The sequence below is a fragment of the Pseudorasbora parva genome, chromosome 2 (genome assembly GCF_024679245.1).
Source record: "Pseudorasbora parva isolate DD20220531a chromosome 2, ASM2467924v1, whole genome shotgun sequence".
NCBI lineage: Eukaryota > Metazoa > Chordata > Actinopteri > Cypriniformes > Gobionidae > Pseudorasbora > Pseudorasbora parva.
Genome location: NC_090173.1, coordinates 61,727,594 through 61,871,772, shown reverse-complemented (window position 1 = coordinate 61,871,772; position 144,179 = coordinate 61,727,594). Strand labels below are relative to the sequence as shown.

The 144,179-nt window shown below is 40.3% G+C and overlaps 2 protein-coding genes and 1 pseudogene across 4 annotated transcripts; 1 reads left to right on the top strand and 2 right to left on the bottom strand.

Moving 5' to 3' along the window:
• Positions 1–39,140: 39,140 nt before the first annotated feature.
• LOC137049553 (uncharacterized) lies at positions 39,141–43,456 on the bottom strand (annotated as a pseudogene).
• Positions 43,457–59,501: 16,045 nt separating this feature from the next.
• On the bottom strand, positions 59,502–121,358 carry LOC137047852 (complement C3-like). Of its 3 annotated transcripts, XM_067425763.1 has the most exons (37): positions 121,212–121,358; positions 120,942–121,137; positions 120,702–120,870; positions 120,438–120,511; positions 120,226–120,314; positions 119,968–120,050; positions 119,794–119,881; positions 93,201–93,303; positions 91,818–91,938; positions 91,606–91,721; positions 90,804–90,950; positions 90,472–90,675; positions 89,782–89,973; positions 89,555–89,707; positions 89,341–89,470; positions 89,137–89,181; positions 87,634–87,730; positions 87,376–87,464; positions 87,144–87,283; positions 86,145–86,357; positions 85,878–85,935; positions 82,389–82,472; positions 80,026–80,229; positions 79,816–79,891; positions 79,545–79,704; positions 78,764–78,859; positions 72,367–72,523; positions 72,060–72,223; positions 71,826–71,984; positions 71,559–71,618; positions 71,385–71,475; positions 71,266–71,311; positions 69,407–69,497; positions 69,175–69,264; positions 68,625–68,730; positions 61,202–61,291; positions 59,502–61,087 (listed from the first exon to the last, which is right to left on the bottom strand). In XM_067425763.1, the coding sequence occupies exons 1-37, from the start codon at positions 121,280–121,282 to the stop codon at positions 61,083–61,085; spliced, it is 4,257 nt and encodes a 1,418-aa protein (XP_067281864.1). In that variant the 5' UTR covers positions 121,283–121,358; the 3' UTR covers positions 59,502–61,082. The 3 variants fall into 3 exon arrangements, with proteins under 3 accessions (XP_067281864.1, XP_067281855.1, XP_067281869.1); XM_067425754.1 differs by lacking the exon at positions 59,502–61,087 and having other exon boundaries at positions 61,179–61,291; XM_067425768.1 differs by lacking the exons at positions 59,502–61,087; positions 61,202–61,291; positions 68,625–68,730; positions 69,175–69,264 and having other exon boundaries at positions 71,395–71,475.
• Positions 121,359–124,690: 3,332 nt separating this feature from the next.
• On the top strand, positions 124,691–128,954 carry LOC137055652 (zinc finger protein with KRAB and SCAN domains 7-like). The gene is made up of 2 exons (XM_067429512.1): positions 124,691–126,187; positions 128,696–128,954. The coding sequence occupies exons 1-2, from the start codon at positions 125,576–125,578 to the stop codon at positions 128,696–128,698; spliced, it is 615 nt and encodes a 204-aa protein (XP_067285613.1). The 5' UTR covers positions 124,691–125,575; the 3' UTR covers positions 128,699–128,954.
• The last annotated feature ends 15,225 nt before the right edge of the window (positions 128,955–144,179 follow it).

The following is a 144,179-nucleotide window of genomic DNA, read 5'->3' as shown; positions in this document are numbered from 1 at the left end:
AGTCCCTGGTTTTTTGACCGATCGGAACCAAACCAGTGCCAAAATGTTCTCTGTAGGCTGAATATCAATAATTATCGAAAAAATGTTGATATTTCGATTCACGGTTGCTAAGGGGTTTCAAAATGGACGTTCAGGGCGGAGCCTATTTTACTAAAAAGGCTATAACTCCAGAAAGAAATGAGCTATCTTCACCAAACTTGGTACACATGTGTATGGGGTCATTTTTTGGTCACGATAAAAAAATCGCGACGATTGGCCACTTGGTGGCGCTATAACATGAAAAAAATACTAAAACGGCTATAACCACGCGACCGCTAGTCCGATTGACTTGAAAATTGGTATGCAGTGTCTTGGCCCAAGGTACCATGTATGTCTATGAGGAAATTGGCGTATCTCAAAAAACATGGCCGCCATCGGCCAATGAAATTTGAGCACCTATTAGACAGGGTTAACGGAGGCCGATCGGAACGAAACTCGGTGGGCCTGTTTGACTCATTGTCCTAGAGGTCTGTAAGAATTTTGAAAGAAATCGGCCACTAGTTGGCGCTAACGAGCTTTATGGCTCTGCAATCACGTGGTGTTGCAAACATCCCCAAAATATGCATATCATATGATAGATCTCCTTGTGCTGAACAACTTTGCCTCTGGAACCATTGCTGTCAATCAAATCGTTAGTTAAATATTTGCAATTATGTTAAAAACCTACTTTTGCGAACTAGTCCCTGATTTTTTGCACGACCGAAACCAAACCAGTCTAGGACAATTCTCTGGACTCTCTAGATCAATAATTATCAAAAGAAAGTTGAACTTTTGCATTTGGATGGCTATAACAGGGCCAATTAGAAAAGAGGCGTGGCAAAATACACTCAAAAGCCTATAAATCCTAAGCGAAAACTCAAAACTTCACGAAAATTGATGGGTATATGTGGCATAACAATGTGAAGAAGGATGCAACATTTCATGGAGATCGGAGTATAGGTGGCGCTATAAGTGTTAAAAAGCTTTGAAAACCATGTATTCCTATGGTGAATTGCCTGTATTGGCTGTAAATGGTATTTTCCATCGATTATTTCAGCATGCTAATTGTGTTACCAGTATGTTAAAAACATGCTAATCGTGTTAGCATTTTGCTAAAAACATGTCAGCAGTGTAGGGTAGCAACAGGGCCACAAGTTTTGCCATTGCAAGCACAACTCAAATTCAGTCTTTATAAAGTCACTATTTTAACATTTGCAATCGAATTTTGTCAATGTATCACTTCATTTCACCTGAGCTCCCAGATTTAATTATTTTACTGCTTTAGAGCCTTAAATGCAATACGCCTTAAATGCTTAAATGCCTTAAGTCGCTTGAACCCCGCTAATTGCTGCTCGCAGCTATATTTATTATTATTATTATTATTATTCTCCGATAAAACGCATCGTGCAGACCAAACCGTAAGGGCTAGAGACTTCAAACTTTACCCGAAGGTAGTCCAAAAATCGAGGAGAGGTTATCAAATTATGAGCCAGATTGGCCTATAGGTGGCGCTATAGCAATCAATTGCGAGAAAGGGCTCATAACTCCTAAACCGTTTGGTCCACACTCAAGTGTCTTATATCATTGGAAAGCTGAGACCTTGGCGAACAAAACGTATATCTCCGATTTCATTTCCGTCATGAAAATTTTTCCGCCATTTTGAATTTTGTCAAAAAACTACTTTTGAGAACTAGTCCCTGGTTTTTTGACATATCGGAACCAAACCAGTGCCAAAATGTTCTGTCTAGTCTGAATATCAATAATTATCAAAAAAAAGTTGAAATTTTGATTCATTTTTGCTAAGAGGCTTCAAAATGGACGTTCAGGGCGGAGCCTATTTTACTAAAAAGGCTATAACTCAAGAAGGAAATGAGATATCTTCACCAAACTTGGTACACATGTGTATGGGCTCAGTCTTTGGTCACGATAAAAATATGGCGACAATTGGCCACTTGGTGGCGCTATAACATGAAAAAAACACAAAAACGGCTATAACCACACGACCGCTAGTCCGATTGACTTGAAAATTGGTATGCGGTGTCGTGGCCCAAGGTACCATGTATGTCTATGAGGACATTGGCGTATCTCAAAAAACATGGCCGCCATAGGCCAATGAAATTTGAGCACCTATTATGTTTATGGCTCTGTAATCACGTGGTGTTGCATACATCCGCAAAATATGCATATCATATGATAGATCTCCTCATGTTGAACAACTTTGCCTCTAGGGCCATTGCTGTCAATCAAATCGTTAATTAAATATTCGTAATTATGTTAAAAACCTACTTTTGTGAACTTGACCCTGGTTTTTTGCCCGATCAGAACCAAACAAGTCTAGGACAGTTGTCTGGACTCTTAAGATCAATAACTATCAAAAAAAAAAGTTGAACTTTTGCATTTGGATGGCTATAACAGGGCCATTTAAAAAAGAGGCGTGGCAAAATACACTCAAATGCCTATAAATCCTAAGGGGAAACTCAAAACTTCACGAAAATCATTGGGTACATGTGGCATAACATGCTGATGAAGCATGCAATGTTTTAAAGAGATCGGACTATAGGTGGCGCTATAACTGTGAAAAAGCTATAAGAACCATGCATTTCCTATGGTAAATTGCCTATATTGGCTGTAAATGGACTTTTCCATCTATTATTTTAGTGTTTAAAACCTTGCTAAATAAAGCTTAGTGTCTTTAATGCCTATGTGCTTAAAAGGCCTTAAAGGCTTGAACCCCGCTTAAATGCTGCTTGCAGCTTTAATTTTTTATTTTATTTTTTTAAACTAAAGAATGATATTTAATCCGAATATGTTCTTGCAGCTGGAGATTAAAACAACTGTCATCCTCCTGTTATGTAGTACAGACTCCCACCAGCCTGTTACTTTGTGTGAATGTTGTTACACTTTTTTATGTATTCTTATAAGGGTCAATGACATGACATGTATTTTTTGTGTCCAAATTATTTATTTTTCTAAAAAGAATTTTAATAAATACATGTCATATATTAAATTGATTTGCAATATCTCCTTTATAAGAAACCCTTTTCATTTTATTGTAATTCAATTGATTTTTTTGAGTTTTGGTGTTTGAAAGACCAAAAATGTCAGGTGGTGCGACCGTCCGAACCTGCAAGCAGAGAACAAAACTGCAAAAAAAAAGGTTAATTTTCTCAGTAAAATTATTAATCAAATAGTTTGGCATGATTTTATGTTAAATTCATTATAAATGAGGGAAAATAGTGTATCAGTCCTATTTCAAAACTATTTTAATACTTAAAAAACTTTTGTCCAAAAAATTTACTTCTCCAAATGTCAGGTGGTGCGACCGACATAAAAATGCAATTAAATGCAATGTTCCTTTAAGAAAACCATGTGACAGCATATGACATCACACAGAAGACCCCAGAGGACCCATTTGATGCAGTAACAAGGTTAGTAACCCTCCCATAAATATTAGATAATTTGACATTTTTGAGTAATGATGAGGTTGATTCAACTTCTCATGTCAGGTGGTATGACCCCTGGAAAACTTTGAAAATGTGTTATTATTATAAAAATGTGTATTTGATTAAAAAAATGTATGCATAACCTTGAGCACATGGTCAAACATTTTTATAGGTGTCCAAGTTAATGCCTGTTAGATTTGAATTGAGTTTGAAATGTCAGGTGTCGCGACCAGAATTACAGTTAAACTAACTAAAAAAAGTCATTTTAATTCATGTTTTTGAATATATTAAATACATTTTAATAAATATATAAAGCTTTCTTTAAGATATTAAATTATTTAAAGGTGCAAATTAATCTTTTTTTAATTTGTTTTTGTAGATGCCATTATCAAGCAAGGAGAAAACAGCACGACATAGAGCTAATTTAAAAAGTGATCCAGTTGCAAGGGCAGAGTACCTTGCCAAAAGAAAAGCAAGGTATTGTGTATATCTAGATAAATTGCATCTTAAGTTAAGATGTTGTTATTTTTGTGGTAATTACACAGTTATTACATGTTAATAATACATACTTGATAGCAGTGTCATACAGCATTACAGAAGAGCATATAGTTATTAGTCATGAATTCAAATGATTAATAAACCATTACCCATTCTATTCAATATTTAAACTAAAATGATTGATTTCACAAATGATATATTATGTCCCATATATTTTCATTTAATTAAAATAACAGGGGTCTGAAACCATGTATCTTTTATAGGGATAGGTATGTTACATTGTCATTAGTAAGCTTGTTTACATCTTAATCACCCACAACTCTGTCATTCTTTTTTTTTTTTAGTTATCAAAAAAGGAAGAATGAAGGAAAAATTGTGAAAAAAAACAATAAGTCAGCTGTCCAAATCACAACAAAAAAAAACGAGGCAACAATGGACGGATTACCAAAAAAAGCACAGGGAAGGGACAAGGGCACTGGACAAAATAATGAACTTTACACCTGAATCTATGAATTCGACTGCATCATCTGCTGCTGATGAGCTTCCAGTAGAGGCTCAGCCTAACCCTCCTTATCAGGAAGATGCAAACATGTATGTGCATGATGGGAAGCAACCACAAGCATCCTCAACACCAGAGAAAGAAGTAAGGGTGAAAAAACGCTGCAGAATTTTGCAAAAAGAGAAGGCAGGCTTACGGAAGGAAATGCTAAAACTAAAAAGGCAATTGGCAGCTCCAAAACAAACTTCTGAGAAATTGCGAAAGAGCTTAGAAAGGTTAAAGAAAGGCAAAAAAAAAACTGTCAGTGAAAGAAACAAGCCAAAGGGTACAAAGAAACTTGCCCTGGAGAAAAAGGAAGTGGTTAAATTTCTCTGTCGGGATGAGAACAGTCGCCTGCTTCCCGGGAAAAAGGATACAATAACTAAAAAACAAACAAACAACAGAGGCGAGTCTTAACTAAACCCCTGACTGAGCTCCATGTTCAATATAATTCTGAAATAAAAAAGCCTTTCTCGCTATCATACAGACAGTTTGTTCGCCACTGTCCCTTTTATGTAACACCACCCAAAGCATCAGATCGGAACACATGCGCATGCTTGGACCATGAAAATGTCAAGCTTTTAGTAGACAAGCTGCACCAGAAAGGTCTTCTGCAAACTGCCAGAATTTCAGAGCTGCTGACTTCAATTGTATGTAATCCACAAAGCAAAGACTGCATGTATCGGATCTGTGCAAAGTGCTGTTACAATGAAATAGAGGTGGCAGTACCTCAGGAGGAAGTACCTGTTACATGGCAGCAGTGGTCACGAGAGACAAAATCGGACGGACAAAAGACATTCACAAATTTTGCTAAGATGACTCAAAGTGGAACATGGTCTAACTTATTCGAGCTGTTTAGCCAGAAACTTGATTCTCTGGCAAAACATCACTTCAATTGGTTGCACCAAGCTAAAGAGTTCAGGGCATTAAAAGAAACCCTGACAGAGGATGAAGTTTGCCTTCATGTAGATTTCTCAGAAAATTATTCATGCAAGCTGAACAGCGAAGTCCAAGCTTTTCATTTTGGAGGAAGCAGGAAACAGGCCACAGTTCACACATGTGTGGCCTATACAGCACATGGATGTCAGTCATATGCCACCATCTCTTCATCCCTTCGACATGATGAATGTGCTATATGGGCCCACTTAGAACCGGTGCTGAAGGATGTGAGGGAAATGTGCTATCCTCCACCAACAACTTTACATGTCATGAGTGATGGGCCTGTCACTCAGTACAGGAATAAAAAAAACTTTTATCTCCTTAGCACAGTACCATTTCTCTCTGGGATCAAGTGTGTGACATGGAACTTCGCCGAAAAGTCCCATGGCAAAGGGGCTCCTGATGGAGTTGGTGGGGCTGTGAAACGCGTTGCAGACTCCGTTGTTCAAGGAGGAGCAGATGTGCAGACCCCAGAGCATCTGTACAACCTGTTAAAGGAAAAAGGAGTCAAGCATCAAGTACTACTGGATCTCTGGTGAAGACATTGAGAGATATGACGAGGCTCTTCCAGACAGTGTTCCAGCTGTGAAAGGAACACTAAAAATCCATCAGGTGACCACTGCACAACCTGGCAAAATCCAGCACAGGGAGATCTCTTGTTTCTGTAGCAGACCAGGCATCTGCCAGTGTCACAATCCCTCAGAAGTGCACTTCCAGAACACTACTATGGTCCATCCTACAAGTCCCCGAGCCAAAGAAAACCCCAAAGATCTGAATGGGAAATTCGTACTTGTGGAGTATGATGGCCAACCTTTTGTGGGGCAAGTCCTCAAGGTGGTGGGCAATGAGATTGAGGTGAGCTGCATGCAGCAGTCAGGAGGGAAGAATGCATTCATTTGGCCTCACCCTCTTGACATTGTATTTTATTACATCTCAGATGTGCTGGAAGTGATTTCCAAGCCAGAGCGCCTCAATACACGCCATTCAAAGCTGAAAAGTACAGATTGGGACAGTTTGTGCCTGCTGAAAGCATGATTTTGAATTATATTTGAAAAGAGTAGTTTGTTTTATCTTGACTTTATCTTTTACATTGAATTCTGCCCTTAATGTTTCTGGGCCCAATATTTGCACTAATTCACCGTTTCATGATATGACATTTTATAAAATATGTTCTCGTTTTTTAAATGTGTTCCCTGAGATGCTTTAAATTTCTAGTTCTAAAGTTCTTTTTTTTTTTATCTCGACTTACTGTTACTACTGAGTCTATTTGTAATTATATGTTACATATTATACATCTAAATGTTATTATAAGACTGAGTTACATAAATTGGTCTGAGGATTAAAATAAAGGCAATTAAAACCAGAATAAAATGCATTGACATTTTTATTTTTATCTTGTGAATATAGATCATTATTGACCACAACGTCAGGTGGTGCAACCAGCAAATTTTCATTTAAATGTATCAATTCCCACTGCAATTGCAAAATGAAGTAAGAAATATAACTGTAAAACTTTATATAACGCATACAAATAATTTTAACAGTTAAAAGCAAAAATAAAAACTCCTTATGGGAAAAAATGGTGTTTGAACACAAAGAAAAGCAGCCATTTATATGAATTGGAATAAAAAGACAATAAATAAAGAAATGGAAGGGGAATTTACAATGGGATACGCATTTAAGACACTACAATGACTCATATTTACAAGTTCTCAGTAGTGCTAAGTACATTTAATGTATATTAATTTAAATTAATATATGGTCGCACCACCTGACATTTTCTGGGTGGTATAATCAGAAATCTTGTTTAATAATGAATTAATGCTGCCTAAAAAGCTGTAAAACCAATATGAATCAACATCAAACATTGTTTTGGACATAAAAAAGCATTTTAAAACCGTTTTGCTAAAAAAAAAAAAAAAAATTATCTTGAAAACCTTATTTGTCATTGACCCATAAATAATAATCAATAAAATATGCATGGTGCATTTGTGAGCACATCATTTGGCTTCTGTCCAGATGCATAAATATGTACATTACTAATTTACCCAGACTTTTTTCTCATCATGCTTGTCCCAGTGAACATTGTAATCCTGACAAATAACTTTTGGTAATTTAGGCTGTGACACCTGTAAACAGGAAACATGCAGCGGCGTAGACGCATTAATCCAAAGGATGATGCGAGATTTTATGTTACCTCTGAAAGTGACAAAGCAGGACTTGACATCAAGTACATCAATGCTGAAAAGGGTAAGTTATATCTTCTGATTGTTTAATCATGATTCAACTTTAATACATATCACGCTTTGCCACTTATTTGTTGTTTTGTCTTTGAATTAGGTCGCGGCATCTTCACCTCAATTCCATTTGAAAAAGGAGACTTTCTATTAGAATACAGAGGTGATCTAATAAGCAAGCAAGAATGTGAGAGGAGACAGAGAATTTACCATGACCTCCTCAAAGTGTTCATGTTCGAGTTCCATTTTAATGGAAAATTGTGGTGGTATGTATGTCACTGGTTAACCTAATCAGAATTATATATTTTCTTTCTTTTTTGACGTCTTCTCACGTCAGGTAAATTTACATTGCATTAGTATAAAAACTGATTGTTTTGAAAATGTTACTTGTGTTTTTGTAGTGTTGATGCAGCAACAGAGAATGGGTCACTTGGCAGACTTGTGAATGACAGTCATATAAATCCTAATGCCAAGATGAAGTACCTCACTGTGCAAGGGAAGCCCCATCTCTGTTTGTTTGCCATTCGAGATATATGTCCAGGAGAGGAAATCACCTATAATTATGGTGACTCAGACTGGCCTTGGAGATGCAAGGTGGTCAAATTTTGACTTTGTGAAATTTATATTTCTCATATAAGAAATGCTTTAACCATAGAACATTTTACAGACCAAAATACTGTACATTTTCCATCTAGCTTCAGGTTGAACATGATTTGTATAGCTTTTGTTAGCACCACCTACCCAGCACACCATAGCAAAGATGATACTAACCATTACAGACTAGTAGAACAAAAACATTGAAGTCATCAAATGCTGTTATCAGAGTATAGTTTTCATGGTCCATGGTTTACAATATATATATTTTCTTTTTCTTTTTTTCCCCCCTTTTACAGGGCCTTGATGATGAAATGTCTCCAAAGACTTGTGGTGCCACAAATCCCCCATCCACAATTGATGATACTGAAGAGGTATATCTTCTGAAATGATAGTTCCCTGTCAGTCGGTCACGTTCGACGTACGTCTCCGTTCCCTCCTTAAGGGAACGAGGGTTACATACGTAACTGAGACGATTTGATAAATCTCTTGCTCTGATTGTTCATATCTTAGAAAACATGTCAGTGAGTTTTAAAGCAAGGTTTTCCACAGTCTTTCTGTCAACAATAGAATGGTTTCTTTCTCTTTATTCAGATGTCAAATATCCTCTAGTATCACGTTCCCAGGACTTTCTCTTTATTGTCCTTTTGTCTCTGTTTCATCTTCTACAGCTGACCACTGAGAGCAAGTGCATCCATTTAGCCGTCAGCCACCCGAATCAGACTAGTCAAGAGCTCGGCCCACTCACTAAGGTTGGAGAGGTAAATTAAATCTGATGTACTAGTGGAAAATGTTAGATCTACCAACCTAGTTCAATATATGTGTGTGTGTGTGTGTGTGTGTGTGTGTAGCCATCTGAGTACAACATGCTTTATGTGGACGATGAAATGGAAGGACATTGTTTAAACATGCTTTTTCAAGCTTCCATCAGTAGAATATCTGAGTGTATGTGTATCAAACGGTGAACCCACCCAAATATGACTTGGACGGACCATATAGTTTAGAGGGTCCTGTCACCAGAGGCATCACTTTGGTTTTTAAAAACATTTGGACTGCCTGCATCGAATCTGTATGTTGGTTTAATGTGAATGCTAAGTGGTTTGGTTACATTTGCACCCTATTAGTTATACTGGGCTACAACAAGTCACCTCCTGGCACTTAGACTAACTACAAATTCACCATCTATAATTAAAAAATATGATGAAGGTATATTTTCATATAGGATATAGATAAGCTGCATATAAATAAGATGCGCAATACATAAGAACATTCAATGCAATAAAAGAGAACTATGCATGAGGTACATTTAAATGTCACATTGGTATTGGATTTAAAGTGATTACATATCTACATAAACTATGTGGTATAAATTAACACTACAATTACATTTTTCGGCAACAGTGTCAAAAACATAACCTGGTGTGCGCAACAGTATCATCCTTGGACAAGTGTGTTCGTTGTGTGGGACCCGTATCTTCCTTCAAGTGGCTTGGCTATCGATGCACAGGTTAGATATTTAGTGAATTAGTATAGAGTGTACATGTGTTGTGTTCTAACCACTTAAATAGACCTGCATTGTTAACTGTATAAATTATTTTACTCAAAATGTGTTACAGTTTGTTCAGGGGTCTGGCATAAATCCTGCCTCAAGCAAGTTAACAGAGATGACTTTAACAGCACAGCACAGGTGAGTATCTGCTGAATGAGTGTTGAACTTGAACTGTCTATAAGAATCTATCACCATGTAAAATAATTTTGCTTTCTTACCAATTCAGGCGCAGCAGTTCCCTAAAGCTTCTGAGGATGAGCTGCTGTCAGAGCAGGATAATGTTCCACATCCAGAATTGGACGAAATATCATCTGATGATGCTGAGGACATGTCTGACAAGGAATACATACCTGACTATAGTTGATACAGTTCATTTACATGTGGGAGATATGTGTATGTATAAGCTACTGGATCTTCATATGTGTAAAATAAAATGTCCATTTATCTAAAGAATAAAGTACAATTTTATGACACATGGATGATGTCTTTCATAACTTAACAACTGGTCAGAACATCAGATAGAAATAAGTCATTCAAAAACATTGATAGGCACACTGGTCTAGATTTGTAAATGGTAACTATGCACATTTATTGGTATGGAGGAATACAAATGGCCTGCTTGTATATTGTAAGTATGGACGTACCAGAAAAGGGCAGAACATTAGAAATTACATTAGGAGGAAAATTAAAAAACATTAACAAATGAAAACTTATTACATATTATCAGTGAAAACATATTATCAGTGATGCATTACATGATTTTGTTGCACAAAGCAGGCAGAAAGTGAGTGACACTGAATGCTGCTACTGATTAGTACCGCATCGGAGTCCAACTTCCGGGTTTGTGTACCCCACAACGGCGTTAGAGTTTTCAAAATGGCCGCCAGGTGAACAAGGCGAATTACAGTTAATGTGTCGGGCCGGGCCGGGCTCGGACACAATGTGCACGGGCTCGGGTAGGGTAGGGCTTGATTTTTTTTTTTTTTTTTTTTGAGACCGATCTAAGCTCTACTTTATTCAGCATTGTCTTCCCTAGTGAAAAAAAAGTATACTTTATTGTATTTCAAATATATTCTCTTTTCTGATAGTATATTAGAAATATACTTACAAAAAATTTACCATTTCTAAATATATAAAAAATATATTAGCATCATATTTCACAATACAACTTTTAACACACTTTAAGATATTAATGTAACGGATTCACAGAGGCAGGATTCAATTGCAAGTAACTCAGTTTAATTTGACAGATAGTGTCACAGAAGTCAAAACTCAGAACACTGAAGAAGTCCGGGTAAGACGGAGCAGTGAGAGAGGCTCTGTTGGCGACACGGGCAGGCTGTGAGCAGCTGTGACTCGGGAGATCGGTAGAGGTGATCCGGGAAGGGATCCAGCGTTTCACGGAAGGGGGAAACGACAACCAACACGGAGACACAAGGGGAAACATCCAACAACGCTCTGACAAAGACAAGAGAGAAACAGAGAGACTAAATAGGGTGAAGGTGATGAGTTGCAGCTGGTGCAGGTGATCAGCCACAGGTGCGTGATGAGCCAATCCCAGGCTCCGCCCTCACCTACATTCAACACGCACCCAAGAGTGAGACAGGGAATCCATGAACCGTGACAGTACCCCTCCCCCTAGGAGCGTCCCCTGACGCTCCCAGCCGACCTTACCTGTTGATTGTAATCATCAATAAGGGAGTGATCCAGAATGTCCCTAGCAGGAACCCAACTTCTCTCCTCCGGACCGTAACCTTCCCAGTCCACCAAGTACTGGAAACCGCGTCCCCTCCGTCTAGAATCCAGAATGCGATTAACCGAATAAGTTGGTTCCCCATCTACGAGTCGCGGCGGTGGGGGAACCGGGACTGGCGGATTAAGGTGGGAGTGAAAAACAGGTTTGATTTTGGATACATGGAAGGCGGGATGAATCCTCCTGTACGCCGGAGGGAGTTTGAGGCGGACTGTCACCGGACTAATGATCTTGGTGACAGTGAACGGGCCGATAAATTTGGGAGCAAGTTTATTAGATACGGAGCGGAGAGGAATGTTCTTGGTAGAAAGCCACACTTTTTGACCGACGACGTAAACGGGAGGCTTAGACCGGTGGCGATCGGCTTTAGCCTTGGTGCGCGCTCCCACCTGGAGCAGAGTCTCACGGGCTCTGGTCCATGTGCGATGACACCTCTGGATAAAGGCGTGAACAGAGGGGACCGCGACCTCGGAATCCAGACTAGGAAAAATAGGTGGCTGGTAACCTACACTACACTCAAATGGCGAAAGGCCCGTAGATGACACTGGTAACGAGTTATGAGCGTACTCAACCATAGAGAGTTGCTGGCTCCAGGATGAAGGATTCTTGGATACCAAACATCGCAACACTCTTTCCAGATCCTGATTGGCTCTCTCGGTCTGACCGTTGCTTTGGGGGTGATAACCCGAAGACAGACTAACCGTGGCTCCTAGTAATTTACAAAACTCCTGCCAAAATTTGGACACAAATTGGGAACCTCTGTCGGAGACCACGTCCATCGGGAGGCCATGTAACCGAAAGACGTGGTCTACTACAGATACCGCTGTCTCCTTGGCTGAGGGTAATTTGGGCAAGGGAATGAAATGTGCTGCCTTCGAGAATCGGTCCACGACGGTCAAAACGACCGTCTTGCCCTGGGAGGGCGGGAGGGCGGTAACAAAATCTAGAGCGATGTGGGACCAGGGTCTCGAAGGAACAGACAACGGCTGAAGTAACCCATGGGGAGGTTGGTTAGATGTCTTACCAACCGCACAGACCGAGCAAGCCAAAACAAAACTGCGAATGTCGCGAGCCATAAGTGGCCACCAAAATCGTTGCTTTATTAAACTGCAAGTGCGGTTTACCCCTGGATGACAAGCAATGTTGGAGCAGTGACCCCATTTTAGGACCTCGGATCTTAACCCCTCCGGAACGAACAAACAACTCGGTGGGCCGCCGGGCGGGGGCGTTACCCCTTCTAAGGCCACTTTGACCTTCGATTCGATCTCCCATGTGAGTGTAGAGATAACTATCTTCTCTGGCAAAATACACTCGGGAGTAACCGGGCGTTCGGAAGCATCAAAAATACGAGATAAAGAGTCGGGTTTGATGTTTTTAGACCCGGGGCGGTACGAGAGAACAAAGTCAAAACGTCCGAAAAAAAGTGCCCACCGAGCCTGCCTGGAGTTGAGTCTTTTAGCAGATCTAATATATTCAAGGTTCTTATGATCCGTCCATACAATAAAAGGTACCCCCGACCCTTCAAGCCAATGACGCCACTCCTCCAACGCTAACTTGACGGCCAACAACTCTCTGTTACCAATGTCATAATTGCGTTCGGCAGGAGAAAGACGATGGGAGAAAAACGCGCACGGGTGCATCTTGTCATCTGAGGGAGAGCGCTGTGAAAGAACCGCTCCTACCCCCACCTCTGACGCGTCGACCTCTACCACGAACTGACGTGTGGAATCAGGGGCGACTAAGATGGGAGCCGAAACAAAGCGGCTTTTGAGTTTGGCGAATACAGCCTCGGCTGTATCGGACCACCTGAACGTCGTTCGGGGAGAGGTCAAGGCAGTCAGAGGTGCGGCTAGTTGGCTGAAATTGCGAATAAAACGCCGATAGAAATTGGCGAACCCCAGAAACCTCTGTAGGGCCTTACGGGAATCTGGACTTGGCCAATCCATCACAGCCTTAACCTTGTCGGGATCCATGCGCATTCCCTCCGATGACACGATGTACCCTAAAAAAGGAACAGACTGTGCATGAAAAGCGCATTTCTCCGCCTTGACAAAAAGCCCATTCTCTAGCAACCTCTGAAGCACTCGTCTGACGTGTCGAACATGTTCCTGGAGAGACGAAGAAAAAATCAAAATGTCATCCAGGTAGACATATATGAATTGGTCGACCATGTCTCTCAACACATCATTGACGAGTGCCTGGAAAACCGCTGGGGAGTTGGAAAGGCCGAAAGGCATGACCAAATATTCAAAATGCCCCCTGGGGGTGTTAAATGCGGTTTTCCATTCATCCCCCTCCCTGATGCGAACCAAATGATAAGCGTTACGTAAGTCCAACTTCGTGAAGACGGATGCTCCCTGTAACCTCTCGAAAGCTGAAGACATCAACGGCAAAGGATAGGTATTCTTTACCGTGATGTTATTCAGCCCTCGGTAATCAATGCAAGGTCGCAGAGAACCATCCTTCTTCCCCACGAAGAAGAACCCCGCCCCCGCTGGAGAAGAGGAAGGGCGGATGAATTTGGAGGCTAGAGAATCAGAAATATATTTCTCCATGGCCTCCCTCTCTGGAATAGAAAGAGAGTATAGTTTGCCCTTAGGCGGAGACTTACCTGGGAGTAAATCTATAGCACAGTCATAGGGACGATGCGGAGGAAGAGAAGCAGCTCGGGACTTACTGAACACTTCCTTCAGGTCGAGGTACTCCGGAGGCACGTTAGACAGATTCACCGTCTCACTCTGAAAAACAGAACGAGACACAGACGAACAAGCAGACACCAAACAAGACTCATAACATTTATCACTCCACGCAGACACAGAGTTTTGTCCCCAGTCAACCCTTGGGTTATGTAACTCCAGCCAAGGGTGACCGAGGACAATGGGAGCCAAAGGGGAGTCCAGGATAAAAAATGAAATGAGTTCAGTGTGGTTGCCAGACGTGATCAGTGTAAGTGGTTCAGTGGTGAATGAAATGTCAGGGAGAACTTGTCCGTTGAGTGCGTTGACAGAGATGGTGTTCTTAAGTGCAATGGTGGGTATTTTGAGTTTGTGTGCAAGGGCAGAGTCAAGAAAGTTACCCTCCGCTCCCGAGTCGAGGAGTGCTGGGCTGGAAAATTCCTGGGCTGCCCACAGCAATCTCACCGGAAGGAGAGTGGAGGATGAGGTCTTTTCCACGGAGATCCCGCCCGACAGTAGCCTTCTCCTTACCGCCGGGCGTGGTCCTCTTACCGGGCAGGAGTCTAGCAGGTGTCCGGTCCCGCCGCAGTAGAGGCAAAGACCACGGGATCTCCGTCTCGCTCTCTCCTCCCGGGAGAGCCGAGCTCGACCCACCTGCATGGGCTCCGGGTCGAAGGTGTAGCTGACCGCATCCGCAGCGTTGGCCTGAGGGCATTCGACACTCTTGTGCTGAAACTCCATCCTGGATCTCAGCCGACTCAGACGAGCGTCCACCCTCAACGCAAGTTCGATCAGTCCGTCAATCTTCTCCGGAAGGTCGATCATGAAAATCTCTTTCTGGATGCGGTCAGCCAGCCCATGCAGGAACATGTCCCACTGTGCCTCCTCGTTCCACTTGCACTCGGCGGCCAGGGTGCGGAACTCGATGGAATAATCCGAGACCGAGCGGTTACCTTGACGGAGCTCTGCGAGTTGACGTGCCGCTTCTCTTCCGGTTACCGCTCGGTCAAACACCCTTCTCATCTCCGCCGCCAGCGTCTGGAACGAGGAGCTGCAAGGATGTTGATTTTCCCACACCGCCGTTCCCCAAAGTGCGGCTCGTCCGGAGAGCAGGGTGAGGACGAATGCCACCTTGGATCTCTCCGTGTTGAAAGTCTGCGGTTGAAGAGCGAAAAACAAGGAACACTTGGTAAGGAAGGCTCTGCAATAATTGCTCTCACCGGCATAACTCTCAGGGGTAGGCAGACGTGGTTCCGGTTGCCGTGATGCGGATGGTGTGTGGGGGATCGGCGGTGGGTCGGGCACAGTGGGACCGACGAGTTGTTGCATCTGTTGGGTCAGCTCGGCCACCCGTGCCACCAAGGTGTGTACTGCCTGTCCTGTGGCAGTTAAGTTCGCCTCCTGCTGGTCCAGTCTCTCGTTGCTGCTGGTCAGTAGGGCGTTGATACTCGCTGAATCCATGGTTGGTCAGAGCGTTCTGTAACGGATTCACAGAGGCAGGATTCAATTGCAAGTAACTCAGTTTAATTTGACAGATAGTGTCACAGAAGTCAAAACTCAGAACACTGAAGAAGTCCGGGTAAGACGGAGCAGTGAGAGAGGCTCTGTTGGCGACACGGGCAGGCTGTGAGCAGCTGTGACTCGGGAGATCGGTAGAGGTGATCCGGGAAGGGATCCAGCGTTTCACGGAAGGGGGAAACGACAACCAACACGGAGACACAAGGGGAAACATCCAACAACGCTCTGACAAAGACAAGAGAGAAACAGAGAGACTAAATAGGGTGAAGGTGATGAGTTGCAGCTGGTGCAGGTGATCAGCCACAGGTGCGTGATGAGCCAATCCCAGGCTCCGCCCTCACCTACATTCAACACGCACCCAAGAGTGAGACAGGGAATCCATGAACCGTGACAATTAATCATAATTAATTAAAGATAATTAATTAAGGTATTAGTATATTTTCTAAAAATATATTTTAGAAAAATATACTTTAAATAAAAGTTCAGTGTAATTTTGTAAAGTGTACTTATTTGAACATTTACTTTAAAATATATATTTATTTTAAACTTGTGCTCAAAATTGTCATTGTTAACAATGCACTAAAAGCATATTTTAAAAATACATAATTAATATCATTAAGCTGTATAAAAAGTTATAAATACTGTTTAAGGTTATTTATTCATGCTTAACTGTTCAAGCTTAAGCATGAATAAATAAGTGATAATAAATTATTATTATATAAATAAATTATTATATGGACTAAAAGCCCATTTTTAAATATAGTGTATGCTATAAGCCCTACTTTAGTTATGATTTAAGTGTTAATATGTTTAATAAGTTTACACTGGCAAAGAAGAATCCAACAGCACACTTAAAATACAACGCAAGAAAATATGAGTTAAATAGTGGTTTATTATTGTAATTCAAATGTCTCTTCATTGATCTGTGACCAATCAGATTGTGTTGCTCAATGCCTGCAGCCAATCAGAGGCAGAGCTGCTGACGCTACTCGTCTGTATGACGCTCACTCGCGGGAGGTTTGCAGCCTTGCAGGTGAAGTACAATGTTGCGTTACATTAATTATTTAATAAAACACTGAGAGTGGAAAGCACATTGCTCATTCTTCGGACCAGTTCAATTACGTCACATCGCTGCCTGACCTTGATGGTGACGATAAACTGTTTTGGAATAAAATGGCCAAACGTTACGCGATCCCGAAAAGCACCGGAAGTTCTTCTGTTTGGAGGTAAGTAGCCTAATATGTAATGTCACTAAACGGGAATAAAAAGTTGAATGAACATGCACCTGACCTTATCTCGTATATTCTGTTAACAGATTGTGTTCTTCACGAGTGTTTGCTGTCCACTGTCCCTGTGTAAGCGGCCATCAGACGCAAGTGTAATGAGCAGCTCACCAGAAAATGGAATATAATGTGTAATTTATATGTATGTATAGAGATGGTCAGTGGAATTAGTTCATTTATATGTTTTCCAACAACTTCCAGTGTTAATTTAATGAAAAACAAAGTAAGTTAATTTTGTTTAGCTTTGCTGAAACCATGTGAAACCATAAAACCTATACAAATCGTTGGGCTTGTTTAATGAAATGTCTCTTCATTAGTTATGTGTGTTAGATTTGATTAATTTATTGTAATGTCCTTGAAAACAAATGCATTCAACATTGGGAAAGTAAGTCAGTAAGTAATTCATTAAAATGTAAGGTAGCACATTAAAATACTGTATTGTGTGACATTATGTAATTCAAAGTATATTGTACAATGTATAGCTAAGTAATAACACATTGTATTGTTTTTGACTACAAAGTGTATATTTTTAGTCATTTGAATGAGTCAAGGTAAATAAAATATATATTATATTCGAAGTATATTGCTTGTGTGTTCTGAATATACTGGTAATTAATTTGTAATTTATTAAAACACAAATAAAGTATGCTATAACACAGTGTACTTATAATACAAATAAAGTGTACTATAACACAAATAAAGTATACTTATAATACAAATACAATATACTTAACACAAATAAAATATACTTATAATACAAATAAAGCACATTTAATATCACTAAGCACGTAATTAGTCACTATACTTAAAGTGTACTAAGTATACTTAAAGTTGTTCCAATTTAGCACACAAAAGTACAATAAATACACTTAAAGTTGTGCTTTAACACTATTTAATTACAACTTAAATATACTTAGTACAAAATTAGCTGTGTCAAAATAGCACACTTCAAGTTAACTAGTCATTAACACACTTCAAGTATACTGAAAATGAGTCTGGCCGCAAGTATACTTAGTATACTTTTTTTTTCACTAGGGTTCTCTTCCGTATTCCTCAAAGAATCAAACAGTCATGAATCATGATTCGGATTGCGTGGCAAACTGCTGAAATCACGTGACATTGTCTTCTCTTCCGGGTTTGTTTTCAAAGCTCAAATAAAGAATCAAACGGTCGCGAATCAGCAGATTGATTCGTGGTTCATATCGCCAATGTCACGTGATTTCAGCAGTTTTGCCAGTTTGACACGCGATCCGATTCATGACCGTTTGAATCTTTATTTGAGGTTTGAAAACAAACCCGGAAGAGAAGACAATGCTGAATAAAGTCGTATTTTTTGTTATTTTTGGACCAAAATGTATTGTCGACGCTTCAAAAGAGTCTAACTAACCAGCTGATGTCACATATAGACTACTGTGATGATGTTTTTATTACCTTCTGGACGTGGACATCAAGTGTGCATACACTTACATTCAAAGGACAGAAAAAGCCCTCGGACTAAATCTAAAATATCTTAAACTGTGTTCCGAGGAGAAACGGAGGTCTTACAGGTGTGGAACGACAATGGGGAGAGGAGTTAATGAAAGAAATTTCATTTTTGGGTGAACTAACCTTTTAACTCTTTTAATAAAAATAAAAAAATGAAATGCCAATATAAGAAAGATACAATACCAAAAATTGCAGTGAAGGTATGGGCACTGGACATTGAAATGCTCATTTAGTCAGCAGGGTCAGACAAAAACTAGTGACGAAGAAAATACATGTTAATTGCAAAAGAATTAAGGTGAAGAATTAAGTGTAAAACAATCAGAAACCATTTAGTCTCCAACGCCACCATTTTCCAGAACTGCAACCTACCTAGAGTCTCCAGAAGAGAAGGTGTCAGGATATCAGAGACTTAAGTTCGGTAAAGAATCCTAAAAAATGGCCCCCACTTAATAAGAATCACAAGCTGAAGTGTTGTAAAATACATGAAGACTGTTTTTGTATAGGCTTTATAGACAGGTAGTGAGAGTGACTCTTGAAGCACCAGTACCACATCCCTCTTGTACCAATGTTTGAAGAATTCAACTTCCAGAATCTGGCAGTAAGTTTTGGGAGTTCATTTTAGTCCATTTCTGCAAAACTGACTACAGGGGGATAGGGGATGGACTAAAAATGAACTCCCAAAACTTACTGCCAGATTCCGTCATTTTACTCGTCATATTGGAATTGGTGACTTGTAACTTGTAATGTAGTCATTTTTTGCTGCAAGGTATGTGCTTTTACTCAAGTATGGTTTTCAGGTAATCTTTACACCTCTGAGTTTTACTAATGCCATTTTCCAGATGAGATTGCGTTAAGTGACGCTGAAGACAGTGGGAGTGAATCTGATAACAGCAACACAGATGTCACAGCATCAGAGATTGAAACTGTGGAGCCTATGGATATTGACTCTACAACCACAGAGCAGGACCATGACATGGGAGGCTTTGGTATGTTAACTCATTTCATAGTCACTGCTGATAAAATGTCTTTTTTCCTATGACAAAAGTAACTTGTGAAATTGTGTGTTCAACAGAATCTCTGTCATTTGTGTCGTCCACAGTAAAGAGTGTACCTCCCTCTGAAGGTAAGATTCAGATTCAGGAGGTTTATTGTCTATGCACTAAAGAAACACAGTGGTTTATACCATACAATTCAATTACTTTGCCCAACTCTCTAGACAGAACTGTTCAATATAAATAGAATAAAGTTAAAAAAATATCAGAACTAATTACCTACTGTTTTCTGACAAACACCAAGGACGTGTGGTAATTTAATTGCCGTCTGAATTCACGTACCGTGTTTTCAAGAATATATAATTTTAAAAATTCACTGTTTATATTCTATTTGACCCCTGCGGGGCACCGTACGGTTGAGCTTCGCTGTAATTTGGATACATTTTAAAGATCTAGACTTATCACTGAAATGCTGGTGAGATTTACAAGAACAATGTATTTCACCACTGCTCCAAAAATAAAAATAAGAAAAGCACATTTAAACATTTAAAATGGGCTGTTATAACGGCAGCAATTAGGCTTTGTTAAAATAACCCTAGCTTCATGAGTTAGAGTCTGGTTTCTCCCAAGGTTTATTTTTCTCCATCATGCCCTGATAGAGATTTGGTTCCTTGCCACTGTCGCCTTTGGCTTGGCTTGCTCAGTTGAGGACACTAAAATTTCAACTAAATATCGAAAAAAAAATATTTACTACACTAAATTAACTATATCAACTTTATTACTGATCTGCCGGCATTGTCGCTATATGATAATTAAAATAAGCTGATAACATCACTGTTTTCTCCAGTACGACTGTACAGCCGAATCAAATTCTGTTGCAATATTTTACATTTACATTTATGCATTTAGCAGACGCTTAACTCAGGAGTACAGGAGGAGACGCTAACTCAGGAGTACAGGAAGCGATCTGTCAAGAAGAGGCAAAGAAACGCAAAAAGTGCCCTAAATACCAAGATTTGTATACTGCTCAGGGGTGCGTTTCCCAAAAGCATCGTTAGCCAACTATGGTCGCAAGTTGCGTCGTTACTAACGTAGTTCAACGATTCAGTGTTTCCCGAAACCATAGTTGTAACGAACATTCGCAAACTGCATCGCAAATTTGTGTCGTTGGAACGACAGCTCTCCACCTGTGGTTAGAGTCATAGTTCGTCGTTATTTTGCTGTGTCGACGTCATTGATTGCGCCGCACCTGGGCTGTGTTCTATTCAGAGTTATCGACCCTGTGCCCTAGAAGATTTAGAAGATTTCACCATCCACTTTGAGTGGTTTAAAAGACTTAAAGTTGTGGTTTAAGTTTATCACATAAATCGCCTTTTTATTATTATTACAAATTCAGTTTGAAACTATATAGAAGCGTGGCCTTCAGGATTATTCTCCCTTCGAAGTGCCCTCTGAAAGCATTAATCTTGCCGATTAGAACGCAGCCATTGTTTCGTTTGTGCAAAGAAACGGTGAGTCTGTCAAGTGGGTTATCTTTGTTTAATTTTAATTTAAAAACATTCCAAAATACATGTCTCATATAAAAATATTGGTAAAACAGTGTGTTAGAGGTTTTCACTTATATAAAATGTTAACACTCAGATTACAGTATTTCAATATTAAATTAATTTTAAATTTTAAATGAATGTACCTAAAGTAACAAAAAACAAATGTATAAATGAGTGATTTTTTTTACAGAATTAGAATATAGAATACTCTCTACATATGTGTATGTGTGTAAATACATACATACACACACACACACACACACACACACACACACATATATATATATATATATATATATATATATATAGGGAGAGAGAAAGAGAGAGTGTGTATGTATATCTGCATGTTAAAAAAGTTTTTTTTTATTTTTTTAAATGTTTTTAAGTGTTAATTTAATACATATCAACAAAGAAACCAAATATTTAACCGAAATGATGTCACATTAAACAAATGGTTTAAAGTGCAGTGGTGACTGGATGCTGCACTGGTGACAGGACGTATGGGCCAAGAGGACATGTCTCCAGCAGCCAGCTATAACCAAAGCCATGACCCTCTTCAGCAACCTGCAAACTGCAGAAGTGGCCCACACTAAAGAGTCATGTGTACTTCTATCACCCACCTATTAGGCCATCACCCATCACCTCCATACATTTCCAACAGCATAATAATGCAGTGTAGCTAACAACTTAATTTAAAGCATTGTTTCTTCTTATTGCCCTCTGAAAATGTGAAGCCTGATGTTGAAGGGCCAGACTGGAGAGGGTCTGATGTTGGAGGCCTGGACTTTGAAGGCAAAGGCCTGGTTGATTGAGCAAAATAAGCAATCCACAACTGTACATCACAGTTTTTCAAAACCCATCTTTTTTTCAATTGTGGTTAAGTAGCCTATCAATATTACATAAGAAATAGTATTTATCTGAAATTGTGAAATTATTGACATTGGGATCAGAAAAGAGCACATTTTTAACTCTGTGTGTATAATGTATTGCAGAACAAACAAATCATTAAATATTACAAGACTCCTACGTAACGTCATTTCAAAAGCTTAATTCGAGCCAAAGAAAAGATAAAATAAAACCAAATTACTGTAGGTGGCGGTATGTGCTCATGTCTCCAGTCACCCATTAGATCGAAGAAGAAGAAAAACGACGGCTCATACCAACGTAGTTTGAACTATGGATCTGCGACACAGGTACCATGGTTTCGGGAAACAGTCGTGACTAGGTCGTTCGTTTTCACAAAGATGCATCGTACTATGGTGGTTAATCTGCGAGCTACGTCGTTGTACGGGAAACGCACCCCAGAATAGCAAAAACCAGAGAAAGGGAAGAAGAAAAGAAAAATAGTGGAGGAAGAGTTTAGAGGTTTTTTTTTTTAATGATAAGATTAAGTGCTCATGGAAGAGATGAGTTTTTACCTGTCTTTTGAATGAAGCGAGTGATTCTGTCGTGCGTATGGAGGGCGGAAGATCGTTCCACCAACCAGGAACAATGAAAGAAAAAGTTCTGGAGAGGGATTTCATGCCTCTCTGTGATGGTACCACAAGCCTTCGCTCATTAGCTGAGCGAAGGCTTCTGGTGGGGGTGTAGACTCGTTTTATTGTCCTGTTTAACACTGTGAAGCTGCTTTGAAACAATCATCATTGTAAAAGCGCTGTATAAATAAAGTTGATTTGACTTCATGTTTACCTCATGTAAAAAAGAGGCTGTATTCACTCATGTCCATGTGGAATAAAATTACATCCTTTATTTTGAGATAATATACAAGACAAAATGATTTTAACTATCATGTGCGTCTGTATATTTTTCTGTATTGAAACAGATTTAAATAATAGTTAGGATATAATTAGGATTAAATATGCATGTATTCTTATTATACCAAACATATGACATTTTTATTTACAGGATACAATCATGACCATGTGAGCAGGTTCCCAGGTGTGCAGGATCACAAAAACTCGCTCCTTTACCATGAAAAAATCAATATCCGAATGCACAAGTTTATTTGGCGTTTTACTTCAACATACCGTATTTTAAACAGAAAAATTATTCGGATGGTAATTGTTTCTCATGTGGAAGTAAATTTGCATGCCAACTCAGTTATAATCTTGTGCATACTAATTTAAAGTACTAACTGTACTTTAAATAAAATAAAATATTAAAAGGTTTAGCCACATAAATAGATGAACAGCAAAGACATTCAAAAAATTGTTTTAATGCTGATGACTTTAATACTGTAACGGATTCACAGAGGCAGGATTCAAAAGCAAGTAATTAGTTTATTTGACGGATAGTGTCACAGAAGTCAAAACTCAGAACACTGAAGAAGTCCGGATAAGACAGAGCAGTGAGAGAGGCTCTGTTGGCGACACGGGCAGGCTGTGAGCAGCTGTGACTCGGGAGGTCGGTACAGGTAATCCGGGAAGGGATCCAGCGTTTCACGGAAGGGGGAAACGACAACCAACACGGAGACACAAGGGGAAACATCCAACAACGCTCTGACAAAGACAAGAGAGAAACAGAGAGACTAAATAGGGTGAAGGTGATGAGTTGCAGCTGGTGCAGGTGATCAGCCACAGGTGCGTGATGAGCCAATCCCAGGCTCCGCCCTCACCTACATTCAACACGCACCCAAGAGTGAGACAGGGAATCCATGAACCGTGACAGTACCCCTCCCCCTAGGAGCGTCCCCTGACGCTCCCAGCCGACCTTACCTGTTGATTGTAATCATCAATAAGGGAGTGATCCAGAATGTCCCTAGCAGGAACCCAACTTCTCTCCTCCGGACCGTAACCTTCCCAGTCCACCAAGTACTGGAAACCGCGTCCCCTCCGTCTAGAATCCAGAATGCGATTAACCGAATAAGTTGGTTCCCCATCTACGAGTCGCGGCGGTGGGGGAACCGGGACTGGCGGATTAAGGTGGGAGTGAAAAACAGGTTTGATTTTGGATACATGGAAGGCGGGATGAATCCTCCTGTACGCCGGAGGGAGTTTGAGGCGGACTGTCACCGGACTAATGATCTTGGTGACAGTGAACGGGCCGATAAATTTGGGAGCAAGTTTATTAGATACGGAGCGGAGAGGAATGTTCTTGGTAGAAAGCCACACTTTTTGACCGACGACGTAAACGGGAGGCTTAGACCGGTGGCGATCGGCTTTAGCCTTGGTGCGCGCTCCCACCTGGAGCAGAGTCTCACGGGCTCTGGTCCATGTGCGATGACACCTCTGGATAAAGGCGTGAACAGAGGGGACCGCGACCTCGGAATCCAGACTAGGAAAAATAGGTGGCTGGTAACCTACACTACACTCAAATGGCGAAAGGCCCGTAGATGATACTGGTAACGAGTTATGAGCGTACTCAACCATAGAGAGTTGCTGGCTCCAGGATGAAGGATTCTTGGATACCAAACATCGCAACACTCTCTCCAGATCCTGATTGGCTCTCTCGGTCTGACCGTTGCTTTGGGGGTGATAACCCGAAGACAGACTAACCGTGGCTCCTAGTAATTTACAAAACTCCTGCCAAAATTTGGACACAAATTGGGAACCTCTGTCGGAGACCACGTCCATCGGGAGGCCATGTAACCGAAAGACGTGATCTACTACAGATACCGCTGTCTCCTTGGCTGAGGGTAATTTGGGCAAGGGAATGAAATGTGCTGCCTTCGAGAATCGGTCCACGACGGTCAAAACGACCGTCTTGCCCTGGGAGGGCGGGAGGGCGGTAACAAAATCTAGAGCGATGTGGGACCAGGGTCTCGAAGGAACAGACAGCGGCTGAAGTAACCCCTGGGGAGGTTGGTTAGATGTCTTACCAACCGCACAGACCGAGCAAGCCAAAACAAAACTGCGAACGTCGCGAGCCATAAGTGGCCACCAAAATCGTTGCTTTATTAAACTGCAAGTGCGGTTTACCCCTGGATGACAGGCAATGTTGGAGCAGTGACCCCATTTGAGGACCTCGGATCTTAACCCCTCCGGAACGAACAAACAACTCGGTGGGCCGCCGGGCGGGGGCGTTACCCCTTCTAAGGCCACTTTGACCTTCGATTCGATCTCCCATGTGAGTGTAGAGATAACTATCTTCTCTGGCAAAATACACTCGGGAGTAACCGGGCGTTCGGAAGCATCAAAAATACGAGATAAAGAGTCGGGTTTGATGTTTTTAGACCCGGGGCGGTACGAGAGAACAAAGTCAAAACGTCCGAAAAAAAGTGCCCACCGAGCCTGCCTGGAGTTGAGTCTTTTAGCAGATCTAATATATTCAAGGTTCTTATGATCCGTCCATACAATAAAAGGTACCCCCGACCCTTCAAGCCAATGACGCCACTCCTCCAACGCTAACTTGACAGCCAACAACTCTCTGTTACCAATGTCATAATTGCGTTCGGCAGGAGAAAGACGATGGGAGAAAAACGCGCACGGGTGCATCTTGTCATCTGAGGGAGAGCGCTGTGAAAGAACCGCTCCTACCCCCACCTCTGACGCGTCGACCTCTACCACGAACTGACGTGTGGGATCAGGGGCGACTAAGATGGGAGCCGAAACAAAGCGGCTTTTCAGTTTGGCGAATACAGCCTCGGCTGTATCGGACCACCTGAACGTCATTCGGGGAGAGGTCAAGGCAGTCAGAGGTGCGGCTAGTTGGCTGAAATTGCGAATAAAACGCCGATAGAAATTGGCGAACCCCAGAAACCTCTGTAGGGCCTTACGGGAATCTGGACTTGGCCAATCCATCACAGCCTTAACCTTGTCGGGATCCATGCGCATTCCCTCCGATGACACGATGTACCCTAAGAAAGGAACAGACTGTGCATGAAAAGCGCATTTCTCCGCCTTGACAAAAAGCCCATTCTCTAGCAACCTCTGAAGCACTCGTCTGACGTGTCGAACATGTTCCTGGAGAGACGAAGAAAAAATCAAAATGTCATCCAGGTAGACATATATGAATTGGTCGACCATGTCTCTCAACACATCATTGACGAGTGCCTGGAAAACCGCTGGGGAGTTGGAAAGGCCGAAAGGCATGACCAAGTATTCAAAATGCCCCCTGGGGGTGTTAAATGCGGTTTTCCATTCATCCCCCTCCCTGATGCGAACCAAATGATAAGCGTTACGTAAGTCCAACTTCGTGAAGACGGATGCTCCCTGTAACCTCTCGAAAGCTGAAGACATCAACGGCAAAGGATAGGTATTCTTTACCGTGATGTTATTCAGCCCTCGGTAATCAATGCAAGGTCGCAGAGAACCATCCTTCTTCCCCACGAAGAAGAACCCCGCCCCCGCTGGAGAAGAGGAAGGGCGGATGAATTTGGAGGCTAGAGAATCAGAAATATATTTCTCCATGGCCTCCCTCTCTGGAATAGAAAGAGAGTATAGTTTGCCCTTAGGCGGAGACTTACCTGGGAGTAAATCTATAGCACAGTCATAGGGACGATGCGGAGGGAGAGAAGCAGCTCGGGACTTACTGAACACTTCCTTCAGGTCGAGGTACTCCGGAGGCACGTTAGACAGATTCACCGTCTCACTCTGAAAAACAGAACGAGAAACAGACGAACAAGCAGACACCAAACAAGACTCATAACATCTATCACTCCACGCAGACACAGTTTTGTCCCCAGTCAACCCTTGGATTGTGTAACTCCAGCCAAGGGTGACCGAGGACAACGGGAGCCAAAGGGGAGTCCAGGATGAAAAATGAAATGCGTTCTGTGTGGTTGCCGGAAGTGATCAGTGTAAGTGGTTCAGTGGTGAATGAAATGTCAGGGAGAACTTGTCCGTTGAGTGCGTTGACAGAAATGGTGTTCTTGAGTGCAATGGTGGGTATGTTGAGTTTATGAACCAGGGCAGAGTCAATGAAGTTACCTTCCGCTCCCGAGTCGAGAAGGGCAAGGCTGGAATAATCCTGAGCTGCCCACAGCAATCTCACCGGGAGGAGAGTGGAGGATGAGGTCTTTTCCACGGAGATCCCGCCCGACAGTAGCCTTCCTTTTACCGCCGGGCGTGGTCTTTTACCGGGCAGGAGTCTAGCAGGTGTCCGTTCCCGCCGCAGTACAGGCAAAGACCACGGGATCTCCGTCTCGCCTTCTCCTCCCGGGAGAGCCGAGCTCGACCCACCTGCATGGGCTCCGGGTCGAAGGTGTGGCTGACCGCATCCGTAGTGCTGGCCTGAGGGCATTCGACGCTCCCAAACTGAGGCTCCATCCTGGACCTCAGCCGACTCAGACGAGCGTCCACCCTCAACGCAATATCGATGAGACCGTCAATCTTCTCTGGAAGGTCGATGGTAAAGATCTCCTTCTGGATGCGGTCAGCCAGCCCATGCAGGAACATGTCCCACTGTGCCTCCTCGTTCCACTTGCACTCGGCGGCCAGGGTGCGGAACTCGATGGAATAATCCGAGACCGAGCGGTTACCTTGACGGAGCTCTGCGAGTTGACGTGCCGCTTCTCTTCCGGTCACCGCTCGGTCAAACACCCTTCTCATCTCCGCCGCCAGCGTCTGGAACGAGGAGCAGCAAGGATGTTGATTCTCCCACACCGCCGTTCCCCAAAGTGCGGCTCGTCCGGAGAGCAGGGTGAGGACGAATGCCACCTTGGATCTCTCCGTGCTGAAAGTCTGCGGTTGAAGAGCGAAAAACAAGGAACACTTGGTAAGGAAGGCTCTGCAAAAATTGCTCTCACCGGCATAACTCTCGGGGGTAGGCAGACGTGGTTCTGGTTGCCGCGATGCGGATGGTGTGTGGGGAATCGGCGGTGGGTCGGGCACAGTGGGACCGACGAGTTGTTGCATCTGTTGGGTCAGCTCGGCCACCCGTGCCACCAAGGTGTGTACTGCCTTTCCTGTGGCAGTTAAGTTCGCCTCCTGCTGGTCCAGTCTCTCGTTGCTGCTGGTCAGTAGGGCGTTGATACTCGCTGAATCCATGGTTGGTCAGAGCGTTCTGTAACGGATTCACAGAGGCAGGATTCAAAAGCAAGTAATTAGTTTATTTGACGGATAGTGTCACAGAAGTCAAAACTCAGAACACTGAAGAAGTCCGGATAAGACAGAGCAGTGAGAGAGGCTCTGTTGGCGACACGGGCAGGCTGTGAGCAGCTGTGACTCGGGAGGTCGGTACAGGTAATCCGGGAAGGGATCCAGCGTTTCACGGAAGGGGGAAACGACAACCAACACGGAGACACAAGGGGAAACATCCAACAACGCTCTGACAAAGACAAGAGAGAAACAGAGAGACTAAATAGGGTGAAGGTGATGAGTTGCAGCTGGTGCAGGTGATCAGCCACAGGTGCGTGATGAGCCAATCCCAGGCTCCGCCCTCACCTACATTCAACACGCACCCAAGAGTGAGACAGGGAATCCATGAACCGTGACAAATACACTCCATATTGTCCACACTAATGTAGTGAGTGTAGTGAGCAATCAATTAATATCCAAAGTGAATTAAGAAAACTAAACTGCAATTTCTTGTGTACTGTGGCATTAACTGAACTCATGTTTGATGGTTTCAACTGGACAATACATTTGGTTTGTGATGTATATTTTTTTTTCTTGTTTGCCTATCTTTCAGGGAATTGTGCTGATAAAGAGCATGGATCCAGAAGAGTGGCAAAGAAAGCGTGGTCTAACGCTGAGGTCGCAGCTGTAATGAGATACTTTAAAGACCATATAAGCAGGGGAAAACTGGCCACCAAAACTGAATGCAGTCACTGCAAACTGGTGGAAGACCCCGAGTTGGCACAAAGAACAGTGCAGAATATAAGGGACTTTGTGAGAAACAGAGGAATAGCTGCAAAGAGGCAGTCAGAAAAAGAAAAGATTTAAATGCACTGACAGGGATGGTTCACCCAAAACTGGGATAGTTCACCCAAAACTGGGATGGTTCACCCAAAACTGGGATGGTTCACCCAAAACTGGGATAGTTCATCCAAAACTGGGATGGTTCACCCAAAAATGGGATAGTTGATCCAAAAATGAGCCTGTGATGTTTATCTGCTGACCCCCAGGGCATCCGAGATGTAGGTGTGTTTGTTTCTTCAGGAGAACACAAATGAAGATTTTTAACTCAACCGTTGCTCGTATAATGCATGTCAATGGGGTGTATTTCTATGAGAGTAAAAAACACACACATACGAGTCCATATTAAACCCTGTGGCTCGTGGAGACACATTGATGTCTTAAGACACGAAATGATCGGTTTCTGAAGAAACACAACAGCATTTTTTTTTTACCTCATATCAGATGAATCTCATCTAGTGTTCCCAGCGCCATTACTTCCATTGAAGAAGATCAAAAACCTGAGGTGATCTCATATATATATATTTCTCATTAGTGCCTGCGCGGAGTGGTCGAATGAGGCATCTATGTAAATATAACTATGATCGCGCCGGTATTTTGACCATATTGGATGGAAATAATAGCGCTGGGAATACTGGATGAGATTCATGTGTAATGAGGTAAAAAATAACACAAATACTGTTGTGTTTCTTGCAGAAAGCGATCGTTTCGTGTCTTAAGACATCAATGTGTCTCCACGAGCCACAGGGTTTAATGTGGATTCGTATGTCTGTGTGTTTTTTACTCTCATAGAAATACACCCCATTGACACGCATTATACGAGCAACGGTTGAGTTAAAAATCTTCATTTGTGTTCTCCCGAAGAAACAAACACACCTACATCTCGGACGCCCTGGGGGTCAGCAGATAAACATCACAGGCTCATTTTTGGGTCAACTTACCCTTAAATGTTTTAAACCAAAAAAAAGTATGGCTCATTTTACAAGTTGTCTGCCTGATATATGTTGTAATAATGTTCAGTACAAAAATAGAAGCTTGAATGACAAAGAGGCCTTCACAAAAACACTGTAAAACACTTTTTGTTATTTAATTTTTTTATATATTTTATTTTGTTTTTGTTATGAGCAACCATTTCATGCAATCGATCTGTCATGCCGTGTGACAATTAATGTTTAGCTGTTACAGGCTGTTATCTGGCTTTTAGTCAGTGTCACCAACTAACAATGGTGATTTGGGTCGAGTAATAATAAAGTCCCATTAATGCTTGGCTAGGTTAATGTGTATTTATGTTAATGAACAATTTTTTTTTAAGTGACGTCATTGTCCCTTTAAAGTCCCAATAAGGTTTTTTATGGTCCTTATAAGTCACATGTTCTTCAAAATGCGTACTGTCTCTATAAACCACAATAGTTTTAGGGTAGAGTGTATCAAGCTCTAAGGGGTGTATATTAAGTCTAAAGTGACCTGAATTTTTTTCAGATTTTTTTGAGTGTTTTAATCAAACTCCCGTCGCTCTAGGACCTCAGGAAAGGGTAGTCCATCTAAACCACCACTGGGCCTGTTTGGAGAAAAGGTCTGGCTAATCCACATAGACCCGTATGTGTGTGTGTGTGTGTGTGTGTGTGTGTGTGTGTTTCTTTTTTTGCTTAATACAAGTGAATATTTTTAATAGCTCAGTTCTGTACGTCCTCACAATGTAAATTAATTGAGCAAACATTCTCAAGCTCCAACATGTATAGTTACATAATATTTAAGTCTACATGATCATAGATTTTCCTCCCTGTCCCAAAGGGGGTTAAACACGATATCTGTTGCTTAACCACACCTTTCATATTACTTTTGAAGACATGAATTTCAAAACCGAAGTATTGTAGATTACTTTATTCCTCGTTTGTTTTTAGAACTTAACTGGTTAGTCTATAACTTTCATTGCATGACCCTAAAAAACTGAAAAATTCTTTAAATTTAGTTTGACTTGATCTGTTGAAACAAAGTCATTGGATACATATCTGAGACTGTGACTAAATTGTAAGAATGTTTCTTGAATTCAAGTGTTCACACTATGCTAAATAAATGTTTTGCATTAAAGCGATAGTTTACCAAAAAATGAAAATTGTAATTTATTCACCCTCAAGTTGTTCCAAACCTGTGTGAGTTTCTTTGCTCTGCTGAACACAAAAGAAGAAATTTTGAAGAATGTTTTTAACCAAGCAGATCGAAGCAACCATTGACTACCAATAGTAGGGATAAAAATACTATGGTAGTGAATGGTTTCTCTATCTGATTGGTTACAAATATTCTTCAAAATATCTTATTTTGTGTTCAGCAGAACAAAGAAACTCATACAGGTTTGGAACAACTTGAGGGTGAATAAATGACAGAATTAAATAACTATCCCTTTAATTCCAGGGTGTAGTCTTAAGGTACATTCTATTATGCTGCGTCCCAATTCGCCTCCTTATACTACGTCCTAAAAGTATGTACTGTTTTTGTGAAGAAAAAGTACATACTTTTGAGTGTGTAGCAGAAAAGTATGCAAGCTTCAGGACATACTACTTCGCCATCTTTAACGGACTCTATCGCTTAGTTGCGATCATCCAATCACCCGTCAGTCATCGTCACAGTTCAAATCCTTCACATTCAGTTTAATCTCCTGCAATATCGGAGAGAAATTTAGCCGCACGTTGATCTGCCATGTGTGTGTCTTTAATGCAAAGACTCTCCTCATGTGTTTGCAGTTTAAATATAATGATGCATTAAAAAGTTAATGGCCAAATGTGTCATTACAAAAGTTCACAATGCAACTGCAGGTGAAATATAATGTGGACAACACTGAATAAATATATTTTTGTCAGGTTAAATACTGATAGATGGTCACTCAAACCCCTTTATCTAAACCTCTGTACTTAACCGTCAAACTCGCACATCGGTCATGTTTGTAGTTTTTTAACACTTTTTATCCGCTTTTGTAGTTCTAATTGAATCCTCGTCCAACTCGCAATGGGTTGTGGGCAATATCAGCCGTTAGAGTGCCCATCGATCCGCACTTTGAATTCGGACCAGAAATAGTAAACCATCCGGGAATCTTTGGAATACTCTTTTCAACATACTACGATTTGGGACATACTAATTCTATTTTCGTATACTATTTAGGATGGATAGTATGCGAATTGGGACGCAGGGTTAGACAGTAAGTGGACTGCGAAGTGGAATTCAGAGGGTATTCAGCCATCTTAAAGGGATAGTTCACCCAAAAATGAAAATTAGCCCATGATTTACTCACGCTCAAGCCATTCTTGGTGTAAATGATATTCTTTCAGACGAACACAGAGTTGTACTAAAAATGTCCTGGCTCTTCCAAGCTTTATAATAGCATTGATTATGTTTAAAAAAAAGTGCATCTATACATCATATAACTGCTCCGGGGGGTTAATAAAGGCCTTCTGAAGCAAAGTGGTGTGTTTAATTTGGAAAAAAAAAAATCCATATTTAACACTTCATAGAAAAAAATAACTAGCTTCTGGTGTTCAGTAATCACAAGTTGACTTGGGCAAAAAAAAAAAAAAAAAAAAAACCCAGACACTACGTTTGTTTAACTCTATCCTCTGCGTTCATCAGTGTGCCTGCATCAAGTATTCTATTGTCTGAATATGTAAACAAATGAGACGTTTTTAGAAGCAACTGAGATCTATAATTATTTTTATACAGTATTGTTCAAAATAATAGCAGTACAATGTGACTAACCAGAATAATCAAGGTTTTTCGTATATTTTTTTATTGCTACGTGGCAAACAAGTTACCAGTAGGTTCAGTAGATTCTCAGAAAACAAATGAGACCCAGCATTCATGATATGCACGCTCTTAAGGCTGTGCAATTGGGCAATTAGTTGAATTAGTTGAAAGGGGTGTGTTCAAAAAAATAGCAGTGTGGCATTCAATCACTGAGGTCATCAATTTTGTGAAGAAACAGGTGTGAATCAGGTGGCCCCTATTTAAGGATGAAGCCAACACTTGTTGAACATGCATTTGAAAGCTGAGGAAAAGGGGTCGTTCAAGACATTGTTCAGAAGAACAGCGTACTTTGATTAAAAAGTTGATTAGAGAGGGGAAAACCTATAAAGAGGTGCAAAAAATGATAGGCTGTTCAGCTAAAATGATCTCCAATGCCTTAAAATGGAGAGCAAAACCAGAGAGACGTGGAAGAAAACGGAAGACAACCATCAAAATGGATTGAAGAATAACCAGAATGGCAAAGGCTCAGCCAATGATCACCTCCAGGATGATCAAAGACAGTCTGGAGTTACCTGTAAGTACTGTGACAGTTAGAAGACGTCTGTGTGAAGCTAATCTATTTTCAAGAATCCCCCGCAAAGTCCCTCTGTTAAAAAAAGGCATGTGCAGAAGAGGTTACAATTTGCCAAAGAACACATCAACTGGCCTAAAGAGAAATGGAGGAACATTTTGTGGACTGATGAGAGTAAAATTGTTCTTTTTGGGTCCAAGGGCCACAGGCAGTTTGTGAGACGACCCCCAAACTCTGAATTCAAGCCACAGTACACAGTGAAGACAGTGAAGCATGGAGGTGCAAGCATCATGATATGGGCATGTTTCTCCTACTATGGTGTTGGGCCTATTTATCGCATACCAGGGATCATGGATCAGTTTGCATATGTTAAAATACTTGAAGAGGTCATGTTGCCCTATGCTGAAGAGGACATGCCCTTGAAACGGTTGTTTCAACAAGACAATGAACCAAAACACACTAGTAAACGGGCAAAGTCTTGGTTCCAAACCAACAAAATTAATGTTATGGAGTGGCCAGCCCAATCTCCAGACCTTAATCCAATTGAGAACTTGTGGGGTGATATCAAAAATGCTGTTTCTGAAGCAAAACCAAGAAATGTGAATGAATTGTGGAATGTTGTTAAAGAATCATGGAGTGGAATAACAGCTGAGAGGTGCCACAAGTTGGTTGACTCCGTGCCACACAGATGTCAAGCAGTTTTAAAAAACTGTGGTCATACAACTAAATATTAGTTTAGTGATTCACAGGATTGCTAAATCACAGGGGAAAAAAAATGTTTGTACAAAATAGTTTTGAGTTTGTACAGTCAAAGGTAGACACTGCTGTTTTTTGAACACACCCTTTTCAACTAATTCAACTAATTGCCCAATTGCACAGCCTTAAGAGCGTGCATATCATGAATGCTGGGTCTTGTTTGTTTTCTGAGAATCTACTGAACCTACTGGTAACTTGTTTGCCACGTAGCAATAAAAAAATATACTAAAAACCTTGATTATTCTGGTTAGTCACATTGTACTGCTATTATTTTGAACAATACTGTATTTACCTCAGGAATGTTTACTGTGCTGCGCATGGAAAAGAAAGCAAAAAATTTAGCGATTGTCAGCGAAGTCCACTGCAAGTGATTATACTTTACTCAGGGATTAGGGAACACTGTGTAATGACTTTGTTGAATGGAACGTACCTTTATAGTGTACCACTAGTTGTTAAGCTACTGCTTTTTTTGTGACATTATATTAGATGATCCTGGAAATAGTATTTTGGCCGAATCCTGACAGCGATGATGAGGAGAACTAGCCTGACAACCCAGACCCACATCAAGATGTTTGGTCTGGAAACTCACCATAGACAGGGCTCAGTCCGAGGGGCGGGATAAACGGTTGTTTTTCAAACTCCCTCTGCACGCGATAGGATAGCGGTACACCAACCGGAGCAACGACGGTGAAGGGGAGCTCGCTCCTCGCTGACTGATTAAACATTTGCCGTATCCGGTCGGCTAAACTCCGAACACATCTTCCCTTTTTAAGAATGACTTCAGTGCCGCTCTTTGTTCTTTTCTCAGAGGAAAGCTTAACTCCAAGTCTTCCGGAGGCGCGGGCAGAGCTGATTCGAAAGACCGCCGCAGTTTGCCAGTTTCTGTGTTTACTAGAAGACTGTGATAGAAGCACGCAAACGCAACTCGGCCGTCGTCATTATGGCCCCGCCCGCCGACTCTATAGCCTACCTACACGATGTGATTGGGCCGTCCAGATTCTGAGGAATACAGCTCAGATAGGAATTGAGAGTTGCTAGACCACACTTGCGGGCAAATTAAATTTGCTGCCGCTAGGGTGCGTCTAGATTTCTAGGCTAGAGGAGAACTTCAGTCTTGAAACATGCTGCAGAATTACATCCTTTTTCCGGCAATACATAGAGCAAGGTAAAAATTGATTTGCCATTTGTACATTTATTTAATATTGCAGTTTGAAGATATATTTTGTGGGTTTGTGTGGTCATTTAATTGTAAGATTTAAATCATATTAAAATGTCATTAAGAGTTACATTTATTCAATTAGCATAAATTCTAATACACTTTCTACATTACAAAAAACAGGTACACCACAAGATCTGAAAAACCTTGTTGAGTTTTGGGTTGTATGGACAAGCCTACCACAAGAACTGTATGTGGAAGTGTCATCTGATATCAGAATGCCAACTGCCTCAACATGCAGGGAGACACTTAAACTCCCATTGCATTACATCAATTATGAAGAATTCAGCTCTCATCTAAATGCAGCAGTGTCCAGCAACACTTTTGGTTTTGGTTTAGTTTAAAATGAATAGTTCTTAAAACTGTTGTTAATGTGCTGATAGTTGTAGAAAAATACAATGGAATCAGTCAGAAATCTCAGTATTGGCATTTTATTTTTGTTTTTTACATTTTGTTAATGGATTAAACACAATGTTGTACATTTGTTCTGTGTATTAAGAAATTCATTGTACAAGCATATTATATGGGTGAGCATTTCCTCCATACAAATGGAAATGATAAAAGGACTGCATTTATATAGTGCTTTTATCCAAAGCGCTTTATATTTTTGCCTCACATTCACCCATTCATACACCGACGGCAATGTCAGCCATGTAAGGCGCCATCCTGCTCGTCGGGAGCAGCTGGGGTTAGGTGTCTTGCTCATGGACACTTCGACACTTGGTCAGGTGGAACTGGGGATTGAACCACCAACCTTCTGGTTTGTAAACAACCTACATGAACCACTGAGCCACTGCCGCCCCATACAAAACTCTGTTTAGGATTGAGGAGATTAGTAAGAGGGGTTACCACCGTAGCAAAGTTCTTACAAAAACTTTATAAATACCCAAAAACCATCTTAATTCTCGCCGTGTTGTAGGTATCGGGAACTTAGTAATAGCCACAACTTTCTCTTCAACTGGCTTTACTTGGCAATATCCTACATGCTTTCCTAAATAGGTCACCGTAGCTTGACCAAACACACACTTAGCGAGATTACGCGTTAAACATGCATGATCTAAACGTTTGAGCACAGTTCGCAACAAAGCCAAATGCTCTTTCCAGTCATTTGAAAAGATCACCAGGTCATCCAAATAAACCTTACAATGTGATACTCCAGCGAGAACTGTCTGAATTAACCTCTGGAACGTAGCAGGAGCGTTTCGTAACCCGAAGGCCATAATATTGTACTGTAGGAAACAGTCTGGAATTACGAAGGCAGATATGTCAGACGCATGTGAGGTCAACGGCACTTGCCAGTATCCCTTAAGCAAGTCCAGTTTGCTCACAAACCTCGCAGAACTAATACTGTCTACAAAGTCTTCCATTCTAGGGAGGGGATAACAATTAGGAACAGTGATAGCATTTACCTTTCGATAATCCGTACAAAAACAGAAAGAACCATCAGGTTTCTTTACAAGAAGACATGGGGAACTCCACGGACTATAACTATGATGAGCTAAATCATTCTCTAACAAATAGTCAGTTTCTGTCTTCATAGCGGACCTCTTAATCTCATTATCTCGATACGTGTGTTGCCTTATAGGTCTTGCATCCTGAACATCAATATCGTGCGATAGCACGCTAGTCTGTGACGGAACATCAGAAAATAGAGCAGGGAATGAGGTGATTAGGTCCATCACATCATTCCTTTGCTCATCAGATAACGAAGAGAGTTGGACAAAATAACATAATTATCCAACTTACTACATTGTTGAGGAGTATTCCTTAGTAACAATCCATCCTCATCCACATTTGCAACAGAAAAAACCTCATGTTATCTTTACAGGTACATTGTCAGTGACTTGCTTAAGTTTGCACTCATCTCAATCGTGATATGCTTTAAGCATGTTAATGTGGCAGACACGCGTCTTACGCCTTCTTTCCAGAGTACCGATCACATAATCCGTATCACGGAAGTTTTCTAACTACATGATCAGAAGATCGTACAATGGCGTGTTTGTCATATCGATTTTTCATCACTGATTGCAGCACTGATCTTTCAGAGATTTATGCGCAAGATCACATGCACTGTGCAGTTTTGCTCGAAATTGACTAACGTAAATGAGAACATTCGTTCGCTGTTCTGTTTTACTCTCCATCATCTGATCTTTCAGAACCTCTATCGGTCCTCAAACAGTATGACCAAAAACCATCTCAGCTGGACTAAATCCGACTGATACGTGAACACTCTCAGATATAGCAAACGGCACTAAAAGAACTCCTTCATCCCAATCCTTACTTGTTTCCATACAGAATTTCTGAAGCATGGTCTTTAAGGTCTGATGAAACCTTTCGATCGCACCTTGGCTCTCTGGATGGTATGAACTGGAAACTCTGTGTTCTATGGACAAAGACTTAAGAGTTTGGGTAAACACTCGTGACAAAAAATTAGTACCTTGATCTGCTTGGACAACTTTCAGAAGTCCGGAAGTCCAAAAGTGGAAAAGAATTTGGCCCCACTTTATATTAGGTGCCCTTAAGTACTATGTACGTACATCAAAAAATAAGTACAATGTACTTACTGTGTTCAAATTGTATTGCAAAACACCTTTGCTGATATTGAGGTGGGATACGGGTAGAGTTAGGGACAGGTGTGGTGGTATGGGTCAGTTTAAGGGTAGAGTTAGGGACAGGTGTGGTGGTATGGGTCAGTTTAAGGGTAGAGTTAGGGACAGGTGTGGTGGTATGGGTGAGTTTAAGGGTAGAGTTAGGGACAGGTGTGGTGGTATGGGTCAGTCTTTTCTCCTCGTGTAGCATTTACAGTCAAAGTTATGGATTTTCCCCATTTCGCTGTCTTTATGGCCATCAAGTGAGCGCTTTTGGTGACCCGCCTTCCATGTTTAAAATCCTTCTTGGCCAGTACAACCTCAAAGAGGGATCTAAAGTAAGTTGTGGTTAATAAGTGAATATTTAAAATGAAGGCATCTGTGTCCAAGAATACACTTATAAGTTGTATTTGTCTCCTTCCCCCGAGGTATGTGATTGGGGAATCCTTCATGAGACAAGGGCAAAGCAGGAATACACTGAGCGCACTGGTGTTGTTATACAAGAGAGGGGACTGTTCCTATCTGATAGCGGCCTGCTTGGTGGATCTCCGGATGGGATGGTGCTTGGAAACAGCTTGATTGAAGTCAAGTGTCCGTGGTCAGCCAGAACCAAGACTATCCTGCAGGCAGCAGAGAACAAGGACTTCTCCCTGGAGTTTGATGAAGGAGTTGGTTCCCTGACACTAAAAAAAACTCACAACTACTGGCATCAGATCCAGGGAAACCTGCACCTGACCGGAGCTAACAGCTGTCACCTGCTTGTGTGGACTCCCCTTGACCTTGTTCTTCTGCCAGTGCTCAAAGACACTACATATGCTGTAAACATTGACACTCTGGAAATATTTTATAAAGATTGTTTCCTACCATACATTCTCTCACAGTTGTAAGAACTGGTAAATGTGAAAATAAATGACAATTTAGCATTTCATACAAGGTAATTTATTTATTATACAAGTTTGTAGGCTCTTCACGCTACACACACAGAACTTGTAAAGGTAACACTATTTAACAATGTCCTTTTTACATGTTACATGTACTTGAAATAACAGTAAATTATGCATAATCACACGCAACTAACCCTCAACCAAATCCTACCCTAGCCCTTTAGTAAATACATGTAGTTAATAATATTACTCAGTACTTAAATATATAATAAGCCTTGATACCTTAACAGTTATACAGAAAATTGAACAGTTATACAGTTATTTATATACAGACATATATATTATATTCATTAACCTGAAAATTAGCCCATGATTAACTCACCTTAAAGTCATCCTAGGTGTAAATGACATTCTTCCTTCAGACGAATACAAACAAGTCCAAGGGTGAATGTCATTTATACCTAGGATGACTTTAGGGTGAGTAAATCATGGGCTAATTTTAATTTTTGGGTGAACTATACCTTTAATTCATCCAATTTCACGGAGAATGGGTGTTTGTAAATTTGTAAGACAAACACACACTTTAAGTATCTTATTTATATTTAGTTTGAACTGGTATGGAATGTAGTCCAAAATGTGAAAATTTCAGTCGCTGAATTGAACGCTCCACATGTATCCTAGCTTTTGATATCAATCTGTTGTTGTTCACTTCCTCCTGTGTAAACTGTGCATTGACGAGAAAAGACGGGATGTTCAGGGAAACTCCTTCTGGCAAAATGTCCCGAATTGTGAAGCCCTTGTCTGCCATGACCATATCAACAGGATGTAAATGTTGGAGAAGTCCACAATCAGCTGTTATTGCCTTGTCTGAGGCACTCCCACCATACAGGTCACTGAAAAAAGTAATCACTCCTTTAGGAGCAACACCAATTAAAGCCTTAAGTATGGTCCGTTGTAACGGAAATGAACTACAGCACCCATAATGCAATGCAACAAGTGGGAGGAGTCAGTAATCAGAAGGAAGTGGAAGTCGAATTCAAAAAGGATCACAGGTGTGTGTGTGTGTGGAAGGATGAAGCAAGGATAGAGGTTTTTCGTTTGGAGGTGACAAATGATAGCATAAGAGAGGTTAGAACTGTCTGAAGTCTTGAGAAGGTTCAAGAGTGGGAAAAATAGATGTGCTTGAAGATTACAGATGAGATGTGCTTCGTTTGCTGCACTGCGGAAGTGTGCTTCAACTACTATAGTTCCAGCAAGCTGCTCCCTAGTGGTGTTTGGGTCGACGTAAGCTGTATCTATCGATCATAAATGCTGGGGAAAAAGGATGCTGACAATGAGATGACAAACCCACAGATGACCATGTCATGCCAGTTGCACAGATGTGGAGGTTTGCTACGCCATTCGTCTACAGCTGCGTTTTGAACTGAGCGGGGTTGGAATGCCGTGACGACGGATGAGGTTGACTGGATTGTCCTGGTCAGACTGAAAATCCTCTGGTGCACATTGGACTTCAGGTAGGCCTTGAACAGTTTTCCTTCCTACTCAACGAGGCCTTAAATCCCTACTGACTGTCTAAAAGGATGGGGTTAGTGGACATTTAACCCATACTACACACACACACACACACACACACACACACACACACACTTATACGAGCACACCCCCATACATCACGTTTCTTTTGAAATTTGCTTGATAACATGATCATTCAAATGCGTTACCTGAATTTTGATATTCAGAAATCTTGTTTTGGACCTCTTGTGACTTTCCTATGAAAATGTTTAAATTCTTCTGTCTCTTTTTGAAAGATACTTGTGAGCCACTGAGGCTTATGTGATGATTTGATTTCATGAGATTTTTTTTTGTTTGTTTTCCTTGTTTCCTCCCTCCCTGATTTAAATAAGCAAGATGCATGAAAAAAGGAAATGAACCCACCTTGAGTTGAATAAAAAAAATAAGCCTATCAAATGTGTTGCACTTGTAACATTTATAAAATTATATTTGTACTGTTCTGTGAAGAGTGATTTGCATACCTAGACTCACTTCGTCACACCGTCGTTTGTACTGGCTGTACAAATGACACTGCATCAAGCCTCTCTGTGTTAGAGACAGCAACCTCTGTGCAGTTGAGCACCATCCTGCAGTTAGGGAAGGGCTGGAAGTAGGGGTGGAACGATTCGTTTAACAATGATTCGATTCGTATTACGATTTGAGGTTGTCGATACGATTTAAGGACGATATTGGTTCATTTAGAACGATATGATCCGAAACGATTCAGTGACTTGAAATCAATTCAGTAACTTTTTAGCCAAAAATTTAAATCAGTGTGACTGTTTTATTTCAACCGAATTGAATCGTTGTTAAAACGAATCGTTACACCCCTAACTGGAAGCAATCTGGCAGCGATGTTTGATTCTTGGCTGTGGAGGGGATGTTGTTCTCAAGAAAACCAACATACAAAACATCATACAGGGCTCCAATGATGGAGATAAAGATGTTGGTTACTGTGGCTCTGCTACAATTAAACCTTGTTGCAAGGTCTACGTGGCCACAATTTAGTCTAAGGGTGCGTTCACACTTGTCATGTTTGGTTGGATTAAAACGAACCCTGGTGCGATTGCTCGGTTAGTGCGGTTCATTTGAACATATGTGAACGCTGCCATCCGAACCCTGGTGCGCACCAAACAAGCGGACCGAGAGCGCTAAAAAGATGGGTCTCGGTCCGCTTCCAAACGAACTCTGGTGCGGTTCGATTGATATATGAACGCAACACGGACCAAAGACATGTAGACGGACCAAAAACCGGACATAATGTCACAAGATGAGACGCAAAGTCAGCTGATTTAACGACGCGGAAAGATCGGTGTATCCAAAATGAGTAACTTTAACGTTAGAGGGCAAACGTGGAGCAACGAGGAAGTGCCTCATCAAAATTTTGGTCCGACGAGCATGTTTCAAAAATGCTAGAAGAAACGCACCAAAAGCAAACCTGGCTCTTCTCATCAAAGGACCCGTGTTGCCCATTAGTCGGGACAGACGACAGAACTGCGCCGTCTCTTTTGCATAAGAGACGGTCTCTCTTCTGCATACAACGGAGGAAATCCTGCTGCTGTTTTGAATGTTTTGAACATTTTATGAGCTCTTCATGAGTTCTCAGCTGGTAAAAATAATGCCACATGTACACGCATAAAATGATGGTGAGTAATCCAGCACACAGTGTTGTTTTGAATGTTCGGTAAGCGAGCTCCTACGTCATATAAGCCGACCAATCAGGTTGTGGCGTCTCCCTGAGCCTTTGGTTCGGTAACTTTAGGCTCGCTGTTAAAAATGCCAGTGTGAACGCTAAGCGGACCAGGACTATATGTTTTGTTTTTTGGTCCGGACCAAACGAACCAAACTACAAGTCCGAACGCACCTTCATTAAAGTCAGGAGCAATTGATCAACTAGGGGCATCATTTGTACAGTCCAATCAGAATGATATTGTAGCTCAAATTTAGAAAGAAGTTATCATGTTGACAAGCGCGCGCGTTGTTCAGGACTCAGTTTACCTTCTAACACAACTGCTTGCTAAAATTCATAAAGAAATATTAATGTTCATCTTAGTTCAAATCGCACGTTTCACCCACAGTCAGGTGACTGACACTACTGGTGCGAGACGCGGTCGCAATCATGCCAGTTTATGATTTGTGTCTAACTGATCGCATAGTTTTCGGTTAAAATGTCAAAATGATCGCATATCATTTGAAAACATTTAAAAAGTATTGCAATATCATTACTATGATTATTTTGTCAGCTTTATCACGGGATTATGATGAACAGGTCTATTCACGTTTTAACCAAGAGGGGAAAACGCGACATCCCGGGTGTCCTGAGACACGCGGTGTTCTTCTGTAAGTTGTACTGTATCATATTATCATATAGCCTACCTTCTGACATTCATATTTCGTTCTGTAACTGGAAAAGAAGTGAAATTCAGCTCATGTGTAGCCTACATGATCCACATGATGAGTTTGAACTCATGACAAACATCTCTGTTTGAATTTTGATACAAATTTAACAGGAAATGGTGTTATGACAATCAGTTTATTAATATCTCAGTCATGCCCCCATCTTTCTGCAAAATGCTTACTGTTTACTTTAAGTGTAAAAAGGGGAGTCTTTGATTAATCTTTTGAAAGCATGAAATAAATGAAAAGAAGACAATATTATTTATTTTCTTTTACAGTTAAATTATTATTATATAATCAGGGAGTTTTTTTTTTAAATGTCGCAAAAGCACTTTGTTCCTTCATGAACTGACTACCTCTTTGCACTTCAATAAAAAAAAGAAAAGAATGTGGTATTTGGCATATTTGTTTTTGCTGTAGTTTTTAGGGGGTTATTTTTCCTGTAAAGATATCGATATATATCGTATATCGAGATATATTTTTTGCTCCATATCGCCCAGCCCTAAGAAGCGCTTCAAAAAGCAGGACATTCCCTCAGCATTCCCTTCATCATTCTCTTCCCTCAGCATGTCATTCTCCACCTCAAGAGCAACAAGACTTTTTGAAGTACGTGGGGTCTCTGCGATTACCATGTCAGCATCCGTTCCCTCATCATCACCACTGCTAGGAGTAGGGACCATTTGTTTCTTCTGTTTAGGGAGATGGCTGAGGTGCTCTGGGAAATGGAAAGTCTTTCCCTCATTCCAAGCAAATCGTGATGGCCCAGCAGCTTTTCCATTGGGGATAAGATGCCAACTGCACACCCTAGAGTTTTCACGACTGTAAAAAACATATAGTTTCTTTATGTTTGTTCTTTGTATGTACACTAAGTCAAACATGTAAACATACCTGGCCATTAATTATGATTCTGATCTTATATCTCAGACTTGCTTGCAATACCTTATTATTATAAGAAGGAAAAAAAACCATTAGAACAGTCAAAGTATGATAATCTGCTAACGTTAGAATGCTATTAAAAAGTATTAAAGAAATAAGGAACGTTAGCACTTAGCAGACTATCATACTTTAATGGGTCTAATATTTTTTCTTCCTACGTAGAGTTACACACAGCTTTGTGCTTCAGCTTGTCTGTAGACTGTTGCCAAAGCTAACGTTAGCGAGTTAGCTTTAGTTAGCTACTTTCATCTTAACTAAGTGGCACAGAACTGCCTGACAATCGAAACATGATGCAAGATTTGGGTTTATAGAGACTCAACAAAGGTATCAATCTGACATGTTTTTTCTGGTCCCCAGAGCTCAGGTCAATATCATTGACATTAAATCAATGTTGATTTGATGTCAGGAAATAAGACATCAGATCGATGTGAAATTTATGTCAAAACAATGTCTGTTCACTGTCTGAAAAAGTATATTTATTACTCGTTGTAAATCAATGTGACTCATTTTCAACATAGATTCAGAAAGATCTAGCCTGAATGTTTTTTAATGTTGTAGGCCTAGGTTTTTTTTTTGTTTTTTTTTTGCGTGTGTGTTTTTATTTATTTAAATCCTAGCATGTTTAGATTTAGTTCACGTTTTAAAATGACAGCATACATTATAATTGCATATAGCCTACTATAAAGCAGGACCTTTCACATAGTTTGCAAAGATTCTACCACCAAACCACTAGGGAATTTAAATGATGATAGCGGATCTATGTACCATATGTATTCACTAAAAGAAGAATCTCGAAACTAAGAATATGTTTGATTCAAATGTATGCAAATATTATTTGCAAATTGTCTCAAAATTATTATTTCCCAACTAGAATAAGGGTCTGTTTTCAGTATCGGTGTCTTTTTATTACTCAAGCCAGTCATGACGTAAATCTGCACACTTATGATACGGTAATCCGGCCTCTTTTAAATGGATTTTTACCATGAGAAACTTGGACAAACAAACCAGACTTGATTATAATAGCCTACATATGGAAAATTGCAGCTGACAGCATATCAAAGCAGGCTTTGAAGACGTTTTGGGCAATAAAGGATTCATTTTTTACTTCAGAATCAATTGGGACACAGAGAGACATTCAAAATCTTCAACTTTTCAAAATCCTTCACTTCCAAATCCTGGTAAGTAACCAGCTAGCATGCTATTGATGTTATGTTAATACACCATCTTATGCATAGGCTGCTTAATGCCGGAGACACACAGCAAGCGTGGCGTTTCTGCTGCGTGTCAGCCGCGGGGCGGCTGCCTGGCGTTTTCTCTGTCTTTGCACACCAGAAGCGGCGCTGCTGCTATTAATGTACAGGGAAGCCCTATACTTCATGTTAAATATAAATATATTGCCTATTGATACAGCAAAGACAACGCCAGCAGTAGCCTATTGACCATACATATATATGGTATTGATGGCAAAATAGGCTACAGAATATTTTGTTCTGTATTGACAGGTTTAATATTTCAAAATCGATAATTATGTTGTTTTTTATTATTATAAGTAGGCCTATATCTGCATTTATGTTAACCTAAAGACTTTCAAACATGTAAATGTCATTTATTAATATGTATTTGTGTCAAAATGCCAACATCTTTTCCTATGCTGTTTTGCCTAGAAACGCTTCCAACACGCTCGCGTGAAAAATAGGCGTCTCTTCTATTTGAAGCATGCACGCGTTTTCCGCGCGGCTGACGCTGGCAGTATGCAAGCGCTAACCGGTTAACATGGGAGCCGAAATACAAACGGACACGCCACGCAGCCGAGACGCTCACGGCACGCTGCAGTGTGTCTCCGGCCTAATTTTAAGGGGTGTGTAATTTCCTGAATTATGTTGATATATTTTCACTGCCATGTGTTTACCTGAGCTAGCTAGCTAACTTAACCTGAGGTTACCTATAATGGTTCTGTTATGATGGCAGAATTGTCTTTGTGTACTGTCTGCCAAAACTAAACTATTAAGCAAGGTTATGCAGTCACTTCAAATAATGTTAAAGTGTGTAATTTATCTACATATAACACTACTATTATTCATGGGGGGAAATAATTCTTAAAGGAGCACACCAATATTTTGTGAAATTAGCTTATTCACAGTCTCCCCAGAGTTACAGCTAGAGACACGCTTCTCGTCTCTGTGTACAGTAACTCAGTCTATATTTTCTTTTTTGCATCTACCTCACCTACAGTTTTGACCCACTTATGTCACTTTTTATGATAAAATGTAATCTCTACATGATTTTTATTTTGATCAGTATTAGCAAGATATGGCAACTGCTGTTACTTTTTCAGGTGCCTTCCAGAAGTCACAGTCCGGCACCATAGAAGTGTCCGTTGGTAGCCTGATGGCCAACGTTTTGCGTGTTGCTCGAGACAGAAAAGGAGGCACTGGGAGCCGGAAGGTAGGAGCTGCTGTGAACAACGATGTATATTTAGACCCAATCCCCTTCCCCTTCATCTTACCCCTACACATTTTCCTTTGAAAAGTGCCAAGACAAAGGGGTGAAATTATTCCCCTTGGAAATGAGACCCCACCTGCCTACATAGGGAAGAGTCTGGACTAATGTGATGTTTTGAAATCGCTGCTCTCTCACTTTGAATGAATGGCGTGTTCACATTTTACAATTCAGTGCAGTTAATTCCGACTGATTACTAGCAGTGAAATGAGATCCTGACATATGACACTATTAATTTAACACCGATATTAACAAAAGGTCTGACTGGATCCATTATCATATATGTACATATCTGAAATATCCAAAAATCATGAAAATAAAAGAAACTTCACTCACACCTTTAGACACTTTAGACAACTTATCATCTGTAATTCACACATCTTTGGATCGTGAGAGAAACCAGACCTGAAGGAAAGACTCTCTGGCTCAGGATTCAATCCAGGATCTTCTTGCTGTGAGGAGCCAGTGTTTCCCACTGAGACACTGTGCTGCCCTTAAGCACGGATATAAGAGACACTTTTACTATTTCTGTCAGAGTCAGACGTCTACAGAAGCTCTTACTGAGAATTAACTGAGCTTTAGATGTTGAGGATTTATGGGTCATTTGAAGTCACCATTGTGGAGGGAAGCGTTTGCTGTAGTTGGGCTCTTGGTCCCCGTACGTGTGTTAGCGTTTCTTAGGCACTTATTGTAACTGTGTGTTTGAAACGCAAGAGTTGAGGCTGAGAAAGCAAAGCTAAAGTGACATCCGGTGTTGTCAGTTGATGATAACTAAATCATCAGAAAGTGAGCATCTGATGTTGTTTTTTGAGTTCTTGTGTAGCACAATTGTAATTTGTTAATAGCCTCTATAATCTTGTGAATCTGCATTATTGGCCCCAATAGCAATAAAAGGACCACCTATCCTGACGGATGAGAAAAAATAACTTTGCTTGGTGGGAAGCATGTATGAGAGCAGAGTGTCATTTTCTTCAAATATATAAAACATTGTTCTTGCTTTCAAGGCAGTAAGTTACCTAACTATTCACGTTAAATTGAAGTAATGCTATTTGTATGTGTTGAGTAACAGGCTTCACAATGGGTTTTTTATTTATTTTTTGTACAGTATTAAACGTTCCCAAAAGTTCCATTGTGTTAAGTAATGTTTACACATCTTAATTATAAAAACTAAACAATTAACTACACTTGCAACAAATACACATACTTTCTGCTTGACATAAATGCAAACTAACAAGCTCAATTAAGGGTAGTAAAAAAAATGTTTCAAGCACAAATGTAACAAAACATTTGGAATACATAGGTTTAATTTATACAGTATATACTTGTGGAAATGAAAATATTGAATACAATTGTATAATTGTAAAGTATTTATTTAAAGTTTTATTTTCTCATATGTCAATGTGCAGCGTTCGAGAGATCAGAAGACACAAACAGCATACTGGCTACAGGTCTGAGCACAGCAGAGAGAGCAAACTTGGAAAAATATGGAATAGCGAGGACAAATGCAGCCGATGTGACAAAACAAAGACACAGCTTTTAGGGCAGAATGTAGGAGATGTAACAAGAAAGGCCCTTGGGAACGCATGTGCAAAACTAAATTAGTCCATGAAGTCATGAGGGAAGATGGAGAATCTGACTCATTTTACCTTGGATCAGCCCGGAAAAGGCAGCACAGAAACATGGACTGTCAATGTGACAATACAAAATACACCAGTACTATTTAAAATAGATACAGGGGCGGATGTGACAATAATAAGCGGACAGACATTCCAGAATCTACAAAAGAAACATGAACTGTGCAAAGCAAATGTCATACTCAACAGTCCGGGAGGCCAGCTAAAATGTGTGGGTCAATTCAGAAGCCACATAAAGCGAAACAGTACGAACTGACCACATATGTTGTAAAGGGCCCAACAGTGAATAATCTTCTCAGTAGAAGGGCGGCTAAAGAAATGGGCTTAGTTAAACACATAGAAGAAGTAAATACTAACAATGGGGACCACGGAAGGCTAAACACTGAACCAGTTAAGATTCTACTCAGGGAAGGAGCAGAACCATATGCTGTTAATACTGCCCATAGAGTCCCATTGCCGCTGCTTCAGAAAGTGAAAGAAGAATTAGAAAGGATGGAAGCTAGTGGTGTGATTGAGAGAGTCACCCAACCAACAGACTGGTGCGCACCTATGGTGCCCGTCATCAAACCCAATTGACAGGTGCAAATATGTGTAGACCTGAAAAGACTGAATGAAAACATCAAAAGAGAACGATTCATGATGCCGAAAACAGATGAAATTCTCGCAAAACTAACGGGAGCCAAAGTGTTCACATCTCTAGATGCCGCAAGTGGCTTTTGGCAGATACCGCTGCATCCTGAAAGCAGCCGGTTAACAACATTCATCACACCATTTGCCGGTATTGTTTTAAAAGACTTCCTTTTGGCATTAGCATTGCACCTGAGATTTTTCAGTGAAACATGCAAGAGCTGTTGTTTGGTCTGGAAGGAGTCCAAGTGTACATGGACGACGTCATCGTATATGGAGCGTTGATGCAAGAACACGACACACGATTGGAGCAGGTAATGAAAAAAATGGAACTTGCCGGTCTGAGATTAAATAAAGACAAAGGTAAGATACGAAAAAGTGAGCTGCACTTCCTGGGCCACGTAGTCGACAAGAACGGAGTCCGAGCAGACCCCAAGAAAGTCAAAGCTATTGCTGAACTCAAAGCCCCAAATAATGTACATGAACTAAAGAGAGTGCTGGGGATGATTAACTATATGGGAAAATACATATCCCTTCTGGCAACACTGGGAGGTCCACTATATGAACTCCTACCAACTGAGACTGCATGGAATTGGGACTCAGCACAGGAGCAAGCTTTCCCAAAAACTAAAGGAAGCGCTTATGACATCACCAGTATGGTCATTTTATGATGCAGAGAGGCCAACAACTGTATCTGCAGATGCAAGCAGTTACGGCTTGGGAGAAGTGCTACTCCAACAACACGGAGACTGCTGGAAGCCTGTCGCATACTGCTCACGAACCCTTACTAGTGCGGAACGTCATTATGCACAGATAGAGAAAGAGTGTCTCGCAGGAGTCTGGGCGTGCGAACATCTCAGCAAAGTGGAATGGGGCATTTCAAACTCATTACAGACCACAAGCCGCTGGTTCCTTTGATTATTTGTAAAGATTTGGACAATGTATCAGATGCCAAAGACTTTTACTCAGACTGATAAGATTCAATGTGACAGCTGAGTATGCTCCAGGTAAAACATTTGTTGTAGCAGACACTTTATCACGAAACCCACAAAGCAGCACCATGGACAGCACCACGGAAGTGGACGTCAGCTGCTATGTCAATGCAATCTTTGAATCCCTTCCTGCTTCAAAAGGCAAAATAAGTGCAATTCGGGAAGCGACGCAACAAGATGGAAAATTGCAGAGAGTGAAGCATTAATTTAAATTGGATGGCCTGAACATGCTCATGATGTACATCCCTCTGTGAGAGACTTTCACACATTCAAAAGTGAATTGTCTGAGACTGATGGCTTACTTATTAGAGGAAACCGGATCATCATACCAGAGTCTCTTCGAGGAGAAATTATCGAACAAACACATGAAGGACATATGGGCTTGACATATGGGCTTGACCAAATGTAGGGAAAGAGCACTCACATCCGTATGGTGGCCAGGACTGTCCTCTGAATTAAAACAGAAAACTGAGACTTGTACATTCTGCTGCAAACACAAAAGAACACAGAAAAAAAAGAACCTCTGAATCTAACTCCATTGCCAGAAAGACCATGGTAGCGCTTGGGTTAGATTTATGTGAGTACAAAGGAAAGAACTACATCGGACTCTCAGACTATTATTCCAGATTCTTACAAATCCTACACCTATCGAGCCCTACAGCTGAACAAGTCGTCACCTAGCTCAAAGCTACATTTGCACGATTTGGAATCCCAGAAGTTGTCGTGTCGGACAACGGCCCACAATTTGCGAGTGAAACATTCCAGTCATTTAGCTGTGAGTATGATTTTGAGCATGTGAGTCCACTTCAAGTCCACATCATCCCTCCAGTAATGGTCATGCAGAACGTGCGGTCCAGTCAGCAAAAGCCATCCTACGTCAAAAGGACCCAGTACTAGCATTGCTGAGCTACCGAACAACCCCAAATGTGTCAACTGGAATGAGCCCAGCAGAACTTTTGACGGGATAGAGACTCAGGAACACATTACCAACACTGGGCCGCAACCTCATTCCGTAGTGGCCAGAAACTAAAGCCTCCACTAAAGCCAGGAGATCCAGTCCTTGTCAAGTTGGATGGGGAAAAACAGAGGAAGTCTCCAGCAAAAGTAATGGGGCAGAGTTCAACGGAGCGCTCTTACATGAACAGTAGCCCAGAAGGGGAAATGAAAAGGCGTAATCAGCGCCACTTACAGCTTCAATGTCCCTCAGAGAGCAGTGATGATGCCAAAACAACAAGGCACCCAGAAACAAAGTGAGATGATGACACAGTTCGAATAAATGGCTCACTGCCCACAGAGACTAGTAAAAGATGTAGAGTAACAAGCTATGGTAGAGTGAGTAAACCAGTTCAGAAACTGAATTTGTAATACTGTATGTCTAACAAGTAGTGTAAGAATTGAGGTTAACAAACTGTTCTAATGTCAAAGTAAAGAGAAGTAAAATGTTGATAAATGTGAGAAGCATGTTATTGTAAGCAGTTATGTAAGTCATGCATACAGTTATTCTCTAAAATGGGAACTACAGTTGATTGTTCAAGAGAGCATAAGATGAATATTTAAAACACAGTCTTGTACTAATTTTTGTAGAGGTAATATACTATGTTCATTGTAATTCCGTATACCGGTTCTGTAAAAAAAGAAGAAAAAAAAAGACAGTTCTTAAAAGGGGGAGATGTCAAGAGAGTTATGTATGCAACTTTAAAGGAAGCCCTTTTAAGGAAAAGAGACATATATAATGTCACCTTGCACAGAAGATGCACCTGTGTACTTGAACCTCAGTTCATTGTTGTTTTCATTAATATATCCAAGAAAGGAGTTCATCGTCTGCCTCCTTTCTTGACAGGAGGTAGTGAGGCTGTAAGAATTTTTGATTTGTGTGTGACTCTGTCATTGTGTACAGCGATGTTGAGTGGTGGTAGTGCGAAAAGAGAATAGTGATGTGTCGTTCATGAACGATTCGTTCATTTTGAACGAATCTTTATTATGACTCGGGACTACCGAGTTGTCTCAGATAGTGATTCGTTCATTTTGTGTTGACCGCGCATGCGCATTACGCAACATATGGCCTCTGAATCTCCGAATGATTAGTTCTTTTGAGTCTCGGGTTTGAGTCTTTCGTTCTTCCTGTTAGTCCCATAGAGTCTATGCTGTCAGTAACGGAAACAGAAAAGATTAGTTCTTTTGAGTCTCGGGTTTGAGTCTTTCGTTCTTCCTGTTAGTCCCATAGAGTCTATGCTGTCAGTAACGGAAACAGAAAAGATTAGTTCTTTTGAGTCTCGAGTTTGAGTCTTTCGTTCTTGCTGTCAGTCACATGGTGTGTGTGTGTGTGTGTGTGTGTGTGTGTGTGTGTGTGTGTGTGTGTGTGTGTGTATATATATATATATATATATATATATATATATATATATATATATATATATACACACACACACACAGTTGGTTCAAAATTAGTCTAATTGAATTTGTGATGTTAGCCTTGAATAGTCAATATATTTCCCATATTTGTATATGTCTGATATTAACTGAGAATAATATAAAAAATAAAATGAATAACTACGTGCTTTTTACTAAAAAGGTTGTGAACTTGTGTTCTATACGGTGACAAGTCACGTGACAAAAGAACGAACGACTCAAACCCGAGACTCGATCAAAAGAACTAATCTTTTCTGTTTCCGTTATTGACAGCATAGACTCTATGGGACTAACAGGAAGAACGAAAGACTCAAACCCGAAAGACTCGTAAGAACTAATCATTTTTGTTTCCGGACCTGTGTCACGCACGGTCCGGGCGGCCCAGCCCCCAGCCCAGATCTGATCAGAGTCAGACACAGACGAGTCGACAGCTAACGTCTCGAGGAGCTGGAAGACACGAGAGGCGGAAAACAAACGTGATAAATATGAAGTTGCAAGAGAAAGAATGTTTTGGATCAGGAGGTGAGGTGAACTAACAGAGAAACTGCAATAGCCTGACCCAACAACTAATCAATTAATTAAACATTTCAGTTTCTTATAATTTGGCTTTGGTTGCTGTACCCTATAGTTTATTTGTATGTAGTTTTAAAATGTAATCAACATTTTCATAAGTACTAGATGTGTTGGGCTATTTAACATGTCATTTTGGTGAAATGAACGAAATGACTCGAAAAAAGATTCGTTCATTTTGCTGAACGAGACTCAAAGATCCGAGTCAGTAAAATGATCCGAACTTCCCACTACTAAAAGAGAATCAATTATACTATCTACAGTGGGGTGTTCTGGGAGATTGATGATAGAGTTTATGAGGTTGCTTTCGATTGTTGATGTCTGAATGTCATTTGCAGTTTTATATGCAATGTTTCCATGCGAGTATACGGTGATGCAGGGGACTTTATAGTGGGTATTGGATTTGGGGCAGTGAACACGTGACACCGACAAGGGCATGTTAGTGATTTTGTGCTGTCGTGGGCAGATGTGGTAAACATTGATCGTTGCTCCAATGATTTCTGTGGTGATGTTTGTGGAGGTGGTGGTGTGCTGCGTGGTGCATGTAATGTTAGGGTTAGGGCTCTCTTCCACTAGAGTGCTGTCTCTAGTATTGATGAGTTGTAATTCACCTTTGAAGTGGCGCACTGAAACATTGCTAATTGAGTACCAAGAACCAATGTTCATTTTCTTCTCACCCCAATTCGTAAAGTCAACATACGCAGTCTGATCTGCAACCCTGTATGTTGTGTTGGGCAGAAGACGTCCATCGTGCACAAAATTGTGTCCTTCACTTTCAATATTTCAACTTTGCCTCACATTTACCTAGAATTAAAAAAAGGAAAAAAATATGGACAACAGCTGCAAATAGTAACTGGGAAATGGTACACTAAAAAGAATTTAAGCACTTACTCTTTTAAAATCTTTTTGAATGGTCAGGACGTCAGACAATGGAAGCTCTTCATTGGTCGTGGTCACTGTGGGGTTGAAACTGTAAACAAGCTCCTCAACACAGGTCAGTTTAGACTTAAAATTGAAGAGGACTTCTTGACATTCATCCACTTTTGATGGTTACACAATTACGTTGTGTAATTGTGTTACGGGTAGTGAAGATGCCAGGGCGAAGAGTACAAGACTTCCAAAACTCAAGAGATCTTTATTTTCAAAAACGGGATTTCTCAAGAACATCAAACACACACTGAGACATAGACTGTCAGGGTGGTAACGTTAAGACCGGACAAGGATTGACTGAACATGAGGGAACTACATAGACAGGGCTAACGAGGGGGATTCATTACCAGACGCAGGGACTGAACAGAGGCGGGAAACTGAAACAAAGGAACATGTGACTCACACAAGACCAGAAAACACGGGGGAAAACACAACGGACAAAGACCAGACTTGTGACAAATTGCACTGCGGTCCTGTTTTTAAGGTAAGCAGGGGATAAAGATAAAGTTACCATTAGGTGCATTTCAATACATTTTTGTTAAAAAATAAAATAAAATACTGTATATATCTTACCTTTGTGCATTTACTGACAGAAACTCAGTGCAGCTCCGGTTTAAACACAACTAGTCGTCTTATTTTGTGTTTCTCTTGGAATTCCACCTCAATAAGGGCGCTTTGCACATTTCAGAACTGAAACATTATGGACGTATTCTTTGACCGATTTGGTTATTTTTGTTTTGTTTTCCATGAAAGGACAACCAAAAATATATGTTAAAAGTAATTAAATAGTTTAAAAATTGAAATAAAACATTGGAACCATATGTTTCTTTTCCTCCTAATGTTCTGGAATATCGTATCTTATTGATAGTAATCCATTAATAAAGCCAGTAGCTGCTGTAATCCTCTAGAGAGTTTGAGATGTTAGTTGGCGAATGGAAAATACCAAAATATATGAAAAATCTGAGAATCTTTTGGTGATACAAACTACAGCTTTACAGAGGCTAACCCTGCTTTTGAGATCACAGCGGAGCAGCATTCAGAGGAGGAAGGCCCTGAGAGAGATCCAACTTTCCTCTTCAAAAATGGGGAACTCCTTTGGAGTTTGTCTCTTCCTCCACAAACAGCAGGAAGAGCATGAGCAGAGGACAAATTTAGAGGAGCAACGAGTGTTTGGTGATCAGTGGACTAACATTGACTGGACTGAAATGGAAGCTTTTATTGGTCTTCTCGATCTTGCCAGAGTTTTTAAATCCCATGACGAGGCAACACAGAGTTTGCCAGATTGTCCAGTGTTGTCCATTTTGATGTCAAAACAACAAGAGCTGCAAGAAGAGAAACAGACATCCATCCGTGAACTATGGGGAAAATGGATAGAAAGGCTGATTCCGATGATGTTTAATCCTAGATTGAACATAACTGTAGATGAATGCTTGTTAAATATGGTCTGAAACCCTGTGCAGCCTGTGATGCAGCCTCCAAAAGCCGCTACATAAAATGCGATATGTACACTGGAAAACCTGGAGGAGCACAACGGGAGCGAAACCTGTGGTGCTTGACATGCTATGTGATCTTGTCACCTGTGACAATTTGTTCACCTTTTATGCTCTTGGCACAGCGTTTAAGAAGAAAAATAAGGCGATTGCAAAAAAACACAAGCCAGAGCACCAAGTGCATTGGTGACGAGAATAAACGGCTTGTTTTTCATCTCAGTTTGCATTCACTGAGACACACACCATTATGTCTTACTGTCCAAAAAACAAAACAAAAATATGATTATTATAAGCCTTTGCAGACAAGCTTACAGCAGTCAGGGAACATGAGGACAGAAAACCAAAGCTGATTTTAGACTAAAGGTGGAGTGGACAATCTAGACTGCAGTATAAAAACAAGTAAATCACTTAAACTGTCCTCCAAATAAAATATATGACTCTATAGGTCTTTTTTCAAGCACCTTATTATAACCTATGTTTACGTTTTAAAGCCATGCGCCCCTTAAAGTATCCTAAAAAAGTATCACAGGTTATGAAAAAATATTACGCAGCAGAACTGTTTCCAACTTTGATAATGAATCCTCATATGAGAATGATTTCTGAAGGATCATGTGAAACTGAAGACTGTAGGAATGATCCTGAAAATTCAGCTTTGATCACTGAAATAAATGATCATTTAAAGTATAATAAACTGAAACTTTTGGCCTGTTCTGTAGTGCATACACACTTTATGAGCCATGTGTTCCCAGAACTACATAACAGCGAAGCTAGAAGCAGCGAAGCTAGGAGCTACAGTGAAGATGGACAACGACATAGGGGGAAGGACATACCAGGCTAGTTGGAAAGGAAAATTCCCCTGAATAGCTTATGACCCCACAAAGTGTTTTGTAAAATCTGTACTACAGCTAAAATGAATGTCATGAATGTCCCTCTTCCATCATCAACCCACGACCAAGAATCCTTAAAAGCTTTCGTTCAAGATGGGTTTTCGAGCTGGGCTAAAGCACTCGAACGATTTAGATCACATAAAAAAGGGTAATTGCATCGCACTGCGGTTAGCATTATTGCAGCTACTAACGCAGGTGTTAATGTTGCTGCTTCGCTCTCTGCTGGTAAATAAATGCAGATGGCTAATACCAGAATCGCTTTGCTGGCTATTCTTTCTACTCTCCAATTTCTTTCCTGTCAGGGAGTGGCCATTAGAGGAAAAACTGACCAAGAGTCCAATTGTATGCAGATGCTATATGTGCGTGCTAAAGATATCCCAGAGTTAAAGTCATGGCTGGCTCGTCAGGAGAACAAGTGGCTCTCTCATGACATCTTAAACGAGATGTTTGAAATGATGGCTCATGATGTCTTGCGAAAGCTAATATCTGAAGTACAGTCTGCTGGGGTTTTCTCTGTAATTATGGATGAGACAGCCGATATTACGGTCAAAGAACAAGTGTCTGTTTGCTTACGTTATGTGACTGAAAATCTGACAGAAGAACATTTCTTAAGATTTTATGAGACACCAAAAACAACAGCAGACACACTTCTACAGCTTTTAAAAGACGTTCTGATGAGATTTGCCCTGACAGTCAATAAATGCAGAGGACCTGTCTGAAAAAGAAAGAGGAGAGGCAGGAGGAAAAGCAGTCTTCTAACACACCTGCTAAAATTTAGCAAATTTTTCTCCTTGAAACTCATGCTGAATTTCTATCGCATGGAAACAGTCAATGTTGCACTTCAAAACAGCCAGCTGCACCTACAAAAAGCTAGGCAGGTGATTGACACTGAGAGAAGATATAAAGTCTCTTCGTGAAGGATTCCAAGAATTTTGGGAAAACACTACAGCAGAAGCGCACGTCCTTGACTTGGATAGCCCAAATGTGCCCAGACTAAGAAGAATCCCCCGGCGATTGGACGGTGGAGGTGTGGCACACAGTTTTCAAACACCAGAGGCAATGTACCGACAGCAGTACTTTGAGGTCATGGATACAGCATGAGCATCTCTGAACTGCAGATTTAATCCTTCTGTATTCAAACACATGCAAGATGTCAAAGATTTTGTAACCGGGAAGGCCAACTGTAAAGACATTATTCAGTTCTATGTGGATGATATGGATGGAAGCAGGCTGAGATTGCATAGAGACATGTGTTTGGACTTGGCAAAACAGAAAGGTGTTCATCTTACAACTTCTCAAGATGTATATGACTTCATGAAAGGAGATGGAGGCGAGCACTTGAGAACGTTACTACCAGAAGTCACAAAGCTTTTGAAACTGGCTCTAACTGTCCCTGTAACATCTTACTGCTCAGAGAGGTCATTTTCTGGGATGCGCCGACTGAAAACGTGTCTACGGTCAACAATGGGGCAAGCCCAACTAAATCACATTGTTATAATGAACTCTCACAAAGAAGTTGCTTGACAGCTGGACCTGGACATCATCGCTGATAATTTCATCAAGCGCACTGCTGTACGCAGAGACACGTTCCTCCTGAAGAATTAACCACAATGGTGAGTTAACAAATCTAACTTTTACTGTGTGGAGTGGTGTGACTTTGACTCTTAATTTCCCACGAAGCTGATCGCGGTTACGTCTCAGTTAAACTTTTCATCTCCAATCCTGTCGTATTTGTGAGAAGTGACTCTGATTTGAAAGATATGATACTTTACGGCTTTATTATCAATTAAATAGGTGTGCGTGTTCGTGTCAGCCGCTGTCCATTTCCTAAGGTGCTGAAATGCCAAAAATGTTTGACTACTTTTTTACGTCTTTTTTTTAAAGGGCGTGTGCCCATATGAGCACCCACAGAGGAAAACATAAATCAGCGCCTATGCCTGGGATCGAACTCGCAACTTTAGTAAACGCTCCTATGGGTCGTATTTCATGAGTTAAAATATTGTCGATAGGGGCACAACTTTAGTAAACGCTCCTATGGGTCGTATTTCATGAGTTAAAATTGTCGGCAGGAGCACAACTTTAGTAAACGCTCCTATGGGTCGTATTTCATGAGTTAAAATATTGTCGATAGGGGCACAACTTTAGTAAACGCTCCTATGGGTCGTATTTCATGAGTTAAAATATTGTCGATAGGGGCACAACTTTAGTAAACGCTCCTATGGGTCGTATTTCATGAGTTAAAATATTGTCGATAGGAGCACAACTTTAGTAAACGCTCCTATGGGTCGTATTTCATGAGTTAAAATATTGTTGATAGGGGCACAACTTATGAAATACGACCCATAGGAGCGTTTACTAGAGTTAAAATATTGTCGATAGGGGCACAACTTTAGTAAACGCTCCTATGGGTCGTATTTCATGAGTTAAAATATTGTCGATAGGGGCACAACTTTAGTAAACGCTCCTATGGGTCGTATTTCATGAGTTAAAATATTGTCGATAGGAGCACAACTTTAGTAAACGCTCCTATGGGTCGTATTTCGTGAGTTAAAATATTGTCGATAGGAGCACAACTTTAGTAAACGCTCCTGTGGGTCATATTTCATGAGTTAAAATATTGTCGATAGGAGCACAACTTTAGTAAACGCTCCTATGGGTCGTATTTCATGAGTTAAAATATTGTCGATAGGAGCACAACTTTAGTAAACGCTCCTATGGGTCGTATTTCATGAGTTAAAATATTGTCGATAGGGGAACAACTTTAGTAAATGCTCCTGTGGGTCGTATTTCATGAGTTAAAATATTGTCGATAGGACCACAACTTTAGTGAACGCTCCTATGGGTCGTATTTCATGAGTTAAAATATTGTCGATAGGAGCACAACTTTAGTAAACGCTCCTATGGGTCGTATTTCATGAGTTAAAATATTTTTGATAGAGGCACAACTTTAGAAAATGCTCCTATGGGTCGTATTTCATGAGTTAAAATATTTTTGATAGAGGCACAACTTTAGAAAATGCTCCTATGGGTCGTATTTCATGAGTTAAAATATTGTCGATAGGACCACAACTTTAGTGAACGCTCCTATGGGTCGTATTTCATGAGTTAAAATATTGTCGATAGGAGCACAACTTTAGTAAACGCTCCTATGGGTCGTATTTCATGAGTTAAAATATTTTTGATAGAGGCACAACTTTAGAAAATGCTCCTATGGGTCGTATTTCATGAGTTAAAATATTTTTGATAGAGGCACAACTTTAGAAAATGCTCCTATGGGTCGTATTTCATGAGTTAAAATATTTTTGATAGAGGCACAACTTTAGAAAATGCTCCTATGGGTTGTTTTTCATTAATTAAAATATTATTGATGGGGGCCAACTTAAGTAAATGGGTCGTATTTCAAGGAAGTGACAAACGACCTATATAGGCGTATTGGTTGGAGGACATGTCGAAATCACTAGAGGACAGAAGAATTACTAAAATGTTGTGCATGTGTAATATTATAGCTTGTCACAACACACACATGTGGACGGATGAAAGCTCGCTGCCCATGGCTCTTCAATATCATCAATGCCTTGGCCTACAATTCATTCGTGCTGTGGAGGGAAATCATACCACCTGGCCACAGGGGAGGAATTTTCCGGGGAAAGTGCTGGTGTAACCCTTCATGAAAAGAAGACAGGACATTTCTCGCACTCCAGCCTCTCTGAGCTTGCGGAGAAAAGTGCAGGATTTCAGGGATGAGGAATCTAGTGCCTGCATGGGCCAGCCAGGGGCGTGTCTAAGGGTGGCACTGCCCACACTGGTAGTGATAAACTATTAAACACAATTTTAGGAAGTTTCACCACACAGGAATCAAACACATGAGCTTTAGGTCAGATGCGTGTTGCTTAATGCCATGCTCCTGTAACTAGTCTTTTCTTCTCTTGCGCTGTGTTGTTAATCAATAAAGCTCGTGCTTCAAAAATACTCTTCTTTCATGACTTTATTCACTGTAACACATAACAGCGGGTGAGTGAATGTATTCTAGCATATTCTACCTCGTTCTGGTGTGCTGGCTTTACACACATGAACTGATAAGTGCATTGAAGTTGAACAAATTAAAAAAATATAAAGGACAGTTCGGAATAATACAATCTCACAAAATCAAAGCATAACATGTACCTGTAACACAAAACAGCGGGTGAGTGAATGTATTCCAGCATATTCTACCTGGTTCTGGTGCTACGATAAAACATATTTTGCACACTTCATCAAAATTCGACTTGACTTGATGATGAATATGTAAATGCTGTTAATCAAGTTAGATCACATTTAATGTACAGACAATTGCAGCTAAAACTAAAGCGCTATCAAATCACACGACTTACCGCTGGCTTTACACACATGAACTGATAAGTGCATTAGAGGGCGCACCCAACAAAGAGAATCAGCCAGCCAATAGGAAGCCCTGTTAATCACTGTTTGATACAATCATGTTTCAGTGTGATTATTTACCAACGCATCTTTAGCAAGTGGAGACACACATACGTGTATATTTATAAAACTCTGTTACACTCCACTAGGCAGACCAATAGACAGCTGTTGAGGGTTAGACATTGCAGTAAGAATTTATGAGCTTTACACATTTCTAAAGATTAATATATTTATCTGGGTTCTGAAAGGTGCTATTACAGTGTAGTATAGAAGTAGTTTTTCCATTGTAAAAATTCTAAGTTTATTGTGTGGCTGAAACAGTAGAACGAATGCTTTTCTTACTTAGTATTTGTGTCTTTTTTCTAGTCCAAACATCTATAAATTCTTAGACAGCAAAATAAATTGTTTGTGGGGAAAAAAAATCTAAATTAAGAGTTTTTGTTTAAAATAACCACAGTAATCTGCCAATGGGAGCCAATAAATGCCAAATAATCTTAATTCAAACAGAAAACAAGATTATTTTTCTTACCCCATTGGCAGATTATTGTGCTTATTTTGAGCAAAAACTCTTAATTTTGTGTTATTTTTTTCCCCAAACCAAGACAATATTTTTTACTTGTCTAGTAAATGTTTCTTAATGTAAGAATTTTTATATATTTTGACTAGAAACAAGACAAAAATACTTCTGTGAAATTAAAAAACACTAGCCCCCGGTTAACGTAAACTGTTCCACTCCTTAATATTTAGCACTTAGTGTGATGGTGGAAAGCACATTTGAGAGGACAATCTTGCTGAGTTGAACACTTCAAACACTGTTTGCTCATGGTTATTCGGACACCTTGCAAAGCAAAGCAGAGCCGCAGAAGAAGCACCTCATCTGTGGGTTGTACCATTTACATTGATTCGAGAGGGGTGGTGGGGCCCTGCACAGGATGATTTTTTTTTAAATATATATATAAACCAGCACTACAACTTTAGTTTTGCACAGGAACTTTTTTATTTGTACATAAATGCTACACAGATGTAAGTGCATCTATATGTATGTAAAGAAAACTGACTTCTAAGGGGCCCCCCTGCCTCGGCCCCTGGGTACTCGGTACCCTTTACCCCCCCAGTCCAACGCTCCTGCTTCTCAACCTATGGGAAACACCGGGATGTTTAAAATTGCAAGTAGTCTGCAGGGAACCAAATAAAATACTACAACAGTACAGGTTACAGTCACTTTATACTATTGTTTATGTGTGATAATACCTTCTGCACACTGGCACAAATCTCCCTTACAGAGTCTGTGTAGAGCGCCATCTGCCCTTTCAGGGTGGTAGAACTTTGTACAGTGAGCATCTGAAACACACACACACACGTTTAATGCAGGGAGGTCAATTTATTAAAAATGCTACAGAATTTGGGGGGAGAAATGCTGTTTCATGCATACTGAGTTCCCTTATCGAGGGAACTCGCGCTGCGGGAACGCCTTTGCATGACTGTGTCATGAAGCACTCGTGAAATCAGTCGATTTTGGATCGCGCGTTTGCCGAGGCAGCGTGTAGATCACGGGTCTGCAATATAGATTGTAGATCTGATTGCTACAGATCGCGGCTCAGCTCTCGCATTTGCTGAGGCAATGTGTAGATTATGGGTCCGCAGCATATGCGTGGGGAATTGAGCAGACGGGAATTAACCCTTTCTCTCTCTCTTATGATCGTGTGGAAACTAAGTATGTGTTTGCAGACTATGTCTATTGTAGACCAAGTTTAGTAAATATTTTCTGATGAAATTAAATGTTATACACTCATCTGAGTTGATGTCGGTATTAAAGGGGGGGTGAAACACTCAGTTTCAGTCAATCTCATGTCAATCTTGAGTACCTATAGAGTAGTATTGCATCCTTCATATCTCCGAAAAGTCTTTAGTTTTATCATATTTATAAAAGAAATATGGGCTGTACCGAGTCTTTCCGGAAAAAAACGAGCGCCTGGAGGCGTATCGTGTGGGCGGAGCTAAAGAATGACGATCGCGAACAAAGCGGTGACGTCCTCAAGCGTGGAGAAACCGGAGAAACCCATCTATCTCAGCTAATACAGATAATGATTCAGAATCAAATCTGAGGCAGAAATAAATTGAACAGGAAAAACGGCAACATCAGGACGTCCGTCTCTGTGGTATGGACTGTATTTAGGGGCCTTTGTGTGTCTTTACGCGCATTTTATGAGGACATGATTCGGTTTATGGACTATTGTATGCGACTAGACCTTAGAAGTAGCAAGCAAAACGGTTTTGCACGTCGGAGTCAGACTAGTGTAACGTTATACAGAACAACAATGGAGTAACCGTTAGCGCATTTGAATGACGAAGCACGCGATCGTGTCGTTTACTGATGTTTACTCATGCGACGGTAGCCAACAGCACAGACATTTGAAGCAGTTTTACTCACCGGCTGCTTCCAAAGCAGGACCGAACCTTTATCGCTGGGACCGCTCCGTCAAAAACACACTTCTTTGGTATGATTTGGTGAAGTCCTGTGACGGCAGTGGGGTGGAAATCCACTTTGAGACGCGACTGAAGCGATGTCTTGAAGCTTTCCGTCATTTCCCGGAATGCTGTGCTGAAGCGTTGAAGTCGCTCGACGTCACCCATAGGAATAAAGTGGAGCGCGGCGCGCGACATAAGTCTTCACGGAGGACTGGATCTGCACCTGAGAGAGTGTTTATGGGCGTGCATTTCCTCTCTCGCTCTAGTCACGCGCGCGCACCCTACCGGGAGAAGAGCCCGTACGGCCCATACAAGGACCTTCCGCTCTATTAACGTCAAGCCGACCCATACTTGAAAAAAACTCGCCGAAACTTGTGAGAAACCGGAAGGAGTATTTTTAACACAGAAATACTCCAAACGTCCAACATTAGTTTTTGAAACTTTGTCTATGTTTAGGATGGGAATCCAAGTCTTTAACAGTGTAAAAAGCTCCGTGTGCATGAAACAGCATTTCACCGCCCCCTTTAACACTGTATTCAGCCTCTCATCCATACTGTTTTTTTACCTGTCTGGTTGATATGTGGCTGCATTTAATTCTGAGGATTTAAATGATAAATACTTTTCAGAAGATTTATTAAAACATTATATTCGGCCTTTTATCCAGACCGTGTTCACTTGGTATTCGGCTGCATTTAATTCTGAGGATTTAAATGCTAAACACTTTTCTGAAGATAATCCATATTAATATAGTATATTCAGCCTTTCATCCAGACCATGTTTACTTGTCTTGTTGATTTTTGGCTGCATTTGATTCTGAGGAATTAGATGATAAAAACTTTTCGGAAGATGATCCATATTAATACAGTATATTCAGCCGTTCCTCCAGACCGTTTTTACATGTCTGGTTGATATTTGGCTGCATTTAATTCTGAGGAGTTAAATGATAAATACTTTTTAGAAGATTATCTGTCTTTAAACATTATATTCAGCCGTTCATCCAAACCGTTTTTACTTGTCTGGTTAATATTTGACTGCATTAAAAATAAAATAAAGTCCTGACACCGGAAGGGTCAGACTTCTGATGGCAGTCCCCTTCGGAGTGGGTCGGTGTTCACCGCATTACACGGTGCCCGTCCCCCTTCCTGTCATCAGGGGGCCGTTCTGCCAACTCTGCCATCTCTGGTGCTTCAGGGCGCAGCAGTCCTCAGCGTGCACATGTCTCTATGTCCGCCCAGAAACGTAGCGGCATGGGGAGGGGAAGCTCGCGCCCTCCGAGAAGGGCTCAAAGAGGGTAAGTTCGGTTGCTCCCTGCTGGTGCGCCGTTTTAGGACACCGAGCTGACTGCTCAACAAATACTAGAGGCTGGCCTTGAGAGGCTGGTTCCCTTAGTAGATTTTCTGTCAGCGTGGAAACTTCTGTTAATTATCTCTGATTGGGTCCTGCAGATATAATGGGGTGGTATCCACAGTGGTCAGCCCCGAGTATGCTCTGGTTATGGAACAAGAAGTACGGACTCTTTTGCAAAAAGAGGCTTTAGAGAGGGTCCCTTCCCACAGCAGAGAGTCAAGGTTTTACAGCCGGTACTTTATAGTTCCGAAGAAGGGTGGAGGGCTGCGTCCCATTCTAGATCTGCATCAGTTAAATTGCATGTAAAGAAACTAAAGTTCAAGAAATGCTTACGTTGAAACAGATTGTGCATCAAATCAGGTCCGAGGACTGATTTGTCACGATAGGCTTAAAGAACACATACTTCCATGTCTCCATCCTTCCTCAACACAGGAGGTTCCTCAGGTTTGCTTTCGGGGGCAAAGCTCACCAGTATCAGGTTCTTCCATTCGGCCTAGCATTATTTCCCCGCATATTCACGAAGTGTGTGGATGCAACTCTGGCTCCTCTGAGACTCCAGGGCATCCGTGTTCTGAACTATAGAGACAATGGACGATTCGAACTAGCGGTTCAGCATCGAGGTGCTGTTCTCGCTCACATGAAAGTGTCAGGGTTAAGGCTAAACGCCAAGAAAGTGTTTTATCTCCAATAGAATTAGAATTCGAAGACCCCAAAGGCTTATCTAATGCCCGCTCGGGTAGAAGCGATTCTCATAGCCATAAATAAGGTAAAGCTAGGCCAGTCACTTACTGTGAAACAGTTTCAGAGACTGTTAGGTCTGATGGCAGCAGTGTCCAATGTGATAACTTTTGGCCTGCTGTACATGAGACCCTTGCAGTGGTGACTCAAGACCAAGGGGTTCTCCCCGAGGGGAAATCCTTTTTGCATGACCATGATCACGCGGAGCTGCCTTCGTGCCTTGGTTATGTGGAAGAAGCCTTGGTCTCTGTCCCAAGGATCGGTGTTGGGGGCTCATTGTCGTCGCTTGATGCTAATGATGGATGCATCCCTCACCGGCCTGGGGGCAATCATGATAAATCATGGAGCAGATTTCCTGTCGAGGCAGGGATTGACACCTTGGAAATGGAGACTCCACACTTAGGTGGTGGAGCGCCTTTGGCTTATCCAGCCTCTCTGGGGTTGCCATGGTGCAGACTTGGCCGAGGCCATGTCTATATACCTTTCCCCTGGTGATGCTGCTCCCAGGAGTTCTGGAGAGAGACACCGAGACAAGGTTTGTCCCGTTCTGGTCGGACATACATTAGAACATAGTGTCTCTCCAAGACAGCCCTCCGGGGGAGATTCCTGTCAGGAGGGACCTTCTTTTCCAAGGGATGGGGTCAATATTTCACCCATACCCAGAGTTATGGAAACTGTGGGCCTGGCTTCTGTGGAGACCCAGCTCATAGTTTCAGGTCTTTCTACTGAGGTGGTAGAGACTATTCTTCACTCCAGAGCTCCATCTGTTTCAGAATCTAGACCAGGAGAAATTAAATCTGCTCTGCTCAGTAAGAGCATTAGATGCTTACGGCCACAGTACTGCCCTGTTGTGTAGAGCCAACCAGCTGTTTGTATGGCTTAGGTCCCCTAGTAAGGGTAAGCCTGTATCTAAACAGACTTTGAGCAAATGGATAGCTGAGGCTATTTCAGTGACTTATGAGTCGGCCGGTCAACCTTCTTCGTTGAGGATCCGAGCCCATTCAACTCGGAGTATGGTTATAACCTGGGTGTGGCTTTGACTCCGGGGTCTCGAGTGCCATGTGACATAGTGTGCTCTAAGATTTCATACAAACAGGCACTTGGTATTATGGCGTCGTGGGTATTGAGTTCCTGCAGCGTTCCGACGCAGTGCGAGTTCCCTCGATAAGGGAACGTCTCAGGTTACGTATGTAACCATCGTTCCCTGAGTGGGAACGAGACACTGCGTTGCTTTGCCATACTCCCAGCATGCCTCTGACCGTCTTGCTTCGACATTTAAGTAGCTGACATTGTTTGGGTCAGGGGTGCTTTATAGTTTCCTGGTCAATGACGTCACCCACCTATGATGTCCCCTCACGCCATTGGACTGATTTTACGAGTGCTTCATGACACGTAACGCAGAGGCGTTCCCGCAGCGTTCCGACGCAGTGTGAGTTCCCTCTCAGGGAACCATGGTTACATACGTAACCTGAGACGTTTTTTACACTGTTAAAGACATGGATTACCAGGCTTAACCAAAGACTTCACCAAACCAAAAATATCACCAAAGAAGTGTGTTTTTGGCTGTCAGGCAAGACTGTACAGCTTCCCAAAGAACCCAGCGTTAATGGGATAGTGGATGGAGTTTGTTTGTCCGGAGTTGTGCAAGTGTTTTAGTTTGTTCCCTGCATTTCAGCGACGATGGTTAATACACAAGGCCCAGTTCGACTCCGGATCTGTAGCACGTCTAATGCTGAAAGATGGAGCGGTGCCAGCGATTAATGTTCACGGTCGTGTGTTGGAAGCAGGCCATACCTGTCAACATTTGGGTATTGGGTAACATTGGGTTTTTTAAATCTAAAATTAATACATATTTTTTATATAAATTAATGTTTTCTCATTTTTTATTGCTGTCAATCAATTAAAATAAATAACTATATTAATATTTTTCTGTGATTAATCTTAATCAATTGCCATTAAAACACCTTTTTTAAACAACATTTCTTAAGCTTAAAAAAATATAACTTTTAATTTAAGTCCATTTAAAAACAATCCTCACATAAACACATAATAATAATACATGTCATTTGTACCTGTGCTCTTAACTTAACAAGTACGAAATATACATACATTTTTATCAGTTTGCACTGCATAAGTTATGAATTATATATAGATTAATCCTTATTAAAGGCACTAAAGTTATTTACTCAAGCAGAGCATATTTAGTGAGCCATTACTTTTGTTCTTTACATCATTTACGTCATTATAAGTAGCTACTGTAATTTTAAAAGATCTTCTGCTGTCGCACATGATGCGGATCTCACACACGTCTCGTTTTCTCACACCTTTTTAAACTCATTTAAGACGTTATTTAACTTTTTTATGACACTTAACAAAACTGGGATCTTGGCTTAATTGTGTGTTATTGTTCGTTAAAGCGCGAAAGAGAACTTGAATCTGAGCGTTGTGTGAGTTTTTCATACAGCACGTTCTCTTTGTCTTGTCGCTTTTGAATGGTTTAAAAGCATTTGCATGAATAAAATCTTGATCATATAATGCAACACTAACCAGTGGATTACAGAAAATAAATATTTACCAGCTGAGTCTTCTCCTGTTTCTACTCATGATGCTTTATTCAACTTCCCGCGCCCGGCGCAGATATCAACAGCGCAACTAGGTTGCCAGGTCGAGGTCACAAATGGTTTGAAATTTGTGTGACATGTCGATTGTATGAGTACGCGTGTCATACAAGATCTGGCAACTAAGATCATTAACATTCTTCAACATCACATCCCGTCTGTATGCCATGATATCTAGATATATAAACTTCTGACTTAAAGTAACAAAGTGAAGCATTCAAGGAATCAAGATTTGTTATTTTACTATCAAATTCACAGAATCCATTCAGAATCATTGAAGAGAGCCATGATGCGTATGGGCAATCTACCACAGTGCACTGCAAAAAATGCTCTTATTATTTTGTATCTTTGTATTTTTTTCTTGTTTCCAGTCCAAATATCAAAAATATTCTTAAATCAAGATGCATTTACTAGATCAGTAAAATGACATAAGATATTTTTGCTTGTTTTCTGGGGAAAAAATCTAAATGAAGAGAGTTTTTGCTTAAAACAAGAAAAATAATCTTAATTCTGTTTGGGGAAACAAGATTTCAATCAGAATTAAGATATTTTTTCTCACCCCATTGGCAGATAATTTTGCCTGTTTTAAGCAAAAACTCACTTCATTTAGATTTGATTTTTTAAGAAGAAAAGGAAAAATATCTTATGTTGTTTTACTGATCTAGTAAATGCATCTTGATTTAAGAATTGTTAGATATTTAGACTGGAAACGAGACAAAATGACTAAGTAAGAAGAGCATTTTTTGCAGTGTGGCTACGCAACCCGATCACACATAAATGCGTATAAATAGTACGAGTGTGCAATGTCGTGGAATGTATACGCCAAAACTCATTTTGGCGTGCATATGATACGCTGTTTTTCGCGTGCATATGATACGCACTTTATGGCGTATATATGACACGCGCTTGGGTAGGTTTAGGGTGGTGGGGCGGGGGGTTCGTATGTATAATACGCCATAAAATGCGTATCATATGCACGCGAAAAACAGCGTGCCATAGACACGCCAAAATGAGTTTTGGCGTATACATTCCACGACATTGCACACTCGTACTATTTTTACGCATTTTTGTGAGAATACCCTGGGCTACGTCACATATGTTCCCGCCCCATTATATACTATTAGAATTAATGTTGCATCTTTATATCACTTTTATATTAATGCAATACAGTAAATGACAGCCGTCTGCAGTCTCCCAGTGACTTACTTTATTGGCAGTTTAGTGTGTGTGGGTGGGTGCTCTGGTAAACCCTACATTATAGGATTTTTTTTTAAATGTTTTTTTTAAATGTAAAAATGCATAATGTTTCCTGTGATGGGTAGGAGCAGTGTGTGTGTGTGTGTGTGTGTGTGTGATGGGTAGGTTAAGGGGCAGGGGCAGTGTAGGCGGATAAAATATACAGTTTACACAGTATGAAAACAATTATGCCTATGGAAAGTCCCCATAAAACATGGAAACACAACGTGTGTGTGTGCGTGTGTGTGTGTGCAGCGATCGCTCACCTGGTGAGTAATATTCATATATTGTGACTGCCGCAGGTTGCAGCAGACCCACATTAAACATCTTGTGCATTCTGAAGGCGAGTCTTTCTGTCTCTCTATGAGAAACCTAATGAGACAAAATTAAATAAAGCAAATATTAAATATTATGTTACAGCGGAAATTAAAGCAACAAATAATAATACATTTAAAAAAAAACATTGTAGTCAAAATTATTCATTATTATAATTGCATAATTGCATTTGGGGTTTCTTGCATTCAGTTATCAATGTGCCGCAAAGACAAAATACAATGTTTTATAGTCGTAGGCTAGATCTTGAATGTGCACTTTCTTTTCTGCATCATGTGAAATATGATTCTCATATGCTCAGGTGAATATGCAGTAATGTGGAACCACACGGCCTTACAGTTATTGAGCATTTTGAGTATCTGTCAGCCAATCAGAATCAAGAATTCAACAATACTGTGATATATGGTAAAACATTTGGTTTTCTAGTCCAAAGAAAATAAATCTGTTTTTGACATCATCAGGTGACACAGTCGGCATAAATACCTTGTCCAAGTAGAGGATGAGGGATCCTCGCTCTGACAGCACTTTATTTTTCTCATATTTCTGAATGTATCTCTCCTTCCCTGAGGACAACTGAGGGCAAGAAAGTGAGAAAAAAACTCAATGCATCACATGACATGACGACCAAAATGTTTCATGGATTATCTGCAGATGTGTGTTAGATTCCTCTTGTATAAATGTGAGGCATCACTGCATCAGTTTATCATCATAATACCTCTTTAAGATCATTTTCTTCAACATCAAATCCCGTCGGTATGCCAATCTCCAGAATAGTCATAGTGGCATCGGTTTCATCGTTTTTGTACCTGTGAAGATGGACAGATGAAGAGCAGATATAATTAACAGGTGCTCAGTTTTTCTCCATCTACTCTGTGTTTAAGGCTGCTTTCACACTAAAGCTTTTGGTGCAAACCAGAGTTCACTTGGTGTCAGATTTCTCATATGGTTATAAAACAGAGGTGCTCATCTGAAGCTGGTGCTCTCTGCTCGAATCATTATCTGTAAATCAGCTGCCGCTAATAATCATGTTCATGATACAAATGCACTGCAGTCATGGGAAAAAGTAGTGTAGGATCAAACTCTTATCAAGTAAACAACCCAAATAGCAAGCAACCCTCGAAACAATGTTAAATCAATGGTAATGGGTCAATGTTAACTACATTAAATCAGCATCACATTCACACCCGAAAATCAAATGTAATGTCATTGAATCAATGTTACAATGTGATGTTGGTAAGAAATTATGTGTTTTGTTAACACTGTTACGAAAACCACAAACTCACATAAAAAGCCAAGAGTCAAATTGCCCAACTAAAGGAAACGCTGATCTCCATAATGGTGACCAAACATTTTCAATAAAACATCAACATCTAAACCTGTTAATTCTCATTATTACACGGCTCTGTGGAATACTTGATTCTGATTGGTCAATTGTGCATTCAAGCGGAATGTTATTCCCAGATAACAACCCCCAAAAATGAATAACACAGCGCTCATCCGGGTACTATGAGTCATCTTGACCGGTACTACTTATGCTTAACACTGTCTTCGACTGTCTGGCACCATCTCATGGTGGCTGTAAAAAAACAAAAGCTACAACCACTGCTTGGTTTAACGTTAGCCTGGACTTTCTAATAAGTCCAATTGTATATTCGTCTGACAGAAGAATGTCATATACACCTATGATGACTTGAGGGTGAGTAAATTATGGGCTAATTTTAATGTTTGGGTGAACTTCAGCATTAATTTCAACATATATGGTAAAAACAAATCTTCAGCAATAGATAACGGCTTAAACCAGTTTGGAACTGTTTTTCTTCGCGGAAGCTTTGCTTAAAGAGCTAATAAAATATTTAAACTCAAGACAATACATATAAATATTTCATCTTTAATTTACTTAAGACTAGTAGCCATGTAATAAGAGGGATAATGTCCACCCAGCCGGTTGTTATCGCAGAATAAACCCCTTCAGAGTGAAGCTCCGCTTCGCCTCGGGGTCCTGATCACTCTGAAGGGGTTTATTCTGCGATAACAACCGGCTGGGTGGACATTATCCCTTACATAAGAGCTTCTGCTGAGATCTTGAGAGATTTATTGTCTTCTTTTAGCTTCAGTTGATTTCAGGCTGTTTGGCTTTAGTTGTGTTTAATTTGCGTTTAAATGCGTTCACACCAAAACGAAAAGAAAGAAGATATTTGGAAGAATGTTTGTAACCAAGCAGATAGAACCACCATTCACTACAATAGTAGGGAAAAAATACTGTTAGTGAATGGTTGTTCTATCTGCTTTGTTTTTGTACATTCTTCAAAATATCTTCTTTTGTGCTCAGCAGAAGAAAAAAAAACTCGTACAGTTTTGGAACAACATGAGTGAGTAAATGATGACAGAATTTTCATTTTTGGGTGAACTATCCCTTTAACATTGACACAGTAACATTGATTTAACTGTTTCGGTGGTGGCTTGCTACCTTATAAGTGTACAAACAGCCTAAATGAGCACATCCTGATTTACAAATTACAAATAAAATGGTTTCTTGACATAAAAAATTAAGAATTAGAAAATGTGTTCACGTACAAGAAGTCCATAGTGAGCTTGTAGGTTTCAATGGTTCCTTGTTTTACTAAAGGGGGAAAAAATCATTACAATAGTGAAAGAAGATTTAACACATAAAAGGTATATTAGGAGTTACTAACTTTCAGAAACCTTTTCCATTTTAATAGTCAGATCAAATAATGTACAGTCAGACTTCTTCTCAACAGGTCTGCCGTAGTACAGGGTCAGAACCTGAAAAGAGCAGCACGTCTCAGATTAGATGTTCAAACGCTTTAATCTCGCTGTCGACCATATAAATGCTAATGAACACTCACTGAGAGAATGGCTGTTCCAGGTCCTCTAGCCGTCACATTGAAGTCTTTGTTGATCTCCACCTGTTGAGTGAACACAGATGTTATCACAATAATCAATCCACTATGTAACAGAGATAACTGATGATTTTATTTTCTATTGATAGACAACACTATTGATAGACAATTAAAAATGATGGCTGACAAGTAACAAAATTCCTCTTACAACACAAAAATCCAATTGACATGAGCAGCACACAATTTGAGAGGGGAGGAAGAGTTACTCCTCACCTTGACTGACCGTGTAAGATGCACATTATCTCTTTTAATAGTAAATCTAATAGGTCTTCTGCTTCCTGCCAATGCCAGCTCCACGTCCAGATTGAAGTTTTTTTGTTCCTTCACCTGCGTACGATACTCTGCCACGGCCTGGAACACAATGATGGTTGCCTGGAAAGCACAAATTCACAAGTTCAAATACAAGTTCTGCACTTATTAAAGTCAATTGATGAGATGTTAGTGTACCTGTGTGGTGCCAGAACCACCATAATGAGATTGTTGTCTGGCCAACCAGCGCACTGCCTCTCCTGCTTTATCAAAGTCTTTGGCCTTCACAAGCGCCAGCACAGCATAGGCCGTCGCCTCTAGTGAGTGATAATGCTGTCCAGAGACAGTCCAAAACCTGCCGTCTGTTTCAAACACAAATCAGGAACAGAAATAGGACTGTTGCTGTTGAAAAACTTTTCTTTAACACTTTCCAACTTGGGTTTGTTTCATTGTTGAATGTCGTATAAAGAAAAAAACACATTGTTGACATGTTGCAGTGACTGACCTTCTCCTTGTGTGGAATGTTTCATCAAGATGTCTTTATTTAGTTTGCCGGCATTAGCCATGGCGTAGGATGTCATTGCAACAGCGTAAGGATTGGTCAGTTGTGGAAGTCGACCTTCTAAAAATTCAACAGCCTTCCTGATGCTTTCATGCAGACTCTATAAAAGTGTGTTTAGGTTAAAAGTTCTGAGATCTACATCCTACAGCAGCATAATCGACTAAGTCCTCCATGTAATTTAATGTTATCTGTATGATTTTACCAATTATAAATCTTTTAGATTAACTTTGTCATGAGGATTCATAAATGAGACCCAAATAAAGAAAATAAAGCAAACAATGATCTCCATAATGGTAATTCAAACCATACATTTTCAATTAAACATCAATATCAAACCATCTTTTATATCTTAATAAGAGCTTCTGTAGACATATATGACATAAATAAAGTGAAAATGAATAGTAATAAGTGTAATAATGTGTAATGGCTGGAAGTCAGTTATAATTCTTGTGTTTCTCTTTTTTCTGTTATTGTTGTTTCTTTCCTTCAATGATTCTGCTTGTTGACATCAGGTGTTCATCACTAATGATCTTTCATTCAGTTATTCTGCTTGTCAACAGCAGGTGTTCATCACTAATGCTCTTTCCTTCAGTGATTCTGCTTGTTAACAGCAGGTGTTAATCGCTAATGCTCAACAATCACTTAAATGTTTACTTAATTATCTCACTGCAGCACTGTCAGTGTTACTTTTACTATTAATATTCTGTTGTCTGAGTTTTGTGTCACCATTGAGCTGAAGAGTAGAGCCTGTACTGCAGTCCAGGAGGAGACCAAGCAATACTGAAAATATGCTGCATGTTGTTTTATTTAAAAGGTAGTAACTGTGTAATTGCTGATGCAGTGATAATCTATTAGCTGGTTCCAATCAAACATTCATGTGTGCTGTTGTTAGCTAGCAGTTTTCTGCAAGAGATTTCATTTAACTTGAAATTTCTAGTTTTAATGATTTAATTTAATTCAGAAAATTCAATTACTTCAAATAGACTCAAATAAAAGTTCACAGAAATAATATTCTCACATTATTAGCACATTATAAATATTTGTTTAAAAATTTAAACGTGTGGTATGTAGGATTGAAATGGGTACTGCAGTCTAAATTCAAAATATTGGAGATGGTTGTTTCTTCCACCAACTGCTCCTCAGAATCGATGCTCACACAGGTTCCCAGCTTGAGTACATGCAACAGGAGTGAGTGCAATTGACAATGAAAGCCACACAGTAAGTTGATGAGTTGATTTATCCGTGTTTTAATGTGCTTTTGTTCATAGAGATTATGAGATGGATGCTGAGGCTTTTTAGGTTGGGTAAAATCTGCTATCTCTGACCCAGTTTGTTCGCAGTGTCAGAATGAGCAGTCAAGCAAGACACACTCCATCCATAGCAATGCGTTATGTCAACCACGTCTTTGACAGATACGTAAAAAATAAACAGGAGTTTTCTGAGTTTTGAGCGTTTTGTTTACTGTTTTAATGGCCACAAAATTATTGATGATTGTTGAGAGGGGCACTTTTGATTAATTTTCCAAAAGGGCAGGGGCTTGAGCCCCCAGAGCCCTTTCCTCTGCACAGGCCTGGGCGGCGTGCTGTAGAGCATAGACCGAAACAAAAACAGACATTCAGACATGGAACACACATTACACAGAAGAACTGGTTGTAGCTTTGTCTTTCAGAGGAACAAGTAGGTGAACTTAGCATGTTTTGTATGTAGTGGACAGCACTTTCCAGGGCCCAGTTTATGGCCGGGCCCCTCTTTGCCCGTAACAGTGCACAAAGGTTTGCTACATTTTGATTGGATCTTGTTGGACTAGCACAAACAAGATGTCCAACGCCATCAGATAAAGATGCTTGGACATCTCTTTGAGGGCAAGAAGAAGACCTCTAGTACCAAGCCCAGGAAGGACAGGACTTCTCATTGGTCCACATGCAGTTTCTGCCCTTCACCCACCTAGAGACTGATCCCTAATGTCCTGATTTGTGACGGCCATAAACATTCCTCAGGACCTCAGCAGTAGTGGGTGAATCAAAGAAAGACCAACACTGATCCATCCAAATCCATTCACAACTATGTTTGGAAACCTTAAGACTAATGTAAACTACACATATCCATCTCATACTTATTCAGAGAAATAAGTATTCTCAGTGACAGCTATTTGTAATGCAACATCTTACACAAATTCAGCTGTTAATGAACACATGACAGTTCAATCTTTTTCCATCATGTTTGGTGTCCATTTGTTTAGTATATTGCCAAGGGTATTCTGATGGTGGTTTGGAAAGGGAGAAATGGATCAATAAACGTTAAAGACACTTTAAAGACTTCTAACTGTGTACAGTATGCAAATGAGTTCCACGGGGGAAAGAAGGGTGGGCCACACTGTGCCCTCTCTGATGCCAGCAGCCTATCGTAACACTGGAATGGAGAAGCGCCAAATTGCAATCTCCTCCTGTTCGGAAAAGGATAAAGGTACCCTTTCAACAGAAACTCCTTGTTCTGAGTCTCCACGCGAGAGACAAACAGTTCACCAGGTTCTGAGTCTGTCCGCCTAGGATTAGACTGTGACAGAGCAACCAAGTTCTGAGCCTCTGGTTTAATCAGAGAGACAACACAACACAGGCCTCATCTGCGTGTTCCAGTTTAAGGACCTTCTGCACCTACTTCAGGGCCTCATCTGCGTGTTCCAGTTTAAGGACCTTCTGCACCTACTTCAGGGCCTCATCTGCGTGTTCCAGTTTAAGGACCTTCTGCACCTACTTCAGGGCCTCATCTGCGTGTTCCAGTTTAAGGACCTTCTGCACCTACTTCAGGGCCTCATCTGCGTGTTCCAGTTTAAGGACCTTCTGCACCTACTTCAGGGCCTCATCTGCGTGTTCCAGATTTTAGTACCCTTTGGTGCCCCAGGAGATCAGGCTGTTGAAACAGATTCCAGCTCCTTTCTTCACTGCACTGTCTCCCAGATAAACCAGTGGAAGAAGTCATCACCATCGGACTGCTTACTCAACCACGTGGAACGTAAATATCACTTAACCAAACCTCTTTCTAAAGACCTTGGCATTGTTGTATATTATCAGTATATGATTTTCTAACTTACATTACAAGTAATGTAACTACTGAAACAAGTAATGACAAGTAATGTAATATAACTGATGCTAGTTAATAACTAATAATCTTTCGTTTATTTGTTTAATGCATAATAAGGTTCTTCACCATAGTTTCAGAGAAACAACAGTTTATCTTTGTTGCACTTTGAGATTCTTCGGAATGAAAAGTGCATTATAAATAAAATCTATTATTATTATTATCTTTCCATAAGATAACGTAACGATTCTATAGCCACACTTAACTTACTCACATGTATTTTATGCATTTTACGCACTTTATTCCTTTATCATTCATTGTATTCATTTAGTAGTTGTGTTAATTGTTCTGTTTATCTTTTGTTAATAAAATCTATTTTATTACAATTGTGTCTTCCTTGTGCTGATAAAGCAGAAAAGGCTCTACAAGTTAGAAATCTCACCAATCTTTCAGATAAATCAGCTGACCAACTCTCCCCCCTTTACATTCATTATAAATGACTGGGCAGCCTCCTGTGCGGAGTGTTCTCATACAGCCAAGGTAAAAGGCCTTGACTAGTGTCCCAAACTAACTGGGGGGAAGGTGGTCATCTGATGTACTCATAACCACACCTTAAGTGACGTGTGATCCAAATTCACAACGTCAGCGGTGACGTGAGTACCAATCACTACCTTACTTAGTGTCCTTGGGTGGATAAAAATGTAAAAATCACTACATAATTGGCGTCACTGGGTGGGCAAAAGTAAAAATCACTACACCTAAATATCTACAAGCATATTATGGTATTTATGCTTTAGTAAAATGAAAAACTTACATACAGCCAACTGCCATGTAAGTTTTTTAATTTGACTAGTTTTGTCCAGTTACTAGTTGGGTCCAGTGTGTTCCACAATGTGGGTCCCATACGTTTTTTGTGTGTAGCCCACCTCGGCCTCATTATTAGCACCCATTTCTGACATAAAATAGGCCCCTCTTAGAGCCCATCATGTGCCCCTATAGGCTAACATACATGGGGCCCGTGTGGAGCTGATGGATACATTTCTTTGGGAAATTTTCCATCAAAAACCCACATGGGACAAACATGGAAATTGATCAAATTTACAAGATACCATTTGAGCAGCACCTACAAAATTAAAAGTGAAGGAAGACTTCACACCTAAGTTGGATATGAGCAATCAGCTTTACTAAATAACAGGGACATTTAAAAGGACAGAAGGATGGATTTTTCCTTCCAGCAACAGGTTAGGTGAGTGAAATAATATTTTCTTGCTGCATGTGTCATATTAGTTTTTTACATTTTATATCTAAAAGTGATATAAAAAGCGATTTTAAAGCAGTAAATAATAATAATATTAACAATCCCCTAAAAAGATCCTCAGACTGCTGCAATTACTGTGCCTTCTCTATTTGAAAGGTCCCGTTCTTGGCGATTCCATCTTTCAAACTTTAGTTAGTGTGTAATGTTGCTGTTAGAGCATAAATAATACCTGTAAAATTATAAAGCTCAAAGTTCAATGCCAAGCGAGATATTTTATTTAACAGAAGTTCCCTTTCGAAGCCTACAGCCTTCTACTTCCTGATCTCATTCAGAGCAGACGTGTTTTCCCACTGCTCCCGCTCTGCTCTAGCAAAACTCTTGTTTTTTTGTCTTGTTGAACTTTTTCTTTTCTCTGACCCCCTGCTTGCTGGACTCCTGAAAATACTGGAAATGGAATTGATTAACTGGTCACTCAGCGCAATTGATAAGATTTTCCCACAAAGGAAGGGTGCTCCGGGAGAACCCATCTGCCCGGACGGGACCTTCACTGCGGGCTATATGCGGGACGCCTGGAACAACTGGCAAGTCCTGTGCCTGGAAGCCCTGTCCGTGGAGGATGCAGAGGATATATTCATATTTGTATTTTTGATAGCGGGGTTCCTATTTCTCGGCCTTGGGATTGCCCTGACATATCGGAAGATTGCCAGCAAATTCACCCAGCCGCTGTCTGTGGAAATTATAGGGTGCTTCGGGGTTGTGCGTGAACGACAGAAGGTATTAGATCAGAAAGTGACACAGATCGATGAACTGAACCGTTACATCTCAGCTCGGACTGTGGAGACACAGAAAAGAGTGGACACCATCGGAGGACAGACTGGTGAACTTCTACGGATTATGACCGGTCTGGGTATGAAATTGGACGAAATGTCCAAGTCACTCCATGAGCCGGACGTGCGCCAGGAACGCTGAGGATCATTGACTGATTGATTGATTATGATCCGGACAAATTACCGAAGATCAACTAAAATGGATTAAAATTGCTTCATTTCACCCTGTAACCCCCACCTTCTCCCTTTCTCTCGGTTGGGAGGTCAGCTTGACAGCTGGGTCTGCTATCGTTCCCCGTGCACTGCCTTATCTCCCTTCAAGGGCAAGCCACAGAACTGAACTGTAAACATCTTAAGTTATGGCTGACATTCTCACAACACAAACTCAGACTCTTACTCGCACCATACACTCCCACCCCGATCCCACCCCCCCTCCATCCTTCTGCCTCCTTCCCTCCCTTCCTCCCTTACCCAATCCAAACAAAAAATTCCATCACGTGACCACGTGTGCTGTGTTATGTTATGTTGTTTCTTGTATGTACGTATGCTAAGCTTTGCTAAATCTGCATTTTTTTCTTCGGAGAGCGTGTGGCAGCGCTGGTAAATGGCTGCAGCCCGGAGGCTTGCTCCAAAAGACACATTTCATGCAGTGTACTTGTACATTTGTAATGACAAATAAACTTCTATCTATCTATAGCGAACGGCCGGTTTGGACTACACCGCTGCACTTCCTTCAGGAATGACGTCACTAGAACCGTTTGTTGACTAAAGCTCCGCCCACAAGAACACGCAAAATAGGGGGCGTGGTCTAGTTGCTCTCCCACATGGAGAAGAGCGCGCATTCAGCGCTTGCATCCCCCCGTTATGGTAAGAGGCGGGACCTTTCCGGGCAAAGTGCGCTAAGCTGCTGTCCAATCACAACACGGGAAGCGCTGGCCCAATCAGAACTCGTTACGTGTTTCTGAAGGAGGGACTTCATAGAACAAGGAAATCATCAGGCCGTTTTTAGGACAGAGGAAACACCGGTATACAGATATGTCAATTGTGTGAAAAATACTGTGGTTTTTTACACGCGAAACATGAACTCATGTTATATTGCACACTGTAAACATAATCAAAGCTTCGAAAACACGCGAAGAACGGGACCTTTAAAATCCGCGAGAAAAACACATTCACTTACACCGACTGATCCAGCGCAGATCTCTCTGGCCTCTTGCATGGCAATCACAACAAAGGCCGTCAGAGAGGCGTCGGCATCTTTCCCCCGAACATCACCCTGGAATAAAGCACAAATAAACAGACTAAATCACAAAAACATCAGATTATGTGTATGTGTTTTAATCATTTAATAACACTTTGTGTTGCACCGATCAGATTAAAAAAGGTTGGAGAGCGTGAGTAACACTGTTGTACCACGGTGCAGTACTCTTCTATCAAGAGAGAAGCTTGTTTTCTAGAGCACAAATGGAAACAGACTCATTTAGAGGTCTTTAGAATCGCATGGAAAGATGGCACTTCTCTAAAAGGCGCTAAAAGCAGCCAGGGCTGAGCATATCCATAAACTAATAGAAAATTACCAAAACAACCCCAGGATTTTATTCAGTACAGTGGCCAGATTAACAAATAAACAGACATCACCTGAACAAAATATTCCATTACAGTTTAGCAGTGATGTATGAGGGACCGTATAGGCCATAGTTATTGAAAAACCTCTTACAAACACTATTTAATATTTATTTATAATATTTGTATTCTGCTGTCTAAAGTTTTTCATTGCCATTGAGTTATAAACTAAATATATTTCTAGGATTCTGGTTAAACTGCTGTCAGCTACAATTCAACATTTTATCATGGCTGTGAGGTCTTACTGTAGTTATTATTTTAATCCCTGGTTCTGGATCATTTCATTATTCGTTTTTGAACACAGGTGAACACAAACAGACAGAGCACGTTCACCTTACCACCATTTCTCCATGAATTACAGGAGCCTCCTCTTTAAAGGAGCTGTTTGGCAGTTGTTTGTGGAGAAGCAGCCACTTGAGGGCGCTGCAGATCACATTATCCTCTATAGCAATTACGCTATGGGCCATGGAGAAGACTTTAGCCACATATGCAGTCAGCCTTTAACAGACAAACGGAAGGATATACTGTAAATAATTCAAATGAATAACGAGTTATAATTATTATTACTTCAATAAACAATATTAATTATAAACATATAACAGAACAAACCATGTGCTGCTCGGTCGGTCTACCCAGACAGCGTAGGATCCGTCTGATTTACGGTAAACCAGCTGTCGCAGATAACCTTAATATAAAATAAGAAAAAGATTTATTTGTTTATCACCTATATTTTATGCTTTTCATCAAAAGTATTCAGGAGAGCATCATTGAGGTTTTTTTATGTGCTTGATGTTCTTTATATGAGTTGTATCCTGTGACCTGTGCTGATATAAGTAAGGGCTTCACTACGGCGGTCCATGCCCACAGACTCCCACTGACTGGTGCTGTCCAGATAATGTGTGGCAATGACAGGAAGAGTCATGAGGATCATGTTTGACTCTCCATCAGCATAGGGCTTGACAATAAGGCGACCCATGAAGTCTCCACTGATGGCCTGCTCGACTGTCTGAGAGATCGCTTCACCTGGAAGGAGGAAAGAGGGAACGCAGTCTTAATGTCTTTGTTATGAAGGAACACTGTCTGATTATGTACCTGGACAGTTTCAAATTCTTAAATCTTAAATTCAGATTGTACTTAACCAGCTGTAAATTACATTTTTATATTAGTACAGGTTATGTTAACAAAATATTTTCTACATTTACAGAATCATTAAAACACCAAAGGATAATTCAAAATGTTATTGCTAAGGGATCTGGGGCCCGTTCTTCGTACCTCGCTTAATACATCCGAGATGATTTGACAGATCCCAGATCTTCTAATCCTGATAACTGATCTTTGGCTAATTTGGATCTTCAAACGAATTTGCGGATTGGATTAATATATCTGGATTAAATGATCTGAGATCACTGCTCGTGCCTGTGTTCCCTGAAGAGGGCAGATGCATCGATACTCGAAACCACAATCAGCAATGCATCGATTGGCTGGCGTCAAGACAACGGAATGACATATAATTAAAAAGCCACCTGGCAAAAAACTTGTCAAAGAAAAAAGAAGAAGAAAAAACACAAATTTCTGGACCTTAGCAAATGGTGGTCTTTCGAATCGGCTTTGGTCGCGACTCTGGAAAACTTCTTAAGCTTTTGTTTACAAAGAACAGTCCAGAAGTCATTCTTAAGAGAGGAAGATGTGTTCTGAGTTTTGCCGACCTGATACGGTGAAAGTTAAATCTATCAACTAGCTCTGCTTCACGTTCTTTGCTACTCTGGTTGGTTGTAGCGCTATTAGGGGTGTAACGATTCGTTTTAACAACGATTCGATTCGGTTGAAATAAAACAGTCACACTGATTTAAATTTTTGGCTAAAAAGTTACTGAATTGATTTCAAGTCACTGAATCGTTTTGGATCATATCGTTCTAAATGAACCAATATCGTCCTTAAATCGTATCGACAACCTCAAATCGTGATACGAATCGAATCGTTGTTAAACAAATCGTTACACCCCTAAGCACTATCCAATTGCATGCAGAGGGAGTTTTTAGTCAGAGGGAGTCATGAAAAAAAGTGTTTGACAAAACTCATCGCTGACTAAAAATTTTAATCAATAATATTCACCAATACTTTCTTGCCACAGATCAGACATTCTAAGGGGGGAAAGTTTAGACACACACAGTTATCATGAATCAGCATATGAATCTCAACAATGGTGAGATACTTAATGCTGCAAAACATGCTGGGAGCCATGAGTTTTATACTGTGGTGGCTTAGTAGGGTTGGAGCTAAACTGACGACAGTAACTCTTGTTTACAACAGTAATTTCTGTCAAGTTAAACCAAAGTTTTATTTTTACGGGTTGCCATTTTCTCGAATGAAACGGTAAGTGACTCTGAGCGGCTCAAAGATGAAGTTCATGTCCTCATTTAGTAGTGTGTCTGCTCCATTTATTCACACAGATACAAGATGAACATGCCGAATTCGTATTTAAATAGTCTGTTTTGCGGTTTTATATTTTACAGTCACTAATCTGGAGATTTGATTTCAAAAATTTGAACAAAAATTTGACAAATTCTATTAAATTCCGTGTTATATAGTAACTTCTGTTTTTATGACTGTATTCCGAGTTTTCTTCATCGCAGGAATCATAGGGCCCTGAGTATACACAGCCGACAGTTTTCTGCATCCCTCCACCGACCCCGACTCCTCACTCTCGACAGCCGCGGACTCGGGGAAGTATTCTGGGTTTGGGTTAAATTACGAGCTCGGACAAACAGGCCTATTTCAATCTATTCGATCATTTGTAAGTGTGAACTCATCAAACAACTGCCAAAGGTAATCAAGACATTATTTTCTTTTTATGTATTAATTAAATAAAGATTATTTGTTATTTTGGGCATTTTTGCCTTTATTATGATTATTATGACAGGGAGTAGACAGGGAGAGAGAAAGGGGAGAACACTTAGGATTGTTAGTGATTTGGTCTAAGTGACCTTTTACTCCTAACGTTTCACAGATTTAGGATCTACTTTTAGGAGCTACTCCTCAAAACATTTAAGATGTTTTGGAAAACGGCCCCTGGAGATGGAGGAACAGATGATTGTAAACACTTCATGTCTCTTTAAACAAAAACATGCATAAAACTTTACGAACAAATCATTGCACATTTATGAAAACATATTCTCCCTTACCAGTAATCGTGACGTAGGTGTGAGCAGGTGTCTCTGGAATCCGATCAGCTGGTATTTCAGCTCGAACAACTATAGGTTGTTCCCCTGATCCATTTAAGATAAGAAACAGAAGAACGGGAAGATGAAGGAAGAGTCATGTGCTGATCAGGGCCCACAATTTATCAAAGTGCCATTGCTGAGATTTCATGAAATCTACACCTACTTTCAAACTTAAGGATAAAAGCAAGTTATCACATTTCTTAAAGCTAAGAATCCCTCTTCCTTTTCCAGTTATTTAAGACAGCTCAAGAGGTCTCTCAAGTGGTTAGGAGTTGCCAGTAGGGGCTTGTGATGGCACTGAGGAGACAGAGACTTAAGCAAAACTTTCAGGAGAGGAAAAATGTTTTTTGAAATGTTTGACGAGAAGCATTTAATCAAACGATATAGTTTGGACAGAGCAGACATCATTTTTATCAACGCTAATGTTGGGCTGAACATGTTTCCGCTGTTCAACTAATTTAGCAAGCCGTAGCCAGGCCCGTTGCGACAAGGCAGGCAAACCAAACAATTGCTTCGGGGACCCAAGACAACAACAGGTTAAGAATAAAATGCAACGACAAACTGTGTGAGCACCCCTTTGATAGTCAATGCAGTAAAGTGCAATGACACTGTTATCGGGATCCTCCTCAAGGGGGCGCTCTCAGTAGCCGCAGACAGCAGCCAGCCAACCATGCGAGCTCTGCTGCCAGCAAAATACAAAACCTCCTCAGCAATCATGAAGCGGAATTATGCTTTAGGAAGCCAGAAAAGAAAAAATAGAAAGGAAAAGGAGGATAAGAAAAAACAAGATAGTTGTAAGTGATAAATTACGCAGGATAAAATAGCTCTACTTGCAGCAGGTAGGCTAGCAAAAATATGTTTATGTTAGCTACCTGCCTGACGGCAAATGCTGCTTGTAACGAACAGTTAGTGCAACTTTTTTTTTCGAACGGACGGAATATGGTTACATACTGTAATATGTTTTAACGGGATAAGGAAGATGGAGATCTGTTCCATAATCACTGTTTATCATAAATGACATATTTAATGACATGACATTGCTATAGCTTTGTCCATCCATCATTTTCCGCTTATCCAGGGCCGGGTCGCGGGGGCAACAGTCTAAGACGCCCAGAGACGCCCAGACTTCCTTCTCCCTAGCCACTTCCTCCAGCTCCTCCGGGGGTACCCCGAGGCGTTCCCAGGCCAACCGAGAGACATAATCCCTCCAGCGTGTCCTGGGTCTTCCCCGGGGCCTCCTCCCGGTGGGACGTGCCCGGAACACCTCCCTGGGAAGGCGTCCAGGAGGCATCTGAAATAGATGCCCGAGCCACCTCAGCTGGCTCCTCTCGATGTGAAGGAACAACGGCTCTACTCTGAGCTCCTCCCAAGTGACCGAGCTTCTCACCCTATCTCTAAGGTAGCGCCCGGCCAACCTGCAGAGAAAGCTCATTTCAGCCGCCTGTATCCGGGATCTTGTCCTTTCGGTCATGACCCACAGCTCATGACCATAGGTGAGAGTAGGAACGTAGATTCACCGGTAAATCGAGAGCTTCGCCTTACGGCTCAGCTCCTTCACCACAACAGATTGGCACATCGCCCGCATTACTGCAGATGCTGCACCGATCTGTCTGTCAATCTCCCGTTCCCTCCTTCCCTCAGTCGTGAACAAGACCCCAAGATACTTAAACTCCTCCACTTGAGGCAAGAACTCTCCACAACCTAAAGTGAGCAAGCTACCCTTTTCCGACTGAGAACCATGGCCTAGGACTTGGAGGTGCTGATTCTCATCCCAGCCGCAAACCATCCCAGTGCATGCTGAAGGTCCTGGTCCTTCGATTGCCAACACGACAACATCATCTGCAAAGAGCAGTGACGAAATCGCGTGGTCCCCAAACCGGACACTCTCCGGCCCTTGGCTGCGTCTAGAAATTCTGCCCATAAAAATGATGAACAGAACCGGTGACAAAGGGCAGCCCTGCCTGAGACCAACGTGCACCGGGAACAAATTTGACTTACTGCCGGCAATGCGAACCAAGCGACTGCTCTGGCCGTAAAGGGACCGTACAGCCCTAAGCAAGGGGCCCCGGACCCCATACTCCCAGAGCACCCCCCACAGGTGCCACGAGGAACACAGTCGAATGCCTTCTCCAAATCCACAAAGCACATGTGGACTGGTTGGGCAAACTCCCATGACCCTCCAGCACCCTGTGAAGGGTATAGAGCTGGTCCAGTGTTCCACGACCGGGACACAAATCACACTGCTCCTCCTGAATCCGTGGTTCCACTATTGGCCGAATTCTCCTCTCCAGTACCCTGGCATAGACTTTCCCAGGGAGGCTGAGAAGTGTGATCCTCCTGTAGTTGGAACACACTCTCCGGTCCCCCTTCTTGAAAAGAGGGACCACCACCCCGGTCTGCCAGTCCATAGGCACTGTCCTCAACCGCCACGCGATGCTGCAGAGGCGCGTCAGCCAAGACAGCCCCACAACATCCAGAGACTTAAGGTACTCAGGGCGAATCTCATCCACCCCCGCCGCCTTGATCTCTCAGACAGGGGGTTCAGCCAAACGTTCCCAACAGACCCTCACAGTACGTTTGGGTCTGCCGAGTCTGTCCAGCTTCCTCCCCCGCCATCGGATCCAACTCACTACCAGGTAGTGATCGGTTGACAGCTCCGCCCCTCTCTTCACCCGAGTGTCCAAGACATACAGCCGGAGGTCAGATGAGACATGTCCATTTTGCTTGGGGCCCCTAAATTCCTTCAAACGGCCCTGGCCGTAGCCAGTTTCTTCCTCCCTCCAGTTTGTTTTCTTTTGGAATTAATGGTGGCTGATTATATCGTAAAATCTAGACTATGTGTAGGAAGATCAGTTAAAAGCACACCAGTTTAAAATTTGCAATTAAGACATGGTGGAAAATATGATTATCTTTCATTTCCGTTGTGTTTATCAATGTATTCTTTTAAAAAAATGTTTTGTCAAATGTGTGTTGACTGTAAACTCTTCTTAGGAATTTCACCATTCAATGTGAATTTATCTGAGAATATATTGAAATAAGGAAATATATTCAGTGATTGGTCTATGCCTATGTCGGCATCCAAAATCCTGTTTGTGACGTAAATTATCTCTGACACTTAAGATTTAGTCCTTCACTTCACTTAAATTACGAGATGCTTGATAACTTACTTTTAATGCCAGCTTTGAGGCAGGAATTTTTTTTACTCTTAAGTCAATTTTTAGCCTTGCTCTTGTGAGTAATTCTCAGAAGTTTGATAAATACGGGCCCAGATTTTGATTGGTTTTGGTGAGTAAGAGTCGGAGTTCATTCTGATCTCTTGATTGGCTGGAAGTATAATGACATTCATAGAAGTTTTTTTTTTCCATTATTGGCTGGAATTATAATGTGTGTAACGTTTTACAGTTGAAGTAAAACAGTAAATATTATTGTGTGGTTCACAGTAAATCTCACCATTCATAACAGGATTGAGCTTCACATTTCGATGTGATTTAATCAGCACACCCTTAGACTGAGAGAGAGAGAGAGAGAGAGAGAGAGAGAGAGAGAGAGAGAGAGAGAGAGAGAGAGAGAGAGAGAGAGAGAGAGATATTAAAAATATGAATAACATCTATTGATTATTACATTAACAATGTTCGGGATTGTTATTGATTATTACATTAACAATGTAATAATCAATAACAAAACCCAATGAAGGGCCAGAATTCCCATCAGACGTACCACCACCTTCAGGCTCTTTCTCACTGCATCAGTGTAGTCAGAATCATATGCTGAAGCTTTCACCTCGATGTTATGATCTCCCAGAGCCCTAGGAATAATCACGTATAAAACCACTGTGCTGGAGTCTTTGTCAACGTTTACTGCTGTTCTGTGTTTGCCTTTCTTACTGGCAAAGCTGCAAACATCTTCTGTCTCCATAAACTCCACACGCACCTGGAGAGACACAAATCACTTCCGTATCTAGAGGAAACCTCCTCCAAAGTAAACGCATTTCAATCGAATATAAAATGTGTAATGTCTGAGGATATTTCTGATACTTCTATGCTTTGACCCCAGCCGAAATGGTTACTATGATTCATTTAATTAAAGTTGCAGTGTGTGATTTATATAATTTATAGTTTAATTAATATAATAAAACATAACAGTACATTATGTAATGTCTTTATAGTCCACTGAAAACATAGTAATACTGTATGTATATTATATAATTATGTCAACAGATCCTCATAAATACTACACACTGCATTAATCACTTGACCGGACCTAACTGTTATATAGGTTATATATAGATTATATGTGCTTGCACATGATATCAGGAAGAAATTTAATATGCAACAGGGAGGTTGTCACAACCGCACCATCCTCGACATTCGTCATTGTGTCTTCCTCCGTGTAAAGATTCACCTTAAGTATTCCCTGTGTTCGTTACCTCTGTTTAATAATCCTGCACTTGCACTATCCATCTGTGTCCTCGTCTGTGTCTGACAGAGGTAATGGCAGTGTGTGAATCGACTCACCCCTCCCACTACTGCTAGTTTTACTGAGATTTCTTATCCTGTGTAAATTGGCCATTAATATTACAGACATCCTGTGGTAAAATTACATTACTCCATCTACCCTTGTAAAACTAATCCCAGCTGAATAGGGCTTAAGATGAACATGGTTTTAATGTATACCATAAATCCGACTGTTTTAAAAAAAATATCAAATCAGATCTACCTTCTGTCTCGTTGGTGTGTAGTTGTGAATAACAGCCTTGATTTCCAGTTGTTCACCGCGCACAGCTGAATAAGGCATCTTGAGGTCAATGAAAAGGTGTTTAAATACGACAATCTCCTCAGGTTCTGCCACACAGATGCCTTTGAGGAGGAACACAGACACACAGATCCTGGATGATGATGATGATGATGTTTTTCAGATCATGTATTCTGTGTTTGCATCTTCATCTTACCAAGAGTTGGTGACAGACTGACAGCTAAGATCTGCCAGGTAGTTATAGAGTCTTTCATGAAGAACAGTTTATCTCTGGATGGTGCCGGACTGGGATATGAGGAAATACAACAAAAACTGTTTTAGTTCTCTTCTAATGATTGTTCACCATCAGATTCGCACACATTATGTCGCCAAAAACTCATGAGGAATTACATAATTCACAAGGGGGTGTGAAGACGCTCAACTCACAGCTTTCATCTTAAAGTCTCCTACTCACCAATCCTCACACAGATCAATCTCTTCCCAAAGCCAACTCTCAGGGAACTGAGTACGTGACACAATCTCATCAGAGTCTGTATAAAAGTCATCATCATCTGTAACAGATAAAAATGTGACATATTAGACCTGATCAAAAGGGCAAATGATCAAGTCAAGTAAAACGGTATTAGGGCTCCAAGCTACGATGGTGCAATAACCTTATTGTATTTGCCCTGTTTTACCAATTATTCACTTTTTGAAAGTTTCTCAGTGGAATGCCATACATTCGCAAGAAAACGCAAAATCATTGACTTATTATTTTCCCTACCATCTCATATACTTTTGCTATCATGTCCCTTTAGGGACTCCTTAGAAATCATATCTGGATCATTACTAGTAGGGATGTCACGAGAACCGATACTTCGTTACTAAGTCGGTATCAACATTTTAAAACGATGGTACTTGTTTTTCTACAGTACCGTAAGTACAGATGGTACTCAAGATTTATGAACTTTAGCATGTGGGTTGAACCCAAACAGATTATCTGAGCAAATCAGTAATTACAGATTATTAGTAAATAAATCAGTAAGTTTAAAACTTACTGCGAGATGTAATTTCACAAACAGTGTTATTGATTCAGCGGTAATGCATCTCTCTCTATCTCTGCATGTGGATTGCATGCTGGGATTGCAATTGTTGTGTCCGAAACCCTGGTGCAAGTAATGCCTTTGTGCGCACCTGCTACTAGAGTCACCATTTCAAATAAGACACCATTCATTTCCAATGAGCAATTTGGATATCTTGTTTTGCATTCAACACTGTGACAGTTCCTACACTCAAAAAAAGTCTTACACTTCTTGTTGAAAGCAGCATCAAGTGGTTCCACACAACTACATTGAGCATTTTTTTTTTACAAATAACACTTTAGTTATACGAACAAAAGAAATTCAAGTAAAGCTGACAATTTCTTTGAGTAAATATAAAAATTTGAATTTGTCACTGTTACATATTTATTGTCACAGTGAAACAAAAGGATCCAAAAGCAAAGGTGATCCAATGCAAAGTCTTTAATGTCCAATGTTGCAATATTCCGTAATAAAACAAGAATTAAAAAACATATTAGAAGTAATAGCATAATTAAATACAACAGAATAAAGATACAAATGAAACAATGTTGTATAACAAGTTACCCTATAAAAGCACAAATAAATTGAGTGAGCAAACAGTTTGGTGAGATAATAAAAAAAAGTTAACGTTTAAGTATTATTAATTTTTTATTGTGGTATCTACTTTGGTATTGAGTATCGTGTACTTTTGGTAGTATCAGTACCGACTACTACATTTTTGGTATTGTGACATCCCTAATTACTAGTATATTCTGATAATCCTCAAGACTATGTTAACTTTATTCCAATACAGGGTCAATTCAAGCCACAATGATAGAAAAACAAAACAACATACCTAACAGCAGAGATGAACTTTAAACATGTTTAATCTTTAAAAGGGATGAATAGTTTCTCACCCTGGGATCTCCGTCTTCTTTTTGAAAGGACTGGACACTCTGGCACTAGAGGAAATTTAAGGAGAGGGAATTCACATCAATTGAACTGTCGGTAGGAAATCTGTAGGAAATTATTTCAATTGTGTGTTCATAGTCCCTCTGGATTATTTTTTTATGAAATATAAAACAAAATTTGTCGTGAAGAAATTACAAATATCCATGTACTTGTTCTGGTGTTGGTTCCTCCTGCAGTACTGGACTCAAACATCAGTCCTGCATCACTGAAAACCCCCATACTGTCCCTTCCACCTCCTGCCGTACAACCGGTGTCATGTTTCTCTATAACATCCCAGATCTACAGGCACAAAGAACAGACACCGGTTACATGCGTTATAAAGCAGAGCTGATTGTGCCATGACGTCTGAAGAAGGTCCTTCACCTTCGCCTGAGTGAGTCTGTTCTTGTTAAGGACGTGCAGAGCCTTGTCAACCACCACCAGCCCAACTCTAGCTCCAGGATCTCCAGTTATCTGCAGACTGACTTCCTCTCCTGGGTCATAGTTCTTCATCTTGTTCTTTACCTGAAGCTTGAGCTGTTAAAACAAGAGACAAGGATTCAGATCTAGTTGCTTGGCACATCAGCCATTTCATGTGATGGCTGACCCACCTGTCCCATGCAGGTGTCCTTCATCTCGAGCCAGACCGAATCCGACACCACCTCAGACGAGCCCACATGATAATAAGCCACGAAGCGGAAGGACGGCACCATGTCTTTGGTTACAGGTAGAGACAGAGCCACTTCAGCTTGTCCTCTCCTCTTAAACCTGTCCGCTTGAACAATCAGACCTTTACTCAAGATCTGAAAACGAGACAGAAGAGTGAACACTACACTGCAAACAATGCTCTTCTTAGTTAGTCATTTTGTCTTGTTTCCAGTCTAAATATCTAACAATTCTTAAATCAAGATGCATTTACTATATAAGTAAAACAACATAAGATCTTTTTTTCTTGACAATAAAATCTAAATGAAGTGAGTTTTTGCTTAAAACAGGCAAAATGATCTGCCAATGGGGTGAGAAAAATAATCTTATTTCTGATTGAAATCTTGTCTCTTGTTTCTGTCCCAAACAGAAATAAGATTATTCCCCACCCCCCATTTAGATAGTAAATTTATCTTGATTTAAGAATGTTTAGATATTTGGACTGGAAACAAGAAAAATACTAAATAAGAAGAGCATTTTTGCAGTGTATTTATGATATTTATACGGTTTCAAACACAAGCTGTTTTAGAAATCAAATATCAACATAATAAATGAATACATTTGTACTGCAGCTGAATAATAACCATGATCTTTACCATGTATGTGTAATCATGGTCTTTGACTCCTGGACTTTGTCCAGTGCTTAGATGGACTGTCATTGAATCCCCGATCTGAAGCTCTGCAACATCAATGCCGATGTGCAGGTAGTTCTTGGAGTCGCCTTTGGGAACATAAGCCTGGGCCGTCATCGTCTTCACGGCCTGCTGTTCATCTCTTAATTGTGGATCTTTAGTCTTTGCCTGAAAATAACAAATACACTCTTTTCTCATGTGTTGGGTGGACTATTCTCCAGTGCTTGTTCAACATATGCTAACTTTTCCACTAGTTCTCCAGCGAGGCATGAACATTACTAGTTAGCAGGTCTTACAGTGATCTGCAGAATTGAAGAGCCTCCTGGAGTGTTGACCATAATCTTTGCAATGCCATTGGCTCTTGTTTGACCTCTGACCCCTCCAGGATTGACCTCCACTAGCACATTTTCAGCAGGCGTCTGGTCAGGATTTGTCACAGAGACCTGTTATAAAACCCAGAGCAAAAAAACAACAAACAAATAAAAAATTAAACAATTATAGGTAACACTTTAGAATAACGGCCCATTATTAATAGATAACTATGCAGGAAGTAATGCAGGACTAATGAGTAGCACTTCATTAACACTTCAGCTACTACTATTAACTAATATAGAAACAAACTCAACTAATCAGTGAGCAACATTGAATTTAGGAGATAGTTCATTTTCAACATTTAGCAGCAATAGATAACGGCTTAAAGCAGGTTGGAACAGTTTTTCTTCACGGAAGCTTTGCGTAAGAGCTAATAAAATATTTAATCTCAAGACAATATTTTGTGTCTAATTTATTTGAGACTAGTAGCCGTGTAATAAGCGGGATAATGTCCACCCAGCCGGTTGTTATCGCAGAATAAACCCCGACAGAGTGATCAGGATCCCGACGCGAAGCGGTAACAACCAGCTGGGTGTACATTATCCCTTACATAATGGACCATTATTCTAAAGTGTTACCCAATTATATAGGTGATATTTATATTCTATATCTATATAAACAGCACAAAAGGAAAGACAAAACTATTGCACCATCCGTTTCATGCAGACCTTAATCATTTTTGATATATCATCATATCACACACACTTTCTAGTCAGTGTTTTATACCGAGACACTGAAGGGCATCCCAGGTTTGAAGAATTGTGATGTTTTTTTAAAGTGAATGGCGTATGGAGACGTCACAATCTGAATGGCTCTCCTTTCTGCTTCCACCATTTCACTGCCTGAAACACACACACACACATACACACACACGATTAGCCTCTCATATTCAATCACACACACGTGCATACAGATGTACAGTAAGTGTTAAGTCTTACCACTCTCTGTTAAAAGGGTGACTGAAACATAGATTGATAGTCCAACCACCTGGTTAATGTCTTTAAAGACTTTAGTGATCATCTCCCTGGTCAGTTCTGCAGTTCCTTCTCCTTCAATTATCTATTCATATATGAAAAAGACAAAAACAGTCTACTATCTTTTAAAGGGGGGGTGAAACACTCAGTTTCAGTCAATCTCATGTCAATCTTGAGTACCTATAGAGTAGCATTGCATCCTGCATATCTCCGAAAAGTTTTTATTTTTTTAATAATTATATAAGAAAGATGCGCTGTTCCGAGTCTTTCCGAAAAAAGCCGAGCGGGTGGGGGCGTGTCGTGTGAGCGGAGCTAAATAATGACGTGTGCAGCAGCGCGCTGTGTGTTGAGTCGAGCGTCATCCCTAACAGCGGAAAAAAACTTTATTCAAAATAAAAATATGGCTTTTAATCAGATACAGCCATACATCTATGATCCGGAATCAGACCCAGAGGCTGCAGTTGAACAGGAGCAGCAGCAAAAACGACTAGAGCAGGACGTCTCTATGTGGTACAAGTTATACACTAACTATATAATATGCTTAGCGGCTTGTGTTATTTACATATTTATACTTGAATTATATCCTCGTATTTTTGTCTTTGAAGGTGTACATGTGGGAAGTGCAGTTGTGCACGTGTGTGTGTGTGTGTTTACGCGTGGTTTGTGTAGACAGTAAGCGGACTAAAAGCAGTCTCACTCACCCTTCTAACGTTGGGACTGCTCCATCCTTCAGCATTAGGCGATTGGGAAAATTCGGCGTCGAGCTGGGCCTTGTTTATGAAACAGTCGGCACCGAAATGCAGCGAACAGATATAAACATTCGCGCAACTCAGTTGCTGATCCGGAAAAGCAAATTACATCCACTGTTGCCTTAACGCGGGGTTTTTGGCGAATCTGTGCAGGACTGTCTTGGTCTGGCAACCAAAAACCCACTTTTTTGGTGACATTGTTATGTGCTATGTGTAATTGTCACCTGTCCAGCATCCTACAAGCCCCGCTTTGATGGGCGTAGGCTGTTGCTTTCGCTCTCTCTCACGCTCTTCCGGTAGAATTGTCCGTAAGGCCCATACAAGGAAATTCCGCCCCCATTAACGTCAAAGGGGACGCATGATCTCAAAAAACTTGCCGAAACTTATGACTAACCGGAAGTAGTATTTTTGACAAAGAAATACTCCCATCAAACGTCCACCTTAACTTTTGAAACTTTGTCTATGTTTAGTATGGGATTCCAAGTCTTTAACAGTGTAAAAAGATCAGTATGCATGAAACAGCATTTCACCCCCCCTTTAAGTTGTCCTGTAGGTGAGGAGAAATGAGATTGATCCCAACTGGTAAACTTTCTCTCACCTGAATCTTTTGAAGAGAGGGATGAATACTTGTTTTCTTCTCACCATCCATCACACCAAACACCACAAATGCATTTCCGTCCACATCCTTTCCAAACAGGTTCCTATAAAAGCACATCATTCCTGCAGTAAAAACTGAATGTTGATCCACATCTGCTTTCATTACACAGGGAAGAAGCTTGAAGTGTGGGGGAATTTAATTTATCTTTAGAGGACTTAGACTATGAAGAAGAAAAAAATGAGATGACTATCAAGAAAAGATACATAGAATGATGCTCATTGAACGAAAAAGAAAAAGCAAGTGGCAGTCGGCCACCATTATAAAGAAGGCTAGATAAGTTTATGAATGGAGTAATTGTGGCAAAAATTGTAAGGAGTAATGCACCTTCAATGAAATCATGAGTTAGAACTGTATAAAAGTGTGAGCTGAGAATGAGATGGTCAGGTGTTCAGCTGGCGTCTCACTTTGTTGTTCTTACAATAAAGTTGACCTTCCTGAGACCTGGAACTTCGAGATTTTCTTTGACATATTGAAGACAATTGGGACTTAGAATTTGCCTCGACAAACGTTTGTCTTATTTTCTTTTTCCACAGACATACATGTTTTGAATAACATGAGGTTATACAAATAAAGATCATTTTAAAGGTCCCGTTCTTCGCGATTCCATCTTCCAAACTTTAGTTAGTGTGTAATGTTGCTGTTAGAACATAAATAATACCTGTACAATTATAAAGCTCGAAGTTCAATGCCAAGCGAGATATTTCATTTAACAGAAGTTCCCTTTCAAAGCCTACAGCGAGCGGCCGGTTTGGACTACAGCACTGCACTTCCTGCTGTAATGACGTCACTAGAACCGTTTGTTGACTCCGCCCACAAGAACACGCAAAATAGGGGGCGTGGTCTCGTTGCTCTCCCATGTGGAGAAGAGCGCACATTCAGCGCTTGCATCGCCCCGTTACGGTAAGAGGCGGGACCTTTCCGGGCAAAGTGCGCTAAGCTGCTGTCCAATCACAACACGGGAAGCGCTGGCCCAATCAGAACTCGTAACGTGTTTCTGAAGGAGGGACTTCACAGAACAAGGAAATCATCAGGCCGTTTTTAGGACAGAGGAAACAGCGCTGTACAGATGAGTCAATTGTGTGAAAAATACTGTGTTATTTTACACGCGAAACATGAACTCGTGTTATATTGCACACTGTAAACATAATCAAAGCTTCGAAAACATTATAATTGAAAAGAATTATAAAAAATAAACAATAGGAGATTAAGAGCCTAGTTTCAACGTGGTTTATTGGAACATCTGTGTGCATTTCCCCCCCCACTATGCCAAACTTACATGGCTTTATCAGCATTAAAAGTTAAATATCATTGATGCTTTTTGCAGTGCAAATTTTGTTTGGAAGTTTGGAAAGATGAACGTTTTCATCAGTTATTTTATCTACGGATCAATACAGATTTCTGCTCATTCAAAATCATATAATAGAATAATATAATAACTGTATAGTCAACCCGATCACACATAAATGCGTATAAATAGTACGAGTGTGCAATGTCGTGGAATGTATACGCCAAAACTCATTTTGGCGTGCATATGATACGCTGTTTTTCGCGTGCATATGATACGCACTTTATGGCGTATATATGACACGCGCTTGGGTAGGTTTAGGGTGGTGGGGCGGGGGGTTCGTATGTATAATACGCCATAAAATGCGTCTCATATGCACGCGAAAAACCGCGTGCCATAGACACGCCAAAATGAGTTTTAGCGTATACATTCCACGACATTGCACACTCGTACTATTTATACGCATTTTTGTGAGAATACCCTGGTATAGTCTACCTACTGTCTACTGATAACTGTAAGCAGGTAAGCACCACAGGATGTTTTTGAATGCATTAGAGAGAACGATTAGTTCGTGTGTGAATAAGTGCTACCTGTTTAAAATGTGCTTTCACCCGATCATATTCAATAGAAGGTAAAAAAAATCCCTTAAACTTTAACATCCCGCTCATGCCCATCGCTGTGAGCATCTGTATAACGCTGGTTGTTTACCGTGTGAGTTCTGAACACTGCACTAGGCCTATGCTTATTGACCGAAGAAACCTTTATTAAAATTAAGAGACAATTTGTACAAAACAAAAGAAAGGCTTTTTACAAAACAAAACTTAATATTAAACTAAATATAACCACCAAAATCATTTCTGACCCACTCGCATCTTCATCAGATGAAATAAAAAAATAATATTAGGCTATAATATTTAAACATAAATTAAAAATATTGTTTAATGGCTACAACAAGTATAGTAAGCTACAGATTTATGTCATGTCTGAGCTGGATTTGAACGAACATCATTTTACCGGCGGGTTCATGAGCGCGCGCCTGCGGATTATTGAGCTGATCACACCGGCTCCGCTCCGCTCATTAGTCATTCCAGGCTCGTTCTCGACAGAACGCCCACGTGTTCAAAAATGGTCTGGTTTAAATGGGGCTCGGGCTCATAATTACAGTTAATGTGTCGGGCAGGGCCGGTCTCTCGGGTGCACGGGCTCGGGTAGGGTCGGTCTTGATTTTTTTGAGCCGATCTAAGCTCTAGTTTAAAAAAAACGAAAACGAAACGAAAATATTATTATTAACCTCCCTGGACGATATCATCGTCCATCGCGACGTTTTATTGTACACATCGTCAGCTGCCGATTTAGGTGACATCGCCCAACCCTAGTGACATGGGCAGCTTACACATCTGGAAAGGCACCATCAATGCTGAAAGGTATATCCAAGTTCTAGAACAACATATACTCCCATCCAGTCGTCGTCTCTTTCAGGGAAGACCTTGCATTTTCCAACATGGGCAAGGCTAGCCCCTTTTTAGGGGTGCTTCAGCACCCCTAAAAAGGAGCTCAGCACCCCTAAAACTTGGAGTAAGAAATTATATTTTTGTTAGTCTTTTACATGGTTAAATAATGTCCAAAACATACTCCGTAGTTTGTGGTTTAAAATGTATGTGTTAAGGAGGAAAATGAAAACATCCCCGCATAGCAAATGGTGTCATCCTCTTCTCTTCTCTAGGGTACATGTGTCTCTAGGTTGGTGGCAGTGGGGCTCATTGGGTGCTCAGCACCCCTAAAGCTCTGACCCTAGAATTGCCCCTGTTTTCCAACATGCATCAATTACAACATCATGGCTGCGTAGAAGAAGGATCCGGGTACTGAAATGGCCAGCCTGCAGATCAGATCTTTCACCCATAGAAAACATTTGGTGCATCATAAAGAGGAAGATGTGACAAAGAAGAGCAAAGACAGTTGAGCATCTAGAAGCCGGTATTAGACAAGAATGGGACAACATTCCTATTCCTAAACTTGAGCAACTCGTCTCCCCAGTCCCCAGATGTTTGCAGACTGATATAAAAATAAGAGGGGATGACACACAGTGGAAAACATTGCCTTGTCCCAACTTGTTGAGATGCGTTGATGCCATGAATTTTAAAATCAAATTATTTTCCACTTAAAATTATACATTTTCTCAGTTTAAACATTTGCTATGTCATCTGTTGTATTCTGAATAAAATTTTGAAATTTGAAACTTCCACATCACTGCATTCTGTACAGTGTCCCAACTTTTTTGGAATAAGAGTTTGTATATGAAACTGCAAATACTAGTGCCTGTCTGAAACTTAATAAATAAATCACTGCAATAGAGTTACATGCCTTTTAAATAAATCAACATGCAGCATATCAATGTTTCTTGGTCGTCTCCTGGACTGAAGCACAGGCTCTACTCTTCAGCACAATGATGACCAAAAGAGATGATTGAGAAACCCTTTAAATCCCAACAGAATATTAAATACTCAAGATCAGTGTTAAATTTGTTGACAAATAATTTGTGTCAATTTTCATCAACAACCTTTTTTTCACTGACAAAAACGAGACGATAATTAAATAAAAACAATTTTGGATGACAAAAATCTACGAATCTACAAATAAAAACACGAGGAAAATGTTAGGAAGGGATGATTAGGCAAGATATCCCTAGGTTACAATTCAAACCAAATCACAAATGTGCATCCATTACACAAGACATCAGTACTGACTGGATCTTTTGCCTTATTGTCACTCTCCATCAAGCGATCTGTCTATTTCAGTTCAGCTCAATAGATGGGCAACATACTGTAAACTCACAAGTGTGAAGGTGCACAACTCGCCATCGCTTTGCTGAGAGCACTGTGTTTCTCACACACACAAACAGAGATAGAGTCATTAAAGGTGTGGTTGCATGCAATTGCACTTTTTTAACTTTAGTTAGTGTGTAATGTTGCTGCTTGAGCATAAACACTATCTGCTTACTATCCGGTTTGGACTACAACGAGCTTCTTCCTGGGTTGGTGACATCATAGGGGCGTGGCTGCTGAACAACCTGTGCTTGGCACTTCAGCCAATAACAATACATGAAACTACATTTGGCCATCTAACCAATCTAAGAGCATTGCGTTTTTCAGAGGGATGGGCTTCATAGAAGCAGGAAGCAAACGAGCCGCTCAAAGGACAGTGGAGACAGCGGTGTGGAATAAAGGTTAAAAAAAGAAGTATTAAGACGTTATACTTGTCACATAACACATAGAGGAAAATGGTGCGAGGACTCAAGTGCAGATAAATGAAGATTTATTACAAAAATAAACAAAACAAAACAAAAACCCACGAGGGGGAAAAACACATAATCAGAATAATAAATTACTAACTTAAACAAACCAACAGCGATCACGGGGAACCGGGAGACGTAGACATAACAACGATCTGACAAAGACTGACAATAGAAAAATCAAGAGGGAACAGGTGGAAGAAATCAACACTAATCACCGGAACAACCCCTTTAAATACCATGCAGAATCGACACGCCAAAACAACAAAGTTCATTTGGAATTATTCAGCGTTTAAGAACAAGCAGAAGATATGCGGTAATGGGCGGGACTAATGTGCAAACGCCAATCTTATTGGCTGGTGCTCATCTATTGCCATCCCTGTTTTGATTTCAGCAAATCAGTTCAACCGAACGCAGACAACGTGACTAATATTCATGAACCTTTCCATGAATGTCTTTCCTGTAGCTCAATGAGTAGAGCATGGCGCTAGCAACGCCAAGGTCATGGGTTCGATTCCCAGGGAAAGCAAGACTTGACAAAAATGTAAAATGTGTACCTTGAATACAATGTAAGTCGCTTTGGATAAAAGCGTCTGCCAAATGCATAAATGTAAATGTAAATGTAAAATGTAAATCATGAACCCAGAAGCTCATCAATCCTTAGTGCATTGTATATTGTTATTAATAATAGAATTAGTAGTAGTATTCTCATATTAATAATTACTGCCAAAAGGGTTGTCAAACGATTAATCGTGATATATAAAAGTTTGTTTGCATAATATATGTGTGTGTACTACATATAATTATATATATATATATATATAGCCTGATTCGACCACCGATCTCACTGCCGAATCTTCGCGGGTGTTATGAAACGAGGATCATACCATTTTGGCAATATGGGGGTGCTCAAAGTCTAATTTCACACAGACCTACTGGTTTGGTTTTGTATGATTATATTAAGTTATATACAGCCGTTAATTATGATAATGCTGTAAAATAACGTGAAAAAAAGTGTTCAATAAATATTTTGTGTGTGTGTATGTGTGTGTGTGTGTGTGTGTGTGTGTGTGTGTGTGTGTGTGTGTGTGTAAGTGTGTGTGTGTGTGTGTGTGTGTGTGTGTGTGTGTGTGCGTGCGTGGGTGTGTGTGTGCGTGTGAATAAATCCAACCACCCCTGTGACAGATTTTAGTTTCACTTTCCCTGATCCGTGACAGATGAGGAGCATCTTGGCAGAAAGATAAAGAAATCAGAAAAGATAAAGCGTGGATGCACTTTGAAATGATAAAAGATGATCCAAAAAAAGTCAAATGAAAGTTGTGCGAACGGCGCATGTCCTATACCACTCTTCAACAACTAACATGGCTTTCCACTTAAAACGGGTACGTTTCTTAGCAATAAATACGGTTCACTCTTTCATATATAATGGTGCTTTTAATTTACGAATAGCAATATCATATGTTGGGACTTAAAATATGTTTGTCTTTTTGGATTTATTATCAGTAAAACCAAGAGTGCAATTCTGCCGGCCAACGTTAACAAGTTGGTTTTCCTTGCACACAATTTGAAAAGACTTAAATGCACACAAGCAGAGTGAAAGACTTTTCCCCGATCGGGTGGGGTACAAGTGTTTTCTATGGAAGCCCGTTTCCGCCACAGTTAAGTAAAAAAATATGATTCTTGTAGTCGAAATAATGAGAAACTTTCTCGAAATATTGACTTACCATCTCGAAATAATGAGAAACTAAGTCAATATTTCGAGAAAGTTTCTCATTATTTCGAGATGTTAAGTCAATATTTCGAGAAAGTTTCTCATTATTTCGAGATGCTAAGTCAATATTTCGAGAAAGTTTCTCATTATTTCGAGATGCTAAGTCAATATTTCGAGAAAGTTTCTCATTATTTCGAGATGCTAAGTCAATATTTCGAGAAAGTTTCTCATTATTTCGAGATGCTAAGTTATTATTTCGAGAAAGTTTCTCATTATTTCGAGATGTTAAGTCAATATTTCGAGAAAGTTTCTCATTATTTCGAGATGTTACGTCAATATTTCGAGAAAGTTTCTCATTATTTCGAGATGTTAATTCAATATTTCGAGAAAGTTTCTCATTATTTCGAGATGTTAATTCAATATTTCGAGAAAGTTTCTCATTATTTCGAGATGCTAAGTCAATATTTCGAGAAAGTTTCTCATTATTTCGAGATGCTAAGTCAATATTTTGAGAAAGTTTCTCATTATTTCGAGATGTTACGTCAATATTTCGAGAAAGTTTCTCATTATTTCGAGATGCTAAGTTATTATTTCGAGAAAGTTTCTCATTATTTCGAGATGCTAAGTCAATATTTCGAGAAAGTTTCTCATTATTTCGAGATGCTAAGTCAATATTTCGAGAAAGTTTCTCATTATTTCGAGATGCTAAGTCAATATTTTGAGAAAGTTTCTCATTATTTCGAGATGTTAAGTCAATATTTCGAGAAAGTTTCTCATTATTTGGAGATGTTAAGTCAATATTTCGAGAAAGTTTCTCATTATTTGGAGATGTTAAGTCAATATTTCGAGAAAGTTTCTCATTATTTCGAGATGCTAAGTCAATATTTCGAGAAAGTTTCTCATTATTTCGAGATGCTAAGTTATTATTTCGAGAAAGTTTCTCATTATTTCGAGATGTTAAGTCAATATTTCGAGAAAGTTTCTCATTATTTCGAGATGTTAAGTCAATATTTCGAGAAAGTTTCTCATTATTTGGAGATGTTAAGTCAATATTTCGAGAAAGTTTCTCATTATTTCGAGATGTTAAGTCAATATTTCGAGAAAGTTTCTCATTATTTCGAGATGCTAAGTTATTATTTCGAGAAAGTTTCTCATTATTTCAAGATGTTAAGTCAATATTTCAAGAAAGTTTCTCATTATTTCGAGATGCTAAGTCAATATTTCGAGAAAGTTTCTCATTATTTCGAGATGCTAAGTCAATATTTCGAGAACTTTTCTCATTATTTCGAGATGCTAAGTTATTATTTCGAGAAAGTTTCTCATTATTTCGAGATGTTAAGTCAATATTTCGAGAAAGTTTCTCATTATTTCGAGATGTTAAGTCAATATTTCGAGAAAGTTTCTCATTATTTCGAGATGTTAAGTCAATATTTCGAGAAAGTTTCTCATTATTTCGAGATGCTAAGTTATTATTTCGAGAAAGTTTCTCATTATTTCGAGATGCTAAGTCAATATTTCGAGAAAGTTTCTCATTATTTGGAGATGTTAAGTCAATATTTCGAGAAAGTTTCTCATTATTTCGAGATGTTAAGTCAATATTTCGAGAAAGTTTCTCATTATTTCGAGATGCTAAGTCAATATTTCGAGAAAGTTTCTCATTATTTCGAGATGTTAAGTCAATATTTCGAGAAAGTTTCTCATTATTTGGAGATGTTAAGTCAATATTTCGAGAAAGTTTCTCATTATTTCGAGATGTTAAGTCAATATTTCGAGAAAGTTTCTCATTATTTCGAGATGCTAAGTCAATATTTCGAGAAAGTTTCTCATTATTTCGAGATGCTAAGTTATTATTTCGAGAAAGTTTCTCATTATTTCGAGATGTTAAGTCAATATTTCGAGAAAGTTTCTCATTATTTCGAGATGCTAAGTCAATATTTCGAGAAAGTTTCTCATTATTTTGAGATGTTAATTCAATATTTCGAGAAAGTTTCTCATTATTTCGAGATGCTAAGTTATTATTTCGAGAAAGTTTCTCATTATTTCGAGATGTTAAGTCAATATTTCGAGAAAGTTTCTCATTATTTCGAGATGCTAAGTTATTATTTCGAGAAAGTTTCTCATTATTTCGAGATGCTAAGTCAATATTTCGAGAACTTTTCTCATTATTTCGAGATGCTAAGTCAATATTTCGAGAAAGTTTCTCATTATTTCGAGATGCTAAGTCAATATTTCGAGAAAGTTTCTCATTATTTCGAGATGTTACGTCAATATTTCGAGAAAGTTTCTCATTATTTCGAGATGCTAAGTCAATATTTCGAGAAAGTTTCTCATTATTTCGAGATGCTAAGTCAATATTTCGAGAACTTTTCTCATTATTTCGAGATGCTAAGTCAATATTTCGAGAACTTTTCTCATTATTTCGAGATGCTAAGTCAATATTTCGAGAAAGTTTCTCATTATTTCGAGATGTTACGTCAATATTTCGAGAAAGTTTCTCATTATTTCGAGATGCTAAGTCAATATTTCGAGAAAGTTTCTCATTATTTCGAGATGCTAAGTCAATATTTCGAGAAAGTTTCTCATTATTTCGAGATGTTAATTCAATATTTCGAGAAAGTTTCTCATTATTTCGAGATGTTACGTCAATATTTCGAGAAAGTTTCTCATTATTTCGAGATGTTACGTCAATATTTCGAGAAAGTTTCTCATTATTTCGAGATGTTACGTCAATATTTCGAGAAAGTTTCTCATTATTTCGAGATGCTAAGTCAATATTTCGAGAACTTTTCTCATTATTTCGAGATGCTAAGTCAATATTTCGAGAACTTTTCTCATTATTTCGAGATGCTAAGTCAATATTTCGAGAAAGTTTCTCATTATTTCGAGATGCTAAGTCAATATTTCGAGAAAGTTTCTCATTATTTCGAGATGCTAAGTCAATATTTCGAGAACTTTTCTCATTATTTCGAGATGCTAAGTCAATATTTCGAGAACTTTTCTCATTATTTCGAGATGCTAAGTCAATATTTCGAGAAAGTTTCTCATTATTTCGAGATGCTAAGTCAATATTTCGAGAAAGTTTCTCATTATTTCGAGATGCTAAGTTATTATTTCGAGAAAGTTTCTCATTATTTCGAGATGCTAAGTCAATATTTCGAGAAAGTTTCTCATTATTTCGAGATGCTAAGTTATTATTTCGAGAAAGTTTCTCATTATTTCGAGATGTTAAGTCAATATTTCGAGAAAGTTTCTCATTATTTCGAGATGTTAAGTCAATATTTCGAGAAAGTTTCTCATTATTTCGAGATGTTACGTCAATATTTCGAGAAAGTTTCTCATTATTTCGAGATGCTAAGTTATTATTTCGAGAAAGTTTCTCATTATTTCGAGATGCTAAGTCAATATTTCGAGAAAGTTTCTCATTATTTCGAGATGTTAAGTCAATATTTCGAGAAAGTTTCTCATTATTTCGAGATGTTAAGTCAATATTTCGAGAAAGTTTCTCATTATTTCGAGATGCTAAGTCAATATTTCGAGAAAGTTTCTCATTATTTCGAGATGCTAAGTTATTATTTCGAGAAAGTTTCTCATTATTTCGAGATGTTAAGTCAATATTTCGAGAAAGTTTCTCATTATTTCGAGATGTTAAGTCAATATTTCGAGAAAGTTTCTCATTATTTCGAGATGTTACGTCAATATTTCGAGAAAGTTTCTCATTATTTCGAGATGCTAAGTTATTATTTCGAGAAAGTTTCTCATTATTTCGAGATGCTAAGTCAATATTTCGAGAAAGTTTCTCATTATTTCGAGATGTTAAGTCAATATTTCGAGAAAGTTTCTCATTATTTCGAGATGTTAAGTCAATATTTCGAGAAAGTTTCTCATTATTTCGAGATGTTACGTCAATATTTCGAGAAAGTTTCTCATTATTTCGAGATGCTAAGTCAATATTTCGAGAAAGTTTCTCATTATTTCGAGATGCTAAGTTATTATTTCGAGAAAGTTTCTCATTATTTCGAGATGCTAAGTCAATATTTCGAGAAAGTTTCTCATTATTTCGAGATGTTAAGTCAATATTTCGAGAAAGTTTCTCATTATTTTGAGATGTTAATTCAATATTTCGAGAAAGTTTCTCATTATTTCGAGATGCTAAGTTATTATTTCGAGAAAGTTTCTCATTATTTCGAGATGTTAAGTCAATATTTCGAGAAAGTTTCTCATTATTTCGAGATGTTAAGTCAATATTTCGAGAAAGTTTCTCATTATTTCGAGATGTTAAGTCAATATTTCAAGAAAGTTTCTCATTATTTCGAGATGCTAAGTTATTATTTCGAGAAAGTTTCTCATTATTTCGAGATGCTAAGTCAATATTTCGAGAAAGTTTCTCATTATTTTGAGATGTTAATTCAATATTTCGAGAAAGTTTCTCATTATTTCGAGATGCTAAGTTATTATTTCGAGAAAGTTTCTCATTATTTCGAGATGTTAAGTCAATATTTCGAGAAAGTTTCTCATTATTTCGAGATGCTAAGTTATTATTTCGAGAAAGTTTCTCATTATTTCAAGATGTTAAGTCAATATTTCAAGAAAGTTTCTCATTATTTCGAGATGCTAAGTTATTATTTCGAGAAAGTTTCTCATTATTTCGAGATGTTAAGTCAATATTTCGAGAAAGTTTCTCATTATTTCGAGATGTTAAGTCAATATTTCGAGAAAGTTTCTCATTATTTCGAGATGTTAAGTCAATATTTCGAGAACTTTTCTCATTATTTCGAGATGCTAAGTCAATATTTCGAGAAAGTTTCTCATTATTTCGAGATGCTAAGTCAATATTTCGAGAACTTTTCTCATTATTTCGAGATGCTAAGTCAATATTTCGAGAAAGTTTCTCATTATTTCGAGATGCTAAGTCAATATTTCGAGAAAGTTTCTCATTATTTCGAGATGCTAAGTTATTATTTCGAGAAAGTTTCTCATTATTTCGAGATGCTAAGTCAATATTTCGAGAAAGTTTCTCATTATTTCGAGATGCTAAGTTATTATTTCGAGAAAGTTTCTCATTATTTCGAGATGTTAAGTCAATATTTCGAGAAAGTTTCTCATTATTTCGAGATGTTAAGTCAATATTTCGAGAAAGTTTCTCATTATTTCGAGATGTTACGTCAATATTTCGAGAAAGTTTCTCATTATTTCGAGATGCTAAGTTATTATTTCGAGAAAGTTTCTCATTATTTCGAGATGCTAAGTCAATATTTCGAGAAAGTTTCTCATTATTTCGAGATGTTAAGTCAATATTTCGAGAAAGTTTCTCATTATTTCGAGATGTTAAGTCAATATTTCGAGAAAGTTTCTCATTATTTCGAGATGCTAAGTCAATATTTCGAGAAAGTTTCTCATTATTTCGAGATGCTAAGTCAATATTTCGAGAAAGTTTCTCATTATTTCGAGATGCTAAGTCAATATTTCGAGAACTTTTCTCATTATTTCGAGATGCTAAGTCAATATTTCGAGAACTTTTCTCATTATTTCGAGATGCTAAGTCAATATTTCGAGAAAGTTTCTCATTATTTCGAGATGTTACGTCAATATTTCGAGAAAGTTTCTCATTATTTCGAGATGCTAAGTCAATATTTCGAGAAAGTTTCTCATTATTTCGAGATGCTAAGTCAATATTTCGAGAAAGTTTCTCATTATTTCGAGATGTTAATTCAATATTTCGAGAAAGTTTCTCATTATTTCGAGATGTTACGTCAATATTTCGAGAAAGTTTCTCATTATTTCGAGATGTTACGTCAATATTTCGAGAAAGTTTCTCATTATTTCGAGATGTTACGTCAATATTTCGAGAAAGTTTCTCATTATTTCGAGATGCTAAGTCAATATTTCGAGAACTTTTCTCATTATTTCGAGATGCTAAGTCAATATTTCGAGAACTTTTCTCATTATTTCGAGATGCTAAGTCAATATTTCGAGAAAGTTTCTCATTATTTCGAGATGCTAAGTCAATATTTCGAGAAAGTTTCTCATTATTTCGAGATGCTAAGTCAATATTTCGAGAACTTTTCTCATTATTTCGAGATGCTAAGTCAATATTTCGAGAACTTTTCTCATTATTTCGAGATGCTAAGTCAATATTTCGAGAAAGTTTCTCATTATTTCGAGATGCTAAGTCAATATTTCGAGAAAGTTTCTCATTATTTCGAGATGCTAAGTTATTATTTCGAGAAAGTTTCTCATTATTTCGAGATGCTAAGTCAATATTTCGAGAAAGTTTCTCATTATTTCGAGATGCTAAGTTATTATTTCGAGAAAGTTTCTCATTATTTCGAGATGTTAAGTCAATATTTCGAGAAAGTTTCTCATTATTTCGAGATGTTAAGTCAATATTTCGAGAAAGTTTCTCATTATTTCGAGATGTTACGTCAATATTTCGAGAAAGTTTCTCATTATTTCGAGATGCTAAGTTATTATTTCGAGAAAGTTTCTCATTATTTCGAGATGCTAAGTCAATATTTCGAGAAAGTTTCTCATTATTTCGAGATGTTAAGTCAATATTTCGAGAAAGTTTCTCATTATTTCGAGATGTTAAGTCAATATTTCGAGAAAGTTTCTCATTATTTCGAGATGCTAAGTCAATATTTCGAGAAAGTTTCTCATTATTTCGAGATGCTAAGTTATTATTTCGAGAAAGTTTCTCATTATTTCGAGATGTTAAGTCAATATTTCGAGAAAGTTTCTCATTATTTCGAGATGTTAAGTCAATATTTCGAGAAAGTTTCTCATTATTTCGAGATGTTACGTCAATATTTCGAGAAAGTTTCTCATTATTTCGAGATGCTAAGTTATTATTTCGAGAAAGTTTCTCATTATTTCGAGATGCTAAGTCAATATTTCGAGAAAGTTTCTCATTATTTCGAGATGTTAAGTCAATATTTCGAGAAAGTTTCTCATTATTTCGAGATGTTAAGTCAATATTTCGAGAAAGTTTCTCATTATTTCGAGATGTTACGTCAATATTTCGAGAAAGTTTCTCATTATTTCGAGATGCTAAGTCAATATTTCGAGAAAGTTTCTCATTATTTCGAGATGCTAAGTTATTATTTCGAGAAAGTTTCTCATTATTTCGAGATGCTAAGTCAATATTTCGAGAAAGTTTCTCATTATTTCGAGATGCTAAGTCAATATTTTGAGAAAGTTTCTCATTATTTCGAGATGCTAAGTTATTATTTCGAGAAAGTTTCTCATTATTTCGAGATGCTAAGTCAATATTTCGAGAAAGTTTCTCATTATTTCGAGATGTTAAGTCAATATTTCGAGAAAGTTTCTCATTATTTCGAGATGTTACGTCAATATTTCGAGAAAGTTTCTCATTATTTCGAGATGCTAAGTCAATATTTCGAGAAAGTTTCTCATTATTTCGAGATGCTAAGTTATTATTTCGAGAAAGTTTCTCATTATTTCGAGATGCTAAGTCAATATTTCGAGAAAGTTTCTCATTATTTCGAGATGTTAAGTCAATATTTCGAGAAAGTTTCTCATTATTTCGAGATGTTAAGTCAATATTTCGAGAAAGTTTCTCATTATTTCGAGATGTTACGTCAATATTTCGAGAAAGTTTCTCATTATTTCGAGATGCTAAGTCAATATTTCGAGAAAGTTTCTCATTATTTCGAGATGCTAAGTCAATATTTCGAGAAAGTTTCTCATTATTTCGAGATGCTAAGTTATTATTTCGAGAAAGTTTCTCATTATTTCGAGATGCTAAGTCAATATTTCGAGAAAGTTTCTCATTATTTCGAGATGTTAAGTCAATATTTCGAGAAAGTTTCTCATTATTTCGAGATGTTACGTCAATATTTCGAGAAAGTTTCTCATTATTTCGAGATGCTAAGTCAATATTTCGAGAAAGTTTCTCATTATTTCGAGATGCTAAGTCAATATTTCGAGAAAGTTTCTCATTATTTCGAGATGCTAAGTTATTATTTCGAGAAAGTTTCTCATTATTTCGAGATGCTAAGTCAATATTTCGAGAAAGTTTCTCATTATTTCGAGATGTTAAGTCAATATTTCGAGAAAGTTTCTCATTATTTCGAGATGTTACGTCAATATTTCGAGAAAGTTTCTCATTATTTCGAGATGTTACGTCAATATTTCGAGAAAGTTTCTCATTATTTCGAGATGCTAAGTCAATATTTCGAGAAAGTTTCTCATTATTTCGAGATGCTAAGTCAATATTTCGAGAAAGTTTCTCATTATTTTGAGATGTTAAGTCAATATTTCGAGAAAGTTTCTCATTATTTCGAGATGTTAATTCAATATTTCGAGAAAGTTTCTCATTATTTCGAGATGCTAAGTTATTATTTCGAGAAAGTTTCTCATTATTTCGAGATGTTAATTCAATATTTCGAGAAAGTTTCTCATTATTTCGAGATGCTAAGTCAATATTTCGAGAAAGTTTCTCATTATTTCGAGATGCTAAGTTATTATTTCGAGAAAGTTTCTCATTATTTCGAGATGTTAAGTCAATATTTCGAGAAAGTTTCTCATTATTTCGAGATGCTAAGTCAATATTTCGAGAAAGTTTCTCATTATTTTGAGATGTTAATTCAATATTTCGAGAAAGTTTCTCATTATTTCGAGATGCTAAGTTATTATTTCGAGAAAGTTTCTCATTATTTCGAGATGTTAAGTCAATATTTCGAGAAAGTTTCTCATTATTTCGAGATGTTAATTCAATATTTCGAGAAAGTTTCTCATTATTTCGAGATGTTAAGTCAATATTTCGAGAAAGTTTCTCATTATTTCGAGATGTTACGTCAATATTTCGAGAAAGTTTCTCATTATTTCGAGATGTTACGTCAATATTTCGAGAAAGTTTCTCATTATTTCGAGATGCTAAGTCAATATTTCGAGAAAGTTTCTCATTATTTCGAGATGTTAATTCAATATTTCGAGAAAGTTTCTCATTATTTCGAGATGTTAAGTCAATATTTCGAGAAAGTTTCTCATTATTTCGAGATGTTACGTCAATATTTCGAGAAAGTTTCTCATTATTTCGAGATGTTACGTCAATATTTCGAGAAAGTTTCTCATTATTTCGAGATGCTAAGTCAATATTTCGAGAACTTTTCTCATTATTTCGAGATGCTAAGTCAATATTTCGAGAACTTTTCTCATTATTTCGAGATGCTAAGTCAATATTTCGAGAAAGTTTCTCATTATTTCGAGATGCTAAGTCAATATTTCGAGAAAGTTTCTCATTATTTCGAGATGCTAAGTCAATATTTCGAGAACTTTTCTCATTATTTCGAGATGCTAAGTCAATATTTCGAGAACTTTTCTCATTATTTCGAGATGCTAAGTCAATATTTCGAGAAAGTTTCTCATTATTTCGAGATGCTAAGTCAATATTTCGAGAAAGTTTCTCATTATTTCGAGATGCTAAGTTATTATTTCGAGAAAGTTTCTCATTATTTCGAGATGCTAAGTCAATATTTCGAGAAAGTTTCTCATTATTTCGAGATGCTAAGTTATTATTTCGAGAAAGTTTCTCATTATTTCGAGATGTTAAGTCAATATTTCGAGAAAGTTTCTCATTATTTCGAGATGTTAAGTCAATATTTCGAGAAAGTTTCTCATTATTTCGAGATGTTACGTCAATATTTCGAGAAAGTTTCTCATTATTTCGAGATGCTAAGTTATTATTTCGAGAAAGTTTCTCATTATTTCGAGATGCTAAGTTATTATTTCGAGAAAGTTTCTCATTATTTCGAGATGCTAAGTCAATATTTCGAGAAAGTTTCTCATTATTTCGAGATGCTAAGTTATTATTTCGAGAAAGTTTCTCATTATTTCGAGATGCTAAGTCAATATTTCGAGAAAGTTTCTCATTATTTCGAGATGCTAAGTCAATATTTCGAGAAAGTTTCTCATTATTTCGAGATGCTAAGTTATTATTTCGAGAAAGTTTCTCATTATTTCGAGATGCTAAGTCAATATTTCGAGAAAGTTTCTCATTATTTCGAGATGTTAAGTCAATATTTCGAGAAAGTTTCTCATTATTTCGAGATGTTACGTCAATATTTCGAGAAAGTTTCTCATTATTTCGAGATGCTAAGTCAATATTTCGAGAAAGTTTCTCATTATTTCGAGATGCTAAGTTATTATTTCGAGAAAGTTTCTCATTATTTCGAGATGCTAAGTCAATATTTCGAGAAAGTTTCTCATTATTTCGAGATGTTAAGTCAATATTTCGAGAAAGTTTCTCATTATTTCGAGATGTTAAGTCAATATTTCGAGAAAGTTTCTCATTATTTCGAGATGTTACGTCAATATTTCGAGAAAGTTTCTCATTATTTCGAGATGCTAAGTCAATATTTCGAGAAAGTTTCTCATTATTTCGAGATGCTAAGTCAATATTTCGAGAAAGTTTCTCATTATTTCGAGATGCTAAGTTATTATTTCGAGAAAGTTTCTCATTATTTCGAGATGCTAAGTCAATATTTCGAGAAAGTTTCTCATTATTTCGAGATGTTAAGTCAATATTTCGAGAAAGTTTCTCATTATTTCGAGATGTTACGTCAATATTTCGAGAAAGTTTCTCATTATTTCGAGATGCTAAGTCAATATTTCGAGAAAGTTTCTCATTATTTCGAGATGCTAAGTCAATATTTCGAGAAAGTTTCTCATTATTTCGAGATGCTAAGTTATTATTTCGAGAAAGTTTCTCATTATTTCGAGATGCTAAGTCAATATTTCGAGAAAGTTTCTCATTATTTCGAGATGTTAAGTCAATATTTCGAGAAAGTTTCTCATTATTTCGAGATGTTACGTCAATATTTCGAGAAAGTTTCTCATTATTTCGAGATGTTACGTCAATATTTCGAGAAAGTTTCTCATTATTTCGAGATGCTAAGTCAATATTTCGAGAAAGTTTCTCATTATTTCGAGATGCTAAGTCAATATTTCGAGAAAGTTTCTCATTATTTCGAGATGCTAAGTCAATATTTCGAGAAAGTTTCTCATTATTTCGAGATGCTAAGTTATTATTTCGAGAAAGTTTCTCATTATTTCGAGATGCTAAGTCAATATTTCGAGAAAGTTTCTCATTATTTCGAGATGCTAAGTTATTATTTCGAGAAAGTTTCTCATTATTTCGAGATGCTAAGTCAATATTTCGAGAAAGTTTCTCATTATTTCGAGATGCTAAGTCAATATTTCGAGAAAGTTTCTCATTATTTCGAGATGTTAAGTCAATATTTCGAGAAAGTTTCTCATTATTTCGAGATGTTAAGTCAATATTTCGAGAAAGTTTCTCATTATTTCGAGATGTTAAGTCAATATTTCGAGAAAGTTTCTCATTATTTCGAGATGCTAAGTCAATATTTCGAGAAAGTTTCTCATTATTTCGAGATGCTAAGTCAATATTTCGAGAAAGTTTCTCATTATTTCGAGATGCTAAGTTATTATTTCGAGAAAGTTTCTCATTATTTCGAGATGCTAAGTTATTATTTCGAGAAAGTTTCTCATTATTTCGAGATGCTAAGTCAATATTTCGAGAAAGTTAGCATCTCGATGCTAAGTCAATATTTCGAGAAAGTTTCTCATTATTTCGAGATGCTAAGTCAATATTTCGAGAAAGTTTCTCATTATTTCGAGATGTTAATTCAATATTTCGAGAAACTTTCTCATTATTTCGAGATGTTAAGTCAATATTTCGAGAAAGTTTCTCATTATTTCGAGATGTTAAGTCAATATTTCGAGAAAGTTTCTCATTATTTCGAGATGTTAAGTCAATATTTCGAGAAAGTTTCTCATTATTTCGAGATGTTACGTCAATATTTCGAGAAAGTTTCTCATTATTTCGAGATGCTAAGTCAATATTTCGAGAAAGTTTCTCATTATTTCGAGATGTTAAGTCAATATTTCGAGAAAGTTTCTCATTATTTTGAGATGTTAAGTCAATATTTCGAGAAAGTTTCTCATTATTTCAAGATGTTAAGTCAATATTTCGAGAAAGTTTCTCATTATTTCGAGATGCTAAGTTATTATTTCGAGAAAGTTTCTCATTATTTCGAGATGCTAAGTCAATATTTCGAGAAAGTTTCTCATTATTTCGAGATGTTAAGTCAATATTTCGAGAAAGTTTCTCATTATTTCGAGATGTTACGTCAATATTTCGAGAAAGTTTCTCATTATTTCGAGATGTTAAGTCAATATTTCGAGAAAGTTTCTCATTATTTCGAGATGTTAAGTCAATATTTCGAGAAAGTTTCTCATTATTTCGAGATGTTAAGTCAATATTTCGAGAAAGTTTCTCATTATTTCGAGATGCTAAGTCAATATTTCGAGAAAGTTTCTCATTATTTCGAGATGCTAAGTCAATATTTCGAGAAAGTTTCTCATTATTTCGAGATGCTAAGTCAATATTTCGAGAAAGTTTCTCATTATTTCGAGATGTTAAGTCAATATTTCGAGAAAGTTTCTCATTATTTCGAGATGCTAAGTTATTATTTCGAGAAAGTTTCTCATTATTTCGAGATGCTAAGTTATTATTTCGAGAAAGTTTCTCATTATTTCGAGATGTTACGTCAATATTTCGAGAAAGTTTCTCATTATTTCGAGATGCTAAGTTATTATTTCGAGAAAGTTTCTCATTATTTCGAGATGCTAAGTTATTATTTCGAGAAAGTTTCTCATTATTTCGAGATGTTAAGTCAATATTTCGAGAAAGTTTCTCATTATTTCGAGATGTTAAGTCAATATTTCGAGAAAGTTTCTCATTATTTCGAGATGCTAAGTTATTATTTCGAGAAAGTTTCTCATTATTTCGAGATGCTAAGTCAATATTTCGAGAAAGTTTCTCATTATTTCGAGATGTTAAGTCAATATTTCGAGAAAGTTTCTCATTATTTCGAGATGTTACGTCAATATTTCGAGAAAGTTTCTCATTATTTCGAGATGTTAAGTCAATATTTCGAGAAAGTTTCTCATTATTTCGAGATGTTAAGTCAATATTTCGAGAAAGTTTCTCATTATTTCGAGATGCTAAGTTATTATTTCGAGAAAGTTTCTCATTATTTCGAGATGCTAAGTCAATATTTCGAGAAAGTTTCTCATTATTTCGAGATGTTAAGTCAATATTTCGAGAAAGTTTCTCATTATTTCGAGATGTTACGTCAATATTTCGAGAAAGTTTCTCATTATTTCGAGATGTTAAGTCAATATTTCGAGAAAGTTTCTCATTATTTCGAGATGTTAAGTCAATATTTCGAGAAAGTTTCTCATTATTTCGAGATGTTAAGTCAATATTTCGAGAAAGTTTCTCATTATTTCGAGATGTTAAGTCAATATTTCGAGAAAGTTTCTCATTATTTCGAGATGTTACGTCAATATTTCGAGAAAGTTTCTCATTGTTTCGAGATGTTAAGTCAATATTTCGAGAAAGTTTCTCATTATTTCGAGATGCTAAGTTATTATTTCGAGAAAGTTTCTCATTATTTCGAGATGTTAATTCAATATTTCGAGAAAGTTTCTCATTATTTCGAGATGCTAAGTCAATATTTCGAGAACTTTTCTCATTATTTCGAGATGCTAAGTCAATATTTCGAGAAAGTTTCTCATTATTTCGAGATGCTAAGTCAATATTTCGAGAAAGTTTCTCATTATTTCGAGATGTTACGTCAATATTTCGAGAAAGTTTCTCATTATTTCGAGATGCTAAGTCAATATTTCGAGAAAGTTTCTCATTATTTCGAGATGCTAAGTCAATATTTCGAGAAAGTTTCTCATTATTTCGAGATGCTAAGTCAATATTTCGAGAACTTTTCTCATTATTTCGAGATGCTAAGTCAATATTTCGAGAAAGTTTCTCATTATTTCGAGATGCTAAGTCAATATTTCGAGAAAGTTTCTCATTATTTCGAGATGCTAAGTTATTATTTCGAGAAAGTTTCTCATTATTTCGAGATGCTAAGTCAATATTTCGAGAAAGTTTCTCATTATTTCGAGATGCTAAGTTATTATTTCGAGAAAGTTTCTCATTATTTCGAGATGCTAAGTCAATATTTCGAGAAAGTTTCTCATTATTTCGAGATGCTAAGTTATTATTTCGAGAAAGTTTCTCATTATTTCGAGATGCTAAGTCAATATTTCGAGAAAGTTTCTCATTATTTCGAGATGCTAAGTTATTATTTCGAGAAAGTTTCTCATTATTTCGAGATGCTAAGTCAATATTTCGAGAAAGTTTCTCATTATTTCGAGATGTTAAGTCAATATTTCGAGAAAGTTTCTCATTATTTCGAGATGTTAAGTCAATATTTCGAGAAAGTTTCTCATTATTTCGAGATGTTACGTCAATATTTCGAGAAAGTTTCTCATTATTTCGAGATGCTAAGTCAATATTTCGAGAAAGTTTCTCATTATTTCGAGATGCTAAGTCAATATTTCGAGAAAGTTTCTCATTATTTCGAGATGCTAAGTTATTATTTCGAGAAAGTTTCTCATTATTTCGAGATGCTAAGTCAATATTTCGAGAAAGTTTCTCATTATTTCGAGATGTTAAGTCAATATTTCGAGAAAGTTTCTCATTATTTCGAGATGTTAAGTCAATATTTCGAGAAAGTTTCTCATTATTTCGAGATGTTACGTCAATATTTCGAGAAAGTTTCTCATTATTTCGAGATGCTAAGTCAATATTTCGAGAAAGTTTCTCATTATTTCGAGATGCTAAGTCAATATTTCGAGAAAGTTTCTCATTATTTTGAGATGTTAAGTCAATATTTCGAGAAAGTTTCTCATTATTTCGAGATGTTAATTCAATATTTCGAGAAAGTTTCTCATTATTTCGAGATGCTAAGTTATTATTTCGAGAAAGTTTCTCATTATTTCGAGATGTTAATTCAATATTTCGAGAAAGTTTCTCATTATTTCGAGATGTTAAGTCAATATTTCGAGAAAGTTTCTCATTATTTCGAGATGCTAAGTTATTATTTCGAGAAAGTTTCTCATTATTTCGAGATGCTAAGTCAATATTTCGAGAAAGTTTCTCATTATTTCGAGATGTTAAGTCAATATTTCGAGAAAGTTTCTCATTATTTCGAGATGTTAAGTCAATATTTCGAGAAAGTTTCTCATTATTTCGAGATGTTACGTCAATATTTCGAGAAAGTTTCTTATTATTTCGAGATGCTAAGTCAATATTTCGAGAAAGTTTCTCATTATTTCGAGATGTTACGTCAATATTTCGAGAAAGTTTCTCATTATTTCGAGATGCTAAGTCAATATTTCGAGAAAGTTTCTCATTATTTCGAGATGCTAAGTCAATATTTCGAGAAAGTTTCTCATTATTTCGAGATGTTAATTCAATATTTCGAGAAACTTTCTCATTATTTCGAGATGTTAAGTCAATATTTCGAGAAAGTTTCTCATTATTTCGAGATGTTAAGTCAATATTTCGAGAAAGTTTCTCATTATTTCGAGATGTTACGTCAATATTTCGAGAAAGTTTCTCATTATTTCGAGATGTTACGTCAATATTTCGAGAAAGTTTCTCATTATTTCGAGATGTTAAGTCAATATTTCGAGAAAGTTTCTCATTATTTCGAGATGTTACGTCAATATTTCGAGAAAGTTTCTCATTATTTCGAGATGCTAAGTCAATATTTCGAGAAAGTTTCTCATTATTTCGAGATGCTAAGTCAATATTTCGAGAAAGTTTCTCATTATTTCGAGATGCTAAGTCAATATTTCGAGAAAGTTTCTCATTATTTCGAGATGTTAAGTCAATATTTCGAGAAAGTTTCTCATTATTTCGAGATGTTAAGTCAATATTTCGAGAAAGTTTCTCATTATTTCGAGATGTTAAGTCAATATTTCGAGAAAGTTTCTCATTATTTCGAGATGCTAAGTCAATATTTCGAGAAAGTTTCTCATTATTTCGAGATGCTAAGTCAATATTTCGAGAAAGTTTCTCATTATTTCGAGATGCTAAGTCAATATTTCGAGAAAGTTTCTCATTATTTCGAGATGTTAAGTCAATATTTCGAGAAAGTTTCTCATTATTTCGAGATGCTAAGTTATTATTTCGAGAAAGTTTCTCATTATTTCGAGATGCTAAGTTATTATTTCGAGAAAGTTTCTCATTATTTCGAGATGTTACGTCAATATTTCGAGAAAGTTTCTCATTATTTCGAGATGCTAAGTTATTATTTCGAGAAAGTTTCTCATTATTTCGAGATGCTAAGTTATTATTTCGAGAAAGTTTCTCATTATTTCGAGATGTTAAGTCAATATTTCGAGAAAGTTTCTCATTATTTCGAGATGTTAAGTCAATATTTCGAGAAAGTTTCTCATTATTTCGAGATGCTAAGTTATTATTTCGAGAAAGTTTCTCATTATTTCGAGATGCTAAGTCAATATTTCGAGAAAGTTTCTCATTATTTCGAGATGTTAAGTCAATATTTCGAGAAAGTTTCTCATTATTTCGAGATGTTACGTCAATATTTCGAGAAAGTTTCTCATTATTTCGAGATGTTAAGTCAATATTTCGAGAAAGTTTCTCATTATTTCGAGATGTTAAGTCAATATTTCGAGAAAGTTTCTCATTATTTCGAGATGTTAAGTCAATATTTCGAGAAAGTTTCTCATTATTTCGAGATGTTAAGTCAATATTTCGAGAAAGTTTCTCATTATTTCGAGATGTTACGTCAATATTTCGAGAAAGTTTCTCATTGTTTCGAGATGTTAAGTCAATATTTCGAGAAAGTTTCTCATTATTTCGAGATGCTAAGTTATTATTTCGAGAAAGTTTCTCATTATTTCGAGATGTTAATTCAATATTTCGAGAAAGTTTCTCATTATTTCGAGATGCTAAGTCAATATTTCGAGAAAGTTTCTCATTATTTCGAGATGTTATGTCAATATTTCGAGAAAGTTTCTCATTATTTCGAGATGTTACGTCAATATTTCGAGAAAGTTTCTCATTATTTCGAGATGTTAATTCAATATTTCGAGAAAGTTTCTCATTATTTCGAGATGTTAAGTCAATATTTCGAGAAAGTTTCTCATTATTTCGAGATGTTAATTCAATATTTCGAGAAAGTTTCTCATTATTTCGACTTAAAGAATCATATTTTTTTTACTCAAATATGGCGGAAACGGGCTTCCATAGTTTTCAAACATTTCAGCTGTTTCTAATTTAAATTTGCTGTGAACATGTTTAGCTAAAAAAAACTCCCAGTTTAGCATTTATTGTTGTTTTGCCAGTTAAAAATATATTTTTATAAAGTTTTAATAATTTATTTATTTTTATTTAATTTATTGATCACTCAGGGTTAGCTAATTTAACGTTGTACTCGTGTTTTAATATATGTTCCCTGCACTTTGGCATTTTGCACACATTAATTATGCTCCCTGTGACTTGATTCTGACTTTATTTAGCTTTTGTTTATTTTTTATTATTAGAAATGTATTTTCTGTTCTAATTTAATTCTGTAAATTAATGCTTTTTATCATTTTTTGTTGTGTCGATGTTGCGCTGCACTGGAAGTGTGCTGGCACAGGCACTTTTGCCAATTTAATTTAATTTAGCAAAATGTGAAATGCAAATCCTGTCTGCAGTCATTGTGTACTTTTCCTCTCTAGGCAGGCATTTTTTTAGGTGTATTTATCAAAATGTTCTTTTATATATTTGTGTGATGTTCTGTATTTTGATCACGGCTTTAAAATGTCATGAGAAAACGTTTTACGAATAGATTGACCCTCCTGCTGACTAGTGTCGTGCCCTTCCCAACCCATTCACACACACACACACACACACACACACACACACACACACACACACATATAGATGATTCGACTATCAGTCGACCATAGAGAGATTCGACAATTCTGATTTGAATGTGTAAATCCTTAGTCGGGGACACCCCTAATATATATATAAAACTTAATGATATACATGCATGTTTGCGTATTTATATACACAATAATTATACATTGTACACACACATATTATATAAACAAACTATTATTTTGGATACTTCGCAAACAATAGATTTTACAGCAATAATATAAATAAAATAGTATATCAGTCAAGTAAACTAAAAAAATGTATTTTCCCAATGGCGATTATGTTGCCAAGGTGTGCTTATGGTTGCATGGATGAGTTTTGATTGGTGTTACCCAGCATGCACTGCACCATGTCACCATTGTTGAGATTCATACGTTGATTCTTGATGTCTGTGTGTCTCTCAGTAATGCTGATTAAATGTTTTTAAAGTCCTGCATATTATCTGATTACCACAAAGTGCTCATGCTGTAGAATCACCTGCTTGCCATTATGAATATTAAGTAATTAAAGGTAGGGTAGGGCGGACTGATCTAAAACACTTTTGTCCGAATTTGTTTAAACTTTCTTTATATGTCAGTACATAATTAAAATGTAAGTTCTCTGAAAAAGAGAGTATAAAAACCGAGTAACTCTAGACTTTTTACTCTGCAGTAAACACCGCTCATTATTTCCATTCGGGATGAAACAAATGATTGGCTTGGGCGACTGTCACTCTCTCTCGCTACCATGGCGACCACCGCTTTCGCTCCAGGATCCACCCACATGCGTGCGCTCGTTTGATTTGAGCAGTTCAAGAGGCAAGAAACCTCGGCAAAATAATGGCAGAGAAAGAGCATTCAAAACTCACAGTGCCGGGTTTTACAGTCAGCGAAGGCAAACAATGCAAAAGAGGAAGACAGTACGAGAAAAGGCAATGCACAGAAAGTCTTTGGATAAACAAAGAAATCAAACGTGAGTAAATATCTGCGTGGCTATTCAACGATGGTGAGAACTGAGGGACCTGAAAAACAACTCATTGCTGCTGTATTTCTGCTGGACAGGTCATCTTTCATTTTGAGTATACATTTTTTTGGTTTATGTTTTCATGAAGTATGTATCACTAGCACATGAAGCTGCCTAATATAGCTAATAACATTACTTAGCATAAAGTTACAATATTATACACTTAGCCTTTAGTAGAGATGATAAATACTCAATATGCTTAGCTCAAGTTGATCGCTGTCGTGTTGAATATTCGCAAAATTAACTTTAGATAACAAAATGCATATCTAAAAGCGAGTACACCGCATACAGGAACTTTTTTTAGAGCTAAGTTAGCTTTGGCTACTGCTAATCAACAATGCTTTCATCATGGAGACTCTTACATGCAAAACACTGTATATGTTATGAATCTTACACGAAATTCATCTTCATTGCAGTATAACTGATGTTATTGAAAAAAAAACATGACGCTACCCGTTTTCTTTGCCTTGTAAATATAACTAGCTCGTTACCAAATCAGACAAAAATATATTTTAAACTTTACCAGTATCGTATTCTAGCTGGATAGTGAGCACTAAAAGACATCTTACTTGTTTATATTCATACTGATAAAGTGAGCTGTTTTATTACATGTGATTCTGACATGATGACACTACATGCACACCGCTCCTCTGAGGTAAATAATGCGTCTGATTGGTCGGTGAGGCGCGTTCATGTGTTTTGGGGGCGTGGCTTTGGAAAGAGCCCAGAAGGGAAAAGGTGGAGTGAATGGAAATAATGAGCTGTCTTTAAAACAGCCGTGAGAGGTCTACAGACACTCAATTTTTATACTTTCTTTTTTAGAGTACTTACATTTTAATTATGTATTGATATATAAAGAAAGTTTAAACAAATTTGGAAAAAAATTGTTTTAACCAATTCCTACCTACCCTACCTTTAATAATAATAATATATATATATAATCAGAACTTTAAACTCTACATGAGATCAGGGATTTAGGCACTACATGATAATTCTGCCATTATTAACAAACAGCCAACATCACCTGATCTCATGTCCTCTTATAAACACACAGTTACAGCAGCCAGACCAAGGGTTAAAAGTCAACTAAAGCAAACACTGATCACCATAATGGTGACTTCACACAAAACAACTACTTTCAATGAAACACAAATCACAGAAATAATATGGTAATTAAGAGAAACAAATAATCATATTACAAGCAATAAATAAAGAGTTTTTAAGAGTATCTGAATGTTTTCCATTCAGGAGCTGCGAGTGATTGCTCTCTTTCTCACCAAGTTTTGGTTACTCATAGCACATTATTTTGTAGTTTACATACACATCTATTTTAATCAGTGTGTTCAGACACTATAGATTTATTTTCAATACGATGAAGCAGAACATATGTTGTCTTACTTGGCTTCAATGTCGACTGTCAGACTCTGATCACCCACATAGAAGAATGATCGCCTGGGTTTTAATTTCACTTCAAATGTTGAAGGGACTATAAATCAAACCAGACAAAAGATACAAAGTAAATAAATACATTATTGTAGTTATTATCGCATGTTGTGTTGACACCGATCTTACCATATTCTTTGACCTCAAAGTCAGCAGTAAACGTCTTCTGAGGAGTGTTTTGGAACCGAGTGACCACCTTCCACACCCCAGTACTGAAACAACGCACTTTAATTATTAAACGCTTCAAAACAGATCTTACAACACAGATCACATCTATGCATATTGGCTGTGCTGTGTGTAGATCAAGAGTTATTATCCTGAGGTAGACATCATGAACCTTTAAGTAATGTTCACACGGGTTGAGCAGTTTCACACACAAACACACACCTGGCAATCTCAGGAATGTGGTAGTATCCAGACTTCATCCCTTTCACTGGATATATAATCTTTGATGAAACTGTGAGGCCTTGTGGATTCTTAAAGAAACACAGAAATCAGCATTAACACTGTGTTTGCTGAGATCAGCAGTGATGCTCATTACAGCTGAAATATAATGAAAGAGAGAGAGAGAGAGTGTGTGTGTGTGTGTGTGTGTGTACCATTATCTCCACAATGACACTAGACTCACTGAGGGGTTTCATGTTGTGTGTCAGAGAGAAAATCCTGTAATAAACTGCGAAAGGGATCAGAGCAAAACCTGAAATATTTTGTTATATATTTTGAGTTCTGTTATTTGGTTTCCTCAGATTCAAACCCTGATAAAAGCAGAAGTCAGCTTAATAATAAACAGGAATATGTCATGCTGATGTAACATGTTTAAAATTCGCTGTTATATGTTTCATGTTTTTAGCACTTATTCTTACCTGCGCTAGCAGGCGTGTAGATGGGCTTGTCTGTCTGAACAAATATATATCCAGACTGCAATGAGACCAAGAGCACTTTCTCCAGGGTGTGGGATGGAAATTGAGCTTGTAGATACACATACTGCTTCTCCTCAGGGTCATCAGAGAAGAGGTGTGTATCCGCAGGGATCTAAAGAACAGATTATTATATCTGATAGTAAAATAATGAGAATCACTGCAGTGTAATTATGGCGCTCTCACCTTTATATCAGTAAGGATCTGGTAATCGTTGCCTGCCGTCAGTCTCACTATTTTGGACAGGATCGCCCTGTCTTTCTTTGGGAAGATTTTTACTGTAATCTTTACATCAAAATCTGCTCCAGAGTAATCCTGAGCCTCCAGAAACACGTTCTCTGAGGAACCCACTCTCAGCAAATTAGGAGCTGACAGAACAAACCTGAGGAGATCAAATCGAGTCTTCAGACAGATCTATGAGTAAGTCTATGAACAAACGGTGTGTTTAATACTCACAGCGGCTCACACAGTGTGAGGAGGGGTGAGGAGAGAAGAACAACAGTCAGATACAGCAGCTGCACGTCCATCCTGTGTGTGTACGTGTGTGTGTGTGTGTGAACCTGCAGCAGCTCAGATTTATACCAGCCCCGTGACCCTCACAGTCCAAACTGCTCTCTCTCTCTCTCTCTCTCTCTCTCTCTCTCTCTCTCTCTCTCTCGCAGCTTTTGCGGTTCATGTCATGCCCATAGTTGCCCATAAATAGTCTGTGAAATGCCCGCAAGTTAATATTCATCGATTGCGAAATCATGGCAAACACAGAGAGCAAATCCAAAAAACATAACTTCACTCAATGTGAAGTAGAAGTTATCATTGGCGAGGTGGAAAAAAGGAGAAAAATGTTGTTTGGAGGGGCAAAAGGTTGCAAAAAGGCACTTGAGTGGCAAAAGGTTGCAGACGCTGTAAATGCTGTAGCCTCACAACCTCGGACTGTGGCCGAAATAAAATAGAAATGATCAGACATCAAAGTCAAGGCAAAAAAGCACCTAGCGCTCCATGGCCAGAGTGTGTGTGCCACGGGTGGGTGAAAGGGGACACCGGAGCTGACCCCTCTTGAGGAGAGACTGGCGGCAATTATTGGGGAATAAGTGAAGTGAGGCGGAGGGGGAAACTGACGCGCCACATGCACCAGATGACACAGGTAAGTGAAATAAGTAAAATCAATGCAGTCAAGTCACATGTATGCAGGCTACACCCTTACAGTTTATTCATATATAACAATCTTTAGTTCAGTGGCTGGGTGTTCCAGAGGGACAGCTGAGCAGCCGTCCGGACCCAGCGTCTCCACGGCACGCGCCTCTCAATCCTCCAGCAGAGACGTGTCCTCACCGATGCAGTCCTCGAAATGCAGAGATTTGCAGATCAAATCTACGTAAAGCACTTTGAATTGCCATTGGGTATGAAATGTGCTATATAAATAAACTTGTCTTGCCTAAATCTAACATTATAGAGTCTTTGATTCTATATTGTATTGGATTGTATTTTATTTGATGGGTTATTTAATGGCAGTCAAACTCAGATTTCCTGTAAATGACCTTTTTTAAAAACAAAAACTGGTTGTGTAAATTCAACCTTTGGTAAATTGGCAGTCGTTCTGTTGATCTTAGAGAGGTCAGGAGATTTACTGAACAGTTTACAGAGGCGTATCTATGACTGTTAATGCTTAATTCATCAGTAACACAGAGGCAATACTGATCAGCTCTAAATCTCTTGCATCTAAACTGAAAAATTCTGAACTTAAATAAACACTGCTCAGTGTTCATATGGAAATCACCAGCAGGGTGTTAAAGTAAAGCAGAGAGGTAATTAGACACTTAAAGGCTCCCTGAAATAATTTAGTATGAATACAGGTCCTTGATTTCAGACTCGATCGGAATCGGACGTTACATCCCGATCAGGACTCGGATATATATGTATATTCTGGGGTGAGAGACAAAGTGAGCACTTGCACTGCGGTTCATCAGTAATATGGGTTGTAACTTGAAAATATTGCTTTATGTATGTTTCTGTAGATGGATACACGTGCTGGCTCCTCAGTGATACATTACAACAGCGCTAATAAAAGAAAAACGTGGGCATAACGGTCTATCTGTGTAAACTTTGTTCAATTCATGCAAGTGCTGCCGTATTGTCCAATATGAGCAGTCATTTTCACAGTCATCACTCGGGTATATTCTCCAGAAGACGCGAATGAGAATGCGCGCGCTGATCTGTCTCTGTGCATCATCCGAAAGCGCGCAAATATTGAGTTCTTGCGCTTAAACGGACCAACTCACACAAGAAGTATGTCAACATGTCCATCTTGATAAGTATTCAAGCAGACATAGCCTGAATACGCCTTAAGATGACTTTATACAGTCGAGAAAGACGACGCAGAGCCTTCAATTGGGTCTTAAAGGGGCAGTAGCCTTTACTGCTGTCTGTTTAATGTCAAAGAAAAGATAAGGAATCACTCACTGCTCTTGATTGAATAGCTTTTGTAAGGATTAGACTTTAATTTAAACAGTTAAATATGCAGCTATTTTACATTTGATTAGCCTACATTATTCCATTTCTCTACCTAAAAACTAATGTTAGACCTATAAAAACCTGAAAACATGTTAATTACACTTCAATCAAATTACACTTCAAATATTTTTTCCCCAAAGTTAGTTTATGTCATTGTAGGCAGTTATCGTCACGATGATTTCATTTCAAGTGTTCGTTTTTTAAATAAGTTTAGTTTTAGTTAGTTATTTGATGCTATAAAAATGGCTGTGTGATGTCATGATTGACAGCTGAGATCGACGGCTTCTCTGAGTGAAGTTGTCACTGAGGCACTAACATACTTTTTTCGGGATTTTTGGGAGCAGATTATTTAATTTAATTTAATTTCCATAACTGTTTATTTCACACTGGTCCCGGACTTTTTTATATTTACTGTTGCACTAAAATCCAAAAGTGCTCTGTTTGTTATAGAGTTGTTGAGTGTTAAAATAAGAATAAAATAAAAAATAAAAACGAACCAGGATGTTCCTTTCGCTCTTCTTTATTCTTTTTTTATGTATTATAGAAGTATCGGATCGGGACTCGGTATCAGCAGATACTCTATTGTATCTGTATTGTATCTCTATTGTAATTATACTTTATTGTATCACAATTAAACGACAAAGCTTTACGTTGGGCAGAAACTCTATGCACAGAATAACCCCATCTTACAATCAAGGTCTAGTTTCGTAGCCCACTTCAAGGATGTGTTTGGGAAACCTGCCTGGGATGCATCGATTGGTGAGAGATAGTATAATTTAAAGCAAGATAAAATGTCTATTCATGAGTATGCTCTACAGTTTCGTACCCTGGCGGCGGCGAGCAGCTGGAACGAGCAGTAGTTGTTGACCACCTATCATCAGGGATTGGATCCCCGCATAAGGTTGCATACGAGGACACCATTGGGCTCGAGCGCTCCATCCAGCTATCCATTAGATTCACCACCTTTATGCAGTCGTGTCTGGAGGAACACCAAGACCAGGTCATGAGCTGTCTCCGTCAGCTCTCCAGAACCAGTAGTTGAGAACATGCAGATTGATAATACCCGTCTGACCCCAGCTGAGCGGCAGAGAAGGCTGGGACAGGGATTATGCCTGTATTGTGGATCGCCTGATCACATCATCGCCAAGTGTACCATTCGTCCTCCTCATCCCTTGGTGAGTGTAATCCAACCTTCAGAATATAAGAGCAACCCTTTAACCACTATTGTGAACCTTATCGCTGCCGATGTCTCCCTCTCAGTCTCTGCCCTTCTCGACTCCAGTTCTGCAGGGAACTTCATCTCCGGCACCCTCTGCCGTCAGCTCCACCTCAAGACGACTCATACTCCGTCCAGCTACCAGGTCGAATCCATCATGGGAAGACCATTGAGTCAAAGACAAGCACGATTGTGGCAAGGGGGGCGTGGTTCAGCGAGGTCTGCAGCGGGAGAGAGAGCCGCGGGACGAGCGGTAAGTGAGTGGGTTGGACGCAGATTAATAACACCTGTCTCTTGTTCCAGTAATGAGCGTGGAGAGGGTATAAAACCTCGGTGGAACCAGAGACCAGAGAGAGACGGACGGTTGATGCACAAACCCCAGAGACTGAGAAACCGGAACCCGGAAGTGCCGACCCGGAAGTGATCGTTGTTATATTGAGAGAGAGAAACTATACACTACTGAGTGTGTTTTGACAGTGAATGAGAATAAATAAAGAAAGCATCAACCGTCCAGCCGACCCCCGTGTCCTCTTCCTTCCTCATATTATCGAACTTTGTTACACTGGTGCCGAAACCCGGGTAGGAAGTAGGACAGCGCCGCCGCCATGCAGACGCCCTCCGCCTCGCCATTTGCGGACATTATCACATCCCTCGCGGTCCTCCATCAGGACCAACATCAAGCCATGCTGGACCTTCGGGCAGACCAGGAGCACCGCTTCGAGGCCATTGTCCGAGGCCAGCAAGAGGACCGCGAGAAGTTCCGGAGCTGGATCGACCGGGAGGTTCGCACCGAAGCCGCCGGGCTGGCCAGCGCACCGGTCCACGTGCCCCTACACAAAATGGGGCCACAAGATGACCCGGAGGCCTTTATTGACCTCTTTCAAAAGGCCGCGGGTGGCCCCGGGCACAGTGGCCGGTGCGCCTGATACCACTGCTGACAAGAGGAGCCCAGGCGGCTGCACAACAGCTACCGGTGGCAAACCTCCTTGAGTACGATGACCTGAAGAAGGCCATCCTTCAGCGGGTCGGCCGCTCCCCGGAGCAGCACAGGCAGAGGTTCCGCTCCCTGGAGTGGGGAGAGGCTGGCCGACCCTTCGCGATGGCCCAACAGCTCCGGGACTCATGCCGCAGATGGCTCCTGGCCGGCGGAAGCGACGTGGACCACATCGTCGACCTGGTGGTACTGGAGCAGTTCATCGCTCGGCTCCCAAAGAAAACTGCCGAGTGGGTCCAGTGCCACCGGCCCACGTCGCTGGAGACGGCCATCCACCTGGCGGAGGACCACCTGGTGGCGTGCCCGGGGGTCGGCGCACCCCTTGTAACCTCTCGCTCTCTCGCTCCCCCCTCTGTATCTCCCTCTCCTCCTATCCCTCTCCCTAGGTCCCGCCCTCCGGGCCCTCCTCGGATTCCCCCCAGAGGCCGGGGTGGGATGGGCCCTGGACCGTTCGGGAGTTTGCGGGCTCCGCCCAGGGGGGCGGGGCTGCTGGGGGTGGGGGGTGACAATGGCTCTGGTTCCACGCCCTCCCCGCGCTCATTTTCCAACCCACTCCCCGCCGCAGGGGCGGCGGGTAGGCCTGGGCTGGCCTGCTGGCGGTGCGGTGATCCGGATCATTTTGTGGACCGATGTCCGATGATGGACATCGGGACAATGATCCGGATCCCGGACGTCCAGCGGACCACCCCCGATCAAGCAGGAGAGTACCAAATACCTGTAAGTATCAAGGGGGGTACATATTTTATTTTATTTTTTTTTTGCTAGGCAACGTGGGGGAGAGGACGCTGGCGTTGTCTGTTCGCCGCTTCTCCACCCACAACAAATCATGTTAATTCATGATATCCGGAAGCAGTGGCTCTCCGCAACATCTCTGTGAAGAGTGTTGCGGACGCACTGTTTCGTTTAATCTCCCGAGTGGGGATTCCGAAGGAAATCCTCACTGATCAAGGCACGGCGTTTATGTCACGCACGTTAAGCGAATTGTACGGATTATTGGGCATTAAATCCATTCGAACAAGCGTCTATCACCCACAAACAGACGGCTTGGTCGAACGATTTAATCGCACTCTTAAATCCATGATCCGTAAATTCGTACAGGAAGACGCCAAAAATTGGGATCGGTGGTTAGAACCCCTCTTATTTGCTGTGCGGGAGGTCCCGCAAGCCTCCACGGGGTTTTCCCCCTTCGAGCTTCTCTACGGACGGCAGCCCCGGGGGGTGCTGGACGTCCTACGAGAAACTTGGGAGGAGGGGCCTTCTTTGGCCAAGAACGAAATTCAGTATGTGCTGGACTTGCGAACAAAACTCCACACCTTGGGGCGGCTATCGAGGGAGAATTTGTTGCAAGCCCAGGACCGCCAGAGCCGGTCATATAACAGGGGTACAAAACTACGCAAATTCACACCGGGAGAGAAAGTGCTCGTTCTACTCCCTACGTCGAGCTCAAAATTAATGTCAAAGTGGCAGGGGCCGTTTGAGGTCGCACGACAGGTAGGAGAGCTCGATTATGAAGTGATACGATCCGATAGGAACGGGGCACGTCAAATATACCACCTCAACCTGCTAAAAAATGGAATGAGGTGGAATCAGTGTTGTTGGCAACGGTGATCGGGGGAGAGGATGATCTCGGGCCAGAGGCGAGCATTAAAGCGCAATCAGTCGCGCTGGCCCCTGGGGGAGATCACCTCTCACCGTTCCAACTCACTGATTTATCAAAATTGCAGACGGAGTTCGCTGACGTGTTCTCGCCCCTACCGGGATGTACCGACTTGATTCAGCACCATATCGAGACCGAGCTGGGCGTGGTAGTTCGCAGCCGGCCGTATCGTCTGCCTGAACACAAGAAAAAGGTAGTTCAGGAAGAATTAGGCGCAATGCTCGACATGGGAGTAATCGAGGAGTCCAACAGTGACTGGGCGAGCCCGATAGTTTTGGTCCCCAAGACAGATGGCTCGGTCAGGTTCTGTGTGGACTACCGCAAGGTGAACGCTGTGTCGAAATTCGACGCATATCCAATGCCCCAGGTTGACGAGTTGCTTGATCGGTTGGGCACGGCTCGATTTTATTCGACACTGGACTTAACAAAGGGCTATTGGCAGATCCCCTTGTCTCCATTGTCCAAAGAAAAGACAGCTTTCACCACGCCGTTTGGATTGCACCAATTTGTCACGCTTCCTTTCGGGTTGTTCGGGGCGCCCACTACCTTTCAGCGCCTCATGGACAGGATTTTGCGTCCCCATGCCGCATATGCTGCTGCCTATCTGGATGATATCGTGATTTACAGTCACGATTGGCAGCGGCATATGCAGCATGTCAGGGCGGTCTTGAGGTCGCTGAGGGGAGCGGGGCTTACGGCCAACCCGAAGAAGTGTGGGATTGGGCGGGTGGAAGTAAGGTATCTGGGCTTCCACTTGGGTCATGGACAGGTGCGTCCCCAAATTGATAAGACCGCAGCAATTGCAACCTGTCCGAGACCCAAGACCAAAAAGGAGGTTAGGCAGTTCTTGGGGCTGGCGGGATATTACAGACGGTTCATACCAAATTATTCGGACCTCACCAGCCCTTTGACTGACCTGACTAGAAAGGGGCTACCAGATACGGTCCAGTGGACGGAGCCGTGTCAACAGGCTTTTACCCGAGTAAAGGCTGCTCTATGTGGCGGGCCGCTTTTACACTCCCCTGACTTTTCTCTCCCTTTCTTGTTGCAGACTGACGCGTCGGACAGGGGGCTGGGCGCAGTCCTGGCCCAGGAGGTGGAGGGGGGAGAGCGGCCGGTGCTGTACATTAGCCGTAAGCTCTCCAAGAGGGAAGCTAAGTACAGCACCATAGAGAAGGAGTGTCTGGCCATCAGGTGGGCCGTTCTCACCCTCCGCTACTACCTCCTGGGGCGGGAGTTCACCCTCTGTTCGGACCACGCTCCTCTCCAATGGCTCCACCGCATGAAGGATACCAACGCGCGGATCACCCGTTGGTATCTAGCTCTTCAGCCGTTTAAATTCAAGGTGGTCCACAGGCCGGGTGCTCAGATGGCTGTGGCCGATTTCCTCTCCAGAAATGGGGGGGGGGGGCTGCAGGCCGGACGGCTCCCCGGCCTGAGTCGGGCGGTGGGGGTATGTGGCAAGGGGGGCGTGGTTCAGCGAGGTCTGCAGCGGGAGAGAGAGCCGCGGGACGAGCGGTAAGTGAGTGGGTTGGACGCAGATTAATAACACCTGTCTCTTGTTCCAGTAATGAGCGCGGAGAGGGTATAAAACCTCGGTGGAACCAGAGACCAGAGAGAGAGAGAGACGGACGGTTGATGCACAAACCCCAGAGACTGAGAAACCGGAACCCGGAAGTGCCGACCCGGAAGTGATCGTTGTTATATTGAGAGAGAGAAACTATACACTACTGAGTGTGTTTTGACAGTGAATGAGAATAAATAAAGAAAGCATCAACCGTCCAGCCGACCCCCGTGTCCTCTTCCTTCCTCATATTATCGAACTTTGTTACAACGATCTATTGCCGGTCCCGTTCAACTCGAAGTCTTGCACGTGGAACAAATACATCTACTGGTTCTGGAGGATTCCACCGCTGACGTGATACTAGGGCGCCCATGGCTAGAACATCACGATCCTGTCATCTCTTGGAAGTCCGGTGAGGTACTAAAGTGGGGTGAAAGTTGTTTCTCTCGTTGCCTGTCTACTCTGCCTGTTCCGCCCAGGTCCTGCCCATCCAGGATTCCAGTGTGTGCCACTTCCATTGAGAATCCCCTTGAGGAATGATCCGTGGATATTCTGTCCTGTTACGCCCCCTTCCGGGATGTCTTTTGTCCCTGCCGGGCTTCCAAGCTGCCTCCGCATCGGCCATGGGACTGTGCCATTGATCTGCTTCCCAGTGAGCCAGTGCCCAGGGGAAAGATCTATCCCCCCTCCTTGCCGGAGGAGAAGGCAATGGAGGAATACATCCAGGAAGCGCTCGCCCAAGGATACATCCGGCCATCCATGTCCCCTGCTGCATCCAGCTTCTTTTTAGTTGCAAAGAAGGATGGAGGCTTGCGGCGCTGCATCGATTACCGAGCACTGAACAAGATCACCGTCAAGTTCTGTTATCCCCTTCCTCTCGTCCCAACCCCGCAGGAACATCTCCGTGGTGCCACTGTGTTCACCAAGTTGGACCTCCGCAGCGCTTACAACGTTTTCAGAATGCGTGAGGGGGACGAATGTAAGACCGCCTTCGTGACGCCCACTGGCCACTATGAGTACAGGGTCATGCCGTATGGATTAGCCAAAGCCCCCTCTGTATTCCAGGATTTCATCAATGAGGTTGTAGAGTGGCCATATAAGGAGATGAATATTTATAGTGGATCAACTTTTAAGTCTTATTAGTTGGTCATTTATTGTTTTCTCCTGTGGTCTGTATTTCTCCCTAGCATATGAATGTTATTGCGCCTTCTTTCCCTTCTCGCGAGACGTTCCAGGCGAGTCGGTGTCATGTGATTAAACGCCACCCCAAACAGGAACTGAGAAGGTGTTTTAAACATATAGTACTGGCAAACCGACGATCAAGAGTGCCTCTCTCATTCGCAAACCAAACGCGATCACGTGTGGATTAACTCTTTTTTTGCTGGCTGTTTTTGGAGCGTTGACTGCCGAACCGTGGTGGAGTATATCCGTTTCCCTGCTGGGTGGATTGCTTGTCCAGGTGGACTTTAAACAGCTGGACAACACACAGATACTGCTCCTGGATTTGTCATCATTGCCGGGGAGACTGATCTGACTTTGTACATAGTATACGCTGGATTGAGAGACCTATTCACACACATGCATACACTCTCCCGAACCATAACGTATATGAAGCTAAAACTAGACAGTCACCCAAATGCCGATTTTACTGCAGGCCCGTTTGTCACTGGACAGAATCCTGCAGTTGAAATCGTTCTCAGGTTACGTATGTAACCATGGTTCCCTGAGAGGGAACGAGACGCTGCGTCGAAACGCTAGGGGACGCCTCTGCGTACCATGTCATGAAGCACTTGTGTAATCAGTCCAATAGCGGGACGATATGTCACGGGCTGGTAAGGTCATCGACCGGGAAGCCATAAAGCACACCTGGACCAAACAGTCACTAGCTTCTGGAAAAAGCCGAACAAGTCGATCACAGGCATGCCGGGAGTATGGCATAGCGACGCAGCGTCTCGTTCCCTCTCAGGGAACCATGGTTACATACGTAACCTTAGACGTTCCCTATCTCGAGGGAACTTCGAGCTGCGTCGAAACGCTAGGGGACCTCAATACCCACGCCACCAGAGTCCCAAATGTCTGTATGTGTGAATCAACCCAGAAACACCCAGGACCCCGGTGTAGAGGCTACATCTAGATTGTAAAACCTCACAAATGTATGCGGAGAGGACCACCCAGCCGCATCACATACCTCTGACAATGAAACTCCCGAAATAAGAGCCATAGAGGCAGCCATACTCCTAGTGGAGTGGGCGTGGACCCTCATTGGTGAAGGATGTCCGGCCGACTCATAAGAGAGCGAAATAGCCTCGACTATCCACTTGCTAAGCGTCTGCTTTGAAGCCGGTTTTCCCTTGCCCGGGGACCCAAAACACACAAACAACTGTTCTGAGTTTCGCCACAGGGCAGCTCTGTGGACATATGCATCTAGGGCCCTGACCGGATATAGCAGATTTAGCTTCTCTTGGTCTTGACTAGTGAACGGAGGCAGACAGAAAGCCTGCAGCATTACTGGTCCCGGCACATTAGTCGGGACCTTGGGAGCATATCCTTCCCTCGGGAAGAGAAATGCTTTTACCATTCCTGGTGCAAACTCCAGACAAGAGGGTGCCACTGCCTAAGTAGGCACCCTCGAGCGTGCCGCAGGTCTGAGCCTCAAAGTACCACGAAGGAAACCCATGATCCAAGGGTGTTTCCCCAATGATGCATTATCTAATGGAATATGATAAGCAGATATCGCCGACACATATTCTTTCAGTGTCGACGGGGATAACCCTGCGGAGAATTTTTCTTGTAGGAACTCAAGAACTGAACCGACCGGGCAGTTAACAGGGTCCAAAGCCTGGTGCGTACACCATGCGACAAAAACTCTCCGGCCACGCTCTCTCTTTGTTTTGCTCGGTGTAGGTTTGAGAAAGGACGTACTCGGCTGAGGCTGCCCCGCCCGACAGCCCCAGAGGGACATTTTGATTTATTTATTTATTATATATATATATATTTTTTAATATTTCACATCTCAATATCAATATCCCCCAGCAGGTCTGCTTGTTTAATACGCTTGCAGGGCAACCGCCTTATACAAACCGGCGGCCGCCTGATCTGCTGCCGAATATGCCCTACCCACAAAGCCGACTTTTTTTTTTTTTTTTTTTTTGCCGGCTTGTTGTGGGCAGCTGTGGGGCTGTGTGACGATGCTGACTCGGGGGAGAGATAGCTCGCAAGCGTCTCTTCCCCCCGAGACATCGTTGCCTCTGAATGATAGATGCAGACCCATAATCTACGCGATGCCTCGGCAAACACGCGATCTGAGCCACTAGACTCAACCCCGTAATCTACACGCTGCCTCGGCAAGCGCGAGATCTGCGATCGAGTCATAGAATCTATATTGTAGACCCGTGATCTACACGCTGCCTCGGCAAACGCGAGATCCGACCCACTAGATTCAGCCCCTCGTAATCTCAAACATGCTGTCTGCTTGCCATTATATTGTTCTTTCTCTTTCTTATTTTATTTATTTATTTATTTATTTTTTGGTGAACTTCTTGACACTCGGCCGGCCAGTCTAAACTTAACCTGGACACAGCGCGAGTTACACCAAAAGCTCCTCTTTTTATGTGTGTGTGTGTGTCGTTTTCTTTTGGCAGATCATCATCAGCGCTAACAACATCCAGTTCCTCGGAACTGGAGTGCTGCTGCGTTTGTGCCTCAGCGCGAGCGGAAGAAAACCGCTGAGTGTGCTTCCAACTCGCTAACTGAGGCATGAGATCCAGCGGGTAAGGGCAGAGATAGGGGATCACCCGTCTCTAACCCCGCCACTAGATCCAACTGCGATCCCCAGGACGTGACCCTTCGCTGCGCCTTGGCAACAGCGGGACCCGAGCCTTGAGGACCGCGAGCCAAAGCACTCTCCTCGAAGAGTGCCCGGCGTGATCTTAATATGTGCATTGGTAGTCTCTCGCAATGCTCGCAGCCAACCCCCTCGAGAGCTGACTGGGCATGCTCGAGCCCTAAACACATCACACATAGGTCGTGTGTATCCCCACCCGTGATGCAACATGGGCAGGGAGGAACACAACGCCTATACGGACTTGCCATATTTCTTTCTTTCTCTTTCTTTCTTTTTTTTTTTTAACACACACAATAAATGGACATACAATTCACACAGAGCGCTTGTGATGACACAGAAGCTAGTGACTGTTTGGTCCAGGTGTGCTACCTCCATGTCATCCATTCAAGATCGTAGAACTCCCATACCAGCATCTAGAGTTAAATCCCCTACATCAAAGACTGTCAATGCTACTTATGATGTTTCTCATGTATTTTCTCCACTAACCGATGTGCTTAACCCTCCGGTTGTTCCAAGTTCGTCCTCCTTCTGTGGGCGGCCCCCGATTCAGCTGGAGTTTCCAAGATTTGGTGACTCCTGTGAGACTTTGGATGTGCTCAACTTCATCGAACAGTGTGAAATCTTTCTGGATATCAGGCCACTTCCCAGTGTGGAGCTGGTTGGCACCCTGATAACGGTTCTGAGAGGACCTGCTCTGAGCTGGTGGAAGGCAGAGAAGAGCAAGGTAACAGATTGGCATTCTTTCAAAGAGGCATTTATGGGTGCATTTCTTCCAGATGATTAACTCACGGAAGTGGAAGATAAGCTGAGAACTATGGTTCAGCTGCCCAATTTTTTTGCCTATGACTACAAAGCCCTTTGCCTGAAGTGAAAGCCGGATATCACAAAAGAAGAGATGGTGAGCCGCATCCTTAACAACATTAACCCCAGAGTCGCAGGCTGTCTAAGAGGGACTGTGAGGAAAGTGGAACAGCTGGTGAAAGTGGGCTCTATGGTGGAGAAGGACTGTATGGGTGCAAAGGATTACTGGCAGAAAGTGAACAGCCAGCATGGTAAAGAAAAAAAACAATAAAAAAGAACCTGAACGTCATCCATCCAAAAACTTGGCAGGACTCTCTATTGCTCAACCCCATTCACTAAACTCTCTCCTCTTGGTGCCTATAATGGTAAAAGGTAAAGACGTGAAGGCAGTGGTGGATACAGGGAGTACGTACACACTGATGCAGGAAAACCTTTGGAGACAGCTCAGAGGTGAGGCTTCATCTGACACTCCGGTATCCCCTCAAAGATTTATCATGGCCGATGGAAAGGTGTACCAAGCTATGAACCAGAAAACCATCTGCTATAAATTGCATGATAAAGTATGCAGGGTGGAGATAATGAGGGATGATTATATAATAAGGGGTGATCACCTAGCGTTTCCCATTATAGGTGGGTTGGATTTCCTGAGAGCAGCGGAGGCCATCGTGGATGTAGGCCAAAGTAGATATGGCCTGAAAGTGGGGAAAGGATATTCATATTATCCCATTTACATTTACATTTAATCATTTAGCAGACGCTTTTATCCAAAGCGACTTACAAAAAAGGGGAGAGCAATAGAAGCAACGAAACAGACAAGGCCAACAACCTGTAAGAGCTGTAAGAAGTCTCAGTTAATTAGCACAGTACACAATTTTTTTTATTTTTATTTTTTTTATAGCCATCTACAATAGCCATCTACAATAGCCACCTACAACAGCCACCTACAACAAAAACTCACGTACGCAAAATACAGAACACTGGATTTTGATAGCCATGATAACAACCCATTAGGACTAAGGCTATTGCCCCAGCTGTTGTCGTTAATGCAGATTCAGTGGCCCAATGGGTTGGTTTTGTATGGCATTCTAGCTAAACGCACAGCAATAGCCATCTACAACAAAAACTCAACGTACGCAAAATACAGAACACTGGATTTTGATAGCCATGATAACAAACCATTAGGACTAAGGCTGTTGCCCCAACTGTTGTCTTTAAGCAGATTCAGTGGCCCAATGGGTTGGTTTTGTATGGCATTCTAGCTAAACGCACAGCAAAAGCCATCTACAACAAAAACTCACGTATGCAAAATACAGTACACCGGAATATGATAGCTATGATAACTATGTAACACACCCGCCTGAAGACACAAATCCGGATGAGAGACGTAGATATGATCCAGGAGTGTGCGCTTTTTGGTCGTTGCTGTGGTGATCAGTAAGTGCTATTCTTTATATTTAGGTGCAATTGGAAAAGATGTGTCTTAAGATGTTTTTTAAAAATGGCTACAGACTCGGCAGCACGAATTGAGATCGGCAGGTCATTCCACCAGGTGGGAACGGTCCAGGAAAATGTCCGTGAGAGCGATTTCATGCCTCTTTGGGATGGAACCACGAGGCGCCGCTCACTCGCAGAACGCAAGCTTCTGGAGGGTGTGTAAGTCTGAACAAGTGAGTTTAGGTATATTGGTGCAGTGCCAGTGGTTGTTTTGTAGGTGAAAACTAGTACCTTGAATTTGATGCGAGCAGCCATTGGCAACCAGTGCAGTCTGATGAAGAGAGGCGTAACATGCGCTCTCTTCGGCTCATTAAAGACCACTCTCGCCGCTGAATTCTGGATCAGCTGCAAGGGTTTGATAGTGCATGCTGGAAGCCCAGCCAGAAGAGCATTACAATAATCCAGTCTGGAGAGAACAAGAGCTTGAACCAGGAGTTGTGCAGCCTGTTCTGATAGGAAGGTTCTAATCTTTCTAATGTTGTATAAAGCAAATCTGCAGGACTGGGCTGTTGCAGTAATGTGGTCAGTGAAATTTAACTGGTCATCAATCACAACTCCAAGGTTCCTGGCTGTCCTGGATGGAGTTATGGTCGATGAACCAAGCTGAATGGAGAAATTTTGATGAAGTGCTGGGTTGGTTGAGAAAACAAGTAATTCTGTCTTTGCAAGATTGAGTTAAAGGTGATGCTCTTTCATCCAGTCAGAAATGTCTGTCAGACAGGCAGCGATACGAACACTGACTGTAGGATCATCTGGTTGAAATGAGAAGTAGAGTTGAGTGTCATCAGCATAGCAGTGATAGGAGAAGCCGTGTTTCTGAATGACAGAACCTAATGATGACATGTAGATGGAGAAGAGAAGTGGTCCAAGCACTGAGCCCTGGGGAACCCCAGTAGCTAGATGATGTGACTTAGACACTACACCTCTCCATGACACCCTGTAGGACCTACCAGAGAGGTAAGACCTGAACCACTGGAGAGGAGTTCCTGAGATCCCCGTCTTCTTAAGTGTTCACAGGAGGATCTGGTGGTTAACTGTGTCAAAAGCAGCAGACAGATCCAGCAGAATGAGCACTGAGGATTTGGAAGATGCTTTTGCCAGTCTCAGTGCCCCAGTTACCGAGAGCAAGGCAGTCTCAGTCGAATGGCCGCTTTGGAAGCCGGATTGATTGTTGTCTAAGAGGTTGTCCTATTCAAGAAACATAGATAGTTGATTGAACACAACTCGCTCAAGGGTCTTTGCAATGAAAGGCAGAAGAGATACCGGTCGGTAGTTTTCTAAAAGTGTTGGATTCAGAGAGGGTTTCTTAAGCAGTGGGATTACCCGAGCCTGCTTAAATGCTGTGGGAAAGGTTCCCGTGTGAAGAGAAGTGTTGACAATGTGAGTGAGTGCAGGAGTGATTGAAGAAGAAATGGCCTGAAGGAGGTGAGTGGGTATAGGATCAAGTGGACAGGTAGTAGTGTGATTGGAAAGGATGAGTTTAGAAATATCTGCCTCGGAGAGCGGAGAGAAGGATGAAAGCGTGTTCGTGTAGATAGGCGAGAGGGAGAGAGTGAGCGTAGATTACGCCGAAAGGTAATCTGTGTAGGAGTACGTATTGTATCAGGAGTCAGTATGAGGTTAAGAGTGATGAGAAAGTGGTCTGAGGTGTGTAATGGAGTAACTAAAGTGTTGTCCGTGGAGCAGTTGTGTGTGTAGACGAGGTCTAATTGGTTACCTGATCTGTGAGTAGCCGTAGTAGATACTAACTTAAAGTCAAATGAAGTCAGTAGAGTGCTGAAGTCTGTGGCTAGGTGTTTATCAAGATGGATGTTGAAGTCACCAAGCAGAATCAGTGGAGTGCCATCCTAAGGGAAGCTAGAAAGTAACACATCCAACTCCTCCACAAAGTTACAGAGGTGACCTGGAGGATGATAGACCACTACCACATGGATTTTAACAGGGTGAGTAATAGTGATTCAAATGAACTGGCCGGTAGAGATGGTAAGGGATCAAATTTCCAATCATTTGAGATAAGCAAACCAGTACCCCCACCCCTCCCAATAGGCCGAGGAGTATGTGAAAAAGTTAAATTGGTTGAGAGGGCTGCAGGAGTGGCAGTGTCCTCTGGTTTGATCCAGGTCTCAGTTAGGGCCATGAGGCTGAGCTGAGAATGAGTCCCAATAGATGAAATAAAGTCTGCTTTGTTTACAGCAGACTGGCAATTCCAGAGACCAATTGGAATAGAGAGTAAAGTAGCAGAGGATGTTAGGATATAGAGCAAATTATTAGGATTGCGGCGTCTCGTGGGTACAGAGCGTGATTTACGAGTGCTAGTAGTAATAGTTGAGATTTGAAAGCACATGGTGAATACAGATCAGAGAAAAGGCCAGATAGGAATTAGAAAAGAACCGAACACAAATAAGGAAGACGATACTCAAGTGCCTTGCCGGGGTCCTTGCTCGGGAGGAGTTGCACAGGGAAGAGTTGAGGTCTTTACACTCGTCGGTCTTGCACAGGGAAGAGTTGAGGTCTTTAAACTCGTCAGTCTTGCACAGGGAAGAGTTGAGGTCTTTAAACTCGTCGGTCTTCACACAAGGAGGGTTTCCCGCTGCCGCGGACTATCACGCTATTTATACTCACCTGAGTATCGTTATTGAAAGCAGCTGGGAACGCCCCCAACAAACGCTCACTCACAACGTGGCACTGACCAAACAAATGCTAACTCCCACACACACCGCGAGAATACACCAAAACTAATAATACACACCACTGCACTACACAGACACACTTATCCAACAAACAATCAAATGAGAAAAGTTACAAACACTTACAGAGTAGTTGTCTATCAGTCAATCAATGCTTCACCTCTAGCCAAATGCTACAAACACATGAGGCTTTTAATACCTCGCTGACCACGCCCCCAACAAACGCTCACTCACAACGTGGCAATGACCAAACAAATGCTAATTCCTCCACACACACCGCGAGAATACACCAAATCTAATAATACACACCACTGCACTACACAGACACACTTATCCAACAACAAATGAACAAACAATCAAATGCGAAAAGTTACAAACACTTACAGAGTAGTTGTCTATCAGTCAATCAATGCTTCACCATGCATTATCCCTTCTTATCTGCCCTTATTAATCCTGAGCTGTCGACATTGCCGGTGAGTGAAAGAGGATCCCATATGGCTACTGTGAGTCTTTACTAGGGGTGTAACGATTCGTTTAACAATGATTTGATTCGTATCACGATTTGAGGTTGTTGATATGATTTAAGGACGATATTGGTTCATTTAGAACGATATGATCCAAAACGATTCAGTGACTTGAAATCAGTTCATTAACTTTTTAGCCAAAAATTTAAATCAGTGTGAAAGTTTTATTTCAACCGAATCGAATCGGTGTTAAAACGAATTGTTACACCCCTAGTCTTTACTATGCCTTACCTCACACCTGGGAACCACCACTCGCTACCCTGCACACTGAGGTTGCTCCGAGCTGGGACTCCAACAATCAAGAGGATTTGCTTAAACTGATGGCCACCTGGCGTCGTATAATGTCCTGGGAAAAACATCAGTGGAACATCACAAAATCATCCTATCTGAGGAAATGCCAATTAAGTCTAGAGCATATAGGGTCTCACCTTTCAAGAAAAAGATCAATGACGACCAGGTGGACCAAATGCTAAAAAACCACATCATTGAGTGGCACAAAATAAAACGTGGCGCTTTTCTAATTGGGTTAAAAAGGATAACTATAATGTATGGCGGCATAGCACTTTTGAGAGTAAAGTAAAAAGTCAAGCCTGGAAAATCCTCCTTCACATCTCCCCCTCACTCTCTCATTTCCATCAATAGGAAGAGAGGATTTTTCAGGCTTGATAATTCATTAAGTGCACGCACTGAGACGAGAGAGGTATGTATCAACTCGTTTTAGTTAAGGGAATAACAGTTTAATATGACAAAGCGGTGACGTTTTCCTTTAAATGATACCATTAGATTTATGACTGGGTTCCTATGCAGTTTAAAAAAAAGTAGGGAATTTTAGTAATTAATGGAAAGTAAAGAATTTGCATAATTTCCTGGTCTGGACAAGCACATCATAATAATAAAAAATGGTTTTCAGACTATTTCCCCGATTTAGAATAAAAAAATGTATTTGTTTATAAGTGTTTTCTTAGAAAGCTTACTGATCATTTAACATGAATTAATTTTTTCACCTCATTAAGGTGCACATTTTCATTATGTAAAACTTGCGAACTTAACTCAGACTATGCTTTTTGATGATCGTGCAACATCAAACCACATTTACAGTATTGAACTGATGAGAAAGAGAGGTGAATTGTCAGAGGTGAATATACATATAGGTTCGGGGTGGTTTCGAAAATTGAGTCTGGTAAATTATGGATTTTTGAAATGGACAATTTGTTGGAACCCTGGAACTGCTTACACCAGATTTGAATATACCTTAAAATTCCACAAGCCAAAACAAAGTTATCATTGTAAATATAATTTAGACTGCTGTGTATTAAGTGGTATATACAACCGATATGTAATTGTGATGGGTCTCATGTTGATTTGAAAGCTTTTTGAAGATGAAGCATCCCAGAACCAATGCTGTGGACTCACTGAGGATCAGAGGCAGCTGTAAACGAGTTGGCACTGGCATGGGATCTCCCTGTATTAACAGAAGCCAACAGGACTTGGCTTCTTCAGAATCTACTTCAACATGCAGTCCAAAGTTCCAGCATTAAAATAAATATGAAGGATTGGGTCATTAAGGTGTGGAAATTATTTTTCCCATTTTCATATTTTAGACATGCTTTGTTCTTTTTTTGACTGTACATTCCTGGTTACCTTTCCAAACCTAATAGTAATTAGATTTTTTATCGTAACTTAATATAAAGGGCATAATGGTGTCTCTTACCCTTTGCCAGCATCTCCAGTGCAGTTATTTATGAGTTAACTTATGGAACACTCTCTCAAAGCTCAATACTAAAAACAACAACAACAACAGACTGTAACTACTTTTACAGTATGTGACAGATTAAATCATTTTAGACATGCCGAATACTTTGAAACATAATAATATATTTAGACATAGTAAAAGGGGAACAATGTCTTGGGAGGAAAAATACTATTTTATCCTTCTGATATTTATACGGTTCTTGGACGAAAACGCACGCCAGCTGAAGCAGTTCAAGCAGGGATTGAGGGAATCATTGATTTTGCCACTTTTGGAATCTCGACCTGACACAGTGTCATCAGTTTTTCCACATCAGTCAATGGCTGAATGCAGTGCAGAGGTATTCCACGTTTTGTCCAACAGTAATTTTAATCTAAAAAATGCCACCTGACAGTTTTTGTAACTGTGGTATATATCTTTGTATCAAGGAATATTTTTTGTTGTTCTTGGAGCAGTTAAAAATACAAATAAATGGGACACAACACATACTAAGCCACAAAATAAAGAAACCGACTCAGACATTTTGCAATGTCTACATTGCATATTTGGAATTTTGATTTCACAATATAGAATGTGTATAGTTGTCATAATCATGTGTTCTTAGGTCATTCTAGACCACATCAAATGGCCTGATGAAGGAGGGTTGGAGGATGATGATGACGATAGTGGGTACTCAATTGACATCAAATGCAGAATGATGGGGTATTTGCGTCAGTTTATGAAAACAGGTAAATTGAATACTGACATTCATTTTTTCCTATGTAATGTCCCATCTAGTGGTCCCCCCCCCAACCCAATCCCCCCCCCCAACCCAATCCCCCCCCCCCATTGGCAGTGGTTTATAGACACCTATTGAGAAGGCGCATTGCCTGTTTGTGTTATGAAGAGATAAAATAATCATAAGATCTGTCCCTCTGCCATGCTGATCACTTGTTTTGTCCTACTTGTGAAGTCAAATCAACAGTGTTTTTACTCAATTATACAAATATGTCAGACATCATAGGAAAAACACGTACACTTCAGACTATTAAACTTATCATGCATGCTTGCAAATTAGCCAAATATTTTTTAACTGCACCATGTAGTGTAAGAGACTAGTGAAACTAGTGAAAGTGTTATTTTCAGTGTCCCAAGAACAGCTGACACAGATCGTCAAGTTTTGAGTTGGATGGGAGATACCCATGGCCAACATGAAAGTGGAGGTGGTTAGAGGGGAATATGCCACTTCATCCACATGCTACCGCATGCTTCGCTTGCCAGGTTACTACAAGAGTTACAGTGAATTTAGCGTTCATTTAGAGAACTGAATTGCCACAAATGACAGCGGGTTTGGATTATTGTAAAAAGTGGAATGTTCTGAATTAACAAATTGCCTCATTTCATTATGTTTTCCATTCCATTAAATTTCAGCTTTATAATTGAAGAATCAATTTAATTTGGGGGGTTATATCGAGGTCTGCACGGAGAGAAGGAGTCAGGAGAGTGACGGGGAGTAAGTAGGTCAAGTGCATAATGATGAACACCTGTATCTGATTGCAGTGATTGGCATGGAGAGACGGTATTTAAACCAGCAGTGAACAGGCAATGGGGGAGGGAGACAAGCACTACCCTGGGACTCGGAGTGAGGCAGAGACGCAGAAAGGACCTGCTTAAACCGTTGACGAAACTTTTGAGAGTGATATGATTTATGTTTTGTGCGATGTGCACACCGTTTTTGTATTGATTCAAGGAGAATAAACTGTGCTCACGAGTCCCAGAACGCCGACTCCTTGCCTTCTTCCTCCTTGCTGACAAGAAAATTTACTACAGTGGTGCCGAAACCCTGGGAGGAAGAAGAGTGCCGCCGCCAGTATGCAGAGCCCGTCAGGATCGCCGTTTGCGGATGTCACCGCATCACTCGCGGGCCTCCACCAAGAACATCATCAGGCGCTCGTAGACATGAGAGAGGATCAGGAATGGCGGTTCCAGATCCTCGTCCGTGCCCAGTAGGAATACTCTCTCTCTCTCTCTCTTTCTCATAGGCTGGTCCCTATGCCGAGAACCTGCCGGAGCCTGCCACCGGGAGGCCCACCCCGATGGAAGGTCCGGGCCGGCCGGTTGGCATTGTGGGGGCCCAGGCCATTTCATTGATAGGTGTCCAGTCATGGAGGTTGGAACACTGGTCCGGGTCCTGAACGTTCCGCGGGCTGCCCTCGATCAGGCTGGGTTGTACCAAATACCTGTGAGTATTGAGGAGGATACTTATCAAGCTTTGGTGGATTCCGGTTGATGCAACCGGGGGCATTGGATAGTGGCCGCATGGTTACAGTGCGGTGTGTGCATGGGGATGTACTGAAATATCCGCTAATGCCAGTCACTATTCAGTTTTGGGGTCAAAAGTATAAAATGGTAGTGGCGGTTAGTTCACACCTCCGACATCCGCTAATTTTAGCGACAAATTGGCCAGGGTTTAGGCTGTTATTGGGGTCTCGGGAGAACAGAGAGCACGGAAGGGGCACGTTGGTGCAGGTGGATGAGGCTGAGCCGGGACCTCTGGGAGTGGCTGCAGGTGAAAAGAGCTCTGAAAGGCTAAACCTAACAGAGGGTGATGATATTCCCCTGGAGCAATCCCAGGATGAATTGCTGAAAAACGCATTTGATCAAGTCTAGTCCATCGACGGTCAGCCTGTCCACCCTGCACGGCCGCTCACCTATCCGTATTTTGCAATCTTAAAAGATAAGTTGTATTGAGTGACCCAAGATGCTCAGACAAGGCTCATTGTGGCGGCAGTGGCTCAGTGGTTCATGTAGATTGTCTACAAACCGAAAGGTTGGTGGTTCGATCCCCGGTTCCACCTGACCAAGTGTCGAGGTGTCCTTGAGCAAGACACCTAACCCCAGCTGCTCCCGACGAGCTGGATGGCGCCTTACATGGCTGACATCGCCGTCGGTGTATGAATGGGTGACTGTGAGGCAAAAATGTAAAGCGCTTTGGATGGCCATAGGATCTGTTAAAAGCGCTATATAAATGCAGTCCATTTACCATTACCATTTACCATTGTAATCCAATGGCTGGGCATTTGGGGATGACCACCACATTGAATTGTTTAATGAACCGATTTTTCTGGCCGGGCATTCACGAGAATGTGCGCAGGTGGTGTGCCGCATGTCGTGAATGTCTGCTGGTAAACCCACCGGCCGCGCCAAAAGTGCCATTGTGCCCTTTCCCTCTCATGCAGGTCCCCTTCGTGAGAATTGGTATGGACCTAATCGGGCCATTAGAACGATCTGCACGAGGCCATCGATTTGCATTAGTCCTGGTAGATTATGCAACCCGATATCCCGAGGCAGTAGCGCTCCGCACCACTTAAGCGAAAAGTGTGGCGGACGCACTGTTTAGTCTAATCTCCCGAGTGGGAATTCTCACTGATCCGGACACGGCGTTAATGTCACATACGTTACGTGAGCTATATGAATTATTGGGCATTAAATCAAGTCACACCAGCGTCTATCACCCACAAACAGACGGCTAGGTGGAACGATTTAAGCGCACTTTAAAAACGATGATTCGTAAGTTCGTTCAGGATGACGCCAAAAAGGGTATGGTTGACCCTCCAAGAGTAAAAACGAAATTCAGTATGTGTTGGACCTGAGAGCAAAACTCCACACTTTGGGACGGCTCTCGAGGGAGAATTTGCTACAGGCCCAGGACAGACAGTGCCGGTCGTATGAGAGGGGAACTAGAATGCGACAAAATGCACTGGGAGCCCTACTACTTGTACCCACATCTAGCTCCAAATTACTCGCCAAGTGGCAAGGACCATTTGCGGTCACACGACGAGTTGGCGCTCTCGATTATGAGGTGATTAGAATGGACAGGAGCGGGGCACATCAAATTTACCACCTTAATCGCCTAAAAAAATGGAGAGAAGCGGAGTCAGTGATGTTCGCAATGGTGGTGAGTGGAGAGGAGGATCTCGCGCCAGAAGTGAATATCAAAATGCAATCCCTCGCTCTGGCCCCAGGGGACCAGCTAGAGACCAAAGCTCAAACCAAAACAAAAGACTTTAAACTTTTGAACGAGAAAAGTGCAGAACTGTCACTATGGCAACCGCCCAGGTACAAGCCACTGGGCAAAGCCATGAAAGATTGCACCCTCAACCTGCGTACACCCAGGACGTCCCACAGCCGTCGATGACAACATCCTCTGCCAAACCCTTCACACAGGTGTCAAGCGGAGGCTGCACAAGGATATCTTAGAGTTACAGGAGCTGCTGACATCAGCAAACTAGATCCTTGAACAGGACTCACCAGAGGACTACTGTAAAGGACAAGCCTCCAACTCCTTGCCGACACAGCTCAGGCAAGCTCCTGTCAGCACTGCCACAAGGGCAGAGCAGAACTCCAAT

Bases quoted from the DNA above. Each gene is read 5' to 3' on its own strand.
- LOC137055652 (XM_067429512.1), top strand. From the start codon at position 125,576: ATGGCCCAACAGCTCCGGGACTCATGCCGCAGATGGCTCCTGGCCGGC.
- LOC137047852 (XM_067425754.1), bottom strand. From the start codon at position 121,282: ATGGACGTGCAGCTGCTGTATCTGACTGTTGTTCTTCTCTCCTCACCC. The intron at 89,182-89,340 runs GTACATGGATAT...AATTTCCTCTAG, and splicing joins AGGAACCAACACCAGAACAA to TGCCAGAGTGTCCAGTCCTT. The intron at 80,230-82,388 runs GTAAGGGAGAAT...TCCTCCTTCCAG, and splicing joins CACCTACGTCACGATTACTG to GTGAAGCGATCTCTCAGACA.